This window comes from Mauremys mutica, chromosome 7 (assembly GCF_020497125.1).
Source record: "Mauremys mutica isolate MM-2020 ecotype Southern chromosome 7, ASM2049712v1, whole genome shotgun sequence".
Taxonomy (NCBI): Eukaryota; Metazoa; Chordata; order Testudines; family Geoemydidae; genus Mauremys; species Mauremys mutica.
In genome coordinates this window covers 127706394-127821325 of record NC_059078.1, presented here as the reverse complement: position 1 = coordinate 127821325, position 114932 = coordinate 127706394, and the positions used below count along the sequence as shown (strand labels likewise).

At 45.1% G+C, this 114932-nt stretch overlaps 1 protein-coding gene across 1 annotated transcript; it reads right to left on the bottom strand.

Annotated features, from left to right (window-relative positions):
• Positions 1 to 1008: 1008 nt before the first annotated feature.
• Positions 1009 to 90265, bottom strand: LCOR (ligand dependent nuclear receptor corepressor). The gene is made up of 9 exons (XM_045023798.1): positions 90156 to 90265; positions 59884 to 59976; positions 34677 to 34783; positions 32188 to 32253; positions 31696 to 31775; positions 22617 to 22749; positions 11368 to 11655; positions 7934 to 8027; positions 1009 to 3739 (listed from the first exon to the last, which is right to left on the bottom strand). Coding segments are annotated over exons 2-9 (1740 nt in total). The 5' UTR covers positions 59886 to 59976; positions 90156 to 90265; the 3' UTR covers positions 1009 to 2769.
• Between the last annotated feature and the right edge of the window lie 24667 nt (positions 90266 to 114932).

Genomic DNA, 114932 nt, shown 5'->3' with positions numbered 1-114932 from the left:
CTACAATAAGGTAAAATATATATCTTTTGAATATTCAGCAGCTTTTTTTTAATTGTTTTTATTTTTTTGAGAGGCTCATGAAATTTTAAAAGGGACCACTAACTAATCTCAATCATGCTTCACAAAACGATAATGGCTATTTTATATTGCAGTTACCAATGTAATGCAATTAGTGCTTAAAAAATAATCTACACTTTTTTTTTTCCTTTTTTCTTTTTAAACAGAGACCTTTGGAGGAAATATGGTTGTTCAAAAGCTTCTCAGAAAAGAAAGATTACCTGAATATTAAATGATCACAGATCTCAAGTGTAATGTTTAAAAGCTTCGCAGACATGAATATTACAATCTTCAGGTCTCAGGACATTTAATCTGAGAAAGATAAGCGTTTGGTTTGTTTTTTAAAATTCACTTGCTAACCAAAGCAAATAATAAGAGTAATTCACTTTTCACTATCTATTTACAATTCTTAGCCTACAGTCTGAACTGATGCAAGACAAGTTCGCTTTTTAAACTGCAGCATTCAAGGGTAGGCACACCATTCTTCTGCTGCACGATTGTCATCCACTTAAACAGACACACACAAAATATTGAGGTGAGTAAATGAGCACTCCATGTGCACTGCAATAAAACTCAACTCATACACCACTTAAATAAAGACAACAGCAAAAGGTTAAACCTCTCTGAACAGTAAAACTCTATGCAAGTGTAACATTTTTAGCTTGCAGCAAACCTTCCACTATAACCTCCAACAGCAGATGAAATCACACATTTAACAGTGCACTTTTATTGCAATCCCCAGATAAACTGGACTATATTGCAGAGTTTATATACTGCTACTGAGCTTACAACTGCTTTAAATGGTGAGATGGCAGCTAGATCTCTATGAGGAACCAGCCTTTTGAGTTTTGACATTAAGTAAAAAACAAAAACAAAGCACAGCTGGGCCAAAAGCCCAGCCCATCTCAAGAATGAGCAGTGCATATTTCAAATGACAGCAATGGTGTGCCTAACCTTTGAACGGCATAGGTTGCTGGAAAAAAGATATATATAAACAAAAGAAGGCTAATTGAATTAACTGCTCCAGAATTCATTCAGTAGCCCTGGGGCTACAGAGGCCATCTTCCCATGAACTTTTAGTATCCAATTTAAATCAATAACAGTGCTTAATGCTCTCTCACACACAAATTCCAACACTTCTTTTGGTTGTGCAACTGGGGAAATGGTGGTCCTACAAACCTTTTGCACAAGTTTAAATTAAGACTAAATTGTTTCCACCTGAAAAACCAGCAATTCTGATTTTGTCAAATTGTAATAAGTCCAGTGAGCTTTATCTGGTGACTGATCACTCCAGCTGAACCGATCAAAGACAAGGGTATTGTACAAAACGTATCCTGAATCTATATAATGATAAAAATATCACCATAATAAAAACGATTGGACTTGTGGTTTATGGAGTGTTTATATGAGGTTTAACTGCTAACACTAGTGTGTGCTAAACCACTATCAATCAACACCAGGTAAAAGTAAAACAAAGAAATGCAGGATATGAGAGAACATTTCCTGCTACTGGCAACTGTAGTATTTAAAAAGGAAACACTCATTGGGTGTTCAACTCTGACAGTATTACAGCTAGATATGATGTGGAGCCTAAATCAGATCAGGCTACCTGTGTGTTTTTATTTCTTCCCTGAACATTAACACAGATCCTTCATTCATGTGGATATTTGGGCAGACTAGAGAGGTTGTAAAGTTCATGAGACCGCTGTTTTGTTTTACGCAAGATCACAGTAATTTGTTACGTGTACCCCCACTCCCCAGTTTAGAGTCATTTAACCTAGTTGTTGGAACCGCAGTTTAGTAAACTCAGAATCAAGTCTGTAAAAAGCGACAGGTTACAAAGAACCATAGTTTTGTTAAAATGAGGCATACCCCAATACATCATTTAGTGTACCCTGACTGCTCCCGACTAAAAGGAGCTTGTCTTCCGTGAGATAAGGCTACATCCTCAAACAGGTGAGTCTAAATCTCACCTTTGTAAAATATCAAACAAAATTACAGCGAAGGTAGTGTTACAAAGTGGTTAACCAGAGTATTCTGAAGGTAGTGTATGTAAGTTTCCCCATCCCTCCCCTCTGGGTGAGCACTAAGCAGACTTCTAATGGTAAATTAATTTAGAAAGAAAATGGCAAAAGCCTTATTAGACCCAACTGATTACCCATCTCCAAGTTCAAGAGATTTGCCATTCCTAAAGAGCTTGTGTTAGTTTAATCCTTCAATCAACTGGATCCAAGAAGGGGGGAAAAAGAGTTCTCAAGAATTTGTGAAGCTTTTCAAATTATTATAAAAAATAGTTTGATTCTCATTCAAAAATGTCTGGCATTAGAAAGAATCAGTTTCACAAAGTGGACTTGGTTTTGAAAGGCAAATATGAAGGAAAAAAAAAAAGCCCAGGCTCCACAGGCAAGGAGTCTACTTCCACATGTCTGCATTCTTTGTGAGGTAACTCAATTCTCCATGAACAATAGAGAAACATGCAAAAGGAAGAAAGAAAGAAAGAAAAAAAAAGATCTGAGCCATACTGGGCCAGAAAATTTACAACTATGCAACATTCGGAGCACACCTTTCACCTGTGCCCACAAGAGTCTTATGCTAAACTGCAAAGGAGCAAGTGTCACAGTAAACAGAGGGGAGTCAGGTGCACTCAGTAGTAGCTGAACAATGCAGTAGTGCTCACCCAGTCTGTAAAGTAATTGGCACTCTACAACACCCCTACTCATCTTTTGATTCATTCGCACTTTGTGCTGCCTCTCCCTGGGGATCTAATTCCATCTTTATTGAAACATCCTGCCCCTCCGACCTCATTAATTTCATTTTTTTCTTTGGAGGGTTTTTCAAAGTGCCCAGCCTCTCTTTCACTTTGTACTCCAGTGTACTGTGGGGAATCCCATAAATACTCTGAGCTTTGGAAACACTCATTTTCCCACTCATAACCACAGAGATTGCTTCCTCCAGTATCTCGCTGTTGTACTGTCTGTATCTCCCTCTTTTCTTCCTAGGTTGCTTGGAGCCAGGATCTCCCTCTTGATCAGAGGTGGGATATGGCTGTCCAGAGGTAGACTGCTCAGCATCTGAGCCCCAGGAATCTGGTCCAGCATCCAGCAAACTTCTCCTGTTTTGTTTTGGAAGGATAGCCCTTAACTTTTTACTAAGCGCGCTCTCCGTTTGTGAACCCATTACCAAAGAGCTATAGCTGTACTGGTCACCAGTGCGGGACTCCCATGAAAGGTCCATGCCTCGAACTTGTGGTATCTTTAAATCCACAGGAGATGAATGGCTCACATCCTTTTTCCCATCCTGTTTAGTATGAAGTGCCATTTTTTGAAAGGCAGAGTTTTCTGTAAGAAAAGGAAGGTCACTGATGTTGTTGAGTGCACCATTTCCCCTGAATTTCATGCGGCTGAAATTGAATTCATAGTGTGGTTTTGCCCAAGAAGCCTCCCTGGATAATATTAAGTGCTGTCCATGATTCTGCAGTCCAGATGGCCCATGGCTGGCAGCTGTAGAAAACTGGTTTCTGCTCAGCAGTTCTTCGCTAATCTGTAGTGATCGAGCCAGTGGAACTTTAAGAGATGTGGAGTGGCCATAAGCTTCCCTGGTTCCATCTTGCAAGCTTCTTGGAGGTACCCCATCACCACTCCGAAGTCCCTCTGGATGGTGCTGGCTGGGTCTCCCAGGTCGCCTAATTGGATGGAAGGAAACTGATGTGAGCAGGACTTGCACAGGTAGGGAGGGATGGGTGAGGGGGCCACTCCTTTATTAGAAGGCCTTGCTTGGGTAACATCACTTTTTGTGTTATTTATTTTTGTCTCTATTTTTTTTTTTTTTTTTTTTTAAGTCTCAGCATCAGTCAGTTTTAAAACTTGTTCGCAAAAAAAGAGAAGCTTTTTGGGCAAAGAAAAATGAAAGCTGCTGCCTGGTCTCTGGTTGGGTTCACAAATTCTCGGAGTAGAAAAGGCTTCGCGCGCAAGCGTCTGAAAATAGCACCTTAATTATAAATTACAAAGTAATAGTCAGTCTTCATAGATCTATACACGACTGTGTTACTATTGTGACGTTACCACTAAACAAGTACAGTAATAAAAGAGTGATACAAAAGTGATACCAAATGCAACATATTCAACACACACAAACCCCAGCCACCTGCAGTATCTACACATTGGAGGAACCTTGGAAGTTGTTTGCTTACACCACATACAAGCAAGAGTAGCTGCTCAATGTAAAAACGCTTAGCAGGACACCAAGGAATTTGCTTAACTTGCAGTAAACACTAAATGTAAGAACTGGGATATTGCAGATCACAAAGAAAAACCCTACATTACACCAGACTTACCACACTGATTCCTTTTAAATACACCTCTACCTCGATACAACGCTGTCCTCAGGAGCCAAAAAATCTTACCGCGTTATAGGTGAAACCAAGTTATAGCGAACTTGCTTTGATCCGCCGGAGTGCGCAGCCCCGCTCCCCCAGAGCACTGCTTTACCGCGTTATATCCAAATTTGTGTTATATCGGGTCGCATTATATCGGGGTAGAGGTGTACAACTAGCTGCATAAATACATGTTCCTGATTCTCTGTTTGATATACATCAAGGCGAGAAGAAATGGTCTTTTCTTACCTCCAGAACAGTTATTCAGGTTCATGCTCTACAAATTTTAGTCCAGATCAGGGGTTAGTGATAGGAAAATCAGTGTTTTTTAAATATAAACGTGTTAATTTAGAATATCAAATCAAAACATTTGTTTTTGTTTTTAAATGCTTTTTTTCAAAGAGCATTCCTGTAGCAATGAATGCTTATTTAAGGTCATTTTTAGAATATTGTAAACCAAATTATATTGGTCCACGATAAAGTAGCTAAACAAACACACAAACCCTAAAACCTTTCCATATTCAAGACAGATATTAGTTGAAACAAGAGACTGCAAAAGCATGTCTGGAGGAAGCAATTACATTTGGAAGCTCTGGGATATTAACGTGGCGTGAAGCCATCCAGGTTCAGAGCAAGAATGGCTTATTCAAGGACAGGAAATTCTATAGAAAAGCTGCACTAATACTTTTGGAACGTTGCATTTTAGATTGTCCTTACTCTAAATATCTCTTACGTTATTCCCTTTTAGCTGACAATTGCAACCCACATGGTGCTTAAAAGGTATACTGCTAATCTACTTCCAGAATCTGACAGGCCTTAAAAATTATAATCAGGTAACAAGAGTCCACATGGATTCTGAGTAAAATCCATCACTCTCAAAGAACTGAAGAAGATACAGCCACTATTTCTGATGGACCTTCAGATAAACAATGTGTGCTCCCTACTGGCTCTGTAGCAATGAACTAGTAGTAAACCACCCCTGAAGATGCCCCCAAACGTTTCCCAAAGTTAAGAAACCATTGGCAGCTTGCTAAGGAGACAGAGCTAATTTGCATTAAACAATGCAGACTGCAGTCACCCTCATTTGCAACACAAACGTTCAGGAAACTATAGGTGTCAGTATGCAATGCTGCTTCTTGATTCCAATAGCTCTGACCAGGACACAGCATGGGATGTTGGGGCCTACAGTCTCCACATGCTGTATTCTGGCTACCCTTTGACGCACAAAGAAGGAAGCAGGCGGTCAGAGCCATATTGGCTTCTGATGCCTTCAAAATAGGAGAACAGAGATTGAAATAATCTTTTCTGAATTGAAACAGACGAGTTGCTGGGAGAGATTTATTTTAGAGTTAGAAAAAAGTTTAAAACTACTAACATGGTAAATGGGGAACTATACAAGCAAGTACTTGAGATTATTCCTTTTAATACCTAGTAATAAGTCTTTAAGAGGAAACACTGTAAATGCAACCTTCATCGAATGACACAGTTTAAGAGGTTAGTCACGACAATGGCTGCCAGTACTAGTTTTTTTAGTAATTAAAAATCCAGCAACTTTCATAAAGCTAAATCCAACAATTAAGTATTCTTTAGGCAAACTGGCTAAAATACTTGTTTCTATATTCCACTATGTAAGTGTTCCCTGCTCATGGCAAGTTCTCGAGGCAAAATCCCATTGTTAACACCCTGTATCCCCCCTTTGACTCCCAGCCTACCACCTAGTGCAAGTGCCTGGTTCCTATCTGAGCATACAGGGTCACTAGACATATACAGCCATAATCATGAGAAATCTGGAGTTTAAAACTAGATTTGCTGATAGAATATTTTCTGGTATCTAGAACTAATTTCTGCAAGAGTGCTGTTTAAACTGACTTTCTCGGTGTCCTCATGTAAACTGCGCTAATGCTAGCAGCGTTGTAGCCCTGTTTGGTCTCAGGATATCAGAGAGACCAGGTGGGTGAGTAATAGCTTTTATTGACAAACTTCTGTTGGGGAAAGAGACAAGCGTTTGAGCTATGCACAGCTCTTCTTCAGGTCTGAGAAAGGTACTCAGAGTGTCCAGCTAAATACAAGACAGAACAGATTGTTTAGCGTAAGTCGTTAACACATTCTAAGAGACCATTTAAGGTGAAGTAGCCCATTAAACAATTAAAACCCATACTTCCTGGGGACCACTCCCTGAGAGAAATCTTTCCCAAATCCCCTCTTCTGGCCTTCAAGCAATGCCCCCAACCTGACCAAAGGAATTATCATCATCCAAAGCAAGCTCCTCACAGACCAGGAGACACCAACTTCAAAGCAGCACCAGACCCTGCCAGAACAACAGATGAAACACTTGCAGCCATATCGCCACTATACCCCCAACAACAACTATGTGCATGAAACCAGACAATCACTATGCTCTCCAATGAAATCACACAGAAAAATGATAAAAACAGAAACACCCTATCACGTGTGGGCGAACACTTTTCACAAAACCATCACTCCATAACTCACCTCTCAGGCCTCATCCTCAGAGGAAACCTAAACTACACCTTCAAAAGACGAGCTTGGGAGCTTAAATTCATAACTTTTTTAGACACCAAAAATCATGGTTTTAATAAAGACACTATAACCCACTAACCCCACTTTTTTTGTCCTATGACAGCAGTGGTGTTAACAGGCCACTTCACCTTGAATGGCCTCTTAGAATATGTGTTAACTACTTATGCTAAACAATCAGTTCTATTTTGTATTTAGCTGCCACTCTCTGAGTACCATTCCCAGACCTGAAGAAAAGTTGTGTGCCACTCAAAAGCAAGTCTCTTTCACCAACAGAAGCTTGTCCAATAAAAGATATTGCCTCATCCAGCTTGTCTCTCTCATACTATAAGGCAGTTACAAGTTACCTCTCCATAAGACGTATCAACAATAACTAATGACCCACAATTTATGTCTTCTAAACTGCTAAACATTTTTAGTGCTGTGACAGCAATTTGTGCTAGAAGAAAGTACCAAAAAAAAGAGAAAAATGTAGTAAGTCTTGTCTAATAAAGTTCAGTTTCATTCACTATCCAAAAAACTAGCCCCCCCCCCAAAAAAACTTTCAAGATTGTTGTGTTAAAAGCTCCAATCCCTAAATTATACTGCAAAAATGCAGAGTCTTCCTAGCTTCAGGGGAGAGTGAGTTTGCACCTACACTCACACTGCTAGCCACTGAACCCAACAAGAAGGTGAGGGGAAATCTTTCGTCAGATATTAAATTGGCCAAAAGAACCAGCAGTACTGAATTCTAAAATTAAATCTTTTTTTTTTTTTAAACCTGTCCTGGTTAACAATCAAGCTTTTATTTGGCAGGTGGGAAGAAGGTTTTTTTTGCAAAAGGCCCATAATAAAATACTAGTTACTCCAAAAGGTTAAAACCAAAATTAATCGGTAGCAGTTACCAGGAGGCAACTGGTATAAATTTATGCTAAATCAAATAAAATCAATTATTTTAAAAAATGGTAGTAAGTTGTTTTCCCTTACCCATTCCCTGCAGTACTGGAGCTGGCTGGAGAATGGCTCAGAGAGGTGCTGCCGGCACAAGGACTTTTCTTAGTGGACAGATCAAGCACTCCGTCTGCAGAGACATAAGAATCACTTGAGGAGGAAAAGAAACAGGAGCAAGCTGTGATTTCTCTTAGGTAAAATAAACATGTTGGGGAACTAGACAGTACAGTGGCTTAACACACTGGCTTTTCATCACTGGAGAGTTGGAGTCACTTCCCAATTTGTTTACATATGGTGGCTTCCTTTTAGTCCTCATCGCAGTCACTACACAGACGGGCAGAGTTTGGCAGAATTGACTTCTCTTTGCTAGGAGAGGAAAAGGACTAGAGCACCAGATAATGTTAACAGTCAGATGCATACTGCAGCATCACCAAACACAAAAGGTTCCAAAATCAAGAATAAGACTCCCAAAAAATCATATCGGCTTCAAAATAAAGGTTAAAAATTCTTTGCTTTTTGGTCTGACTCTGGATTTCCGGGCCCATGGGGAATTTGCATGGGATAATTCAATCTCAAATGAACACCCAGAAATGCAAGCTCCCTGTTCCACTGCTCCCAATGCAACTTTACCTTTCTCTCCTACTCCATGATGAAGTGTCCCAGTGGGGAAGCTGTCAACCTCTCCCTCCACATGCTCCATGCCCCAGAACAGTTTCCTGCTACAACCACATTCTTCTTCCTTTCCACTCCCAGGCCTCCCTCCATATTCTCTTGTCCCTCCCACCTCAATCTCCCTCTCTGTTCCCCCACTAGCCGTACACATTTCCTGACCAGTTCCCAGACCACAGAGAATGGGGAAGCCATCTTTGCTAAGGAAAGCCTGACCTCAATCCCATTGGAAACAATGGGAGACTCTGGCCAATTGTAATAAAAACAACTTTTTGTGAGACAAGCCCAGATGCCAGAGATTACTGGCAACTCTGAAACACGGGGTTTCTGGGCAAGGCAAAGAGGAGAGTTACCAAGCTACTTGCCCATGCTATGTCTAGCTTGAATAAGTACCATCAATTCTTATGTTCATGATGAAACATATTAAAATGCAGGGGAGTTCTCAGGTTGTCTCCAACTGCCCATGTGACATACATGTATTTTGTTTTATTTCCCAAACCCCCCTCTTTCAGCACACTGTTCTATACACTCTGCTTGGAAATGTAGCATAATCCAAATTTAAGTAAACAGGCTTCTAGTTTTAAATGCAGCAATACCCAGACACAATGTGTTTATAGAAGTACACTAACATAATGAAACTGCATTCCCTTCTCAAGCAAATATACTACGGGCTGGTCTACACTGGGAATTTACATCGGCATAACTGTGTTTCTCAGGGGTGTGAAAAATCCCCTCCCCAGAGAGATGTAGCTATACTGATCTATCCCCCGGTGTAGGCAGTGCTAGGTCGATGGAAGAATTCTTAGCTACCACCTCTCGGGGAAGTGGCTTCCCAGCAATGACAGGAGAACCCTTCCATCGGTGTAAGTTGTGTCTACACTGAAGTGCTACAACACTGCAGCTGCACCACTGTCGTGTTTTAAGTGTAGTCATGGAGCATGACTGCTTCAAAGGAAGCCACATCCACCCCCGCTCTGCCAGGACGGTCACCACGACATGAAGAGCCTTTGAGAGTAAGGGGGATCCTTCAGAGTGTTCCCGTTCATTAGCCACAGGGGGATAGCAATGAATAATCTAATTTCCCCCTACACTCCTTCAAAACAAAGATATACCAAAATGGCACCACTGGAACTGCTCCAAGAGAGTCTGTTAAATACATCATTACAACAGGGTTTTTTGCCACATTCATTATCTGTCATGTAGCAATGTAAACTATAATACATACTTGTATGGATTAATCACATAACTGCAAATAATTATGGAATTACAACATGCATGCACACAGTAAAAGCGTTATGAACATTTATAAATTCACTTGAAGTTTTTCTATATCTTGGCAGATAAAAACAACAACAACAAAAACAATTCATCCATTTTCTGAACAACCTATCAATAAATACTTTTGTTTTTCAGCACACATTTCTGTAATTAAAAGAGCTAAGACAAAAAACCCTCTGTAACAGTCTTTTAGGAGAGGGACTAGGAGGAAAAACAGACCTTGTAATGACCTGAATAGTTGAACTCATTTCTCTATAATTTTGCAAGAAGATCCATTCACGTGATTGAGATTTTTATACCAAATTTAGCCCAGAGCAAACTTCTGTTGGCTGAGTTACAATGTATTGGCACTACCACAATCTTCATTACAGCAGCTCTTTGCTGCCATGTTTAACTTAAGAAGTGACGTGATCATTTTCAGTAAGTGACATTAATGGTATTTGTTCATGACACTGTTTCCAGGATGTGTTTTGTTTTAACCTTCTTACCAAAATCTCCATAAATGTCTCTCTCACAATGAATATTAGAAAGATGTCTGCAGTACCCAAAATTAATTGTACATAAATATAGCTAGGCTTTAAACATGAATCCTTTTTAGCAGGTGTATTTAAAGGCAGTGATTTTCAAAATAACCTTTCCCAATATGGGGTACCCAGGCCTACTCTATTTTTCATGCGATCATTTCAGACATCTTTTATTAACACATTCTCACGAAGTTCAAAGGGTTAATCTGAATCATATCAGTCCTGTTCAAAGCTCCTCTGCACTGGACACAATGATCCCCTCTATTCAATACAGTTTCAGGAACGAAGAGACAAAATGTTCAGATATTACAATGCTGTTCAGAGAATTTGTTCTTTAAAAGCAGTTTGACAGAGAGCAAGGTTATCCATTTAACACAAGCTCTGTAGCACTGCACTATAGAAGATATTCAGTCTGTACTCTGCAAAGTATTTTTTATGTACAAAAATAAACTTCTGCTAAATACATAAACAAGGAAACCATTGTATAATTCAGGGGTTCCATTTTTTTATCCTGCATTCACCAAGCAACGTGCCATACAGTAACTAGCATTTCAAAAAAATACTGCTTCTAATCCAAGCCAAACACGATTCAGGACTACTGTTCTGACCAAATAAAATAAGATAACATTATACATAAAGCTTCCTAACTCTCTGATCTTGCCTTATCAGCAGGTACATATACAAACACACTACACATGTTCACAGCAGAGCTCTCCTTGTAACAGTACCCTTGTTGCCAGAGACAGTTGGGAGCCTTGTCAACTCCTCTCGCATTAAACGCACATAGATTTTTATAGCCTCCAATTTTTCAGCAACTTCCTTCTCCCACCCCATCACATCCAATTAGTCACTACATTATGCACTGCATTATGGGGTCTACAACTTTGCCATTCTGTGTTTCATTTAACAGTTTACACTTCTAATTCTTCCCTGCTTTGTGCCAACAATGCCTCTAGCATATTGGAACTGAATGCAAGATACTTTTGGTAATAGTCATACCTTGTTCACTAGGTTCTGACTGAGACTTTCTGACAGTAAGGTCCAGAGGTGAGTCTTGGTCAGCCATGAGAAGTTTGCTGAGCACAGGGTTCTGAGCAGTTGCAGCCGTGGGAGAGGAGGCGACCAGAGATGCTTTCAGCAGGCTTTGGTTCTTTGTGCTATTGGGCTGGCTGGAGTCCTGAGTAGAGCTATTTTTTGAGGTATATTCAGCAGCAAACTGTCGGATCATTCGCTGCATGATCTCCCGGGCCACTAGGGGAATATTGGGGTCAGAGACCCCAGGACTGTCTGTAAACATTAGAGATTTTTTTTAAAGGAAGAATTTTACAAGTAAAACTTTGAAATCAAAACATTACATTCATTCTCTAGATTTTCTTAACAATGCAATACTTCCTTCAAGGAGACACAACTTATTCTTAAGATACCTAAATAACAAAGTGTTGCTATTTATAACATAGGTCCTCAATATAACAACATTCCTACAAGATTTAAGTAATATTTCCTAAACTTTTTTTTCCAATAAGTATATCCCACGGACCTTTGAGAGGGCTTGGGGGTGGAAGGAGAACCAGAATCATGAAGGAAAATGTACAGTAATAATTTTAAACAGAAGTTAGTTACAAAAAACAGAACAGGTTTACAGTGGAAGAGTGGAGTAACTTACCTGGTTACCTGGAGTATGTTAGAATACAGATATTCAGGCCTGCCTGTACAGGCCTAGACTTTAAGAATTTAGGTGTATTTTTATCACTTAGCTAGTTACAGGGGTATAAAAACAAAGAATCAAAATTACAGTCTGCCTGTGTCTGGGCCTTCTCTCACGCGGAGAGTCTGAGGCCTTGTTCTTAGGCTAAGGCCTTTGGCTAAGCAGCAGGGGCAGCCATAAGCTGGGAAGTGAACGGTCACATCCTCACATCCCAAACCAGTCACACTGAAATAAGGTGGGGTTGGGCTGTTAGAAAACGATCCTGTCCTGATAGTGCCCATCACCACCAGATAAAGAAACAGATCTGAGGATGGTTAAAGAAAACCTAGTTTGATAGCAGCCTGTCTGGCAAGAAATCATTTATCAGTGGTTGGGAAACCCTCATTTCTGTATGTTTTATCTTTATGGCCCCCACTTTTCTATTGTTAATCTGTCTGGTTCGCTAATTGTTTCTGTCTGCTGTATAATTAATTTTTCTAGGTGTAAGTTAATTAAGGTAGTGGGATATAAATGGTTAGAGAATTATGTTACATTAGGATTGGTTAGTTAAATTTCAGTAAAATTATTGGTTAAGGTATAGCTGAGAATATTACTATATAAACTGGGGTCAAACAGGAAGTGGGGGGAAGGGAAATTGGAATCATGCTTACTGGGGGGGGAACGGGAACAGGGACACAGGCAAGGCTCCACGGCGTCAGAGCCGGGGAGGGGGACGCGGGGTAAAGGCTCCGCGGCGTCGGAGCCGGGGAGGGGGACGCGGGGTAAAGGCTCCGCGGCGTCGGAGCCAGGGAGGGGGACGCGGGGTAAAGGCTCTGCTGCGTCGGAGCCAGGGAGGGGGACGCGGGGTAAAGGCTCCGCGGTGTCGGAGCCAGGGAGGGGGACGCGGGGTAAAGGCTCTGCTGCGTCGGAGCCAGGGAGGGGGACGCGGGGTAAAGGCTCTGCGGCGTCGGAGCCGGGGAGGGGACACTGGGGAACAGACCCTATCAGCATATAGAGATACGCCCGACTGGTGTGAAGGGCTTTGGAATATGCTTGTTTGGAAACTAATCCCAATAAACATCGCATTGTTTGCTCTTCAGACTTCTGCTTTCTGTCTGCATGACAAGAACCAGGGGAGAGGGTGAAGGGAAAGCCCTCTAACAGAGAAACTTCCCCAAAAGCACAGTGGTACCCAATAAATATCCCCACGAGTGGGGCCTTATTTCTCTGAGCCACAGACTCCCAAGTGTTTCCATCTAAAAAGCCAAGCAAAGTTCTAGGAATCCTTTCCACCCCTTCCTACACAGTCACCGCAGCATGAGGTTCAATACTGAGTGAAGTCCTCTAATACGAAAGGTGCTGAATAAAAACTAAACACTGTTTTTAAAATAGGTGCTAAGCAACTAATAAGGAATGTGATATTGGGAAAATCAGGAATACATTTTATTTATTTATATTAAAAGCACTAGTGTTTCTACAGGGCATATCACAACAAAGCCCCAGTTCTGTCTGGGGGTTTGGGGACTAGTTCAATACAGATACATTTTAAAATATTATTACTGTTTTAGATTAGTCATGCTTTGTGGACAGGCAGCAGATCCACAACTACTGCATCAGCGAAACTAAGAAGTCCTGCTACCCCAGCTCGCAGACACCTCGTGTTTAATTTGGCCACAGAACAAGTACTCCTGGTGATTTCTGAAGCTTTTAAGACTTGATTTTCATTATATTATCGTATGTAATATTCAGATAAGTCTGTGCAATAGAAAAACAAGGTTTTAAAACTTCAAAAAGGGCTACTTGTAGCCAATGTAATGAATCTTCAAATGGAGAAAAAAATAAAAATAAAACAGTAAGTGCTCATTTCCCCTTAATAGCTGCAATCTGTTTTAGTTGTCAGCCTAGGTTAAAATGTTTTTGTTCTAGAGAAAAAGGAGAGGGGGGGAAATATTATATGCTGCATATTTCAATGAATAGACTGTTGCAAGCTTTCCTCTTCCACTACCTTTTTTTATCATCTCTTGTATTAACAGTAAAAGATTCATGGGGCAAGAACCTGCCATTTTATTTGTCTGTAAAATACCAGTATGTGGACTTGAACCAGGGTGGATAAAAATCATTGATTTAAAAATAAATAAATAAATAAATGATTTTTTTTTTTAAATTTAAATCAGATTTTTTTTTGATAAAATGCTTTTGAGGAAAAAGCCTGTCTAAAGATAGTTTGAATTAAGATACATTATAGCTCAAAAGAGATCTCATCATGGAATAGGGATTATAAATTCTAGTTCTATAGTCTGAGACAATATATTCATGTCATGTTTAAGAAAAGTTTTGCAAACGAGTTCCAGTAGTTCATGGATTAGGGACCCAATCTTATGGGGTTCCAGGGGCTTCTGTATCGACTATTTAGGTTAATCTTTCTATCTACTCAATGGGACTCAGTGCTCAGTCTAGAACAGGGGTTCTCAAACTGGGGGTCGGGACCCCTCAAGGGGCCATGAGGTTATTACAGGGGGATCGCAAGCTGTCAGCCTCCACCCCAAACCTCGCTTTGCCTCTAGCATTTATAATGGTGTTAAATATATGAAAAAGTGTTTTTAAATGGATATGGGGGAGTCACACTCACAGGCTTGCTGTGTGAAAGGGGTCACCAATACAAAAGTCTGAGAACCCCTGGTCTAGAAGATACCATCAGAGATGCTTAATTTTGCAGTTCTCAAACTGTGGATTTGTGTCTCCAGAAGTAACATGCTTGTTAATAGCAAAAATGTTTTAAAATAAATAAATAATATATAGAGGTGAGAAATAACAGACCTCACACCTATTGTCCCTCTGCACATTTGTGTACACAGAGTCAATCCCTTACCTTCTCTAAAAGTGCAAAGTTTCAAAAAGTTCACTGAATAGAAGATCGTTGGGGGCGGAATAGATCTGGACAAGGAGAAGTAGTCTGGGGATAAATGTGAGAAGGGAGGGACAGGCAGTAGAAACAAAAGTGAAACTGTTTGAGCAGCATATTCCAGAAGTCTTGAGGTCTTTCTGAGTGAAGCCTTCATTGATTTGAGATCTACCATACCATTCTCTCACTAGAAGGGAAAATCTATAATGGCAATAGGCCATAAAAGAGACCCAGGGTATGTCTACACTACGGGATTATTCCGATTTTACATAAACCGTTTTTTTAAAACAGATTGTATAAAGTCAAGTGCATGCGGCCACACTAAGCACATAAATTTGGCGGTATGCGTCCATGTACCGAGGCTAGCGTCGATTTCCAGAGCGTTGCATTGTGGGTAGCTATCCCATAGCTATCCCATAGTTCCCACAGTCTCCCCCATCCATTGGAATTCTGGGTTGAGATCACAATGCATGATGGAGCAAAAACAGTGTCGCGGGTGATTCTGGGTAAATGTTGTCACTCAATCCTTCCTCCATGAAAGCAACGGCAGACAATCATTTTGCGCCCTTTTTCTCTGGATTGCCCTGGCAGACGCCATAGCATGGTAACCATGGAGCCTGTTTAGCCTTTTTTCACTGTCACCGTATGTGTACTGGATGCTGCTGACAGACGCGGTACTGCAGTGCTACACAGCAGCATTCATTTGCCTTTGCAAGGTAGCAGAGACAGTTACCAGCCCTATTGCACCGTCTGCTGCTTTGGAAATTGGCGATGACGGTTACCAGTCATATTGTACCGTCTGCTGCTGTCATGGGTGCTCCTGGCTGGCCTCACTGAGGTTGGCTGGGGGCGCATGGACAAAAATGGGAATGACTTCCCAGGTCATTCTCTTCTTTATGTTTTGTCTAAAAATAGAGTCAGTCTTGCCTAGAATATGGGGCAAGTCTACTAGAGAACCAGAGAGCACAGACGCTCCGGGTCAGAGCCCCAGAGATCCCACAGAAATGATGAGCTTCATGACATTCTAGGGGGTGCCCCTGCAACAACCCCTACCCATTGCTTCCCTCCTCCCCCACCCCTCCTGGGCTACCGTGGCAGTTATCCCCCCATTTGTATGATGAAGTAATGAAGAATGCAGGAATAAGAAACACTGACTTTTTAGTGAGATAAAATGAGGGGGAGGCAGCCTCCAGCTGCTATGATATTCCAGGCAGGACATCTCCATTACTCATTAAAGGGGGGGGGGGGGGAGGAGCACAGCCTCCCGCTGCTATGATAGTCCAGAATCTCCATTAGACATGAAAGGGGGGTGGGGGAGAGGAGCTCAGCCTCCAGCTGCTATGATGAGGACGGTTACCAGCCCTATTGCACCATCTGCCAGGACTGAATCTCCAGGACACAAAGCTTAAAGAAGGGAATGACCGGGAGTCATTCCCATTTTTGCCCAGGCGCCCCCGGCCGACCTCACCGAGGCCAGCCAGGAGCACTCACAGGATGACGACGAGGATGGCTATTAGTCATTTTATATTGTACCATCTGCAACCGGGGAGGGGAGGGGAGAGGATGCTGCTGTTTAGCGCTGCAGCACCCCATCTACCAGCAGCATCCAGTAGACATATGGTGACACTGAAAAGAGTTGAGAAACGATTTTTTTCCCTTTTCTTTGAAGGGGGGGTAAATTGACGACATATTCCCTGAACCACTGGCAACGAATTGCGGCCACACTAATCCTAATCCAACATGGCAATACCGATTTCGGTGCTACTCCCCTCGTCGGGGAGGAGTACAGAAATCGGTTTTAAGAGCCCTTTATATCGATATAAAGGGCTTCGTTGTGTGGACGGGTGCAGGGTTAAATCGGTTTAACTCTGCTAAATTCGGTATAAACGCGTAGTGTAGACCAGGCCCCCATTTGGGAATATTTTAATGAAGTTCCTCTACTATGTAAGACAGGCATGCATGCAAAATGCAAACAGTGCAACAAAGAAATGCAAGGCCTGGTTGCCCGAATGAAATAACATCATGAGAAGTGTTCTTTCTCAAGAGGAAGCTGCTTGAAGATGATGAAAGGAACATGTCTGAACATGCAGGATCTTCAGGTTGGTAAACTTTTTTATTTCATACTTCTTTCTTAAGGACTGCCTGTCTACCTTCTGAACTATTCTTGATTTCTCATGTTTGAGCAAAAATATAGTTGTTACTTTATGGTACTATCATTTTAGATTAAGTTGTGAGAAAAAATAAACAGCTGAAATAGGCAGATCTTCCTTTTACAATTTCACCTTTAAAGTAGTACTGAGTGTCCGTGAATGCAATGAGTAATACTAAATGAGCAGTGTGGTAATAATAATAATTAAATAACTGCACTGACATATTTTGTTTATGAGAATCCATCCTCAACATACAGAATTCTGAAGACTATCCACCTTCAAGATCACCATCATTTTCTATAGTTTCAGAGTTATCTGCCAATGATAGAGTTTCAGTCACATCATGTATGTCACATAGCCACAATATATCACCAGTAGCAAAAAGAAAAAAAATCTCCATCATCCAGAAACAACCTAAGTTTGTGATAAGAACCAGCATATTACAAAAAGAGGCAATTGATGAAAAAATTGCCTGGTTTGTTTAAGCAACAAATTCTCCTTTCCGTATGATTGAGAACCCACACTTCATTAACATGGTTCAGTCATTAAGACCAGGACGACAGTCCACCCAACAGAGCAGGTGTCATAGGCAAATTGCTGGATAAAGTGTATGAAAGAGAAATTGAGCAGTGTGCAAAAGGTCTAGAGGGTGAAATTGTTAACCTGAGTCTTGATGAGTGGAGCAATGTCCACAATGATCCTGTTATATGTGCTTGTGTGACAATAGAAGAAGGGAATGTCTTCCTTACAGAAACAACTGATACATCAGGAAATGCACATGCAGCAGAATACTTACAAGAAGTAGCAGTAAAAGCTACAACAAATTGTGAAAAAAATTCAAATGTCTAGTATGCAAATGTATCCAAGATGAGAAGAAATTATTTAGAAGAGAGTCCCAAGCTAATAGCATACGGTTGCAGTGCTCATCTGATGCACCTCCTAGTCAAAGACTTCAGTGTTCCAGAAATAAAGACTAATGTTGTTGAAATTGCAAAATACTTCCATAACAACCACTTTGCAGCTCCTGCTCTGAAAAAAAGTGGGAGGAACCAAGCTAACTCTCCCACAAGATGTGCAATGGAAGGAACTCAGTAGTGGACTGTTTTGAGCACTATATCAAGAACTGGCCTAATCTGATGACAGTTTGTGAACAAAATTGTGAAAAAATAGATGGCACTGTCACAGACAAAGTTCTCAACATTGGGCTTAAGAGAAATGATGAACACATGCTGAGTACCCTGAAGCCTATTTCTGCAGCCTTGAACAAAATGCAGGGAAATAGCTGTTTTATTGCTGATGCTGTTGAAATTTGGAAGGAACTGAGTGAGATGTTAAAAAGAGAAATATGCAATGAGAGAGTTAAATTACAAGCATTAAAAAAACGAATGGGACAAGCACTATCTCCAGCTCATTTTCTTGAAAATATTCTCAATACTCCATACCAGGGTCAAACCTTAACTTCTGAAGAAGAAGAGTCGGCTATGACATGGACATCCAGCAACAACCCCTCCATAATGCCAACTATAATAAACTTCAGAGCTAAGGGTGAACCATTCAAGAAACTTATGTTTGCTGATGATGTTTTAAAGAAAGTCACACCAGTGACCTGGTGGAAGTCATTTAAGCACTTGGATTCAGAGACTGTTGAAGTGATAATCTCACTTTTAACAGCAGTAGCTTCTTCTGCCAGTGCAGAAAGAATATTTTCTTCCTTTGGACAATTCATTCCAAACTGAGAAATCGTTTGGGACCTGAAAAAGCAGGAAAGCTTGTTTTTCTTTTCCAGATTATGAACAAACAGGAAAATGAAGGTGAAGACGACTGAGTTAGCTGCAGAAACCAATATTTTAAGTTTCTCATGTTGACCTGGCTGAAATCGTCGATTTAAATTTTTTTTTAATAGTTCATTTAACTATTTTAATTACAAACAATTTTAACAAAACAAACCTGATTTTAAAAAACTTGAATGTTTAACTAAATTCAAAAAATCATATGCTTGTTTTATTAAAATATTATAAGTCTGCTGTTGAGGAAAAAAATCCACAATACATAATGTTGTTGTTTTAGTTAAATAAAACAATTTAAATGTCTGTCTTGTGATGTTCTCCTCCTAATACAACATGGCAAGAAAGTCCTCCAAATGATTAACCTGTTGAACTGGAGATAGTTCACCTCCCAATGACTTCATAAACATCTGCTTCAATTACCTTTGGTAAATGAAATAACCAAACAATCATTCATTTTCTGATATAGCTGTAAAACTAATCTGAAAAGTTTTCAAAATAAATCACTTTAAAAATGTATAGTGTGTACCTTCTAAAAATGAAACCTACATCGACTTCTGAGTTGTGAAAAATATGTATTAAGGTTATAACAACCAACAAGAATGCACTTTTATGTAGAAATCCATGATTAAATCAAGTCTTCCTGACTAGTGATTTAAATAATAATTTAAATCTCCTTCTTTAGAGGTTTTTAAGGTCAGGCTTGACAAAGCCCTGGCTGGGATGATTTAGTTGGGGATTGGGTCCTGCTTTGAGCAGGGGGTTGGACTAGATACCTCCTGAGGTCCCTTCCAACCCTGAGATTCTATGATGCATATAGCAAGCCACAATCTAACTCTAAATAAATAATACCAACATCATCTTACTCCCTGTGAAGTTTAGTTCACTATACAATCACATTTCATAATCTTATACTGGTATAACAGTCAAACTTCTGAAAGATTTATGTAAATATTTAATGTATTTCTATACATTATACTAGCCCTTCATGGAAGTTTTCCTGTTAAGGGTAGGGCACAACAAGAGTTTATCTTTTAAATATTTTTTTACAATAAAAGTACACCTCTAAGAAAAGCTTAGAATGTTCTCAAATAGAAAGAAAAATGCTAGAGCCTGGTGGACTACAGAAATGGTCTAAAGCACAGTCCATGAGTAAGGCTAAGTTTTTAACATGGTTATTTTTAGTAAAAGTCACAAACAGGTCACGGGCAATAAACAAAAATTCACGGCGCCTATGACTTGTCCGTGACTTTACTAACAATAACCAGGGGGCAGGGCTAGGTAGGGGGAGGAATGTAGTCCCCTTGGGCGCTGCGGGGGAACTGACAGCCCCAGCTCCAGTGGCCGCAGCAGGGGTGTAGCCACAAGGGGTACACAGCCCCCGTTCCAGAACTGGCCGCAGCTGTGGGACAGGGGTGCATGGTCCCAACTCCAGTCCCCACTAAGCCTCAGCCACGGCAGGGGGCATATGGCCCTGGGAAGCTGCAAGGAGGGCACATGGCCCTCAGTGCAGCAGCCGGGCAGGGTGCGTGGCCCCAGCTGCAGCCCTTGGCAAAAGCCGCAGGGCCGGAACTCTCGGCCCCTGCTGCAAACCCCACCAAGCCCAAGATGCTGCGGGGTGGGGAGCAGCCCCTGCCAAACCCAGAACACCATGGGGCTAGGGCGCATGGCCCAGCTGCAGCCCCCGCCAAGCCCAGGATGCTGCCAAGCCGGGATGCACGGTCCCTGCTGCAGCCCCCAAAGGAAGCTGCGGGGTTGAGGTGTGCAACTCCGGCTACAGCCCCTGGTGGAAGCCGCGGGGCAGAGGCATTCAGCCCCAGCTGCAGCCCCCACCAAGCCTGGGACACCGTGGGGCTGGGGCGCACAGCCCCCGCCAAGCCCAGGACACTGCCAAGCCGGGATGCACGGTCCCTGCTGCAGCCCCGGCTACAGCCCCTGGTGGAAGCCGCGGGGCAGAGGCATTCAGCCCTGGCTGCAGCCCCCACCAAGCCTGGGACACCGTGGGACTGGGGCGCACAGCCCCCGCCAAGCCCAGGACACTGCCAGGCAGGGAAGCAGGCTGTTACTGTCATGTAGCTCAACAAACCAAACACAACCAAACACTAAACAAAGGCCAAGACAGACAATGAGCTGCATTCTTCAGTCTGCTTGAGCTACAAGTTGACTGTGGCAAATTCTCTTTGCACAGGGGACCTCTCTCTCTCTCTCCTCAGTATAGGGGAGCCCAGGTGCTCAGAGCTCTGCCACACCTCTCCTCCACTAGTGCAGAGGTCCAATGGTAGCTTATGGCAGTGGTGTAAGTTAGAGCAGCCCCTCTGGCAATGTTACTAGGACTTGGCAGTTCAGTATCAGAGAACTACAGGTCAGATGCAGGGAAGAACTAAGCCCTCTATCAGTAAATACATCTCAGTGGATACTTTCACGTCTATTTGGATATCCACACTCTGTCTATTTAAATCTGTTACCAAAAAAAAAAAAAAAAAGTATTGCACATACAGAGCACATTATTTTCAGAGGCTAATATTTTATTGTATTAGCCAATCGTTTTTTCAAAATTAGGAGGGTGCTCATTCCTCATTGAGACCTATGTGCATGCCACATTTGAAGTTTTCAATTCAATCTTACTTATCTAAGTGCAAAGCACTTGAAAAAATACCTGTTTCCATCCCAGTATAACTCAGAAGGGGGTTAATAGGTTTCCTCCAGGCTTAAAATTATTTCTGGATTGAGAATGAACATGAGAAATTTAAACCCAAAAAGCCATTTTTGCCTTTAACAAAAAAAGTCAAAGCCACTGAAAAGAGGAGCTTGGAATTAAAACTTTATCTCAACTGTGTCTTTGGTAATGCAATAGCCAACCTTTATATCATCCTACAAGACTTCTGTATTTTATGCGATAGATCATTATATACAATTCATATTTATTCATCTTTGGTAATAGTCATAAAACAGAGGCTAAAATACAGTTATCTATTTCAAACGCCTTAAACAGATGGTTAATAGAAGGGTAGGATGTTGACTGGCGACAGCAATTTCTAATTTGGTTATTTTAAACATAGGCCTTGTATTGTCAGCCACCCAGAGCCAATGTGGAATTATTGATTTGGCAGATATTTGCACACATGGGTTATGCTGAGAAGTACATTCAAGACATGTTTAGAGGCACCTTCTGGCCTCCTGTTTCCCAGGTTGGCAGAGGATGTGGAAGTGAGTTTCCAGCCTTCCAGGGAGAACAGCATAATCTGAATACCTCTTTTACCACAGTGATTCTTCATCTCTTACTGTGCTGATCTCTACATGGTTCTCAAAGCATTTAATACTGTGGATCCCTGGGAAGGTCACCACAGACCACAGTTAGAGAACCACTGTTTTAACAATGCTGACTGCAGAACAGAGACAGCACTAGAATGGATCGAATGACCACTTATTTTCCATCAAACTCCCCACTCACCCTGGCATTGGGCAAATATTGAACACGGCTCCCTCAAAACACAAAAAAAACAAAAACACCCCAGTGCTCCTGCCAGGGTGGCTTTACGGCTTGTAATAGGTGTCTCTCCCAGCCCTTCAGAGAGAAGACAGTTTTCTCTTTACCCCTTTCTAAAATGAAACACATTAAAGGGGTAAAGTAACTGAAAACACTGAATGAATGTACAACCCGTCTTTGAGACACTGGTACTGCATGCAAAGGGCCAAGTCGGAGGTGCCATTCTTTCACTAAGACCAACCTTTTCTGTAAAAGACCGCATTGAGGAACTCTTCTGCTTGCCTCTCAAACCGAATGATTTTTGCTTGCTCTTGTCTGAGTAGAGCTTCTTGCCCAGCTTCTGAAGCTGGCTCATCCAGACTGAGTAGGTGTTCCTGAAAAAAAATAATGAAATGAAATGTTTGTAAGCTCTCCCCCCCGCCACATTAATAAATCACTCACAGCTATCAAGCACTCTTTAAACCAGCACCATTATAAAAAGAGGTTTTTCAACAAAAACTTTTAGTTATGCCATGACTGCCTACACCATAGACCCATCTTGATAATTAAGGTTTAAACCTTAAGTCACATCAACAACAACAGCATGAAATGCAGTACGTTGGAAAGGCCAAAATATTAAATATAAACCTAGCAGGTAACTAGGTGCTTTTCCCACTATGACAGCAGTAGTGGAAATGAGGATACCTAGGAAGGAGAAAAGGCTGAATATTTCACCTTGCATTTGGCCAAGAAATTGGCTTCAAACTCTTAATCTTCATTGAGGACTTTTAGTTCTCTATGAAATATAAGATGATAGAATACACAGAAAATAATTCTCATCCCATCCCCACATTTTGCACAGCTTCCAGGCAAACTGAGCATGGACTGAGCACTGTCCGCTGCAAGACACATGACACCAACTTTTAAATTGAGAATAACCTTCTAGATTCACAATATTGCCATAAAACTGGAATGAACAGAAGAATCACAAGCTCTTGAAATCCTTCTTACAACTCAACTGAGAGCAACTGGTTGGTTTCAAGAACATTCCAAACCAAAAAGCTTCACTACGATAGAGAGAGAGAGAGGGGTGTGCACACGTCACTACAATTTTTATTTAAAAAAAAAAATAGAAAACTGTAGAAAACCTAAAGTCAAAAGTCCAGAAGTGTATTTGTTCATTTATTTTTAAAAGTGCAGTTGGTATGAATTATTTGGCAAATCTTAATTATATCAGTTGTAATATAGTATAGTCACACACTGTCTATTAAATCTTTGCTATAAAATGGGTGGAGACCACTGGATTTTGCAAATTACCAGGTTTTCAGTTTAGCAAAGTAGGAATTAGCTAGGTTCTCCTATAAATAACAATGTTCTCTACTTTGTCTGAGTAGATTGGCTGAGTTGGAAAGGCGTAGTGCCTTTTGTGTACATCCGTGTGCGTGGCGTGTATAAGACAGCGGGGTAGCTCTTTTTAAATGTCAGTTTTGCAGATTGTAAATTTGAGTTGATATTTGTTCATGTTATATTTTACATTGTTTGGTGCAAGGAAGGTGTTATGACAAATTAATTTTAAAAAGTGTGAAGTGCTATACAAATTAGGTGCAACTCTTTGGATTCTGGGAAGCTGCCACTGCCACAGATTTTGGGAGACCTTTCCCAGTTATCTCCCACTATATACAAAGTGTATACACTATATACAAAGTTCTTCTTGCATCCGAAGAAGTGGGTATTCACCCACGAAAGCTCATGCTGCAAAACGTCTGTTAGTCTATAAGGTGCCACAGGATTCTTTGCTGCTTCTACTATATACAATGGAACTTTAAACAAAAGAGGCAGTGCGCTTAGTGGATAGCGCACTGGAGAGGCACTCTGGTGACCTGGGTTCCAGTCCCAGGTCTGCCACTGGCATGCTGGGTAACTTTAGGCAAATCACTTCATCTCTGTGTGCTTCAGTTTCCCACTCTGTAAAATGGGGATAAAGATACTGACTTCCTTTGTAAAGTATTTTGAGATCTACTGATGAACTGTGCTATATACAAGTTAGGTATTATTATATTTGTGTATTTCATTATTCCTTCCAAATGACTCATTTGTACATTTCATTATTTCAGGCCATTTCTCCAATTTAACAAGATTGTTTTATTTTTGAATGTTCTCATCCAATGCATTTGCTATCCCCCTATGAACATCATGTAATTCTCAAATTTCTGTAGCGTACTCCTCACTCCATCCTCCAAAACAACTGCTACAAATACATTAAACTTTTCAGTATACTTCAGTTAGAAAGATTGTTTTCTCTCCTTTTAAAAAATGTGTGAGAATCTGACTGCTTGTGAAAGCAAGACACTCAGCACAGACTAGAGCCAAGAGCAAGGGCGGCATTTCCCCTAAATAGCTCTGCTAAGACACCTCAATCTTATTTTATTTATTGTCCCATCTAGTCCCCCAGACAGAAACAGTAAGGAACCATGGTGATGGGAGATGAGTGAGGGCTTGGAAAGGGGAAGACGGTACTGACCAACACCATAAAGCTGGACAGTGTTTGCAATTGTTTCCTCCAGGCTGCAATTTCAATTACGCAACTCTAATTCTGTAACTACACCAAAACAGCACCAACTGAATCCACCCTGTGCTGCCCAGCTCCCTTCCTAACACCGTCAAAAGGAAAGATGTGAACTGAAGGAATAGAACTACTGTGTAAAGCAGTCAGGCAGTACAGGGAGCATTCAAGCTGACTGAAATCTCATATCTGTGACAGAAGTACAGAATAATTACAGCACTGTTACGGAAATGGTAACCTAGAACTTCCTAAAAGAAGCCAGATAAAGATACAGTTGAAGTAGTTTATTAGAAGGAAGAGAGTTCAAACAAACCAGTATTATTCATAATTAAACTCTGTCCTTCCACTGAAGACATACACACATGCGCCATTGAAATGGCATCCTTTAAAATTTAATTAACAATGTAATCTCCAGGGAGTTTTTACCTGAAGTAATATAATGTATATGGTTATATACCACACTGTCTGCAGCCCCCTCAAAAATATCCCACTTGGTGTTACCTATGGAGCTAAGCACACCAGCAAGGGTTGGAATAGATCCATATTTCCATGGGAAAGGATGGGAAAGAAAGCCCATCACATTGCTCACGTCATTTCTCTGGCGTTGCATTGCCCTACCACATCCATCTCTCCTCCAGAGGGATGACCTTCATGACACACAGCCATCATGAAAGGAAGGGAGGGATAAGCGGGAAATCCCAAGGGTTCCAAAAGAGGCTCTAATGTTTAAACCCACAGTGGGCATGGGGAGGAGAACCTACTAACAGGATTATTTTTACTGCATTAACAGGAAAGTTAAAAGTATGATCAGACTGATTCCTTTGACACTGTGGGAGAGACAGCAACAGCTACTTTTTAAGAAACACAGCAGGTACAGGGAGCCTTCCCAGCGGCCTCCCGTTATTGCACTACCAGTTATGAATTCATACCCATGTGAAGGTCAGACTAGATTAGGGGTTCATAGAATCATAGAATCTCAGGGTTGGAAGGGACCTCAGGAGGTCATCTAGTCCAACCCCCTGCTCAAAGCAGGACCAAACCCAACTAAATCATCCCAGCCAGGGCTTTGTCAAGCCTGACCTTAAAAACCTCTAAGGAAGGAGATTCCACCACCTCCCTAGGGAACCCATTCCAGTTCTTCACCACCCTACTAGTGAAAAAGTTTTTCCTAATATCCAACCTAAACCTCCCCCTCTGCAACTTGAGACCATTACTCCTTGTTCTGTCATCTTCTACCACTGAGAACAGTCTAGATCCATCCTCTTTGGAACCCCCTTTCAGGTAGTTGAAAGCAGCTATCAAATCCCCCCTCATTCTTCTCTTCTGCAGGCTAAACAATCCCAGTTCCCTCAGCCTCTCCTCATAAGTCATGTGTTCCAGCCCCCTAATCATTTTTGTTGCCCTCCGCTGGACTCTCTCCAATTTATCCACATCCTTCTTGTAGTGTGGGGCCCAAAACTGGACACAGAACTCCAGATGAGGCCTCACCAGTGCTGAATAGAGGGGAATGATCACATCCCTCGATCTGCTGGAAATGCCCCTACTTATACAACCCAAAATGCCATTAGCCTTCTTGGCAACAAGGGCACACGGTTGACTCATATTCAGCTTTTCATCCACCATAACCCGTAGGTCCTTTTCTGAAGAACTGCTGCCCAGCCATTCGGTCCCTAGTCTGTAGCAGTGCATGGGATTCTTCCGTCCTAAGTGCAGGACTCTGCACTTGTCCTTGTTGAACCTCATCATATTTCTTTTGGCCCAATCCTCTAATTTGTCTAGGTCCCTCTGTATCCTATCCCTACCCTCCAGCGTATCAACCACTCCTCCCAGTTTAGTGTCATCTGCAAACTTGCTAAGGGTGCAGTCCACACCATCCTCCAGATCGTTAATGAAGATATTGAATAAAACCGGCCCCAGCACCGACCCTTGGGGCACCCCACTTGATACCGGCTGCCAACTAGACATGGAACCATTGATCACTACCCGTTGAGCCCGACCATCTAGCCAGTTTTCTATCCACCTTACCGTCCATTCATCCAGCCCATACTTCTCAGGACACGTTCTCAGGTTCTCAGGACACATTCTTTGGTGGTCTCAGAGTGCGGCCACCAACTCTTGCTGGTGGCCACTCTAACACTTGTTCCTAAAATACTTAATTAGCTTGAGGAAAAACAAATAAATATGCACATATACACGTCCAAATTATTGTAATTTATTATTGCTAGCTAGTAAATCTGTTGTGAAAAGTGATATTAACAAACATATAAGTATCACTTTTTGTAGCAGACTTACTCAGCCCCAACAAGCCTGGGGACAAATTAAGCCCTGGATGGGGGGGCCAAGGGAGGCAGCAGGGGGCTAGAGCCTGAAGCCCCACCACCAGAGTCTGAAGCCTGCTGCTGCACAGCCGGAGCCCGAGACTGGAGCCTGAAGCCGGAGCCTGAAGCCAGAGCCTGCCACCCCACCACCCCAGGACTAAAGCCCAAAGCCTGAGCCCCACCGCCCTGGGAAGGTGGAGAACCCACTGGGTGCCTGCTTCTCCAGCGTTGTACCCCACGGGTCTCCAGAGGGTGGCAGGGCCCAACACCTGCTGGTGGCCCCAGCAACCAACACCAAGACAAGGCATCCAAGAGCAACAGGGAATGGGAGTGGCCACTACTTTGCCCCCACCCCCAGCCCAGGAGGCTGTGGCTGCAAGAAAAGTCCCTGGTGGCCGCATTTGAGAAACGCTGGACTAGATGACCATAATGATCTCTTCTGGCCTTGGCATCTACACATTTCTGTTACTGCAGCCACTCTCGCCTTCTTCCATCTGTTTAACTCTTTTGATAAATAAACTCTGTCTAATTCTATGATGACTGACACTCAGCTTAGCCTTGGCACATCTCTCCTCTCCATCATATTCAGAATCTTAAATCAAATCCTCCTTGAGCCTAACATGTCTGGATAATGAGGAGCCTCATGTCCCTACGTTATTTCGAGTGTTCTTTTGCTGCATTCCCCTCCTGCGTGCGTACTTCTAAAATTTCCTTTGACCAGTGAGAGCAGAACTCCACCCAACAGTCCAAATGTGGCCTGTCCTGCATTTTTCCTACTCATTTGTTTAAAAATGCCACACAGTATAAGGGATACAGTAAGTGCAGAGCTTAATTTGTAATGGAAGAGGTGCCAGGGCTCAAACAATTTTTTACTTTCACAACAGACATGCAAGCCCAGAGATGCCGGGGCTATGAACTGCCAGGCCCAGAGATGCTGGGGCTATGAACTGCCAAGCCTGGAGGTGCCAGGATTCAACCCTGGCACAAATTAAGCACAGAGTAAAATGACCCTAAAGAGTTAACATTTGCTGCATATTAACATCTATACTTTAAGGTTTATCTCACTCAATGTACATGGCAATCAAGTCCTGTGCACAACTGAAACCATGTGTTGATACTAGAAAGACAAAGCTAGCATGCTATATTCACAATACAGCAGGGACAGCCAAGCTTTCGGCTAAGGGCTGTATTAGCAATGGGACAGGAACAAGAGGACCATACCTAATTTGCACAAAATGGACCAAATTGCAGATGCTCTTGTCTTAGATTTTTGCCCTGCACCTAGCAATACCAGACCTTTCAGTACCTTTATTTTCGGTGGGACTGTTTGTCTAAATAGGCAATTTGGATTCACCCAAATCCTTCTCAAATCTGCCTATCTGCCATCTGATTCCACTTGCACAGGTGGGGCCTCCCAGCCTTGTATCAGTTCCTGACAACACAGCCAAGCTCATCCTTGATGTAAATCCATTGGCTTCAATGGAGCTACACCAAGGATAAATGTGATTCACGGAGTTTGCATTTAGTGCGTTTTTGGAACAAATTGATACATTAAACAGTACTAAGTCACCAGGAGCAGATGGGATGCACCAAAGAGTACTAAAGCAACTCAAACATGAAATTGTAGGACTACTAAATGGGATATGTAACCTATTGCTTAAATCAGCCTCGGTACCAGGTGACCGGAGGATAGCCAATGTGACACCGATTTTATAAAAAGGCTCCAGCGGCAATCCTGGCAATTACAGGTGGTAACTCTACCATCAGTACCAGGAAAACTGGTTGAAACTACAGCAAAGAACAGAATTATCAGACACATAGATGAACATGATTTGTTGGGGAAGAGTCAATACAGCTTTTGTAAAGGGAAATCAGGCCTCACAACCTATTAGAATCCTTGGGGGAGGAGGGAGGGAAATCAACAAGCCTGTGGCCAAGGGGGATCCAGTGGAGAAGGTGCACCTGGACTTTCAGAAAGCCTTTCACAAGGTCCCTCACCAAAGGCTCTTAAGCCAAGTAAGAGGGAAGGTACCTCTCACGGATCAGTGACTGGTTAAAAGATAGGAAACAAAGGGTAGGAATAAATGGTCTGTTTTCACAGTGGAGAGCAATAAATAGCAAGGTCCCCCAAAATCTATACTGAAGCCAGTTTCTCTTCAATGATCTGGAAAAAGGGATAAACAGTGAGAGGGCAAAATTTGCAGATGATACAAAATTACTCAAGATAGTTAAGTCCAAAGCAGACTGTGAAGAGCTACAAAGGAATCTCACAAAACCAGGTGACTGGGCAAGAAAATGGGAGATGAAAGTCAATGTTGATAAATACAAAGTAATGCAAATTGGAAAACATAATCCCAATTATACATACAAATGATGGGATCTAAATTAGCTGAAACCACTCAAGAAAGAGGTCTGGGAGTCACTGTGGATAGTTCTCTAAAAACATCTACTAACATGCAGCAACAGTCAAAAAAGCAAACAGAATGTTAGTAACCAGTAGCAAAGGGATAGATAATAAAAGAGAAAATATCATAATGCCCCTACAGAAATCTACAGTACACTCACACCTTGAATTCTGAGTACAGTTCTGGTCACCCCATCTCAAAAAGAAACTGGATAAGTTCATGCAGGATAGGTCCATCAATGGCTATTAGCCAGGAAGGGCAGGGATGGTGTCCCTGGCCTCTGTTTGCCAGAGGCTGAGAATGGGCGACGAGGGAAGGATCACTTCATGATTACCTGTTCTGTTCATTCCCTCTGGGGCACCTGGCATTGGCCATTGTCGGCAGACAGGATACTGGCCTAGATGGACCTTTCGTCTTACCCAGTCTGGCCACTCTTATGTTCTTAAAAAAAGATATATTAGAATTGGAAAAGGTACAGAGAAGGACAACAAAAATGAGGAGTATGGAACAGCTTCCACCTGAGGTCAGATTAAAAAGACTTGGACTGTTCAGCCTGGAAAAGAGATGACTGAAGGGCAATAGAGGTCTATAACATCTTGACTGGTGTGGAGAAAATGAATATGGAAATGTTATTTACCCCTCGACATAGCACCAAAACTAAGGGTCACCCAATGAAATTAATAGGCAGCAGTTTGAAACAAACATAAGGAAGTACTTCTTCACGCAACACACAGCTAACCTGTGGAACTCACTGCCACGGGATATTGTGAAGGGCAAAAAAAATAACTGGGTTCAAAAAAGAATTAGATAAATTCATGGAAGATAGGGCCATCAATGACTATAAGCCAAGACAGACAGGGATGCAATCCAATGCTCAGGGTATCCCTAAACCTTTAACTGCTAGAAGCCAGGACTGGATGACAGAGGATGATCACTCAATAATTGCCCTGTTCAGTTCACTCCCTCTGAAGCTAGATGGACCATTGATCTGACCCAGTATGGCCAGATACTGTTCTTATAATAGCAGCTAGCACAATAGTACAGCATTACTCTAACAAAGAAGATCATATTCAGAACTCACTGTGTTGGTCAGGGGGTCTCTTAAAGGAAGACAAGGTTCCCCTCGCAAAACAGTTCTGCGGCTGTTCTCCCCTTCTCCCCCCCCCACCCCCTGAGAGCCTTAATAAAAACCTTAATATAAAAATAAGTGGAAGGTGGCAATGTCATGCGCATTGTGGCTGACAGCAGCTAGGAGCCAGCAACATACAACAGTAAGGCACTTCCTGTCTGCACAAGCCGCATTGCCTTGAGTGTTGCACAGAAGGCTTTGTCATTTTTTTTTTTTAAAGTGTGCTGGGAGAACCTGCTAATAGACCACATGGTATATTACATTATGTGATCACTTCCTGCAGAAAGAAGTCGGAGCCGAGAGGACCAGCTAGCCAGATTTCTCTGAGGCAGTTCAGCCCTCCTGTCTACATTACAGAACCACATTTCTGCACATGGACTGAGCAGTGACCATGTGCTAGCACTTGTTGCAAGCATGGCTACAGTCTGGTTACAAAACTTGTGTGTGGACACAACTGTGCTCCTCCACATCCAGGCTGTGACTTGGTTACAAATGTGGCAAATATGTAGATGAGCCTTTTTATTCAGAGAAAAGCAGGTCCCGGGATATGGAACAAGACTGCATGCTGGAGCTCTGCATCTCTATGCCAAAGAGGAGGGCAGTCACTGACTGCAGTGTAGATGTGCAAGCTGCAATGCTTACAACAGAGCATGTGAACCATACTTTCTTTCCTAATAGTCCTTTAAAACAAAAACAAACAAAAAACCACACAACATACACCACACACAGAGAGAAGTTACACAGAAGAGAGAAATCTTTGCCCATTAACTTGTATTAGGTTTACCAATGGAGAAAAATGTTAAGAGGGAAAGGGGAGTGTTAGGGTAATGACAGATCCTCCTCCAGTTACATAATTATATTTCTATATAACTGGAACAAGTGGGAAAAAAGCACAACCTACTAGCTTTACACATCTGCATTGTTACCTTCACTTTTTCTCTTCTCAAGCAGCAGAAAAGACAATTTTCATCAAAAGACCAATCAGAAACACCTTCGGGCTCACAGTCTGTAAATCAGAGGAACAGCAAATTACTTCATATTCATAAACCACAACTTGCTGATGCCAAAAGACAAACCAATAAATACCTGTATCACAACATTCTTCCCTAGATTCTGCAGATGCAGATTTGGTTTCTGACATGTTTTAAATCCCAGAATATTACAAAACTATATACAGTTGATCTACGCACAATGAACCTGTTTTTTTCTAAGCAATGCCAAACACACTGCCAGCTACATAAAGATGAACGCACATTCATTAGTAATTTTAGCCAATATGAAACTAACTGTGAGCACTGCCTGGGGGGAGGGAAAAAAAGCACAAATCACCACGGTAACACACATTTTCTAGAGGCAGAGCTGAAATTGCTTCTGTGGTTAGAAATGCAGAACAAGACACAAAAATAAAGACTGAATACCTTTAAACAAACTGAGATCTTTTAATAATCCAGGTCCAAACAGCCCTTCTAGAATACTTTCAAACCCTAAAAGCAAAGAAAAGAATTGTTAGCTTTCTAGATTAAGTACGTCACTACCAGAATATTTACAATAGCAGTTCTATTCCAAGAACAGAACGTGAACGTGTTTTCTCCTAGTATTCCCAAGATCTATAGGTCAACTGAAATAACTGAACTACCAAAAAAATCATAACAGAACCTAGAGTCCAGTTTCATTATGGTACTTTTACAGATAATTGGATTATAATATAAAACCATGTTAGATATAATGGAAATGATTTTGGAAAGATAATGTGAAGTTTTAGTTTCTACAATGTACCTCTCAATTCAAGGCACTTTCCCAAAATATTCATTCCTTAAGCATCAAAATTCAATTTCAAAGGATGTATATTTTTCCAGTGAAAATTCCTTTGACCGCTTCATCACAAATGATTTTGTTCTAAATCTCAACATTCTGAATTTCAACATAGGCTAGAGTCAATTTTCAAACTTCCCCCTTGTAACTTCTTGGGGAGGAGGAATCCTAAAAGGAAGAGAATTTCAGCAATCCTATACCACATAAGAAACAAATTCAAATAATTATATATTCAATGTCACAGGCCTACATCTTATAGATATAGTCCGATTTACCCTCATGCAAGGTTCTAAGCCTTCCTTAAGTGCTAATCAATTTTAGCTCCCTCAGAAAAAGATTAACCCTCCCTCCGAAATTAGTGCCATTATGCAAAGTCAATATTAATCTAAATCCTATCTAGCAGCAGAGTCTTCAGAGGCATTAACTACCCAATACTGACCAGAAGACAAGTTAAAAGGGAGTGAATACTGAAAGGGCAAAGAGTCAAAAAGGGACACTGTCAACTCAATCCTATTTCTGTATGAAAATGTTTTGCCCACTGCTCCCAGAAGTGACACCTGAGATTATAACAGGAAAAAACAAAGAAAAAATATTTATCTAAGTATGGTTACTCTGTGCATTTGATAGCATTTCCTGTACAGGCAGTTCATCAGTTTCTCCTGTCTTCTCAGTTTCTCCTGTGGGTCTTTCAAACACAGCAATAGAAGAGAGAGAGAGAGAGAGAGAATCATTTTTGCTACAGAGGAGAAAATGTGATTGTAAAACCAAAGAAACTGGCAGGGGGTTTTAGGCTTGAAACTACTTTCAGTTTTGTTTTTAAACTGGCTAGAATTCAAGTTGATGGTATCCCTTTAAAGAAACCAAGCTTAACGTTGGAAAATAGCAGAGTTATTTTGGAAGGCAGCACTCTTCCCTGTGCGTACAGAATCCTGACCTGATGTCACATGTCTTATCCTTTGGACTGCATGGTTGGTGTGTCAGTGGAGACCACAAACAGCACTACTCCCCTATTTGATGCTAGCTACAGTTCTTGTGCAACAACATTAGACATCAGATCTAAGACCCTGGAAGCACTTCTAGCATTTAATGCCATTTAGATGCTAAAAACACTGCCAAGGCGTGATCTCAATGGCGGTAGTACATCTAGCATGAACACAGGGACTGATGCTAATATTTAATGATAGAAGTGCTGGGGAGGAAAGCCAAAGTGAAAAAATGGCAACCGTGAAGAGGAAGAGGGAAGAGATGAGAGAACATAAGAGGAAGGATTATTTTTAAAAAAAAAAAAAAAAAGGGCAGAGGAGATGAAGAAAAAAGATCCCATCAAACAGCACTTTGTCAGGCAGACAAGCAGCACTGCCTCCAAAAAGGCCAATTCAGGCTTCAGGAAGTGGCAGGAACAATGGGGAAGGGCCAACCCAACTTATCTAAGAGAAGAAAAATGGAAGAATCAGGGTATTGACCCTTATGTTCCAAATTTTGACCCCTTTACTATTATTGATGGGACAATGACCCATAACAATTCACTTCTGAAATAAACCCTAAAATAATATGGCCAATCAACCTCACATCTTTTAACTTTTTTGTTGTAAAAAAAAAAAATCAATGGAGCACAGAGATTTAACTCAAACTCACCATTCTTAAAATAGTAACTCACGATGACTCATGCCCCAGTTTGTCATGCATGCAACAGCATATTGAAATCACTGCCGAGTTTTACAGCCTGGATATCGTACAATCGTAGTTCGCTAGCCCACTGTTCTTACTGATGTTAATGCCACTCCGTTTTTATTAATATTAAATATTGGATTTAGCAGTTGCATAGCAACGGCAGAACATCTTATGTGCAATGCTTGACATTAAAAATGGCAAATAAGGGAAGAATGAATGTATTCAAAAATTATACTAAGGACCTGGCAGAAGAGCCATGTAGCCCAACAACAAAACAATAAAAAAATGTAGAGTGCAACATAGCAAAGGTGGAATAAGACTTGCCATGTTATGTTCAATCACTCAGGACTTCAAAAAAGCATTTGTGCAGAATGAATCATGCATAATACACTAAAAACAAAATTTTGAAAAAGGAACTGCCTACTTTTTATAGTATTTTTTCTCTCCATTGTCACTGCTCTTAGAAGCTTGAAAAGAACATTTCTTTTCCCACCGATTTTGTCCTTTTCCATTTGGAAGATGATTTTTTCCCTGCATTTCAAATGGAATAAAAATTAACATGGCTGCCTTTGTTAAATTCCTTGTGTGTATACTTTCATCATCTACCTCAGTATTTGATAGTTCACAGCAGCTAAAGAGCAGGGCCAGTGGAAAAATCACAGAAGTCACAGACAATGAGAGGAGAGGGAGGGGAACGAAGATCACATGATTTTGGAGGGTTCTGCAGTTTTTAACATTTTCCACACAGTTCCACAGAATCTAAGCTTCTATACTGTTTAAAGCTTTGTCTATTGTTAAAAGTGACCTGCAGAGAGAAGATAGGGAAAAACAAACAGAATTTGTCTTTTTATTCTTTACAATGTATTAATAATGCTCAAAGAAGTGCTGGGGCGGTTTTAGGGGGTTAGGAGGATTTTTTTTGCTTGCACATTAGAAGTTGGACCTTGTTCACTCTAGAAGGCTCTATGATGTCTGGAGAATTAGTCAAAAACCACAACCACTGACAGGGGAATGTATTTCTATATTCAGACTATTAAATAGTTTTCAATATTGTTAACACCCATTTCCCTCAATACCTAAAAAATGGTACTTTAGGTGCAAGAGTTAACAACATGTCCTCCAAGAAGTCCCTAGCAAAACCTGGGGAGAGGAGACTTCACATTGACCTTCGTGATGTTTGTTTGTGAGGTTAAAAAACCCACACACATATGCATGTCAGGCCTTCTTTGTCAATCATAAAGAAACTATAGGTAAAAATCCCAATTAAAACAAAAACAAAAACAAACTTTTGCAGGTCTTCCCTGAGACCCTGCCCAACGTACACCAACAAGCTGCTGTCCCATTACCCCAGCCTTGGAAAAGAGTGTGAATTCTCTTCTCCACAACTATGTTCACCTTCATGAAGTGCTGGATGTGCCATTTACCCGCTAACAGTAGCGGGCTCAATAAAGCAGGTTGATGATCCAGGTTTTCATAGCATGTTCACATAGTACCAGAGTGCCTTTGCAACTGTAAAAAGAGAATGGACACTTTGTCTTCCCCCCCAAACATATGAGCTGGCAAAGAGGTATTGTGGAGCAATGATGCTACAAACAGTTTTCCTGGCCCATATTCAGCAAAATGGTGGCTCAATACTTCAAGCTTTGCAAAAGATCTAATTAGGATGTAAGCACCTCAGGTCTTCTTTTAGACCCAATAGCTAACAACATTTGCAGTGCTTAACCAATAATAAGGCTGCTTAAAATATTAATGATGAAAAAAAATATTAGTGAGGCCGGTAAAGGGGGAAAGCCTCACCGAACTCAGAAAGTGCATACTGTTTTGCCTGTGGCCATTTCTCCTCTCCTACTCCTGCTTCCCCAAGGTTGGTCACTAACCCAGGTGCAGACAAGATCACTCAGACTTCAGCCCGATGATCTCATTCTCACACCCTTACAAATCACAAGGACTCCCACTAAAGTCAATAAATGGGGCTCTACATGGGCACAGGGATTCACTCATGCAGGTTGCAGGATTGAAGCCTGTGATTATTTTGAGGCAAACACTGGGCACTGGATCAAGAACATCACATTTAATTAATGTGTAGAGCACTGTGTATACAGTTATGACAGAAGTAACACTGCAAGTCTGTAGCGGGGTGGTCACCCGCTCCTGCCCGGAGGGGGCCATGGCTGGCGGCAAGCAGCTCTCAGGCTGATTGGGGAAGCAGGCACACCTGTGGCCACGCCCCAAACAGACCTCAGCTAGTCCTTATAAAAAGGCTGTGAGCCAGAGCATCTCCTCTAGCTGTGGAGGGAGACAGGTCTGGCTGCTGGGGAGTGTACCTGAGGTGGAGCAGGGCTGGGGAATGGTGAGAGGAGCTGGGGAGCTCCTGCCTGGCAACTCCCCAGACTGCTGGCCTTGTGCAAGACCAAACAGGTACTGGGGTTGCAGGGGGCAGCCCAAGGGTAGGTGGAGGCAGCAGGTCCAAACCCCCTTGCCTGTGATGAGTGGCTTGTACACTGCAGTCTGCACCAGTGAACAGGGGCTAGATGGTGACTGGCAGTAGCCTTATACTGAGGCAAGGTGGGGATAGTGGGTGGGGGGTTCCCCTGGATGGGGAGACCCAGAAACTGTGGGGGTACTGCCAGGGGTCAGCCCCCAAGAGAAAGGGGCACTGGGGTGTGGGAGGGAAATGGCAGCCAGCAAAAGGTAAGACACCAGCCAACAGAGGGCGCTCTGGAGGATAGAAAGCTAATTCCCTGGATGACCATCAGGAGGTGCTGCAGCAGTGAGTCTCACGCACCCTTACAAGGTCAAACAACCGAGATAACCAGCCTTCTTAAAACTGCTACTTTCCTTAATTGTGTACCATGGAGACGACTATGATAACTGCAAGGTTTGGGTCTCACTTCACTGCTTAACATAGGTAAACAAGAAACATCTTCTTGCTGCTTAGCCAGGCAAGTTTTTGCCTGTAACAGCTTAGGCATTTTAAGAAAAACTGTAACACATCAAACTACTCTAAGAAAGTAAATTTGTTCCAGTCTGAATTACCATAACATCTTAGTTAAAAACAAAACCTTACAAAGGATTCAAATGATAGGAATGCACCCACCATTTATTTACAGGGACCCTAAACCTTTGTCTCAGGCATTTGGGAAGAGCCCATTGTTATTGTGTTGGGCCAACCCCTGAAGTGCCACTAAAGGGAGCACAAAAAACCACACACAAGTACTTGGGGTAGAACCCGAAAAGTGTTTCTTAGTTGATTTTTTTTTTTAAACTTTCTGCAGGTTTTTTGAAAGTAGTATAGTTCGTTTATATTGGGTTAATGTAGGGGCCTACTCAATGGTCTGGTTGCAATATAAAACAATGTAACATGTGGGAAGAGTTGGGGAAGGAGAGATCAGATCATTCAATGACCAAAAAAAGTTAATGCAGAGTTACAGTTGTGTGGTGGTATGTCATCTCCTTGCAGTTGAGCAAAACTCAAACTTCTGAAAATCAGGAAAAGCAGTTAATGTTGGTCATGTAACCTTAACTCTGCCCACCTTCAGCAATGCCCCACTAGCCCGTTAACATATATACCTTTTACACTGCCAACCCCACAGTTGCTGAACTGTATCAGCAGTTCACCTCCTTTTACAACCCATTCACTCTCACCCATTACAGATAACAATTTCCTAATTCAAAAAGTGTTACAGCCAAGACGGGGGAATTTTATATTACTTCATCTTGACAGATGAAGCATTGATCCTAGAACTAAAAATTAATGGCAGTTTAGGTACAAGTGATTGTGACTTGATCATATGTATGATGTGCAAACAGAATAAAGTCCAGACCAGTAAAATATATAATTGGTGCTTTAAAAAGGGCCAATTTCATAACTGAAAGCAATTATGAGCCAATTCAGTTGGGAGAAAGAACTTAGAGAAAGAGCTGAATGATGCTTGGGAACTCTTAAAGAGCATTTTACTAGATGCCCAGAAAGCCCCAATCCAGAAAGAAGGTTGTGCTGGTTATAACACCAACCTGGCTTACGGGGGAAGTGATAGCAGCTATAAAGTATTATACATGTGTGTAGAATCCATTACTATATGCAAAGAGTAGAACTGTCAATAACACAGAAAAAAGACAAGTGTTCAATAATTATTTCTGTTCTATATATAGAAAAAAGCAGGATTATGCATCGTATCAGATTATGCTGTATTTTTTTGGTCACTGAATGATCTGATCTCTCCTTCCCCAACTCTTCCCACATGTTACATTGTTTTATATTGCAACCAGGCCATTGAGTAGGTCCCTACGTTAACCCAATACAAACAAACTATACTACTGTAAAAAAAAACCAAACCTGCAGAAAGTTTTAAAAATCAACTAACCACTTTTCGGGTTCTACCCAAAGTGCTTGTGCTCGGTTTTGTGCTCCCTTTAATGACACTTCAGGGGCTGGCCCAATACAATAACGATGGACTCTTCCCAGTAACTAAGGAGGATGCTGAACAGCTACTCAAGTAAGACAGCTTCAAATCAGCTGGTTTGGATAACTTGGATGCAAGAGTATTTAACAAGCTGGATGAGGAGCTCACTGGACTGTTAATTTTTTAGTAAATTTTGGAATGCTGGGAAGGTTAGGACATTAGGACAGACATTAGGAAAAACTTCCTAGCTGTCAGGGTAGTTAAGCACTGGAATAAATTGCCCAGGGAGGTTGTGATTGAAGGTTTTTAAGAGCAGGTTAGACAAACACTTTATTAATTCCTCCTGCCTTGAGTGCAGAGGACTGGACTAGATCAGCAGTTCTCAACCAGGGATGTGGGGCCCTCAGGGGGGCCACGAGGAGGTTATAGGGGATAGACTCACTAGGGCTCAGGGCAGGAAGACAAAGCCTTGCCATGCAGGGCTGACGCCCAGCACCCTGAGCCCTGCCACCTGGGCCTGAAGCCAAGGCCTGAGCAACTTAACTTTGCGGGGCCCTCTGTGGCATGTGCTCCGAGCCAACTGCCCTGCTTGCTATCCCTTAGTACTGGCTTTGATATGCACAAAACCAGTTGTTGTGGAACAGGTGGAGCGTAGTTCTTGTAGCACATTGAGAGGGCCTCAGAATGAGAGAGAACCTCTGGACTAAATGACCTATTGAGATCCCTTCCGGTCTAACACTTCTATGATTCCACGACAGCCAGGTGCTCTCTCATGCCAATAGCGCTACAACCCCCAATGTCTCCAACACCCTAACATACACAACAGAACCCCCCTGCAGAATCCCCCCCGGGAGGTGGATAGGCAATTATCCAGTACAACTCTCTAGAATCTAGACATATTAGGTACTTATATGGCCCCCATTACAACAGTATCTGAATACCTCATAATCTAACGTACATATCTTCACAACAGCCCATGAGGAAGGGAAGCACCACTAGCCACACCTTATAGATGGGTAACTAAGGCACAGAGACACTAAGTAACTACGGGAGCCTGTGACAGAGCAAGGACTCAAACTCAAGTCTCCTAAATCCCAGCTCCATAACTACTTAGCTAGCCTTCCTGTCCAGGCAGAAAACGCATCCAATCCAGTGTGAACTCATCAATTCTGCTAGAGTCCACAGTAGAATTGACTCCCAAGGTGGTACTAATAGTGTCAAAGATTATGGGTAGATTCTTAAGTCTGGACAGTTTTGTCTAGAGGAGACTCAACCACTAGTCAACACCATGTAGTCTCCATGCCATCTCCAGATGAAAAACCTGATAGAAATAAAAAATATCCAAGGATTGCATCAAAGTGGCAGTTACCTCAATCTTCTCATGAAGTGGCAATTGCTCTGGCTGACTGAGCTTAAATATTCTAGGGGTTTGGAGAGGATGGGGGTAGGAAGGAGAGTCTGACTTTATATGTTACCTCTCTTTTTAATCTGCCTTGCTGCTGATGCTTTATATCAGGATTTCGCAAAGCTTTTAATAGTATGGACCACATACCTCCCCTTCCTTTGTGACCCTTCTCTTCCATTCATGAGGACATAACATCTTTGCAGCAATTGTTTACTTGGAAACGCAGTATTAGGAAAGTGACATTTTATCTACTGTAATGCATCTTAGCATCTGGAAACCAAGACAAGCTGGCCCCATGTGACCAACCAGCATCAGCTAGTGCTCCACCGACCAGACTCTGGGACCTTCTTCTTAGCTGTTCCCTCACACCAACGCCCAAAAACACAGGATGGTAAAGAATGAAAACAGCAGAGAGATTTTCTGTAACTGTCTATTTACTACACGTAAATCTTTTTTACCTTTAAATGGGTCATTCCATCTTGGGGGAAGGGGGTTGGTTTAAAAAAAACAGTCACTCACCCTCTCGTAACTGTTGTTCTTCGAGATGTGGTGTTCATGTCCATTCCAATCAGGTATGTGCACGCGCACATGCACGATTGCTAGAAGATTTTTCCCTTAGCAGCATCCACCGGGTCGGCCTGGGGGCCCCCTGGAGTCACACCCTCATGGCGCCTAATACATAGCCCTGCTGACCCGCCATCCCTTCAGTTCCTTCTTGCCGGCTACTCCGACAGAGGGGTAGGAGGATTGGTATTGGAATGGACATGAACAACACATCTATAAGAACAACAGTTACGAGAAGATGAGTAACAGTTTTTTCTTCAAATGCTTGTTCATGTCAATTCCAATCAGGTAACTCCCAAACAAATTTAGGAGGTGGGGTCAGAGCTGTCCACTGACTGGAGTACTGCTCTACCAAAGGCCGCATCATCTCTGGCCTGCCTAGTAATTGCACAGTGTGGCGAAAGTGTGCATCCATGACCACATTGCCGCCCTGCAGATTTCCTGGGTGGGGACTTGAGCCAGGAAAGGTGCTGATGAAGCTTGCACCCTCTTAGTGTGCGCCATTATCGGGGATGCTGGGATTCCTGCTAGACTGTAGCACTCGGTAATGCAGGCCACAGTCCATGATATGTGCTATGTCAAAACAAGCTGGCCCTTCATCCTGTCTGCTACTGTGACAAAGCTGTACCGACTTCCTGAACAGTTTTGTCCTTTCAATGTGAAAGGCCAGCGCTCTGCGGACGTCTAGTGCGGAGTCTCTTCTCCCTGCTACTCGCATGAGACTTGGGGTAGAAAACCAGGAGGAAAATGTCCTGGTTGAGGTGGAACTGTGATACCACCTCTGGGAGGAAGGCGGGATGGGGCCGGAGCTGAACCTTGTCCTTAAACACTTTGTGTAGGGCGGTTCAGACATTAGAGCTCTGAGCTCAGCCACCCTCTGGGCTGAAGTGATTGCCACCAGGAACGTGACCTTGTAGAAGAGGTAGAGCAGGGAGCATGTTGCTAGAGGCTCAAAGGGATGCCCCCGAGCCTAGGGAGGATCAAGTTAAGGTCCCAAGCAGGAACCGGTTCACGGACATGCAGGTGCAACCTGTTGAGGCCCTTCAGGAAGCAACTGACCAGGGGGTTAGCAAAAACCGAGTGGCCTTGTACCCCCCGTTGGAAAAGCCAAGATGGCAGCCAAGTGTACCCTTATAGAAGACCAGGAGAGCCCTTCCTGCTTTAGGTGGAAAAGGCAATCCAAAATCTGGGGCACTGAGGCTAGCGCCGGGGGAAAGTCGCTCTGAGCTGACCAGAGTGATAATCTCTTCCACTTGGCCAGGTACATGGCCCTAGTGGAGGGTTTCCTACTGCCCAAGAGAACCTGTCTGACTTGTTCGAGCTCTCCTGTTCAGAACGTATTCAGCCATGGAGCCTCCAGGCTGTGAGTGCAGCGACTGCAGGCTCAGGTGCTGGAGCCGCCTGAGATCCTGCATGAGAAGATCCGGGAAAAGCAGCAAGGTAATCGGGGATCCAACTGACATATCTAGGGGAGACGTGTGCCAATGCTGGAGGGGCCAGGCTGGTGCAATGAGAATGACCCAAGCCCAGTTTCTGCAGATCTTGAGCAGGACCTTGTGGACGAGTGGTATGGGTGGAAAGACATACAGAAGCCCTCCCCGCAATAGAGGAGGAACGCATCCCCTGTGGAGCCCAGACTGTGATTCTGTAAGGAGCAGAACTACTGACACTTCCTGTTGTGTCACGTGGCGAAGAGGTCAATCAGGGGACAGCCCCACCTCTGGAAGAGCGAAGATGCGATGTCCGGGCAAAGAGACCACTCATGTCTGTGAAAAGACCTGCTGAGGCAGTCCACCCGCTTGTTCTGGACTCCGGAAGGTACGACGCCTGTAGATGGACAGAGTGCTCTATACAAAAGTCCCATAACTTGAGGGCTTCCTAGCACGGGAGAGGAGCGTGCACCCCATTTGTTGATATAGAACATCATGGTTGTAATTGTCCATCATGACCGATACACATCGACCTGCTAGATACGGGCGGAATGACTGACGCTAGGTGCACCGCCCTGAGCTCCCTGACACTGATCTGAAGACGGAAATCTGTCTGTGACCAGAGGCCCTGCGTCCTGTGGTCCCCCAGATAAGCTCCCCACCCCAAGTCTGACACGTCCATCACTAGCATCAGAGATGGTTGTGAGGCAGCGAAGGGGACTCCTGAGCACACCTGCTGAGTGTCCGTCCACCACAGGAGTGAGTCGAGGATACAGCGAGGCAGGGTCACAGTCCTGGCCAAGCTGTCCCTGGCAGGTCTGTACACTGATGCAAGCCACGACTGAAGCAGCCAAAGCCTGAGTCTGGCGTGCTGAACCACATATGTACAGGCTGCCAGGTGGCCGAGAAGTTTGAGACAATTTCTCGTGGTGGTGGTGGTGGGGAACTGCCTGAGACCCTGGATCATGGCATCGAGGGCCTGGAATCTTGCCTGCGGGAAGAATGCTCTGGCTTGGGAACCAGAACTGCCCCTATGAACTCTGTTCCTGGTGCAGAGGATAGAGTTGATTTTTGTCTCGTTCAGTAGGAGGCCCAGATTCTCGAAGGTGGCTCTGATGAATGCTGCCAGCAGGCTGAGCAGGGCCAGCAGCTGGACCCCAGACCGGCAGCAGGCTGAGCAGGGCTGGTGGCTGGAACCCCAGACAAGGATCCCAGGCCCTGCTCAGCCTGCTGCCAGCTCATGTCAGCCGGGATCCTGACCACCGGCCCCCCTCAACCCGCTACCAGCCTGCGGTTCTACTCACCCAGGCCGGCAGGAGGCTGAGCGGGGCCAGCAGCCAGAACCCTAGACTGGCAAGCAGGCTTAATGCTGCCAGTACCCCAGACTGGCAGCGGACTGAGCCACTCAGCCCACCACCGGCTGAGTGAATGGAACCCCAAGCCGGCAGCGGGTTGAGCGGCTCGGCCCACCGCCGCTCTGGGGTTCCGGCTGCCGGCTCCTGCCAGCCGGGGTCTCAGCTGCCGGCCTGCTCAGCCCACTTCCAGCCTGGGGTTCCCTGAGGGTCCCCAGGCCAGCAGCGGGCGCTGAGTGGGACTGGCAGCCAGGACCCCGGCTAGCAACGGGGCAGCAGCCGGAACCCCCAAGCGGCAGTGGGCTGAGCCATTCAGCCCGCCGCTGCATGCCATCAAAAATCGGCAAGTGTGCTGTAGGTTGCCAAGCCCTGTACTAGACTATAACTGGAGTACTACTAACAACTAACTATAGACACAGAATAATGAAGAAACTTGCTGAGCAAGAGCCAAGGGACGCGCCAGCCACCGTCACTGGCGGTAAGAAGGAACTGAAGGAGTGGTGGGTCAGCAGGGCTATATAAGGTGCCATGAGGGCGCGACTCCAGGGAGTGCCCAGGCCGACCTGATGGATGCTGCTACGGGAAAAATCTTCCGGCCATCATGCATGTGCATGCACACACACCTGATTGGAATCAACATGAACAAGCGCTGGAAGAAGAATGTGTATTACACTTTGAAATGAAAGTGGGGTTTGATTTTTAGTATTGCATTATACAGATGTAAGCTGAGGCCAGAACTCACAAGATACAACTTTAGATGTACTAGAAAAAATAGAACCTCCTAGAAAGCCGCCAACAAGAAAAGACGGTTACTCACCTTTGTAACTGTTGTTCTTCGAGATGTGTTGCTCATATCCATTCCAATTAGGTGTGCGCGTGCACGTTCGTCGGAAGATTTTTACCCTAGCAACACTCGGTGGGTCGGCTGGGTCGCCCCCTGGAGTGGTGTCACTATAGCACCAAATATATACCCCTGCCGACCCATCCGCCCCTCAGTTCCTTCTTGCCGGCTACTCCGACAGAGGGGAAGGAGGGCGGGTTTGGAATGGATATGAGCAACACATCTCGAAGAACGACAGTTACAAAGGTGAGTAACCGTCTTTTCTTCTTCGAGTGCTTGCTCATATGCATTCCAATTAGGTGATTCCCAAGCCTTACGTAGGTGGTGGGGTCAGAGTGAGATGTTGCAGAATGCAAAACTGCTGAGCCAAAGGCTGCATCATCTCTGGACTGTTGGACCAGTGCATAATGTGAGGCAAGGGTGTGGACCGAGGACCAGGTAGCTGCGCAACATATCTTCTGGTAATAAAAAAGGTAATAATTGGAGATATACCAATCTCCTAGAACTGGAAGGGACCTCGAAAGGTCATCAAGTCCAGCCCCCTGCCTTCACTAGCAGGACCAATTTTTGCCCCAGATCCCTAAGTGGCCCCCTCAAGGATTGAACTCACAACCCTGGGTTTAGCAGGCCAATGCTCAAACCACTGAGCTATCCCTCCCCCCTGGATGGGTACATGAGCCAGGAAGGCAGCGGAAGAAGCCTGAGCCCTGGTGGAATGTGCATTGAGGTGGCTCGATGGAACATGGGCCAAGTCACAGCAGGTACGGATGCACGATGTCACCCAAGATGAAATCCTCTGGGAGGAGACAGGTAGGCCCTTCATTCGGTCTGCCACTGTGACAAAGAGTTGGGGCGTTTTACGAAAGGTCTTTGTCCACTCAATATAAAATGCGAGCGCCCTACGGACGTCTAGGGAGTGCAATTGTTGCTCCCTTCGCGATGAGTGTGGCTTCGGAAAGACCGGAAGGAAGATATCCTGGTTGATATGAAAGGCCGACACCACCTTAGGGAGGAAGGCCAGATGTGGTCGCAACTGCACCTTGTCCTTGTGAAACACAGTACACGGTGGGTCCACCGTGAGAGCCCGAAGCTTGGAGACTCGTTTGGCCGATGTAATGGCTATGAGGAAAGCTGTCTTCCAGGACAGGTATAGCAGCGAGCAGGTTGCCAGTGGTTCGAATGGGGCAGTCATAAGTCTAGTTAGAACCAGGTTGAGGTCCCAGGTTTGGGCGGGGCGGCGAACTTGGGGGTATAAGCGCTCCAAGCCCTTGAGGAACCTAGAAACCATAGGGTGCGAGAATATGGAGCGGCCACTCTCCCCTGGGTGGAAGGTAGAGATGGCTGCCAAGTGCACCCTCAATGATGACACCGCCAGGCCCTGCTGTTTGAGAGACCAGAGGTAGTCCAAGATGGAATGGATCGGGACCTCGGTGGGAGTAACATTGTGCGTTTCGCACCAGCAGGAGAAACGCTTCCACTTAGCCAGATATGTTAACAGAGTGGAAGGTTTCCTACTACCCAGGAGTACCTGTTGTACCGAGGCAGAGCAACGTAACTCGGATCGGTTTAGCCACGCAGCAGCCATGCTGTGAGGTGCAGGGATTGCAGGTCTGGGTCGTGAAGTCTGCAGTGATCCTGCGTTATGAGGTCTGGGAGAAGAGGCAGGGGAATCGGGTTGGCTATCAACAGGTCTAGCAACATGGTGTACCAGTGCTGCCTGGGCCACGCTGGAGCGATCATGACCAGGTGCTCTCTGTCCCTGTGGAGTTTTAGCAGGACCCTGTGAACCAGCGGGAACGGTGGAAAAGCGTACAGCAGATGGCTCGTCCACGGCATCAGAAAAGCGTCCGAGATCGAGCCCGGGGAGAGTCCTTGGCATGAGCAGAACGTCTGGCACTTCCTGTTCTCATGAGAAGCGAAGAGGTCTATGCGGGGAAAGCCCCACTTCCGGAAAATGGAATGGATAACGTCCGGACGAATCGACCACTCGTGAGACAGGAAGGATCTGCTGAGGCGATCCGCCAGAGTGTTCCGGACCCCTGGGAGAAAGGACGCTACCAGGTCTATCGATTGGGCTATGCAGAAGTCCCAGAGCTGAATGGCTTCCTGGCAAAGAGGGGAGGACCGTGCTCCTCCCTGCTTGTTTATGTAATACATGGGCGTTGTGTTGTCTGAGAACACTGAGACATAACGGCCTTGTAGGTGCTGCTGAATGCCTGGCACGCAAGGCGGACTGCTCTCAGCTCTCTGACATTGATGTGGAAGGCCAGCTCTTGAGCTGACCAAAGGCCTTGAGTGCGAAACTGACCAAGGTGAGCACCCCAGCCGAGAGACGAGGCGTCCGTCATCAGGGACACCGAGGGGTGAGGCGGATGGAACGGCATCCCTGCACACACCACCAATCGAGGGAGAATCGTGACGATCATGTCTATGCTGTCTCTGCTTGGGTGGTACACCAAAGTGAGCCACAATTGGAGTGGACGGAGGCGAAGCCTGGCATGTTTGGTTACGAACGTGCAGGCAGCCATGTGACCCAGGAGACCTAGGCAAGTGCGAGCCGAAGTTGTCGGGAAGTTCCGTAGACCTTGTATAATTGTTGCTATCGCCTGAAACCGAGGCTGTGGTAAGCAGGCTCTGGCAAGACTGGAGTCCAGGATTGCCCCAATGAAGTTTATTCTCTGTGTGGGAATCAGAGTGGATTTCTCTATATTGATCATCAGGCCTAGACGCAGGAATAGGTCCTTGACGATGCCCACATGATGGGCAACTTGGGCCTCGGAGGTCCCTCGAATGAGCCAATCGTCTAGATATGGAAAAACACGTATCTGGCGGCGGAGGGAGGCGGCGACTACAGCCATGCACTTTGTGAATACTCTTGGGGCTGTAGAGAGGCCAAACGGAAGGACCGTAAACTGGAAATGTTGACGGTTGGCCACAAACCGGAGGTACCTTCTGTGTGGAGGATAAATGGCGACGTGAAAATACGCGTCCTTCATATCGAGGGCTGCATACCAGTCTCCGGGATCCAAGGATGGGATGATGGTCCCCAGGGATACCATGCGGAACTTCAGCTTTAACATGAACTTGTTGAGTTCCCGCAGGTCTAGGATAGGTCTGAGACCTCCCTTCGCCTTGGGGATTAGGAAATAGCGGGAGTAGAACCCCTTTCGTCCTTTGGTGGTACCTCTATAGCTCCGATGGCGAGGAGCGTCCGTACCTCTTGCAAGAGGAATTGCTCGTGAGAGGGGTCCCTGAAGAGGGACGAGGATGGAGGGTGGGAGATGGGGGGCGAAATAAACTGGAGGCGGTACCCAAGTTCCACCGTGCGTAGGACCCAATGATCTGAGGTTAGAGGGGACCACGCAAGGAGGAAAGAGGAGAGGCGGTTGTAAAAGAGAGGGAACAGATCTTGGGTAATAACTGGTACGCCGTCCTCGGGCGTGCCTTCAAAAGTTTGGCTTTGGCCCCGCTGGTGGTTTAGAGGGACCCTGATTTTGGTCCCCTTCGGGCCCTGACTGACGCCTACAACCGCCTCGGCCACGCCTGCTGCCAAAGTCCTGTCTTTGTCTAGGCGCAGGGTAAGGGCGGTGGGGCTGGGGATGGAAAGGCCGGCGCTGAGTCACCGGCGTGTGCATGCCAAGAGAACGCATAGTGACCCTGCTGTCCTTTAGGCTTTGCAGCCCAGGGTCAGTTTTTCCGGAGAACAGGCCTTTGCCATCGAAGGGCAAGTCCTGTATAGTATGCTGCAGCTCCGGGGGAAGGCCCGACACCTGGAGCCATGAAATGCGCCTCATGGCAACACCTGAGGCCAGAGTCCTGGCAGCGGAGTCAGCTGCATCCAACGAGGTCTGGAGGGAAGTTCTCGCCATTTTCTTCCCTTCTTCCAGGAGGGCAGCAAACTCTTGACGGGAGTCCTGAGGAACCAACTCCGTAAATTTGCCCACCGCAGCCCAGGTGTTGTAATTGTAGCGGCTAAGCAGTGTTGCTGGTTTGCTACGCGGAGTTGCAGGGCCCCTGCCGAGTACACTTTACGGCCCAGTAAGTCCATTCGCCTAGCCTCCTTCGATTTAGGGGCTGGTGCCTGCTGGCCATGGCGTTCCCTCTCATTGACGACTGGACAACAAGGGAGCAAGGGGGAGGATGTACATATAGGTACTCGTACCCCCTGGAGGGTACCATGTACTTGCGTTCGACTCCCCTGGCCGCGGGCGGGATAGAGGCTGGAGACTGCCAGATGGTATCCACATTGGTTTGGATCGTCCGAATGAACGGTAGGGCTACTCTAGTGGGGGCGCCAGCCGACAGAATGTCTACGACCGGATCCTCTATCTCCGAGACTTCCTCCACTTGGAGGTTCATATTGAGTGCCACCCATCTCAGGAGGTCCTGATGGGCCCTCAAGTAGATTGGAGGAGGGCCCGAGGAGGACGTTCCTGCCACCGCCTCATCTGGGGAGGAGGAAGAAGAAAGGCTGGGGACAAGCGGGTCCTGTGTGGGCTCGTGCTCCTGGACGACCTCCTGTTCCGGTGGAATCTGGGAGTCCGGTGGCTGAACCGGGGCTTCCTCCGTACCGGTCGGAGGGGGACGGCTAACTGTCGCCTCTGGCACCCGGTGCTCTGACGGAACAGAGCGGGATGGGATCACAGGTACGCCTTGGGCCTGGTGGTACGCCCAAGGTGTCCAGAATGACCACTGATGGGGGCCCGGGTTCTGGGCCTGGGGCTCCTGGAAGACTCTGGTGGGCACATCCGAATCACGGTCCTGCGCGTATGAACTGCCCGCGTAGGACGACACTGATGCATGTCTGGATGGCCATGGAGGAGCTGAAAAGCCCTGGGCAGAGTCTCCCTCTCTAGCTGGTGTTGCTCAATGCGGCACCGGGGATCGGTACCGGGAGGAGATCGGGACCTGCGACTGGAGCAGTGCCGGGAGGTCGACTGAGATCTCAAGGCTCGACGACGGGAGTGGCTATGAGAGTCACGGTGCCTGGAGCGGTGCCGGGAGCTGGATCGGTGCCGAGTGTAACGGGCCAGCGAACGGGACGCTGACCGGTGCCGCGAGTACGACCAGTACCAAAATGGAGAACGGTGCCGGGACTGCGAGCGGCGTCGGGACCTGGATCGGCGACGGGACCAAGAGCGTCTGTGGGACCGCGATCGTGAACAGTGCCGCTCTGCGATGCCGACGGAGGGTGGTCTGATCAAGGCAGGCTTGCCAATCGACTGTATAACCCGCACCGGCGGTGCCGGGGGTTGAGACAGCGCAGACTCCGTCATTGCAATCAACTCCCTCGCCGTGGAAAATGTCTCCGGCGTGGAAGGAATAGTGAGCTCAACCACGGCTCGCACCGGGGAGCTTTCAGGCACCGGACTCGACGGCTCTTGCGTGGCCAGAATCGACGGTGCCAATGTTGTTGGCGCCACGGCAGGTATCGGCGCCGGGCGGTCCGACTTAGTAGAGCGCTCGGGCTGTGGAGCAGGCGGCGTGGACGCAGCAGGAGTCTTGTGCCTCTTCGCCCTCGGGGAGAGGGATCGGTGCCGAGCGGACATCGGTGCCAGCGACGGCCGGTGCCAAGAGGCCTTGGCGGTACCGGCGCGATCCAGTGCCGAGCGCTTCTTGAAGACTGTCCAGTGCTCGGTGCCGAGGGCGGAGGAGTGAGAGCTGCCTCCATCAGGAGCTGCTTGAGACGAAAGTCCTGCTCCTTTTTTGTTCTCGGCTTAAAGGCCTTACAAATGCGGCACTTATCTGTTAGGTGAGATTCCCCGAGGCACTTAAGACAGGAGTCGTGGGGATCTCCTGTCGGCATCAGCTTGTGACAGGCCGAGCACGGTTTGAAACCCGGTGAACTGGGCACAGGCCCCAGCACCGGGTGCAGGGATAATCCCCGAACCCCTCTGAACTATATACATTAACTATACTATAAACGAATAAAGCTAACTACAACTATATAAATCTGAACTATATACACAAGAATTAATGAGAGAACTACAAGTAGCTAGGGAAGTGGAGGTCAGCTAAGCCACGCTCCACTGTTCCAACAACCGACACGGGCGGTAAGAAGGAACCGAGGGGCCGTTGGGTCGGCAGGGGTATATATTCGGCGCTATAGCGGCGCCACTCCAGGGGTCGACCCAGCCGACCCACCGAGTGTTGCTAGGGTAAAAATCTTGCGACGAACGTGCACGCAGCGCACGCACACCTAATTGGAATCGATATGAGCAAGCACTCGAAGAACCACCTTTGTGTTGGCAAGTGGAATTGAAGCCTGGTTTACGATTTCCTACAATGCTCACTTTTATAGAAACGTGCTTCTTCAGCATGACTACTTTCCATCTGAGACAGAACCTAACCAAAAGACATTCTAGAGTGTTTGACACACACCTTGTGAAAGCAATATCTGCATTAGTTCCAAATGCCATTTTGCTAGTGAATTTTTGACAAGTAGCTAAATATCTTGATAACTCTAGAAGACCGCACCATTGCTAATGATTCCATTTCAAAACTAACAGTGTGGCTATGCTGAATTTGGGTGCATGACTAGATACAGACTGGAACTGCCCTTTGGCAACAGCAGGAACACCGAGGATACGTACTGCATCTGGGTGAGATCCAAGAAACACAGCACGTGTCTGAGGTGCTATTATTAAATTCCCAAATAAAAACTACATTACAGTGGAGTTAAGTTTGAAAGTACATATTGGTAATTTAAGGTAAACTATATTACAGGGATGTTATAATTATCTCAAAACTAAGCATTCTATATCCAGGAAATTCACAGTTGGGGTTAAATTTAAAGACATCCAAAACATGTTAAGGAATGTAAATACATAATCAGAGCATTCAAACTACCATAGTGCTGTCATGGGGCTTGTCTATACAGTGGGGTAATGTGCCCTATAGGGGTGTTCCAAATTAACAGGATCATGCTGGTGTGTTCTCAAGGTTCTCTAGTGCACTTTAATGTATCTTTAGTGAGCATCAGTAGGGCCTGCATGGACTAATGTGCAACACGAGTGCACTTTAAAAATCACACCCCCACGTGCACATTACTCCCATCGTGTAGACATGCCCATAACCTCTATTGATGTGCTGTTGGCCACTGTTAGGCAAGGAGCATCTAGGACAGGGGTCGGCAACCTTTCAGAAGTGATGTGCCGGGTCTTCATTTATTCACTCTAATTTAAGGTTTTGCATGCCAGTCATACATTTGAATGTTTTTAGAAGGTCTTTTTCTATAAGTCTATAATATATAACTAAACTATTGTTGTATGTAAAGTAAATAAGGTTTATAAAATGTTTAAGAAGCTTCATTTAAAATTAAATTAAAATGCAGAGCCCCCCGGACTGGTGGCCAGGACCCAGGGAGTGTGAGTGCCACTGAAAATCAGCTTGTGTGCTGCCTTTGGCACACGTGCCATAGGTTGCCTACCCCTGATCTAGGAGCTAAGCTGAGTAGGCCTTTCTGCCTCAAATTCATATGTTGTTTTTGTTTTTGGATGCAAACAGGTACAGAACTAGTTCTCCGAATTTTAAGGTAAATTTTATTGAACGCAGACTGACTCAAGCTTATTCCACTCATCTTATCTTGACCCGATTCAACCAACTGGCATTGAAATGAAAGTTTAATACAAAATGCTCAGAACAAATATTTGAGACGTTTAATAATTTCAATAGGAACATAGGATGATTTTATTCTTTTTCATTGGCCTTGTATTGCTGATCATAAGTGTTTTTGCCCTGAATATTATCATTCTTGTTGGAAACTAAATTCCACACAGGAATTCAGAGAAATACGCTTAACTGACACTTCTGGAATTTTTCTTGTTTCACTTTGAATAAGAAAATCCCCAAACACAGGAACTTTCATCAGCTCACTTTGGCTCCCACATGGGATATCACTCTGTGAACCTGTTAGAATAATCTCCTGGTCAGTGACAGGGCTTTTGTTTTGGATACCAAGAGAGAGATCTTTGGCCATCTGAAGTTCTTTGCTAAGGATGGAGGGGATCTGTTGCCAGCTTACTCGGTCTATTGTGCAGCTGAGTTTCCCCTTGCTATAGAGAATATAGAAGGTAGGTGTTTTTGAGATCCTGTTAGAAAGGTGTGTGGTTCCATGTAACGGAGAACCCAACCTAGTTCTTCCACATCCCTTGGTCTACAGCATAATTCTCATGGTGCCCACTGAATACAATGTGATGGGCCTCTAGGAACTGATGTAGATCTTTGAAAAGTCCATTCAGTGTTCCTCACTTGAGAGGCTGATGGTGTGTAAAGATGCTCACTCCAAGTTAAACAGAGAACAGATTATTTTATTATGGTATGGTGCTTCCCTAAACAAAAGCTCACTGTTGTAATAATATTTGTCTCTGATAGTTACATGGCAAGGATTTGCAAACCTGTTAACTTACTAAATAAATAGAGACGCTTATGCTTTGGTGGCTCAGGGAGACAAGGTACCAGGTTCTCTGGATGAACTGCAAAGAGCTTTTCAGGCTGTAATTTGTGATCGCCAGAGATCAAACTGACCCTTGGAGAACCTGTTCTTAGTAGCCCATCAGTTGACTAGTCTTGTGAAAGATGGAATATATCCTTCAGTCTCCAGGTAGCTAGCAGTGCCCTGAGACATCTTACAATGATATATGGGAAGGTATCTTAGCTAGGTCAAATGCTAAAGGCATTAGCTCACCAGTGCTATGAGTAAATCTTAATTTTATGTGAAAGATCATGAGGCAGCCTATTAAAAAGGAGGCTGCCAAGGATCTCTAAAGAGACATCTGCTTATTGTATAATTTATGCTCTACCAGTACATAACCTACCTGCTTCCATACCCCCATTTATATGTTCAGAATTGCAAACTCTCAAGCCACCTAGTATCAGGGTTTTTTTTTCCCCCATGTGCAAGTGCTTATAGATAGGGATCAAGTCCACTCTTAAAATAAGAGGAGACTTCACCCTCTTGCTTTTGGTGCAATATCTCGACACAAGGTGGTTCTGGTGAAACAGAGAAGCTGTTGAAGCTCAGGGATGAGTCTATTACAATGATCTACATACTTATATGGCCCCCTCACTTAGTATTAAAACACTCAAACAGTGTCTTTTTTTTTTAGGAACAAGTCCCCTTCTGACAGGATAACTGTCCTTACAGTAGGCCACAGCTGTGTCTCTCAGACAAGACCCCATATTTGTATATTATAAAACTCTGTACTGTCTAAACAGATATTGGATTTAATGGGTTCCTCACATCTGGATCTTATGATGTTCTCTCATGCTGAATGGGAGGGAGGGCTGGAGGTACTGGATAGTTCATAGACCCATAGACTTTAAGGTCAGAAGGGACCATCATGATTGTCTAGTCTGACCTCCTGCACATCGCAGGCCACACAACCTCATCCGCCCACTCCTATAATAGACCCACAACCTCTGGCTAAATTACTGAAGTCCCCAAATCATGATTGTAAGACTTCAAGTTACACAGACTCCACCATTTACACAAGTTTAAACCTACAAGTGACCCATGGTACAGAGGAAGGCCAAAAAAACCCAGGGTCTCTGCCAAACTGACCTTGGAAAAAATTCCCAGGTGATCTGCAAAACCATTTGTGGAAAAGACCCAGGAAGTCTCAGCAACTACCTCTCCTTCCAGAACCAGTCACAACAGCTAGGAATGTCCAGCACGTGGTGACCAACGGAGCTCTGAGATAAACTTTTGCAAACCAGTGGCAGAGCCTTCTTGATCAGGGCCGCCCAAAGGATTCAGGGGGCCTGGGGCAAAGCAATTTGGGGGGCCCCTTCCATAAAAAAAATTGCAATACTATATTCTCGTGGGGGCCCCTGTGGTTCCTACATGAAACAACTTACAGGTGGCCCAGCTCCTCTTTTGAGCTAATCCCTCATTCCGGTAATCATCCTGAGGAAAGCCCAGGATCTGGCTTTCATGGCTAGACAGGGCTTGAGCCATTTTGAAGGAAAATGTTTATATGTGTCTCTGATATGACCCCCCTTTTTTTTTTCACCCCTCCAATCATACTACAGTAGCCACTGTTTCCATTTTTTATGAATCAGAGCATTGGGCAACATTCTTCTGTTCCGCCTTCCCCCTTTTTCCATTATTTTGCAAAGAGGAAAACAGAGCTCTTTCCCATTTAGCCCCATTCTCAAAGAAACCTCTTGAGAATATGGAAAAATATTTCCAGGTCACTGACATGGAGGGAGAATCTATATGGACTAAGTCTAAATTCTGCAGGTGAAAGTGTCTAATTTCTTTTCCTCTTTCTTTAAAATATTAAATGACCTCATTTTAATAACTTGAGTCTTTATATTTATGCTTGAGTTCTGGGTTCCTAGTGACCTTACAGCAGGCCTTCTTACCACAGAATGAATCTGCTTCCTCATCCCCCCTCTTCTAAAGGAATCAGAGCTGTAGAATAGGGTGCTGGAGCATGGGGGTGGAAAGGAAGTATTCCAAACTACAGAGTTTCATTTGTAGGACTGAGTCAGTAAGAAAAATGGACAATTTCTGTTAGGAAGAATTACCCCTTAATATTCACTAGAGTACTTTATTTTAGTCTTTCCTTTGAGTGGTGGGCCTTCCAGTCTCTTGTAACAAGGGAGGGTGGTCTGGGGAAGGAATGATCCTAAGGGTTCAGAAAGGATGCAGAATATTCAAAAGTGGAGTGGGTAATTGGGGGATGAACTAGAGTTGCTCATAGTAGATGATGAGGTTGTCTTCCTACCGAGAAGCATCCACTAAGTATACAGAGCACAGCATCTGCCCGGGCATGCAGACATACCCCTGGACAGGGGTGTACAGCAAAATGTGATAGTTCTTTGTAAAAGTGTAGGTTGAGCTGCAGGGCAGCTGTGCTATGGCAGGACCAAGTAAACCTAGACCATCCCCGAGGAGTGTTTGTCGAACCCCTTTCAAAAACTTCCAATGATGGAGATTCCCCAACCTCCCTTGGAAGCCTATTCCAGAGCTCAACTACCCTTACATTGGGAGGTTTTTATTAATATCTAGTCTAATCTACAGTAAGGGAGACTTAAGCCCATTACTTCTTGGCTACCTTCAGCAGACATTGAGAAATGCAGAAAACATCCAAAAATATTTAAATGGTATTCTATTATTTAATCACATGATTATCATGATTACTTTTAATTGCTTGACAGCACTAATGTAAACTTATCTAAATATACTTTAACCTATTCTTTCCCTATTTTGGCCTGTATTCCTTCCTCATTATTATTAATTGTGTTAAGTATCTGGTCACCATCAACCTTTTTAGTTATCTTCACTATTAAAAATTTACACCTCATTTCCAGTCTGGATTTGTTTACCTTCAGCTTCCACTGGATGACATTATACCTTTGTCTGCTAGACTAAAGAGCACATCAAATATTTGTTATCCATGTTGGTACTTATGTAGACTGTAATTAAGTTGTCCGTTTAGTCTTCTCTTTGCTAAGCAAAACAGATTGAGTTCCTCAAGTCTATCATTATAAGGTAGGCTTTCTAGTCCTTCATTCATTCATCAGGCTCTTCTCTGAACCCTCTCCAATTTATCAACATCGTTCTTGAACTATGGACATCAGAACTGGATGAAATTTTCCAGTATCACCCACACAAATAGAATAACCTCTCTATTCTTACTCAAGGATTTCCCTGTTTATCCATCCCAGGATCACATTAGCTCTCTTAGCACACTGGGAGCTCATTTAGCTGGTTACCTATTCATCCCCAATCTTTTCAGTCACTGCTTCCCAGAATAGAGTCCCCCATCCTGTAAGCAGGGCCTACATAGAGAGAGAGAGAGAGTTTGCTTGCTTGCACCCAGCTTACCACATGATCCAGATTACACTGAATCAGTGAGCTATCCTCCTCATTATTTACCATTTCCCCAATTTTTGGATCACCTGCAAATGTTATCAGTGATGACATTATGTTTTCTTCCAGGTCATTGATAAAAATGTTAAATAGCATAGGGCCAAGAACCGATCCCTGCAAGACCCCCACTAAAAATACCTGCTTAATTACAATTCCTTGTTTACAATTACAGCTTGAGACCTATCAGTCAGCTGGCTCTTATTTCATTTAATGTGTGCCATGTTGATTTTGTATCATTCTAGGTTTTTTAAACCAAAATCATGTGGAACCAAGTCAAATGCTGTTCAGAAGTCTAAATTTATTAGATCAATACTAGTACCTTTCTCACCCAAAAAAACTCTTCAAAAATATCAGTTTTCCATAAACCCATGTTGATTTTACTTCATATTACCCTCCTTTAATTCTTTATTAATCAGCTACTATATCAGCCACTCCATTATTCTGAGGATAAAAGAACCCTCATTACCAGGCTGAAATCTGTTGCTTCAATTTCACTAGATGTCATTTGTTAGGAGTATAAATGAAAAGGCATCCAATTTACTTTCACCTTGTTTATTTTGTGTACCTCTTATTTGCCTCCAACTAAAAAGTCCCACTTTTATTCAAACTCACCTCATACTTTTGCTGGCAAGTGCTTTGGTTATACGTAGACAAATCACTATATTTAAGAGGAGGTGATCAGAACTGAAGACCATATTCGAGGTCTCCATTTGCAAACTCAGTATTTTCTATCCCATTCTTTATATATTGTTTAATTTGACCATGTGTGTACACGGTGCACGTTTTTATTAACGTCAAATTATGCCTAGGTCTCTTTCATAAATTGATAGTTAATTTAGAATCACCGTATCTGTGCAGTTCAAATTATACCTTCCAGTGTACATTACTCAACTTGCATCTCCACTCATTTACCTGCTAGGTACCCTTTTGTAAGTCTAAGTAATTAACTTCAAGTTTATCACTTCATGAGATGAAGAAGGGGGTGAACAGTTCACACCAGACATACTATAAATGCCCTGGGTACATTACAATTAACCCTCTGAAGCTCTGAAAAGTGACCAGTCAGTCCTACTTTGCTTGAGTGGAGCCCATACTTTCCCCTGGGAGTAGTCCCATTTTGAGTCTGGTAGGAGCGCTCTCCCTGGAAGCAATGGAAGCAGCTCTGGACAGGGATGGTACAGAACAGAAGACTGCTACACAGCGCTAGGTTTCTTCTAGGGTTACCTTGCCACATTTGCCTCATCATGGTGGAGCATGTTTAGCTGCTGCAGGGCCTCAAATGTTTTATCAAAGCCAAGCACGTAACTCTCTCCATCTGGGAACTTAAAACTATTAGGAAAACAAGTGCTCACAGCTCTTGAGCCTTCTGACACAGCTGTCAAAGTGGGGGGAGGGGGGGGAACTGGCTGGCACCTCAGAAAGAGGGCTTCCTACTAATCAGCAGAGCTGGTTTTGCCCCAGATGTTCCTTGGAGACTGAAGGAACACTGAGGATTAGTGGGCCCAAAACTGAACAGCAGGATTTTCTCCTTCCTTGCCAGGAAGGTATCAACAAGGTAACAAACACTGCCCAAGCCCTCCGTTAAAGTCTGCTTGACACAGACTCTTTGGCTTGAAGTCTGAATTTTAGATTTTCCCTGACCTTTCCCACTGAAGAGTGTATCCTATAAATGTGACGCAGGAGCTACCATTGACCACAGGAAGGCTCAACTTCCACTGAAACTGCCTGTGTATGACTGAGCCAGCAGTGAGCACTATAGCCACTGAGTTGTACTATGCAAGAAAAGCTTGTTTGAGACCTGGTGCAATGCTACTTCCTGTCTCCACAACAACTCTGTACACTAGCCCCCAGCAGAATTACAGGAGCCTTACAAGATCTATTGCAAATCAGAATGTGCATAATAGAATGGGAGACAGTCAGCAGCACCACACAGGGTGGAAGAAACAGACTCAAGCAGCTGGACCTACAAATGGTAGAGGCTGAAGTACCACTGTCGCCCCTTGCCTAGTCAGACACAAGTGATAATATTACCACTATGTATGTGTGCACAAATGCCCTTGACTTTATGTAAGCCTTCTTTTCCTTACACCCACACATGTTGGTCATTTCTCCCTAATACAATTCTTACCAGAGTAAGCTCTTTGGGACAGGACCGTGTCAAGCTCTCCATAAAATGCCCCGCACACCTATTGAATCAATACTGGCACAGAATTTTGAATTTTAAAAGACCATATAGGTACATTTGTACAGCAAGCCTACACAGCACCACCTGACTCACTGTTCTCAGTGCTAAAAGATTTATTTTGTAAACTACAGGGCATAATACAGGGCAGTTTAGGCTATGCTAACTTTTACTAAGTAATTTGTAACCATTGTTAACAAGAGTTTCAAAAGCTCGGTTTAATACCTCTGAACCAGTACCCAAGTGTTCTAGTCTATCAGAGTTTGGTAACAAAAGAGCTAGACTGTCTATCCCCAATGAGCTCAAGATCAGGACGGCCCAAGGAGTCTTCCATGCATAGCTCTGCAGTGAGGTGTGGGGGGGTGGAGCTCGCTCGCTCTCTAAATCCTGGTTTTCCACAAGGACAAAGGAAGCAACAGCAACAAGGACACTAGAAAGTGTGTCTATTCCCTGCAAAGAATGTAGCAGGAGACACTCACATCCAGGATCATTATGATTTTCTAGCCCAAGTCCTTGGGGAATGCTGATGCATGAGGAGATGCAATGGATGTTGCAGACCCTCTTCAACTTAACCACAATTTTACCAAACTCATTACCCATGTATGGCTGTTCAATGGAAAGTGTAAAGTAAGTTTTAGGATGGGGCTAAACCTAGTTATTAATAAATAAAAAAATGTGCATCTTTGTTAGCAATCTCAGCAACAAGAAAAAAAAAGTTTCATGTACCATTTACTAACATGATACTTCAAAAAGTGACTAGATGCTGAATACTCATTTTAGCATAGTAGGAATTTCAACCTTAACATTGACCTTTATATTTGCACATCCAATGACTCAGTTGTCAGCCTACTGCTTTCCTAGCAGATGATGTGGTTATTCTTGGTACTTATTGCAAAGAAGATAACACAACTCAGAACACAATTTAGAAGAATTTACAAGCCACTGCTGTAGTCTGATAAGGCACAAGTTATAGCGTAGGCTACAACAGTGATTAGAAAGGTATTTCTTTTAAGAAGATGGAACAATATACTGCCATGAACTGCAGGGGTGCAGAATAAGCTCTAACATACATAACTAGTTTAGAACTAGCTGAAATCATGCTAAAAACTAGATGCCAATATGTCCATAAAACATTTCACAATTTAAAATATTTGAAGTCTCTACAGACCAGAACCTCATGCATATCCATGCACTTAGATGTTTAAAATGATTTGTAAAAGTATCCTGAACACAATCCAAAGATTTTGGATGATCTTGGATTAATCTATAGTTGACTGTACTCAGAACAAAGGGCTAAGATTTTCAAAAAAAGGGGCCTAAAGCACCTACCATTGTAGCAGCTCAGGATACTTAGTATTTTTAAAGACAAGCCAAAAATATTTAGGAGCATAGCTTTAGGCAACTGCTTTTGAAAATCCTGGCTATACTATTACAGCTCTACAAAGTCATTGCTGCTTCATGGTTAGCATTCTAAACTTGTACAATGCTAATGTAGCCAATTACAATCTAACAACCCATGTGCAAATAAACTGGCAACATTTTTAAGCAAATAAAATTGTATAGGTATACTAACATCCTAGTCTTGGGATATCCAGTCAAGCTACGCAAGGAGATGTGTTTGTCCCTTGCATACTCCCAAATGTGGAAGTAGGATCAGAAACTGGATCTGGAAGAAAGGGTAAACAGCATGTTAGTTAAATTCACAAATGACACTACATGAGGAGAGGCTGCAAACATCAGTGAGGACAAAAATACAAATGGACCTAGACAGGTTATAGATACAGCAGGAACACAGTATGGACAGTGTAACTACATGAGAAAAATAATCGGAAACATTCAACGATCAGGATATAGAGTGGAAAGGAGTAAGTTGAAAGAAACCTAGGAGTGACAGTACACAGCTAGTTGGATACAGGCATTGCAAGAGGATTTTGAAGTATAGAGGCATCAAAAAGAGAGCAGAGTAGTGAAAGTTCTTCCTTACATGACCACTGAGCCACTAAAGCCATCAACTTGCACCACACCAGAGATCAAAAAGTTCATTCACGCACAGCAAATAAAAAGCTTTCCTCAACAAATGCCATGGTGTTTTGAGGAACTGATTAAATTGCTAGCTATTATGATTCTGAAGATAGTCTGCATTTGTCAGGGTGAGCATTACTCAATGAAGCGGGGTCCTCCAGTGCCGCCTAGCTTCAACTAGCAGCAGAGTGAAATTAACAAGATCGGTCAGTTTCATGGCAGCACTCTGAGGACACCTGTTAAACTAGCAAGAACCACATCAGCTTTAACAGCTGCTTTTGGGGAAAGCTCTGAGCAGCAACCAAAGTAGGTACTTCAGCTATTTACAGGGGAGAATAGGATAATTTCTCTGCACCTTGCCTGAAAGTTTTCTTTCTTGAAGTAATGTGATCCACGGACCCCCCCATAAGACAGAGTCTCTGCTCTGCTCTGTGCAGCCTTGGAGACAGATGAGACACCTGACAGTCTATGGCCAGGGAGATGTGCCTCCTCCACCTCTGAGAAGCCCACACCATTCGAGAGACGTTCACAGCAGAGGAAATCTATAACCATAGTGTGTCCATGAGGAACGTTAAGGATTAAGCACTAAGATTGAATACTAACAATTCTCCTGCAGAGCAAGGAATTTCAGTGAAGAACAAACTTGAGTGCCAGTTAATAATCCCATTTCTTTCCCAAGTTTAAAGCCCATTCAAGGTTGGTTGGATTTGTGGACCTCATTACCTCAAGCAAATATTTTTTCAGATAATGCACAGATACAGATAAAAATAAGGAAACATAAGGAGGTCCACAGATCCAGAGACACTAGGAATTTCACAGCAGTGATCTTTCTGCCTATGAAGTTGCCACACCTAGGAAGGAGTACGGCAGAAAGGGATCTAGGGGTTATAGTGGACCACAAGCTAAATGAGTCAACAGTGTGATGCCGTTGCAAAAAAAGCAAACGTGATTCTGGGATGCATTAACAGGTGTGTTGTAAGCAAGACATGAGAAGTCATTCTTCTGCTCTACTCTGTGCTGGTTAGGCCTCAACTGGAGTAGTGTGTCCAGTTCTGGGCACCGCATTTCAAGAAAGATGTGGAGAAACTGGAGAGGGTCCAGAGAAGAGCAACAAGAATGATTAAAGGTCTTGAGAACATGACCTATGAAGGAAGGCTGAAAGAATTGGGTTTGTTTAGTTTGGAAAAGAGAAGACTGAGAGGGGACATGATAGCAGTTTTCAGGTATCTAAAAGGGTGTCATAAGGAGGAGGGAGAAAACTTGTTCACCTTAGCCTCTAAGGATAGAACAAGAAGCAATGGGCTTAAACTGCAGCAAGGGAGGTTTAGGTTGGACATTAGGAAAAAGTTCCTAACTGTCAGGCTGGTTAAACACTGGAATAAATTGCCTAGGGAGGCTGTGGAATCTCCATCTCTGGAGATATTTAAGAGTAGGTTAGATAAATGTCTATCAGGGATGGTCTAGACAGTATTTGGTCCTGCCATGAGGGCAGGGGACTGGACTCGATGACCTCTCGAGGTCCCTTCCACTCCTAGAATCTTTGAATCTATGAATTTATATTTTGAGAGCTCTGTTGAAGGACAGTTTCCTGAGCTCTATGGAACCTCAAGATAATATTTGGTATGAAGGAAGTTAGTTCTGAATACCTCTATCTTTATGGAAGATACTGTACTGGAGAATCCCTGTAGAGAGAGCTTCCAACTCAGAACCTTCAAACTGAAGAGACTGCTTTAAAAAAAATGCCACTTCAATTGGTTAGGAAGTATTGAGAGAGACTTTCCTGACTGGTTCAAATGGAAAGCCAGTAAAGCACTGAGAACCAGATGTATAGGCCATGGAAAAACTCTTGTGTACTTCAGGACCAGATGCAGAAAAGACTTCTTTCCAAATACAACATTGGAAATCTGGATAAGATTAAATCCACATCTTGCCTGCTGCATGAAGGACACTAGACAGAAGCAGCTACTTGACCTCTGAGTGTCTGAATCACCACAACTGGCCTGAGTCCAATTTGAAGTCAAGAATCTGTGGTACTGATGCAGATATTGGGGGATGAGACAGGACTGGGAAGAGATCCTTGTCCTGCCAGCTATGGGAAAACCTCAGCCAAGCTCATGAATTAGCTTGACTTAGAAGAATTCTTTCTGGAAGCTAGAAGCAAGGATATTACCTCTTGACTTGAGACTGTTCAAGAGCCAGGCACCCCCAGTCTGTCCAGATTCTTATGCATTATTGGCTGCTTTAAAAGCAGATTCCTTCTGGATAGAAAGCTGATGGAAGGTCTTTGTGCTACATCGAGGAGGTTGGAGAACCAAGGCCTCCTTGGCCAGAATGGGCTACCAGAAAATGCATATAGAAATCCCTCTGGCCACTTGGTCAACAGGGCCTTGGCTTTGTAATCCTGCTGGCAAGAAAAGAACCCTGGAGCTGTATGTTTCAGATGGGAGGCCCAAATCTATTGCTGGGAGATGAAATTCCTTTACCAGGAGATGGAACCCTCTGGGTGTAATTCCCAATCTGAATGTTCTTTCTTGCCTGCTGAGCCAGTCTTAACATTCATTCTCCCTGGAATGTTAAGGGAGCAGACTGGCAGCAGATTCTCCTCTACTCAAATCCTCAGGAGGGAAGTTTCTCTTTGAAGGATTGTGGACTTAGAAAGGGGGGGAGTAACAATCAAAATATGGAATGACTGAGGGGTTGTCTGTCATGATCAATGCATGAGGGGAATCCAGATACGGTTCAGAGCCTTGAGACCATATCAGATTGCCCTCTCGCCAGTTTATGCTATGTTTATTTCTGTTTGGACCAGATCCCATAGACCAGGGGTTCTCAAACTGGGGGTCAGGACCCCTCAGGGGGTCACGAGGTTATTACATGGGGGGTTGCGAGCTGTCATCCTCCACCCCAAACCCTGCTTTGCCTCCAGCATTTATAATAGTGTTAAATATATAAACAGGTGTTTTTAATTTACGGGGGGGGGGGGGGTCAGGTCGCACTCAGAGGCTTGCTATGTGAAAGGGGTCACCAGTACAAGTTTGAGAACCACTGCCCTAGACAGTCCTTGACCCTCCGTGAGCACCCAATCCCTCTAAAACAGTATCTATAGCAATAACTCCCCCGACTAGCTCACATATTGGGAAGCCTGATTCACATCTGATGGATCATTCAGATGGTGAATGAGTCAAAGTGTCCTCTCAGATGCAGAGAGCACTATTGGGAGAGGAATAGGAGGAAGCTTTGTAGTGGCCCCATGGAACCACAGGCCCGCTGAAGACCATCCACCCAGGAGGCCACTGATCCCACAAAAGATGGCTGCCATGAAGGGGAAGACCTGGATGACCTCCTGAGAGCTGCTATTAATACTAGCAGCATTTCAGAAACACTTGGTGCTGTTGTTAAACCAAAGGGCAGTAAACTGTACTGGTAGTGTTTTGCTAGGAAAGCAAAGCGTAGAAAGCATCTGTGAAACTGCCAAGTTGGGCTATGTACTCTCAGCCAGTCTGTAAGAAGGGAGCTGTAGGATAGATGGCTACATGCCCTGTCTTGTCAAAGGATCCACAGACATGAGAGATCAGCTATTCAGGGCATGGACATATGCTAAGAGATCCAAAAGGTATCCCCATTGAACAACTTCCAAAACCCAACTGAGCAAGGTCACAAGAGACCAAAATATTGCTAACTGAAAACTACCACTGGAGCTCCACCCCAGACCGTGCTGCCTGCAAGTCATGTTTGCTTTGAGGAACCTGAGGTCTGATCAGAAAATTTACCTGCCCTGCCACATTACCCTCCCCACATCTGTTCTATTTTCTTCTGGTGTAGTTGGGTCCTTTCCTGTACGATTTTCTATACTGGCCTGCACGGAAGGACTCCCAGCTTTGGACTATGGCCTGTTGTCTCTCCTATATTGTTTGCTGGGGGCAAAGGTCTCATTTTTCCTACTAGTGGCTCTCCAACTTGATTCAAGGTATTGCTGAGCAGCTTGCAATCTGTGGAAGTGGCTAAAAGCAGTTTAGCCTGTGAGCCTGCCTTCCAGCCCTGGAGCCACAGGTCAGCATGCTACCACCTTGCAGCTCCTGGCCCTAGCTTAATAGCTGAGGGCATCCAGGGAGGAGTCGGATACAAACGCAGCAAAGCACATCTTTTTAGAGAGACATGTCCAGTTTAACAGGCTCTCTGTGCTTTAGAGGTACTGTCAGCCACATTGTAAACCCATGCCTGGATTGCTCTGGCAAAACAAGTGGGGACAGCTCAAGCTCCAGAAATGTGTCGCCAATTCAATTCTCCTATCTATGGGATCCTCTACAGGAATGGCAGTATCCTTAACTAGAGAGGCAGGTCTTCAGCCACCTTTGAAAAGGAGGCCAGATTTGATTTTGATTGGGTGGACATCTGTAGCACTATTTAGCCCCCTGCTCTGTCTTTTGGCCTTGTCTGGAAGCTCCCACTCCTCCTTGATAATGTTCTGAAAAGGGAAGATTTACAGGAATATACGGTTCTACCTTAGAAGCAGCAAAGAATCCTGTGGCACCTTATAGACTAACAGACGTTTTGCAGCATGAGCTTTCGTGGGTGAATACCCACTTCTTCGGATGCAAGAATACCCACTTCTTGCATCCGAAGAAGTGGGTATTCACCCACGAAAGCTCATGCTGCAAAACGTCTGTTAGTCTATAAGGTGCCACAGGATTCTTTGCTGCTTCTACAGAACCAGACTAACACGGCTACCCCTCTGATACGGTTCTACCTTGGAACTAGAGAAGTACTATCACCCAGTAATCTCACTTTATCAGACAGGCTTTTCCTTTTCTCCTTCATAGGGAGTTCCTCTAGAGGCATATCTAGTAAAGATGTTGGCCTTTACAAGCATAGTGCTAAAACAGATCAGAAGGAAAATGCTTATCCTAAATCTCTTCTTTCTGATCTGGGTCAGAATCAGAGAGCTAGCCTTCCTCCCAAGAAGTGTATTGGATTCATGCTACTCATGGGAAGCACATTTCACTTGGTTCCTCTTTGCCTCTCATCTTACTCTCTTTTCCAGAAGTCTCAGAACAATGACAGTGAGGAAGACTGTTGGTCCAGAGTACAAAGGCTTGTGTGCTTTTTGTTGAAGCAACTAAAGAGAGCTGATCAGAGACTTTTTTCTTATATTTCCCTTGATCCTCCTCAGATAGAGAAGGACAAGGAAATTTCAGTCCTAGTGTCCCCTGGAGACCACTTTGTGGTGGCTCTTTCAAGCAGCTGTCTTGCCATGAAAAAGGGAAAATTCTTCGAGACGTGTCCCTCTATGGGAGCTCAACTGTAGGTGCATCCCTGTGCTGCTGATCTGAGAGCTTTGGTAGCAGCGTCCGTTCAGCCTGCGCATGCACTGCTTCCCCCTTGTGTTTTACCACGAAGCTAACCAGCCTTGCACAGGCCAACCCTCTTCAGTTCCTTCTCTACCACAGAGTATTGACAAGGACTCCAATGTAAAGGGGAGGAGGTGGGTCATGGGGCACCTTTACGGACACATCTCAAAGAACCATAATTACTGCACAAGGTGAATAACTACTACTTCTTCGAGTAGTGTCCCCTAGGATGGCATAGTGCTCTGCAAAGGTATGTGCAGATGCCCAGGTAGCTGCTCTGCAGATTTCTGATAGCGGGATACCCTTGAAGAAGACGACAGACAAGGAGACCCATCTCAGAGTGAGAGAGTATTGAATATGGGGGAGTTAAATTGCAAATCTGATAAGAGTTTGATACAGTTCAAGACCCATTTGGAGAGTCTTAACTGAAATAGCAGTGCCTTTTGACCCATCTGCAATGGAGACAAAGTGTCTCGGATATTTTTTTAAAACTCTTGTCTTGTCCAAATAGAAGGCCAAGGATCTCCTTACCTGGAGCGTATGGCTTCCCTATTATTCTGATGAAGTTTGGAATAAAAGGTTGGAAGGTGGATGAGCTAGTTCACATGAAATGTGGAAGTCAGGTTGGGGGTGAAGTTCAGATATGGTCTAAGCGTGACTTTGTCAAGGAAGAACACTTTGAGGGGGTGGGAATGCACTGCTATCACCTCTATCCTTCTAGCCAAGGTAATGACGACCAGGAACACCACCTTCATGGAGAGGTGAGTTAAAGGACACATGGCCATGGGGTCAAATGGCAGTCTAGTCAGTCCTTTTAGTACTAGGTTGAGATCCCATTGTTAGGTAGGAAGATTGCATTGAGGAAAGAGGTTCACTATACCTTTGAAAAACCTCTTCATAGTCGGGTGGGAGAAAACGAAGTACCCTTCAACCTGCTGGTGGAAGGTTGCAATTGTTGCTAAGTGGACTTTTAGCGAGCTAATAGTTTTCCAATTTCTGGGAGAGTCAATAGGTCATCTAGGCTTATTGGCAGAGCGTCTGTATCCGGGGTGACACATTTGGGTTGGCACCAGATTCAAAAAATCGAGTCCACTTTTCTGGTTGGTACAATGGGTAGCTACTTTTCTACTGTGTGATAACCCTTCCTGTACCACCTCAGAGCAAGATGTCTCGTGCTAGAACCATGACAGAATCAGGCTTTGCACTGCAGTGTCTGCAGGTTGGGATGAAGAGTGTCTCTTGTTCTGCAAGAAGCGGTAAGTAGTAGTTGGAAGAGTCATCGGTGGACACAGCCTCAGCTGTGACAGGTAAGGATACTAAGTCTGTCTGGGCCACGTGGGAGCAAATCAGTATTATGTTTGTTTTTTCCTTTTTATTTTCAACAGGACTTTCAGCAATAGAGGGAATGGGGGGAAAAGGTGTAAAGATGACCCCAGTCCCATAAGAGGAGAGCGTCCCCCATGGAATGTCGTCCAAGCCCCACTCTGGAGCAGTACTGTGGAAATTTCTTATTCTGGTAATTGGCAAACATTCTCTAAATAGGTCGGGGAGTATCACTGAATCTATCTCCTATTTGTGGTCATGCGGGAATTTGCGGGTGAGACTGTTCACTATCATGTTGTGCACCCTCGGTAGGTAGGCTCCTGATATTGTGAGAATGCACCAGTTCCAGACCTTTAGTGCTTCCATGCACAAGAAGTGTGATCTGGCACCTCTTTGTCGGTTTGTAATACATGCAGGCCATATTGTCCATGACTTGTGTGTGTGTGTGCCTCTGATCGGCAGGAAGAAGTGAGCACGCACATTTCTGACCACTCCGAGTTTGAGCAGGTTGATGTGAAGGCATGTCTCGGATGGAGACCATTTGCCCTGCACTGTGAGATCGTTGAGATGTGAGCCCCAGCCTACGAGATCAGGAGTAGTGATGGGGAAGGCTGAACAAACGGGATTCCCATGCAGACATTTATTGGGTCTTTCCACCAACTAAAGGATTGTTTAATCTTGGTGGGCATTGATAGTAGTTTATGTTGTCTCTGTTTAGTCTTTAAACTGAACCAAACTATGCTTGGAGGCATCCCATGTGCAGTCTGGCATGAGCTATACTCCTGGGGGAATTCTGCACCACTGCACATGCACAGAATTTATGTCCCCCTCAGATTTCTTTGCTTCCCCACAGAAAAATGACTGATGGGGAAGCAAAGGGAAGCCACAAGAGCGTTCATGCGACCCTCCCCAGCAGCATGTTTCAGGTGCCCAAGGCAGCTGGCAGAGAGGTAAATCACTGTGGGGCAGGAGGCGGGACTGGGGAAGACCTGGATAGTGGCTCCTATCTTGCACTGGGCTCAGCTACTAGTCTGGGCTGGGGAGAACGGGACTTCTTCCCCTGCAGGGCATCCAGGCCTGGGTCAGACTCACCCCCAGATTTCTCCTCCAGCTGCAGGAACCTGTCTCCCCCACTCCTGCTTCCTGCACCCATCGCTCCCCTGCTGCAGGAGCAGGGATCCCTGTACAGGGAGCCACTTGCCTATCCGCCCAACCCGCCTGCATCCAGACCCCCACATACTCAGACCCTCCTGCCAAGCCTCACCCCCCACACTCAGAACCCCCCAATGAGTCCCACTCCCCGTGCCCTGCACCACCCTGATGAGCCACCTGCTATCTGAATCCCCTCCCCACCAAGCCCCAACCAGTTGCACCTCCATCCCTGCCCCTGTGCATCCAGATCTGGATCCCCCACTGAGCCGTCTGCACCCAGACTGCCCCACACAGAACCCTCTCAACCCGCACCTGGATCCTCCCACACTAAGCCTCTCCACACTTGGATCCTGCCTTGCTGAGCCTGCCTGCCCACACCTGGTGCACCTGGCATAGAGGGGCAGAGGCTCTGGGATGTTTCTAGGGAAGACCCGGTCCTTGCACTGTGTCAGGGTTGGGTGCAGCCTCAGCAAACCTGTCAAAAACTGTAGCTTTGAGGACGTAGGTTGAGATCCCAACTGTTTCCATCTGGGAAATCTGGACTTCTTTCTCTGAGGTTCATACGACTTACGATGGATATTTGCGAGGAGCAGGGTTTGAATGACATCTGAGGGCTATACTTTCTCTTATACTGAGATGTGTGGATCCTGGAGTCTCTTAAGGTGTGGAGGGAAGTGTCTGTCCTTTCAACAAACAGTTTTGTCCCTTCAAATGAAGATCCTCCGCAGTTGTTTGAACCTCTTTTGGGAAGCCAGATAGGTGCAGCCACGAGGCTCGTCTCATCACGAAGGCAGTAGAGATGGAATGTGCTGTCATGTCAGAGGTGGCGCCTGCAGACTGGAGAGATGTCTTCATCTCCCATTGGCCTTCAGTGACAATGGCCTTGAATTGTTCCTTGGGAGGATCTGGGAGCTGCTCGATAAGGGAGTTGAATTTTGAGTAGTTCTGGTCATCATATTTATGTGGAACTGAACAGTGGCTGAAGAGTATGTTTTCCTCCCAAAAAGATCCAGCTGCTTCCAATCACGGCCGTAGGGGGTTTGATTTGAAATGGTGCTGGTGGCCCTTTGAGTTGACCACATCCACTATGATCAAATTGGGTGGCGGATGGGAGAAGAACTCCATGTCTTTCACTAGCACATAATATTTTGTGTCACCTCGCTTACATGGTGGGGCCGATGCTGGGGTCTGCCACGTGATTTTTGGCAGCATCCAAGAGTGCTTCATTAATAGGGAAGGCTATACTGGACAAGGTAGAAGAATGTAATATGTCCTCTAGCTTGTGGTATGACTTGGTCACTTCCTGTAGTGGTATCTGTAGTGCCTCTGCCAACCACAATGACAGTTCTTGAAACAGTTTAAAGTTATCTACCGTCGATGGCAGAGGGGGCATCACCGTCTCATCCTCACCAGATGAGAAGTGAGCCTGAGGAGTAACTTCCTCCTCAACTTCAGCCTCTTGTTCCTCCTTCATCTGTTGAGGTGGAGTTCAGATGCCCTCAAAGCAGCAGCTGAAGGAGGATGGCTCCTTAGTTGCTGGTAGGCCAGACTAGAGCTTTGGAAGGCATGTTCTCTGAGCCTGATAGGGCCACTGTGAGGGTGGGAAGGGGCCCGGTGGTTGTTACCATGGCTGCCCAGACCATGTGGACGGTATGGTTGTGGTTCACAGCAGAATTGGGCACCAGACGGAGGGTGAGAAGAGTGATGGGAGACCACGTCCTCTTCCTCACTTTCTGACTTGGAGAATTAAAAAGGTGGTGCACGACAAGAGATTGCTGGTGAGTCTGGATCTCCAGGTGAACTCGGTATCGAGGCCCCGGTACTGAGCAGAGGCGAATCCGGTGTGTCAGACAGAGAGATTCGTCGCATACCGGAAGTCCAGCGGCGGCAGAGGTGTCCATACTGGCGGTGGTTTCTGGTGCAGAGATGCCTGTGCCAAAGGAGTCCGTGATATGGACCTGACAGTATGGTCTGTTGGAGTCTGAAATGCCACAAGCTGTACCAATGTCAATATCTGTACCACAGGAGCCTTCCTTGGGGCAGATTTTCTCTGTTTCTCATGCCTAGACAGTACCAATGGTTCCTTGCCTGTGCCCACTGTGTCCTTAGGCAACCCAACACGCTCTGTTGGGATGGTACCACAAAAGCCTGGGATACCAGATTTAAACAGCTTCAGTGCCATTGGTACCGATGATACTGATCAAGCCAGAGACTGTTTTCAGCTCAATCGGGGCTTGCTGTGGGCACTCTCAGCCCCTTTTTTAGCAGCCTTACATGAGTGGCATGTGGAAATCTTTTGGGGCTCATTTCCCTTAGTAGAGAGTTGGGGTGAGGTTTCCCACTGACCAGGGTCTTGATGCAGCTCAGATAATTGAAAGCCTGACTCCATAAGTAGGAGTTTGAGCCTCAGTTCTCTATGCTTTCTGGATCTGGGCTCCAGTAGCTGACACAAACCACACTTCTACAGAATGTGTTTTTCTCCCAAGCAGCAGATGCACTGAGCATGTCCATCAGTCACTAGGATAGATTCCTTGCAACCGAGACATTTCTTGAACCCTAGAGGAGCTGGGCATATCCTGATACCCTGTTCAGACAAGGGGTCGAAGAAAGAACAAAATCTTTCTCTTTTTATTTTATTTTTTAAGGCAGCCATATAAAAGATAAATGAAGAAAAGCAGCTTGAACAGGTAGCTAAAGATTAACAATTCTACAGAGGCTAACCAACAACTAAGGAACAGCTAAAGCTCTGTCTCTAGCCAGGGAACGTTGAGAAGGAACTGAGGCGGGTTTGCCCACAAATAGGAGCATCGGAGGAAGAGGGGGCTGTTCACATCTAATCTGTGCATTTTTATTTTCTTAGGATATTTGGATTCAACCAGAAGAATACCACCCACTGTATGAAGACGACTGTGGTGTCCTTAAGGATGGAGGCCCAGTTAATGCACACTATTACTACAGCTGACAGACATGTAACAGAGGTTTACGGTAATTGAGAGCAGTCTATGCCCCAAAACCCTCTTGGGCAAGGTGGCGGCAAGTAGGCAAGATACTTTCAGAGAAAAAAAGGAAGAGACGTACAGTTGTGAAACTGAAAGGAGGTTCATTAGGATTTGTAGCCCATCAATCAAGGTCATGACCAGAACTTGAGTACTGCCAGAGGACTAAGAGTGGCGGGCCTCAGGAATCCATTAAGTAACAGTTGTGTGGGTTTCTTGCAGAGCAAAATATCTGCAGTCACTGACTTGTTTCTGCAAAAAGTGTTGGCCTTGAGGCCCATGGTTAGCCCATCTTGTTAAAAAGCCATTAGACTGTCCTTTGCTTCAGCTGACTTTGCCCTGATGTGTGTCCTTTATAATTCTAATATCTAAACCTCAGGTGAAAGAGACATCTGTCACTTTCCTCTGAGACTTTGCCTATACTTGCAGCGGCATGTAGGGTACATGTAGCTAGTTAGTGAAAGGCACACTATATCCACACTCGCTGTGAGGTTACATGCAGCGATTAAAGGGGCCAGCAGGGGAAAGTCCCACTCCACCTTAATTACACCCTCAAACCAGGGGAGGAAGAATTATGCAGCTCTTCAACTTTGCACGTTTTATTTTTTGGCGTTTCATATATATATATATATATATATATATATACACACACACACATATATATATATACACACACACACACACACATATATATATACACACACACACACACACACACACTTTGCACTTTTCTGGGTAGCTTAGTTGAGAGTCTATGGTAACGGTCTCAATGCTCCAACTGAAGAGAGATCTCCTTTTTGGAGAATCTAGAGGAGAAGTTTAAGAGCTTAAGTCTCTAAGAGTAATTGTGAACAACATCCTTCACCAGTCCTTAGGCCAAACCCGTAAGAGAAAAGGGTAGGGAGCCCTGGGATGGGTAGTGTGAGTTACCAAGGAGATTGAAGAGACTGTCTGCAGGTATGCCTTCCTTAAAAAAAAAAAAAAAGTAAACTCTTTAGTATCTCCTTCAGGACCCCAGAGACTGGAAGGAGAGATTGAGTCTCTGAGGGGTGGGGATCAATCACTTCACCCCATGTTCCCTGCTGCTGGGTCCTGGCTGAGTGAGGACTGGACACACAAAATGAGAAGCTGGAGCCACTGGAGACAATTTGTTTGTAACAGAAAGGTTGTAGGAGCTCACACGTAAATAGTGGGATCCTGTTGTCTCAACTGTCTCAGCATGGATCTTGTCTAGTTGCTGGCTGGGAACAAGAATTTCTTCCTCCTGGTTGCTATGGGGGTACCTTGCCTCTCCCTGAGATTCAGGAGTGATTCAGTGAAACTTCCCTGCTTGCTCTGCAAGCTAAGGTAATAATTGGAGATATACCAATCTCCTAGAACTGGAAGGGACCTTGAAAGGTCATCGAGTCCAGCCCCCTGCCTTCACTAGCAGGACCAATTTTTGCCCCAGATCCTTAAGTGGCCTCCTCAAGGATTGAACTCACAACCCTGGGTTTAGCAGGCCAATGCTCAAACCACTGAGCTATCCCTCTCCCTGTGGGAAAAGGAGTCCCAATATCTATGGAAGAGGCCGGGGAGGCCTATGCCCATAGTTCCATATCACTCATTCTGGTGTGGTCTCACCAAAGGAAATTCCCATGCAACCTGCTCAACCAACCTCCTCAACTGCAGGCAGGCTGGGAGCCTTTTACTGCAGCCTGATGCCTCTGCCCTTTCTGAGTGGGAAAGCGGGGAGAGCTGCTGTTCTTCAAAGCTTTTTTATGGACTGGTTAGACAGAATGCTGAACGCAGGTTGTCCTGGTCTGCAATAACTTAGGTCATGGTCAGCATTGTATCAGCTAGCTCCATTATTCACAATCACATCCAAAGGAACATTTTATTGTAGACCAGTGCTTAGTGCAAGTAGATCGGAGAGTGAGGGAGGTGTGCATTGACAGGAAGAGAGAAAGAATGGTAGAAAAATATTGTATTGAGAGAAAGGTTTTTGGGTTTTTTTTAGGGAGGGGGACAGAAGAAGAAAGGAGGGAGGTAGAGAACACAGTGTAAGAAATGGAGATAAAGGCAGAGAGAGGCTGAAGACAATTCAGGAAGAGATACATCAGTATCTTATATATAAATAAAGAAGTGGAGTGAAGCCAGGGAGAGAATAGTAGTAGAAGAGGTCCAAGTTATATTTATTTAATACAATTAAATGAACTTCTTTTAAAAGTAACATGTCAGTCATGTAAGCAGTACCATATGCCTTTATGCTGTAAGAGATGTAGCTTTGCTGCAGTGTGGCTGGGGATGGAAAGATCCAGGAGCAGAAGGTGCACTGAAGTGTAGCATAGGTATCTTTTACCCTAACTAGTAGCGTTGAGTAATCTTCAAGTCCTCTGTACCCTCCTCTTATTCTGAATAGGGAATTCAATTCAGGGTACATTAATAGCAGAAAGATGAGCAAATTTTAGGCAGTAGTCCTTAATCTGTTCATCATAGTCAGAGACCCATACGCACTATCATAAGTTGGACTTCAATTCTGAAAGTCTAATTTAAATTTTAAAAAAGCATCTTTTAATCAAATATTAAACTGATTAAGTCATTCGATACAATCACCCTATGCGTAAGTGTGCTGCAGAAGTTGTCGGAGTGAAGCTGGAAGTTTGGGTAATTGGGCTTTTGACATATGGTAGCAAATAGTATCTATTCCACAATCGCAAACTAACTGGATATCTCTGCTAAAGCCATCTGTGAAACGGCGACATTTAAAATCATCTTTAGGTTAGAAAGTCAATATCCCTTTGTCGAGCCATTGCATCTGGAGGTAGTTTAAAACAAAGTGATGACACTCCATTGGTTTAGACTCAGCTCAGGTTTTCTATGCAACCATAAGGGATAAGTTTTAATGAAAGCTTTAGATTCAAGAGCATAATTCCATGGCAAGGGGTGGACGCCATGGAAAGTTTCACATGGAATACACGAGGTCCTCGTTACAGAGAGTACAGCACTGATCAAAGTAGTTATGGTTACATAAATACTTCCATTCTAACCTATGAGTCACTTCAGCTTGAAAGGTGAAACTTTCAGAAATTAAGTTCTCCACAGTTGGTCTCTACCCAAATAGGTGACTTTTACTGCAAAGTTTGCTCATAAGTAGTTCAGCTGTTAAAATACAAGGAAAATGGGATGTGCTTATCCCCTATTTAAAAATGTCCATTTTTATTTTTTTTTAAATTAAGTAAAAACCGCTCCAAAACAGCTGTGGCTAGAAAGTTTAAATTTGGCATGGAAATAGCCCTCATTGAGTGTTCTGATGAAAATTGGTTTCATTTTGACAGTTATGACTTGTTAAGGAAACATTCTATACGTGCTCAGTGCATTCTGTAGAGTTCTTAGAGTTCAAAGTGCACAGCTAAGAAAGTGAGACAGAAAGACACAGTATAGCCTGCATTAGCTAAGACAAGAAAAGTTTTTAGTGTGCAATGAAAGAGAAAGGAACTTTTGCCTGACTCACTGTGCATCTTGTAATATAAACGCTACAATAGGTTCACAGGAGAGGGTCTTTCTCCACTGGACTTCTTAAGATGTTTAAGAGATGTGCCGGTGAGGTCTTTGGGACCCTGATTCCCATAACTTCTTACCATATTTCTTTGACAAGGTAACTGGTTTGGTGGATAAGGGGAATGCAGTAGACATAATATACCTGGACTTCAGAAAGGCTTTTGACAGTGTCCCAGGACATTCTGATAAATAAGCTGGAGAAATGCAGTCTTGACGGAACTACCATTAAGTGTATACAGAATTAGTTAAACAACCGCAAACAAAAAGTAACTATTCATGGAATGATGTCAAATTGGAGGAAGGTCTCAAGTGGGGTTCCACAGGGAATCTGTTCTGGGTCCAGTGTTGTTAAACATCTTTATTAACGACCTGGATGTAGGAAGAGAGAGCATATGGATCACATTTCCAGATGACAAAAATTGGGGAAAGGGGGAGGGTTGCCAACACTTTGGGGGATAGAACTAACATTCAGAGGGATCTTGATAAATTGGAGAACTGGGCTATGGACAACAAAATAAAATTCAACAAAGACAAATGTAAGATGCTGCCCTTAGGGAAGAAAAACCAAATGCACAAATACAGAATGGAGGATAACTGGCTTGCCAGCAGCACTACTGAGAAGGATCTGGGAGTTGTGGTGGATCACAACCTCAACATGAGTCAGCAATGTGAGACTGAAAAGCAAATGCAATCTCAGGTTGCATTAACAGAGGCATAGCATGCAAGTTACAGGAGGTGACAGTACCACTCCACTCTGGTCAGGCCTCAGCTGGAGAACTGTGTCCAATTTTGGTCACCAATATATAGAAAGGATGCAGAGAAACTAGAAAGGAGTCAACGGCGAGCGATGAAGATGATCAAAGGGATAGAATGCAAGCCCTATGAGCAAAAGCTGAAGGAACTGGCTATGTTTCATTTGGAAGAGAAGAGATTGAGGGGGAAGATGAGATCTGCCTTCAAATACTTAAATGGCTGCCATCAAAAAGATGGAGAAAAGTTGTTCTCTCTTGTCACAGAGGGCAGGACAAGAGGCAATGGGTTCAAACTACAGCACAGCAGATTTAGATTCAATCTCAGGAAAAATTTCCTAACTGTAATAAGAGTAGGACAGTGGAACAGACTGCCAGGGGGAACTTGTGGAAGCGCCTTCCCTGGAGGTTTTCAAAAGGAGGTTGGATAGGAATCTGTCTTGGATGGTTTAGACACCACAAATCCCACATCTCAGCAGGGGGTAGACTAGGTGATCCTTGCGGTCCCTTCTAATCCTATGATGATTCTATGATATAGCTCCACATTATGGATTCCCTCCTCCCAGAGAACACAGGAAATTCCATCAAAACCTAATATTCCATCAAATTATGGAATTCCATTAAATTCCATCAAAAATTAATATTCCTTAATACTAAGGTAGCAAGCACACCTAAGCACTCAATCAATAAAATGTTGTACATACTACTTTAACTCTGCTCCCTCACGCATATGTTACAACAGTTTTAACATATTTGCATGCTACTTGGAGTACACCACTGTATTTTTTCCAACAGTCTTAAGATACTTTATTGTCACAGTGATCCTATATAGCTGGCTGACCTCACACATCAAATTCCCTAAGACTTGTCTTTAAAGAACTGCATAGCTCCGACACTGCCCACATCTCAGTCATGATTTCTTACTACACTCCTTTTCAGACCCTCAGCTCTTTCATGCTCCCTATACTCTGTAAAGCATAAGTTATCGTACCAAATGATTCAGAACTTGGTTGAACAATTAAGTTGAAGGAGATACCAGACGTGGCTATGGTGTAAGAACCCAGTCATACCCATTCGATTTAAAGTATTTAAAGACTGCGACCCCAAGGAAGAGGAATTAAAAAGTAGTATAAGGGTGGATAATTAGGAGTAATAGGAACAAATTGACCAAGAGAAATCTTAGAATAAGTATCAGGAAAGATGCTAGTGATCAGATCTTGTAAACTAAGATTGCCAAAAGAAAGCTGTAGATGTTTTCCGAAGAAGAACCACAAGCAAGAAAACCCCAACTTAAATTATCAGGTTCACTTCTCTTTTCCGATGATGCTACAAAGATATTTCTTAAAAGGATCTCACAAGTGATGTTAAAGACTCATGTGATCCAAGTTCCAGCAGTGCCTCTCTTCAGATTGGGGAGGGAGAGCCAGAGATCAGGTGACATCACTATTCTGGTTTCTAGTAAGGTAGGGAAAAATAGGCTTGTCTGTTCAGAAAGATTAGGAGTATCTTTATAAGTCATAAAAACAGATGTAAAGATAAAAAGTGACTGCAGTTCATCCTTAGCTTCCTTAGTTTTGCCAAATGGTGGTGGGGGGGTGGGGGGGGGAAGAGATGACAGAAGCAAAAAGCAAAATGCAACTCAAGTCATTTCTGAAAATCTTCTCATTTAAGAAATTTGAGATTGCATCTAAAGAGGTTGAAAAGAAGATTTCTTCAGTTTTATCAGGATCATATTAATATACCACAACACAGGCAGCTTTCTAATGAGAGAGGTTCAAGAGTGCCAAGCATCACCTGAACCTGAGACAGAAGAAAGACTCACCAACATTCAGCTAGTTCATGACAGGCAATAGCTGCCAAATAAACTTGTCTGGATTAACCCAGACTAAGAACCTAGGCAAGCAGTTTGTTATGGGCATATAAAGGAATCCAATTGGGCCCAATTGCACATCACCATTTGTTTTTTCTACTTCAATTTGTACATCTCCCAGTATGCTAGAAGCCTGGAGGCCTCAGATCATTGGCTAAAAAACTAGAACGAGGAGTACTTGTGGCACCTTAGAGACTAACAAATTTATTTGAGCATAAGCTTTCGTAGGCTAAAGTGGATTTTAGCCCACGAAAGCTTATGCTCAAATAAATTTGTTAGTCTCTAAGGTGCCACAAGTACTCCTCGTTCTTTTTGGGGATACAGACTAACACGGCTACCACTCTGAAACCTGGCTAAGAAACCGTTCTTCTTGAACTCGGGAAACATGCTATCAGGGAGAAGGTTGCTGGGCTGGAATGGAAAAAGTTGTGCCAGCTCTGACTGATCTGTGGCTAGACTGAGAACACAACTCATATAATTGGTCTGTGTGGTAGTTAAGTTTAGGGGAGAGGAGGATGATTAAAGAAACAAGGCTAACGGACTCAAAAGGAGTTTTGTTTGCAGGACTCCAAAGCTCTACTGGCCTGTAAAAGTGCGCCTGCCTTATATGCACATTCCATAATCTGGAACTATTTTGCTAGAAGACTATCTGAACACCACATTTCTTGATAAATCCACTTGAATCCAGCCAACCTTGAGGAAGGCCTTTTGAGCACCAAGGAAGATCTACTTCCTCAATCTTTATTGCCATCTTGTGTATTAAACACAAAAGAATGATAATATGTAACATGATTATCCACCATCAAATCACTTGGCACACTAACAAATTCAGCTAGTACCAATTAAGCAACAATAATCATTATTGACTACCTTTATGCTAAACTGATGTTCCAGAAAAAAATCCCAATAAACTGATGACTAGTGAGGTAGAATACTTCACCTGCACATGAATATACTTTGTAACAGTTGAACTTTGTCACACCTTTCATCACAAAGCACTTGATATGTTCCACACAGCACTAGCTAACTAAAGCAGACTGAGGTGAAGGGCAACAGTTAAAATGATGTATATTCTTCACAGCAGCAGCTGGGTAACAACATCAGGGCCAACCCTGCTCTTTGAAAACACCTCATCACAGACTCTAATGTCCACACAGCCAACCAAGATTCAGCTTGTAAGATACAGAATGAAACGTCTTCAGTGAACTACACAGAACTTGACTCCTCTGTCTTGAAGATGGAGACCTGACCCAGCCCTTGCCTAGATTTGCACTTAAGGAAGACAAAGTCAGCAGTGAAAATAAGAACTCAGGACCTTGTGGCTCCAAACCTAGTACAGTTACTAACAGCAACTTGGTGAGGAAAGCAGAAGGGGACCTTTTGCCAGACTCTAGACTATTTTAAGCTTTGTCCAGCCCAATTCAGTACTGAGGAGTACTACCCAGTTCACAACAAGGCTAAGTTTGCTACAAACGCAAAAAGAACAGGAGTACTTGTACTTGTGTACAATTTATTTGAACATGAGCTTTCGTGGGCTACAGCTCACTTCATCGGCTGCTTATGCTCAAATAAATTTGTTCGTCTCTAAGGTGCCACAAGTACTCATGTTCTATTTGCGGATACAAACTAACACGGCTGCTACTCTGAAACCAGCTACACACACAGTGTGTATGCTCAGTAGGGCTTGCAAAACTGATTCTCAGGCCCTGACTACACTAGGAAAAGCTGGTGTTTTTACAATGAGATCTAACAAGTTGTAACACCACAGTGTAAGCAGGACAAATTGTAGTTTTACCTCAAAGTAGCTGGTCAAAGTGAACCCTAAGACGTGGTCTATCTACACTTGAAATTTACCATGTTAGCTATCATGTGTTAGCTTCATCATTATATAAAACACACCCATTTTTCAAGTGTAGATAAGGCCACAGGACAAGCAGAAATTTTACCTCAGGGTGGGCTTAACTGGGCCAAGAAGCCACTTTCAGGATGGGAGTGAGAAAGTAAGGAGTGGAGCAGCCCAAGCCACTGTTGCTTGACCAGCAGGAGAGGAAACAGGCAGAAAGCAGAGAAGCCCTAAACTGCTTGTTTTTCTGGGAGTGGAGAGTGAAAATGCAGAGAGCAGAGTAGCAGGAACTGCTGCCCTTTTATGGAAAAATACAGAAATGAAGTAGCAGACACACCCACTTCTCTGAAATAGGAAAGTAGGAAACTTCTTACTGCTACTCCCAGAGAAGAGGGGGAGCCAGGAGCAAAGTGGCCCATGCAGAGAACAGTTGCTAAAAGGCAGGACTTCCCAGATGTCCTGGAGGACTAGCGTTAATTTATAGGCAGTGGGTTAATGAAGAGCCCAGTATTCATTCAGTGGTGAGAATCGAGAGGTATCCCAAAATTTGGGGGGCAGAGGGAGAAGAGAATGGAAGAGGATTCATTAGCATTAGGAGGGAGACAAGAGGACATCCCCAAATACATGTATTTAGCGGGATGGGGAGAATTCAAATAATAGAATCATAGAATCTCAGGGTTGGAAGGGACCTCAGGAGGTCATCTAGTCCAACCCCCTGCTCAAAGCAGGACCAAACCCAACTAAATCATCCCAGCCAGGGCTTTGTCAAGCCTGACCTCAAAAACCTCTAAGGAAGGAGATTCCACCACCTCCCTAGGGAACCCATTCCAGTTCTTCACCACCCTACTAGTGAAAAAGTTTTCCCTAATATCCAACCTAAACCTCCCCCTCTGCAACTTGAGACCATTACTCCTTGTTCTGTCATCATCTACCACTGAGAACAGTCTAGATCCATCCTCTTTGGAACCCCCTTTCAGGTAGTTGAAAGCAGCTATCAAATCCCCCCTCATTCTTCTCTTCTGCAGACTAAACAATCCCAGTTCCCTCAGCCTCTCCTCATAAGTCATGTGCTCCAGCCCCCTAATCATTTTTGTTGCCCTCCACTGGACTCTCTCCAATTTATCCACATCCTTCTTGTAGTGTGGGGCCCAAAACTGGACACAATACTCCAAATGAGGCCTCACCAGTGCTGAGTAGAGGGGAATGATCACATCCCTCGATCTGCTGGAAATGCCCCTACTTATACAACCCAAAATGCCATTAGCCTTCTTGGCAACAAGGGCACACTGTTGACTCATATTCAGCTTTTCGTCCACCGTAACCCCTAGATCCTTTTCTGCAGAACTGCTGCCCAGCCATTCGGTCCCTAGTCTGTAGCAGTGCATGGGATTCTTCCGTCCTAAGATTCTTCTTGTCCTTGTTGAACCTCATCATATTTCTTTTGGCCCAATCCCCTAATTTGTCTAGGTCCCTCTCTATCCTATCCCTACCCTCCAGCATATCAACCACTCCTCCCAGTTTAGTGTCATCTGCAAACTTGCTAAGGGTGCAGTCCACACCATCCTCCAGATCGTTAATGAAGATATTGAATAAAACCAGCCCCAGCACCAACCCTTGGGGCACTCCACTTGATACCGGCTGCCAACTAGACATGGAACCATTGATCACTACCCGTTGAGCCCGACCATCTAGCCAGTTTTCTATCTACCTTACCGTCCATTCATCAAGCCCATACTTATTTAACTTGCTGGCAAGAATACTGTGGGAGACTGTATCAAAAGCTTTGCTAAAGTCCAGAAATAGCACATCCACTGCTTTCCCCTCATCCACAGAGCCGGTTATCTCATCATAGAAGGCAATTAGATTAGTCAGGCATGACTTGCCCTTGGTGAATCCATGCTGACTGTTCCTGATCACTTTCCCCTCCTTTAAGTGGTTCAGAATTGATTCCGTGAGGACCTGTTCCATGATTTTTCCCGGGACTGAGGTGAGACTGACTGGCCTGTAGTTCCCTGGATCTTCCTTCTTCCCTTTTTTAAAGATAGGCTAATGTAGTGCCCTTTTCCAGTCATCCGGGACCTCCCCCGATCGCCATGAGTTTTCAAAGATAATGGCCAATGGCTCTGCAATCTCATCGGCCAACTCCTTTAGCACCCTCGGATGCAGCGCATCCGGCCCCATGGACTTGTGCTCGTCCAGCTTTTCTAAATAGTCCCGAACTACTTCTTTCGCCACAGAGAGCTGGTCACCTCCTCCCCATACCGTGCTGCAGAGTGCAGCTGTCTGGGAGCTGACCTTGTCTGTGTACTTAGAAGGGAAATAGAATTTATTAACAAGAGTATGTCAGGAATGACTTAACACAGAAAGGCAGAAAGCTTCACTTCTTCCCCAAACCTGTGATTATGTAAGTTTAATAGGTCTGGGGGCAAAAGAGGGCTCATGGAAAAACAGGTACATTTTACCCAAACTAGCAGACTTCGTCTTCAGGCGAGAAGATATTGAGTGTTTTGAGCTCTGATGTTTAGTACATAATTGTCAGACTCACATAATTCCCAAATCCAAACTAGTTTCCTCTGGAACAGGACTCTGCACAGGTCCCCACTGAGGACTATTTGCACACCAGATTGTAACTTTCAAACCTCAGCCTAAAATGTAAAAGGAAAAAGGTGCTCCATTTTTTGTCAGAGTTGTGAGCATCTGAAAACAGGTGATTAGGGAAAGTGTTTTGTAACTTTAACCCCACAAAACCTTTACTCTTCAACCAGAGATCCTGAAGTACTTTAGATAGCTGGAAACAGAGCCCTCAACTCCTGTGCTCTAAGCACTAGACACTTCCTTAAAAATTCAAAACAGTGCCCTACTATTACCACTCTCTCCTTCTCCCAACTACTGAAGCTTTAACTCAGCTTTTTATTTAAATTTACCTTTGACCTGAAGGGAAATACAGGAAGTTTTAACCCAGGACTATTTTTTAATCAAGAATGTCGTCACCAATTTAAAATAGGGATTATAATTTGGTAGCTAACATTTATCACCATGGTATTTATAAAAAAAATCCTACCTACCACATGCGCTTATAATTCAGCATGACAGCAAAAACTTGTTGTTAAAACTGTTCAGCGCACAATAAGCATGTAAGTACAGAGTAAGGGAAATGAAAATAAGATGAAGGGACAGAGGAAAAAAGGGAACCAATTAAAACTGGAAGACAAAAGCAAGGATTGAAAACTCACATAAAAGAAACGTAATTACTTACTGTATTGTTTCATATAAATGTAAAAAAATAGAGCTACGTTTCTTAAAACCATGCTAAATTCTTGTCTTTTTAAGGTCTTGTCTAGAATAAAAATTTCAGGGAATGCTACTCCCATCATTAGTCTACCTCTAAAGTTCTCAGTATAGGCAAGACCCAAGACTGTATTTGTCTTGATACAAAGTATTTTAAGGTGGCAGAACATTACTACTAAAGCCAACATATTTAACTAATGTGCAGTGGGGATTTAAAGATAACTACAAGGACCAGAATAGGGGACTAATCATCCATTTTTAGTTATAGCAAACTTACTAATTAAATCAGAAGATTATATTTCTATACATAATAGGTGTTGGGATTTTTTACTAAGAAATAGTGTTAATCCCATCAAAGGATGTCTTTAAAAATCAGAACATTCCATGTTTCTTGTTGGAGCTGTTCATTTAGAAGCGTATAGCAGCTGCTTACAGTCTTGTAAATCTTTACTGTATGACTGGTATGGAAGAGCAGGGCAAGATACTATCTAATTTTTAGAGTATTTTTCCAAGGTGTACAAAAATAGAATAATGTGATTATTTTGGAAATTCTATAGTAAATGGGGATGAAATTTATATTTCACCAACCCCTAGTTAAAATTAAACCTGAGACAAAGCTTTGTGTCCTGCAATGCAATCCTTTTCCAGCCTCACAACACCTCCCAAATTACAGCAACAACATGTATGAAAGTTACTTGACTTAAGATATGGTTTTGTTAATATTTAATAAAGCAAGTTATTTGACCTGGTCCATGATCTGGGGTGAATTTCAGGACTTGCAACAGCCAGGAATGTGGACTCAAGAAGCAGACCACCTGTGTGAGAGGTTTTAAACCAGCTCAAGGTATCTTGCTGTAAACATGTTTTGACCCATTGAGTGATTTTTCATGTTTGAAATACACTTTTGAGGCCAGCGTGGGTTGAAGAGGGCACTTCTGAAGAAAATAATTTCCACTGAGAATGCCTTCTACCTTATGCTACATAGGTTAGCAAATTAAGTTTCAGCATCGCTGAGAGGCAAGAACTTGCCCTCATTTTGCAGATGAGGGAATGGATGCACATAGCTGAAGCAGTTGATCCAGGATCATAAAGCCAATTTGTAGTAGATCTGGGTTTTATTCCTAATTCTAACTCCCAGTCCTGTTCCTTAGTTACATATCATTCTTCCAATCACACTGAAGGTTAAAACAGCTAGATAGCAAGATTTTTCTACTAACTCCACTGCTTAGGAGTTTTTGCTGAAATATGAATAATTTTAGATCAGTATGCCATACATTTCACAAAAAGAAGTAGGTACAGTACGTCAAACTCTGATTATAAGGCAGAAGATCACCGTGATCATCTCTGTCTGACTTCCGGTATAACACAGGCCACAGGACTTCCCTCAATTAATTCCTGTTTGAACGAAAGTAGATCTTTCAGAAAAACAACCAGTGAGGGTGAACCTACCACAACCCTTGGTTAGTTGTTCCAATGATTCATTACCCTCACCATCAAAAATTCATCCCTTATTTCTAGCCTGAAGTTGTCTAGCTTCAACTTCCAGCTGTTATATCTTAATATACCTTTTTCTGCTAAATTGAAAAGCCCATTAGCAATTTTTTGTTCCCTATACAGATACTTATAGGCTTCTTGTTGTTAAACTAAACAAACGGAGGTCCTTATGTCTCTTATAAGGCAAGTTTTCTAACTCTTTAATCATTCTTGGTAGTCTTCTCTGAACCCTCTCTAATTTTTCAACATCTTTCTTGAATTGTATATGCCACACTTAGACAGTATTTCAGTAGCAATTGCACCAACACCAAACACAGAGGTGCTATAAACCTCCCCACTCAATAGTCTCTGTAAACTAGAACTAAAAATGTATTCTAATTACAATTAATAAACATTCTGAACCAAAGCACAGCATTAGAGAAATTCTGAAGGTTAACATATACTTCATACCTGAACACAGTGATCATTTCAGCAACTAATCTAACTAAGTTCTGCCTTTATACCAAGTGATAGCCATGGACTTGTCTACACTGGGGCTTTTGGGGGGGGGGGGAAGGGAGGGGGATTACTGGTGTATCTGCACTAATGCAAACTGTTAGTGTAAATGCATTGCACTGGTGTACAAAGTGATTTGCACCAGTCTGGGTTCCCCTAGTCCAGCGGTTCTCAAACAGTAGGTCGCAAGCCTGGTTTAATGGGGTTGCCAGGGCTGGCATTAGACTTGCTGGGGCCCAGGACCAAAGCAGATGCCTGAGCCCCACCACCCAGAGCCAAAACCCCAGGGCTTCAACCCTGGGCAGTAGGGCTTGTGCTTCAGCTTTGGCCCCCCTGCCCAGGGCAGTGGGGCTTGCATTGCCTCAGGCTTCAGTCCACACTCATGGGGTCATGTAGTAATTTCTGCTGTCAGAAGGGGGTCGCTGCACAATAAGTTTGAGAACCCCTGCCCTAGTCCAAAGGTAGTATAGATGGACTGTGTACACTGTGCAGGGACGGCTTTAGGAACTGCGGGGCCTGATTCGAATACCCAGCAGCAGCCTGGGTCTTTGGCAGCAAGGGCGGGGGGAGGTGTCCTTCCCTCGCTCCGGGTCTTCCGCGGACCCCCTGCCGCCGAAATGCAGCCGAAGACCCAGAGCGAGGGAAGGACAGCCCCCCCCCCCCCCCAAGTGCCGCCAGGTGAGTAAAACAATTAAAAAATTAAAAAGGCGCCTTAGGCGCAGGGCCCGATTCTGGGGAATCGGGGGAAGCGGCCTAAAGCTGGCCCTGCACTGTGGGGTGGGGAGGAGCAGATGACAAAATGTAGGCAAACCCTAAGTTTACACTTTATTCTTACCCATATTCCAGCTGTTGATTAAAAGCAAATTATTCCATGAATTTTCCATCACTACCAGTGATATAACTAATGTAACTCTTCACTAAAAAATAAGCTGCAATTTTGCTTCACTTGTACTGGAACTGCACTAACACTAACAGTCAAATTACTTTCTAAATTGCATAAAAAACCTTAAGATGCCTCCAACTGTCCTATACTTTGAAGCAGCAGTTCATTAGTTCAACCCTATCAGTTGCAATATCACATATAGACACAAAATAAACCAAATATCTCAATGACAGGCAAGACTAGAAGCCATAAGAATTGTTTCAGATATTGTATATTTTCTCTTTATTAGTACTATTGGCTTTTAATGCTTTCCGCTGTATAATAGAAGGAGCATGTAATACACACCTCATAAAACCCATGCTTACATCTTAAGCAGCTAAACTTCCAAATGTCTACTGCTATGCAATCATATTAATATGTAGGCATTATAAAGGTAATAGGTAAGGTAATAATTGGAGATATACCAATCTCCTAGAACTGGAAGGGACCTTGAAAGGTCATTGAGTCCAGCCCCCTGCCTTCACTAGCAGGACCAATTTTTGCCCCAGATCCCTAAGTGGCCCCCTCAAGGATTGAACTCACAACCCTGGGTTTAGCAGGCCAATGCTCAAACCACTGAGCTAACCCTCCCCCCTAAGGAACTTAGGTTGCAGCACTTTCCTAACAATAAAAATGGGAGTAAATTCAATTTAGCATACAAGCTTAGAATCCAAACAGCTAAGTTTGCTTTCAACATTGAAACACATACACAAGCCAAGATACTTCCACATCATAAATTCCAGATCAATTATTCTTATAACTGAAAGCGTTTCTTTCAGGTTACCAATGTAAGACCACTGCTTAAACAGAACTAGTGGGTTTTCCATCTATTTCAAGCCTTGTATAGCAGCACTCTTATAGACTAACTCCTTGACTGAATTACAACCTAGTACTCAATAGGGGGGCCAAATGCATTGCTAGCCTCGTAGTGCTTTCTGGACGTCAGGCTCTGTGGACTGTTATCAAACTTCTCTCTTTTTGGATTGATGCTGCTAATAGAACACTAGTCCACATAAGATTCACTCAGCTACCAAGGTGACAGGTGCTTCAGAAACACCCAAAGTAGATATTTCCTCTTTTTTTCTCCAATAAAGCACTTAGTTCCTATAAAGATTATCATGGAATTATCAAAGCAGAATAAGATTGTGATCACTTAAAAGATCAGCTTCTGAACACAGGCTGTATACAACCCATTTATGGTTGATAAGTTACCCCTACATGTATTTTTGTATTTAAAGTTGGGTTTTACACCTCCAGTGCAATTTCAGTTGGATATCATGAACAGCAGTGAGGCCTTCTACACTTGTAAGAAGGAAAAATAAAGGAATTACAATTTCTATTCATATGAATAGACAGAAATTATGCTAGGCACATGTTAGGAAAAGGGCAGGTCTGAGGTCTCATAAAATTGATCAATTTGAGGTTCAAACTATTTCTGGCATACTGCCATCAAGATAAAAGCCACTTCACACTGTTATACTTTGGACTTTTTACAAAATGTTTTTTGTACTTTAGCTCCAAAAAAACGCATCAACTTAGTAATTAACCATTTCCTCCATAGCCTCTCTTGTAAACAGTCACAGGGACTGGAAAAAACAAACAAACCAAACCACACTTATCAATTCATAAAGGGTGAGGGAGGACCAAGAGGGGACTGAAAGGAACCTATATTACCAATCCCTGAAGAATTTAAGTGCTTATTTTTTAATAAGTTTCTACCACTTATGATTGCTAAGAACATTCTAAATGTGACCCAATGCTATGTTTTCTTTGAGTCTGCAGACAGCTCCATTGCCTCTGACTTCTCATAGCTTTCCCAAGCAGCAGCAGAATGAAACAGGCACGATTTTCAGCAGTCTCATTGAAACCCACAAGATTTGGAACTACAGCAATAGAATTGCCCAGACATTTCTTAGTTTCACTATGCAGCTGTTAAGGAAAGCTCTGAGAAGCACCGGAGAGCAGCACTGAAGCTAGTCAAGGATGATCCAAAAAATTTAAGATAAGGAGAGGAAAGCACTCCGCTCCCTCATACATAGTGCAGCCAGGAAGGAAGAGTATAATGGACCCCCAGAAGCCAGGCAGGTCTGAGGCAAAGGGAGAAGGCAGAACACATCCAGTTGAAGGAGACAGAGGTGGGTCACAGATTCATAGATTTTAGGCCAAAAGGGACCACTATGATGATAAAGTCTGACCTGCATAACACAGGCCATAGAACTTCAGCAAGCTGGTCATCAAATGACAGACATGTTATCCAGGGACTGATCCAAAAGAAAGCTCCTAAGCAGGATCTAGAGACATCATTCTGGTAGAAATCCAAACATCCCCCTGTTCCAGAAGTCAGGAGTAAAGGTGACTTTGTCAGCAGCTAATGAACCTTGGACCTCCCAATTTAATCATCTGTACTAGCCACTAGTTAATAGGATCTGGTATATTCTCGAGCCCTGAACATTTTATTTACATAAAATACACTCACACATGGAGTCGGTGAGCAGGTATATACCAAACAGCTTTGTTAGGATTTTTAGTGTAACACACACTGATGTTTCAAAGCCCACAAACTGAACTAGGATGCTGACCCTACCTCACAATAAAATACATTTAACTCTGTTCAGTAGGAACTAAAGTAAATCGGAAAGTTTCACTACAGATTACATATACTGAGCAATCACTGACATATTATGGACATATTTACATATTGAAAGAATAAAAAAAAAGATGGGCTGTGTTTAGAAAATGTGGGAGAATATATTAAGAATAAAAATATCAATTCAAGGACCAGGCTATAGAATTTCTTAAGGATGTCCTGGAGATACATAGTTTATCCCCCTTAAATTTACTTGCTTCACTATCTACCCAGGGAGCTCAGACAGATACAAACTTAACTTCTCGGTTCTTGCACTTTCTGCTGTTAGTATCTGTATTATGAAAGACCATCTCTAACTGAAAAATGAAGACTGCACTTTTCCTTCTCTGGAGAAGGTTACCCACAAAATGAAAAGGAACTGCTAGACTTTTTTTTTTTTTTTTTAAGAAAAAAATTAAATATGAACATAAGAACAGCCATACTGGGCCAGACCAAAAATCCATCTAGCCCAGTATCCAGTCTTCCGACAGTGGCCAATACCAGGTGCCCCAGAGGGAACAAACAGAACAGTAACCATCAAGTGATCCATTCCCTGTTGCAGTCCCGATGTGACTGTTATATAAGCACTATGTAACAAGAATGTTTACAAGCAAAATTATATGTCCTTTTAACTCTTATGAGGACTATTAAGAGTCAGAATATATTGGGTCCAATCAAGGACTTTACAAATAACCTTAAACAACTCACTCCATTCCTTCGCTCCATAATGTGTCCTTCTTTTACATAGTGATAGAGGGAAAGGTATGTTTTCGTTGGTACTTTTGACTTTGAATTCAAGTCACTCTATACAATGAATAAAGGGACTAAATTCAGAATAAAAATTAAAACATTTTGTTTACAATATGCTGAAGTCACTCTCTCTACATAAGATACATTTGGCAGTTAAATTTCAGGAATTCAATCAAAATCAGCATGAAACAGGACTAGTATTACAGTGCAAGGATAAACAGGCAAATTAGACAAGGATTCTGCTTCAGACACACAGTTGCAGGGCTCTAATGTTAATTTTGAAGTCATTTTCACTCTACCTTTCAAATTTCAAAAGGGTCCCTTGTGCAAGTGTCTAACACTGAGTTTCACATACACCAGGAACTGTATCTGCTGCCCAGTAATTTATGTTAAGCAAGGGAAGCAATGCGATCGGAATGAATAAGACAGGTAGCAGAGTCAAAGCAGATTGAAGACAAATTGAAAAATGACAGAAGAGCAGTTTCTTCTAGGCTAGAGCTAATCTTCGGAGGAACTTCCAGTTTTGCTAAATCTGATTTTTAATTCAATGGCTCCTCCATTTCTTGCAAACAAGTAATGATGTCTCCCCACGGAACTCTGAAGGAACTCACTACAATTCGGGGTAACGTGGCAATCAAGTTCGAGACCAAAGTTTTACAAGCTCCAAGAGCAACACACTATGAGGGTTTTTTTCTCCATGCCAAAATAAACACATTTCAGCCTTCAGCTGCCCCCAAACACTGGGTGCGGTCCGCAGGAGGGTGCACGGGAGCCGCACCCCCAAGGGGACCATAACAAAAATGAGTGTCCTGGTCCCGTGAGCGAGCCGATCGGAGGGCGGGGGTAGCCGAGGTAAGGACCCCGCTCCAGCTCTTCCCGAAGGGGGGGGATCAATCCCGGGGGAAACACGTGCGAGCGAACGAGTTTCGGGCTGCACGGGCGGTCCCGCGGCGGGGGAGGAAGGGCAGCCAAAGGGCTTCGCCTGGCTGCGGCCGGAACCCCGTGGGGGCGTTAGCTGCAGCGGCGAGCGGCGCCCCAGGCCTCCCCCCACCGGCCCCTCCTCGACAAAGGGGTCCGGGAAACGGCAGCTGGGAAGGTCCCGGCCTGGAGCCGGGCCGGGCCTGCGGAACCCGAGGTGTGGGCGTTGGGGGACGACCCTCGCCGATGGCGGCGGGGGCTGAGGAGCAGAGAGGCCGCGCCCCCGGACGCAGGCTGCGCGGGCGGCCCAGGGAGGAGGCCCCAGGCCGGACCGGCCCCGGGTGAAGGAGGGGGCGGGCGGCGCACGGAGCTAATCCGGGCGGGAGAGGCCGCGGGGGGAGGGGCGCGCTGTGTCTGCGAGCGGTGGGGGGAGGGGGGGACGGGAAGGGGCGCCGCGCGGCGGGGGGAGCGGGCGGGGGCTCCCCCTCCCCGCGCCAGCCCTCACCTACACAGTGAATGAGCTTGTGTCGCCACGAGTCGAGCTGGTGGCGGAAGCCGCGCCTCTCAATGGAGCATTCCTGCCGCCCGCACGGACTCGCCATCTTCTGGGGGAGGGCCCCGCACCGGCACGCCCACGGCCGCGGCTGGCCACGTCATCGCGCCACGCAGCGCGCGTCACGGCAGCGCGTCGCGCCCGGCCTGAGAGGGGCGGCCTCCGCCCAGCGGGGGGAAGGGGACCCGGAGGCCGAGGGATGGGAGGCCACGTGCTCACGCGCGCCCCCGCTGCCATGGAGACGGAGCGCGGCGCCTTGCCCTGCCCCACCGGCAGGGCCGCGCTATGGAGGCCGGGGCTCCTTCCAGCCCACCCCGGGCTTCGCGCGCTCCCGGCTCCCCGGGCACGTGCAGCGCTGAGCCCCGCCTCCGGGCCGGCCTGGGCAGCCCCCGGGGGACAGCGGAGAGCTGGGCAGGGCAGGGGGCTCGGCTGCCGGGGCACCGCGGAGCACATCGGCGGGCCAGTAGCCGCGGTGACACGGCCCCAGCGAGCTCCGTGCCTCCCAGCTCCCGGCTTCCTCCCGTCAGGGCCGGCGAGCCCCCTGCTCTTCGCCGCCCTCCGGGAGGGAGTCAGCCCCGGCAGTGGGAGGCAGGCTGCAGGCTGCCCCCGGTCCCACCGCAGGAGCTGCAGCTCGGACGCCCCCGCTAGGTTGTGTAAGTGCCCCAGAGAGAAGTGACATTGACTCCTGGGCAGTACCTGAGTTCCTAGAGTGTGTTGGCTCTGGGTCTGGGGGCTCGCCCCGCGCTGTCATAAAACCACCTCCGCCAGGGGAATAGCTACCGGCGCTGTAGCGTTAGCTATGCTGCCACTGCCAGCACTGGACTTTCCTTCACTCCGGGGTGTGAAAAACCACACCCCTGAGCGAAGAACGTTTCAGCGCTGGAAGTGGCAGTGTAGACAAGGCCTATATGTATTCCGGGTTTGGTGCACGTCTGCCCCATGCACTCGAGATCAGAATCTTTCGGCAGCAGTGTCCATTGGTCTGCGCCTGTGCTCTGCCTACCCTCATTCCCCATCCCCAGCTGAGGACATAAAGCGAGGAGCAAGATCGACCGACCCTCAGTTCCTTTGCTAGTATAGAGTCCAGATAGTATTAGATTCCATAGTAGGAGGGAAGGAGGGTGGGTCATGGAATACAATTAGACAAAACATCTTGAAGAACTCGTTACTGTACAGCTAAGTAACTTCTTCCTTTGAGTGCTTGTCCATGTGTTTCCGCTTCTGGTGATTCCCAAGTAACCTGACAAAAGGAGGCAGGTGGTAGGAAGCTAACTAAATAGACTTCAGCACAGCCCTGCCAAATCTGGCATGAGAATGAGATGCCTCTACTACCAACATCTAATAAAAGTATGAGAGGTGTTCCATTTAACTGCCCTATACATGTCAATTATGGGGGCACTTCTGAAAGAAGATGTGGAAGCTGCCTACACTCTGGTGGAATGAGCCCTAACCTGACCAGTAATCCTTGACTAGCTATTCTGTAGCAAAATTTAATACAATCTGAGTCCCAGTTAGGTAATCTTTGGGTTGAAATCCCTTGATCTTTGGATTCTTCACCAAAAGCAATGAAGAGCCTTGAGGAGACTCTAAATGGCTTTGTTTCATGCAAGTAGGACAGGTCCTAAAGATTTCTAACGAGTGGAGTGCAGCCTCCCCTGTGGAGGAATGCAGTTTAGGGGAATATACTGCTCCATGTATAACGTACATGAAAATCTCAAACAACTTTTGGTAGAAATGTATGATGTGGTCCGTGTGTGTGACCATATCCTTATGAAAAGTGGTGTGTGGAGGTTGCACTACAAAGGCCTGTACCCTATGGGCTGAAGTGATCGCTACTATAACAGATGTCTTCATAGATAGAGGTAATAACAAGCAAGTAGTTAACCCCTTGAGGACAGTGTTTCGGTCCCAAGGAGGTGAAAGATCTTGTATTAGTGGAAATAGGTGCAGAAATGTTGAGTGGGGATATTCAAAGTGAGACCTAATAAACTCCTGTGGTACTAAACTAACTCTAGATGGCACAGGGGAGCCAAGTTTCCTAGCATGTTGTACTTTCCATGGTAACCAGTAGGGCCATGAGTGGGAACCATACAGATAATTAGCAGGTGGCCAGGGCGTATGGTTCCAAACCAAGGGGTCCTGTCTGAAGTCCCTGTGCTTACTATGACTCCTATGCCTGGAATCCCTATCTGAGAAATAGGGATCATAGTGTTGTGATCTAGGATAGTATGTGGGAGAGTCCCCTGTACTATGCTCTGAGGCAGAGGAGGGGAGTTAAACTTCCTTCTCCCGGAGGGTGGGAAAAATTATCTTCTGGGAATCTGAGGGCTCTGGCATCATGGAACCTGATCAGTGCTGAGTCATAGAGTTTAGGACCTGAAGGAACCTCCTGTATCTCATAGGCCACCCACATAACCCAAAACCCATATCCTAAACCCAACAACCGAAAATAGACCAAATATTACAGCTTGCAGCTATGAGAAACCATTATGTGCCACACAGAGAGAAGAGGAGGGACCAAGGTACACTAGTGCCCAAGGCCCCTGCAATGGCAGGGAAATAATTAAGTGGTATCCAGATAATCCTGGCAAGTGGCCAGCACCCCACACTGTAGAGGAAGGTGAAAAAAAAACAAAGTCACTGCCAATCTCAAAGGGGGAGAAATGCCTTCCTGACTCCACATATGGGAATCAGTCAGATCCTGAGTATGTGAGCAAGAACCAGCCAGCCAAGCACCTGAGAGAGAGAATGCTCAGCACCACCTCAGAGCAACTGCCCTCCCTATCTTCAGTGTCACGGAGTTCCCAGGCGATGCTCTGGAACTGCTCCCCACAAAACCAGACAGGACTTTGGGGAGCCTCCTCTCCCTTGGAGCAGACGGTCTCCAGGGCAAGAAGCTCACACAGCTTCACCTCCTGGGTCTCTCCTTAGAGCATTCAGCATCTTCTGCCCCTCCGTGCACTTCCCACAGTGAGTCCGCCCCGGCGGGGTCCTGGGAAAGCCACAGGGTTCTGCACCCCCACTTCACAGTCAGACGTGACTCTTAACCAGCCAGTAAAACAGAGGTTTATTCGATGACAGGAACACTGTCTAAAACAGAGCTTGTAGGTACAGAGAACCGGATCCTTCAGCCAGGTCCATTCTGGGGCCCAGTGAGCCAGACACCCACATCTGCCCTCACTCCTCATCCCCAGCCAGCCCCAAACTGACACCCCCTCCAGCGCCTCCTTCTCTGCTGAGTTCCTTTCCCAGGCCAGGAAGTCTTTGTTCTCCCACACCTTTAGCATCCCCTTGCAGGGGGAAAGGGCCTGGCCATTAGTTGCTAGGCGACAGAGGATAGGCCAGAAACTGAGGCACCCACACAGTATTCAGGGGAAACATTAAGAACAGTCCCACTTCGTCATATCCAGTGTCCCAGCTCCAGCTGTGGCCATCTCTGATGTTTCAGAGGAAGCAGACACAAACAAACAAAAACAGAACACATTGGGATGGAGGGGAATCCCTTCCTGACCCTGCAGGTGGCTGGCTGAAGCGTTGAAGCATGATCTTTTAGGAACACAAGACATAATCCAGAAGTGAGCCCCAGGACTGCTGAGCCTTGCCCTCTACCATCACAAACAACCCTGTCATACAATTTCACTCATAAATATGTCCCCTTCTGTCTTAAAACAAATTTAGTTCTTTGCAATCACAACTCCTCTTGAAAGGCTGTTCTAGAACCTCACCCCTCTGATGGTTAGAAATCTTCTGATTTCTAGCCTGAATTAGTTCATGGCCAGTTTGTACTGATTTGATCTTGTGCCACCATTATCCTTTAGCTTAAATAGCTCTTCAAGCTCCCTGGCGCTTTCACCCCAATGTAGAAAGCAATCATCTCCCCTCTCAGCTGCCTTTTTGCTAGGCTCAACACACCAAGCTCTTCCAGTCTCCTCTCATAAGATAGGACCTCCATTTCTCTGAACTTTCGAGTAGCTTTCTCCGCACCTGTTCCATCTTGAATTAATCTTTCCTGAATATGTACCAGAAATGTACACAGTATTCCAAATTAGGTCTTACCAGTGGCTGTACAGAGTGCCATTAATACTTCTCTCTCCACTGGAAATGTGTCACCTAATACATCCTAGGATTGCATTTGCCTTTTTCACAGCCGCATCACATTGGCGGCTTAGATTCATCCTGTGATCAACCCACATTTGCTATTTTATTTATTTATTTATTGTATTTATTTCACATACCCAGGTCTCTCTCCTCTGTTGCTTCCAACTGATGAGCTCCCATCTTGTAGTAGAAATTCTTCTTATTAGAACTAGGTGTCTGACTTTACACTTTCTGCTATTGAATTTCATCCCATTTCTGTTACTCCTGTCTTCAAGATCATCCAGATCTTCCTGTATAATATTCTGATCTTTCTCTGTATTGACGATGCCCCCTGCCTTTGTATCATCAGCGAATTTCATTAGCACACTCCTACTGTTTGTGCCAAGGTCATTCATAAAAATATTTAATAAGATTGGTCCCAAGACTGATCCTTGAGGAATTCCACTAGTAATCTTCCTCCAGTCAGATAGTTCACCTTTGAGCAGAACCTGTTGCCTTCTCCCTTTTAGCCAGTTCCTTGTCCAATTTACAGTGCTTACCAATCACTATCTTCTCTAATTTAACTCAAAATTTCCCATGTGGAACCATGTCAAATGCTTTGTTGATGTCCAAGTATAGTAGATTTACTGCACTTCCCTTATCTAAACAAATCAGATATTTTCTCAAAGAAGGAAATCAGGTTAGTCTGGCATGATTTACCTTTGGAAAACCCATATTGTATTACATCCCCTTTACTGTTTACCTCCATTAATGTAATTATTTCCTTCACAATTGTTCTAGGAAGGTCGGTACAGAAGCTGACACTACCAATGCCATTATTTTCACAGAAGAAGATAAGAGAGAATCAGGCAGAGCTAAGACAGTTAAATCCACCACTGCGGTAAATCTCGGTACCAGTAGTAAGAGGTTCAAGACAATGGATGGCACCAGAAATGTTGGCACTGGTACAGAAAATTCCGTAATTGGTTACCACAAGAGTATGTGACCATACTGGGGACTCCATACCAAAGTCAGAGTGAACATTAGGCAGTACCGGAGTTTTACTAACAGGGAGTGCCAGTGCGACATGGATCACCCCTGAGCTGTCCTTTCAAAGTAAAGAGAGGGGATTTATCCCTTGCTGTCTTAGACCGTCTTTGGAATGGAGACCCACATCTGTGTTCCTTAGGGGAGGGGTGCTGTGACCTACCCTTTTCAGACTTTACAGGCACAGCAGCAGGGGATTGCCTGTAAGCACTAAAGGGTGATGCAAAAATAGTGCCTGCTGCAATGCTTTTAGAAGAGGAATTTGCAGAACTCATCTGGTCTTGTTTTCCTGTGTCAGAGGCAGAACTCATGGACATGTCTTATCGAAACATTTTAAGCAAGCATCTGTCACTTTCAGGGACTGCTTGGAGAACGAGTATCCATCATTAAGAGGAATTGCAGCCTCACATGATGAATAATGCTTAAAACCAAGGGATTTCTGGTCAGTCATAAGACTGAATTCCCCTTACCAGGTGAACAAAATAGAAACAAGGTAAAAAAAAGTCACCCAGCTAAGACTTATAAAAAAAACTGTCCTAGGGCAGCTACCTGTATATACAAAAACCTTAACTAGATCGTAAGTGCAAGAGACAGAAACGCTGCTCAACATTGTGTCTTTCAGCCATGGGTAGTAAGAAGGAACTGAGGGTCAGTTGGCCTCGCACTGACCTTTCTGCCCTTGGGTAGGTGGGGGCATGAGGGCATGCAGGGTGGAGGCATGGAACACAAGACACTGCTGGCCAAAGGATTCTCATCTTGAGTGCAGGTGCACCACAAATGGAATACTACAGACAAGAACCGATGCTACTACCTCACACCATGACTAATCACTACTTTAGCAAGTAGAGTTTACTCAGTGAGGAAGAGGGAATAGTTCTCATACATTTTACCTGCTTCTTAGTAACCTCCTCTGCTGTTTTCTGATCCTCTCACTGCCTAAATCCAACCTGCTTCTCATCCCTCTGTTGCCTCCCAAGGTCAAACAGCCCCTCCCAAACTGTCTAATTCAAATCCATTCCTCCATCACTGTCCAAAATGTCATAACTAGCTGGTTCCTCACTTGGGACTAGCCCCTTGCACAGTTATTTAAAATCATCAGTCACCCCTGCTGAACCTGTCAAATCCAGTCCTTCCTAACCGTCACTCCCCCTCAAACCTGCTCTGTTCAAACCACTGGTCTCTCCCCATGCCAGTCTGCCCAGTTTAAACTGTCACACTCATCCTAGCCTACCCCCTTCATACTCTTAACTCCCACTCCAGTCACCCCTCCTAGCATGCCCAATTCAAACTGACATTCCCAACTGTCACTTCTCCTCCATATCAACTGCCATTCCTAACAACTGTTACACCCAAGTGCCACTGCCACCCCATTCCAATGGCCATTCCCAACAACTGTCACTCCCCACCCAATCCCACCTGCCATGTCCAGTTGCCACTCCTGCTCCTAACCTGCCCCATCCCAACTGCCAATCCCAACTGTCACCCCCTCATCCCAATTGCCAATCCCAACTGTCACCCCCATCCCAATTACCAATCCCAACTGTCATTGCACTCATCCCAGCTGTCAATCCCCGTCCAGATCAAACTGACAGTCCCAACTGTTATCCCCTCACTCCATCTGCCAATCCCAACTGCCACTCCCCTCATCCCAACTGCCAATCCCAACTGTTATCCCCTAACCCCATCTGTCAGTCCCAACTATCACTCCCCTCATCACAACTGCCAGTCCCAACTGTCACTCCCCATCCAGTTCGAACTGCCAGTCCCAACTGTCACTCCCTTCACCCATCAGACAATCCCAACGCGCCCCCCCTTATCCCAACTGCCAGTCCCAACTGTCATCCCCTAACCCCATCTGTCAGTCCCAACTGTTATCCTCTCATCCCAACTGCCAATCCCAACTGTCACTCCCTGTATAGATCAAACTGACAGTCCCAACTGTCATCCCCTCACCCCATCTGTCAGTCCCAACTGTCACCTCCCTCATCCCAACTGCCAATCCCAACTGTCACTCCCCATCCAGTTCGAACTGCCAATCCCAACTGTCACTCCCTGTATAGATCAAACTGACAGTCCCAACTGTCATCCCCTCACCCCATCTGTCAATCCCAACTGCACTCCCCTTATCCCAATTGCCAATCCCAACTGTCATCCTCTCACCCCATCTGTCAATCCCAACTGTCACCTCCCTCATCCCAACTGCCAATCCCAACTGTCACTCCCCATCCAGTTCGAACTGCCAGTCCCAACTGTCATTCCCCTCACCCATCAGACAATCCCAACTGTCATCCCCTTTATTCCAATTGCCAGTCCCAATTGTCGCTCCCCTAACCCGATGTCAATCCCAACTGTCATCCCCTCACCCCAGCTGCCCATCCTAACGGTCATCCCCAACCCCATCTGTCAATCCCAACTGCCAATCCCAACTGTCACTCCCCATCCAGATCAAACTGCCAATCCCAACCGTCACCCCCCTCATCCCATCTGCTAATCCCAACTGTCACTCATCACCCAGTTCAAGCTGGCAATCCCAACTGTCATTCCCTCACCCCCTCTGCCAGTCCCAACTGTCACTCCCCTCCCTGTTCAAACTGCCAATCCCAACCCCAAATTGCCCAGTTCTATCTGCAACTCCCAATCTCTCCCCTCCCAATCTGCTTCTTGCAATCTCCACTCTCCAGCCTGCCTGCTTCCAACTGGCCACCTCAGACTTCCTGTATCCCAACTACCACAGAACTTTCTTGTTCCAACAGCCCACCCCGTGCCCTGGCTAAAGGGGTAACACCCAAAACTGCCTGCTGGCTAGCCCACTCCACGGGCACCTGTTCCACATGCTTTCTGCCCTCTGGATTTTGCAAAGGGCCCCAAGATGTTAGCTAGCATGGAACTTTTGGCTGCTCTCCAAATGACAGTATCCCACTGGAGCTGATCAATGTGCTGTCAGCTAGCCTGGCCTTCCTTCACTGTGCCCTTGTCTTGGGGAACAAGAGTCCAGGAAGCCAAACCCCAGGGAATATTTCAGTTTGGTTCCTTGGGGGGTTTGGTTATACAAGGTGCAATTTAGTGGGGCTGTTCTGCATGGACCTGACTGGACTTTCATCAGGCTGGAGTCACAGCATCTGAGAATTGCTGAGACAGAATGGGGAAGAACTGGTTCCAAACTAAGCTGTTACTTGTATGTGGTACCAGGACCTAGGGAATTCAGCAGTGTACTGGTTAAAACAGTACACTGAACACTCGTCTGGGTTACCTAGTACCTTGGCTGAAGGACCAAACTTCAAGCAGTTTGTTTCTGTATTTTTATTAGAGCTACTTTCTACATTTGTGTCTTTGATAAAAGCTCTCATGGAAGCAGGGCTTTGGAGCGGAGCCCGGAGCAGCTCCAGAGCAGTGGAGCTGCAGGTTTTTGCCTGAAACTGGAGTGGAGCCAGAACACAGCTCCAAAGCCCTGCATGGAAGCCTCATGTGCCTCAAGCAATGATTCAGAGAGGAGGTAGTTTGATATATAAGGGAGGACATTCCAGATGTTGAAAGCAACCTGGAGCAAGGAGGTTAGAGGTCAATGGGGAAAGGATACTAATGGAGCATGTAGGAGAGAAATCATGGTGGAGCATAGAGAGCAGTAAGGGGGAATAAGAGGAAACAATATCAAAGGTGTATATGTGAGCTGAGTCATGCAGAGCCTTGAAGATGAAGACAAGAATCCAGACTTGATACGGAAGGTGAAAGAAATGACTCAAGCAGAAAGTGAAACATCCTCGCATTGGTAGGTAACCTCATTCACTTCCTTCTCTCCTGGTGAGTATCATTAACCTCTTTTGCCTTTTACTAGACCCAGTGCAAAAGTCTGCTGGGCACTATGCAAAATGCAGAAGAAACCATCCCTTGCCCCAAGAAGGACACAATCTAAACTGAAGGACAACACAGAACATACTGGGACACCGAGAGGAAAGGTCTGTCTTGGAGCATTTGGTTCTGTGTATCCACAGTTTTGGTTTTGGTGGTGGGAGGAAAAGATAGTGGATTTGTTCTCCTATGCTGGGTGTAACTGGAACCTCACTCTAAGCACAGTCAGTCCTTCACATTGCTCTAGGATGAATTTTGGCTGTTTTGACCGCTCCACTGAATCATCTTCTGCTCTGGCTCTTTGGGGAATGTGATAGTGAAGAGGGGAAGCTTATGGTGTGACTTGAAGATGGTGAGGCGAGGACGCTTCCTTGGGTTTCTTTAGTAGATTACCAGAGTCTTGAGAACTCTCTCCTGCTCCTTCAGTCTATATGTGGGTTTGCACAAATGTAGAGTGCTACAGTCCAATAGCTGCTATTGAGGGTCCCACAAGGAGAGATGATCTAGGTGTGTCAGACTGTGTATTGTATGAGAAGCAAATGCAGGCTGTTGGAGCACAGACAATATGCTGTCTCTCCAGCTCCTTTCACTCAGGCCTTGTGTAAATTAAGGTTTTAGCCATTAATATAACTAGAGTTGGTCTGAAACCAGAATTTCCACTTCATGGATATAAGAAGGTTTTGTTCCAAATCAGCCCGAGAGGTCAAAATTTCACAATTTCCTGTAGAACAAAAATTGTGCCTCCTCTGAAATGTTTAATTTCAATAACGTCAATTCATTTTGTTTAGACTTTTATATTACAATATTAAATATATCAATATAAAGTAAAAATGTTTCATTTCAGCTTTCTTGTTTTGATTCATTTTCTGTTATAGTTGAAATTCAAAGGTCAAAAACAGTTTTTACTTTATCAAATGAAAAAAATTATTTAAACTTAACAAGAAAGTTGAAATGACTCATTGTGACTTTTTCCTGTCCAAAATTTCATTGAAATTGACACATTCCTAAAAAATGTTTAGATTACAATGAAAATGCATTTCCCGACAGAAAATTGTTCAGCCAACTCTAATTGCCCTGATGGGACTATGCCACTGCAAAACTTTAATGTAGACAAGGCCTTAGATTCATAGATTTTAAGGCTAGAAGATTCCATTTGTGATCATCTAGTCTGACTTTGTGCACAAAGGCCAGATAATCTCATCCATTGAGGAATCTGCATCAGACCCATAATTTCTGGTTGATGTATAGCATAATTTTTAGAAAATGATATCTAGACTTCATTTGAAAACTTCAGGAGAGGGAGAATCCACCACATCCCTAGCTAAGTTGTTCCAATGGCTAATTACCCTCCCTATTAAAATTCTGCACCTTATTTCTAGTCAGAGTTTGTCTAACTTCAACTGCCAACCATGGGATCTCACTATGCTGCTGTCTATGAGATTCTCCTCCTTCAAATCTGTCCTCAAAATTCTCCTTTTCCATGAGGCCTACAAAAAAACATGACATTGGTTAGGCCCCTGGAGTGCTCAGACCACTACCTGTCATGCTGATCAATCCTGTCTCGTTTCCTTGCACTTCCTCCCGCCCCCCATCTCTCTGTATCCATCTTTATCTCCTGTCATATACTTGAATTGTAAGAGAATTGGGTCAGGGACCATCTCTTTGTTCTGTGTCTGTACAGTGCCTCACACCATGGAGTCCTGGTTCATGACTAGGGCTCCTAGTCAGTATGGTAGTGTAAATAAATAATAATAATTAGAGTAATTTAGAAATTAGTTGGATTTCAACTATCCCCATATTGACTGGGTACATGTCACCTGAAAATGGGATGGAGAGATAACATTTCCTAAACACCATTATTGACTGATTCTTGGAGCAGCTAGTCCTGGAACCCACAAAGGAAGAGGTAATTATTGATTTCATCCTAAATGGGGCACAGGAATTAGTCCAAGGGGTGAATATAGCTGAACTGCTCGGTAATAGCAACCATCATGTAATTAAATTTAATATCCTTGTAGAGAAACCCGTCACAGTAGCATTTAACTTCAAAAAGGGGACCTACACACAAAATAAAGAAGCTATTTAAACAGAAATTAAAAGGAACAGTCACAAGACTGCATGGAAACTTTTTAAAAACACCATAATAAAGGCTCAAACTAAATGTACACCCCAAACAAAACAAATAACAAAACAGTAAGAAGAACAACAAAATGGCACCATGACTAAATAATAGAGTAAAAGATGTAGCTAGAGACAAAACGGCACCTTTTAAAAACTGGAAGTCAAAGCCTCCTGAGGAAAAGAGGATAGGAACATAAACTCTGGCAAGTCATGTGTAAAAGTATAATTAGGCAGGCAAAAAAATAATTTGAAGAACAGCTAGCAAAAGACACAAACTAAAAGCAAATATTTTTTAAGTACCTCAGAAGCAGGAAACCTGCCAAATTAATCAGTGGGGCCACTGAATGATTACGGTGCTAAAGCAGCACTCAACGAAAATAAGACCATTGCAGAAAAGATAAATGAATTATTTGCATTTGTCTTCACTGCAGATGATATGATACTATATATACCTGCCCCTGGAAATTTCCACTACTTGCATCCGACGAAGTGGGCATTCACCCACGAAAGCTCATGCTGCAAAACATCTGTTAGTCTATAAGGTGCCACAGGATTCTTTGCTGCTTGATGATATGAGGGAAATTTCCACACTTGAGCCATTCTTTCTAGCTGGCAAATCTGAGAAACTGTCCCAGACTGAGGTGTCAGTAGAGGAGGTTTTGGAACAAATCGATTAATTAAACAGTAATACGTCACCAGGACCAGATGGGATTCACCCAAGAGTTTTGAAGCAACTCAAATATGAAATGTCAGAACAGTTAACTGGGGTATGTAACTTATCGCTGAAGTCACCCTCTGTAGCACATGAATGGAAGATAGCTAATGTAAGGCCAGTTTTTAAAAAAGGCTCCAGTAGTAATCCTGGCAATTACAGGCCAGTAAGCCTAACTTTAGTACCAGAAAAACTGGTTGATACTACAGTAAAGAACAGAATGACCAGGCATATATATGAACATACTATGTTGGGGAAGAGTCAATACAGCTTTTGTAAAGGGAAATCATGCCTCACAATCTATTAGAGTTCTTTGAGGGGGTCAACAAACATGGCCAAGGGTGATCCAGTGGATAAGGTGTACTTGGACTTTCAGAAAGCCTTTGACAAGGTCCCTCACCAAAGGGTCTTAAGCAAATTAAGCAGACGTGATAAGAAGGAAGGTCCTCTCATTGATCAGTGACAGGTTAAAAGATAGGAAACAAAGGGTAAGAATAAATGGTCAGTTTTCACAGTGGAGAGAGGTAAATAGTAAGGTTCCCCAAGGATCTGTATCGGGATCTGTGCTGTATAACATATTCATAGAAGATCTGGAAAAGGGGGTAAACAATGAGATGGCAAAATTTGCAGGTGATACAAAATTACTCAAGATAGTCCAAAGCTGACTGCAAATATTTACAAAGGGATCTCACAAAACTAGGTGACTGGGCAGCAAAATGGCAGATTAAATTTATTGTTGATAAATGCAAAGCAATGCACATTGGAAAACAATCCCAACTGTACATCCAAAATGATGCAATCCGAATTAGCTGTTACCACTCAAGAAAAGATCTTGGGGTCATCGTGGATAGTTCTCTGAAAACATCCACTCAATGTGCAGCAGCAGTCAAAAAAGCTAACAATGTTAGGAACCCTTAGGAAAGAAATAGGTAAGTCAGAAAATATCATAATGCTACTATAGAAATCCATGGCATGCTCACACCGTGAATACTGCATGCAGTTCTGGTGGCCCCATCTCAAAAAAAGATCTATTAAAAATGGAAAAAGTACAGAGAAGGGCAACAAAAGTAATTAGGGGATGAAACAGCTTCCATATGTGGAGAAATTAAAAAGACTGGGACTGTTCAGCTTAGAAAAGAGATAACTGATGGGTGGAGGAGGGTATGATAGAGGTCTATAAAATCATGACTGGTGTGGAGAAAGTGAATAAGGAAGTGTTATTTACCCCTTCACATAACACAAGAACCAGGGGTCACTGAATGAAATTAATAGGTAGAAGGGTTAGAACAAACATAAGGAAGTATTTCTTCACACAATGCACAATCAACCTGTGGAACTCCTTGTCAGGTGATGTTGTGAAGGCCAAAAGTATAACAGGGTTCAAAAAAGAATTAGATAAATTCATGGAGGATAGTGACAGGTTTCAGAGTAGCAGCCGTCCATCAATGGCCATTAGCCAAGATTGTCAGGGATGCAACTCCATGCTCTGGGTCAGGGTGACCAGATGTCCTGATTTTATAGGGACAGTCCCGATTTTTGGGTCTTTTTCTTATATAGGCTCCTATTACCCCCCACCCCCAGTCCCGATTTGTCACACTTGCTGTCTGGTCACCCTATTCTGGGTGTCCCTAGCCTCTGATTGCCAAAAGCTGGTTCTGGATGACAGGGGATGGATCACTTGATAATTGCCTTGTTCTGTTCATTCCCACGGAAGCATCAGGAAGACAGGATACCAGACTAGATGGACCATTGGTCTGACCCAAATTGGCCATTCCTATGTAGAACTCTTCTCCCCACCTAAGTACTTACAGACTGCTGCTGTGCTGAGCACCAGTGGTAGCTTCTTTGTGAGTTTCTTGGTGCAGTGTCTACACTGGCACATTACGACACTGAAACTTGCAGTGGTGTAAACTTCCCCCAAGTGAGAGTTGCAGCGCTATAAAGTGCCAGGGTAGACAAGCCCCAAGATAGAGAGAGTTGCAGTCCAGCCAGGATGACAAAGGCGCGACCCACCACGGCCAGTACAGAGGGGTGGGGAGATTTCAGAGGAACCCACCTGCACTAGGTAGAACTCCCCAGCACAGGATTCGAACTGTCTTTGGGTGGGGTCACAATTTGAGCTGAAACTTTAGCATTGCTCCTTTCTCCCCAGTTGGTGCGATTTACCGTTGCTGCTGCCCTCCTTCCCTGTTTCACGCATTCTAGTGGCTGCCCTTTGATGCTAATTGCTTGCAGGCCACATTAGTGGAGACTAGCAGTTCCCCAGCTCATCTGCTGGTTGGTCTCCCACTGCCCAGACTACAGAAGGAAACTCTTTGATGTTAATGAGACACAGACAATTTCACTTAGCACCAAGGAGCACCCGGCATCTTAAAGGTAAGAATTTCCAGGCGGATTGTCCAGCGAGTCACTCCAACATCTGCTTTGCCACAGGAATGGAAAATGCACAGAAAGGCTCTAGCAGCAGGAACCTGCATTCTCTTACACTCAGCATTAGGACGTGGGGCCCCTGAGATGCCAGAGGTGGGAAAAATCCAGAGTGAAATCCTGGCCCCATTGAAGTCAATGGGAGTTTTGCTGTTGACTTCAGTGGGGCCAGGATTTCACCCAGCTGGGAATTGCCTACCTCTGTGGTGCACCTGCTGGGCTGAGTCAGGGGCAGTAAGAACAGATGGCCTGCAAGTTGCAAATCTGCAGGAGTCTGATTGCAGGTCTCATGCAGTCTGTGCACACAGCGCGGGTCCATTCCAAAAAGTGGCTCTGAAAATGGCACCTTCTTAATGAGCACATCAACATGTAGCAGCATCAGAGCTAGGGGAGTGAATGACTTTACTCCTCTGAGCCATGCAGAACCAACACTGGACTCTTCCTTCGTGTGTAGCACCAATTAACTAAGTTCCGCTTAGCTAAACTGTGCAAACTCACAGATACCAAAGAGTCTACCCCAGAGTAGCTGAGCCATATTAGTGGTGATGATGTGTTGAGATGGAAAGAATGCTCAGTCAAACATTTCACCATCTCTGTGCATTCAGGCAACCTTTTTATTTGCTCCTCTAGCTGGGAAGGTCTGGGCCCCTGCTCCCTTGTCACTCTGGAGCCGGAGAGGAGTGGGGAGGAAGTAATCTCTCCCATAGCCATTTAAAAAGCCATTTAGTGCTTCCAAAATTCAGTGCTGAGCTTAAAGAGAGGTGCATTAGCCTTTGAGTGAATGAATAAATAACCTAATTCTCTGGAGAGCCTCAGGGCAAGTTCTTGTTATCTATAACGGAAGTTACCGGCAAAACAGACCAGAGAGTGGGTCACAGATTCATGAGTTACAAGGCAGAGTGGGTCACAGATCCATCAATTACAAGGCGAAAAGGGACCATTGTGATCATCTAGTCTGACCTCCTGGATAACACAGCCAGAGAACTGTCCCCAAAATAATTCCTGTTTGAACCAGAGCAGCACTTTTAGAAAAAACATCCCATCTTGATTAGATGGATACTCCACCACAGCCTGTGGTAAGTTGTTTTAATGATTAAGTACACTCACTGTTAAAAATGTGCGCCTTATTTCCAGTCTCGATGTGTGTAGTTTCAACTTCCAGCCATTGGCTCTGGTTAGATCTTTCTCTTTTAGACTGAAGAGCCCTCTGTCAAAGTTGTGTTCCCTGTTTAGATACTTTTAGACTGTGATCAAGTCACCCCTTAAGCTTTTCTTGATTAAGCTAAACAGATTGAGCTCCTTGTCTGTCATTATAAGGCAGGTTTTCCAAGCCTTTAATCATTCCCATGGCTCTTCTCTGAATCCTCTCCAATTTATCAACATTCTTCTTGAAGCGTGGACACCAGAACTGAACACATGATTCCAGCAGCGGTCGCACCAGTGCCAAATACTGAAGTAATATAACCTTCCCATTCCTACTTGATAGTCTAATGTATACATCTCAGGATCGCATTAGCCCCTTTTGGCCACAGCATCCACTGGGAGTTCATGTTCAGCTGATTATCCACCACTACTCCCGAGTCTTTTTCAGACTCACTGCTTCCCAGGATAGAGTCCCCCATCATGTAAGTATGGCCAAAGTTCTTTGTTCCTAGATATGTACATTTACATTTAGCTGCATTGAAACACATATTGTTTGCTCATGGCCAACAAACCAAGCAATCCAGATCTCTCTGTATCAGTGACCCATCCTCTTCATTATTTACTCCCCCCCCCCCCCCCCAGTTTTTGTGTCATCTGCCAACTTTATCAGTGATGACGTGTTTTCTTCCAGGCCATCGATAACAAGGTTAAATAGCATAGGGCCAAGAACTGATCCCACATCCACTTGCTGATGTTGTCCCCAATTACTATTACATTTTGAGAGCGCGACGATGGGGGGGGGAGCCAGTACAAATTCCTGGGGCCCGGCGGTCTGGAAGGGCGCCCGGGCCCGGCTTCGTCGGCCCTGTATAGCCGGTCCGCCCTTGCTGGGGGGCTGGAAACATTTTTTTCACCGGGGCCCAAACCTGCTCTCGGTGGCCCTGCCTGCCAGTCAGCCAATGTTTAATTTAAGGGGTGCCATGTTAATGGTATTTTCTTCTAGTTTCTTAATCAAGAGCTTCTGTCAGGGACATCTGACAAATTATGCTGAAGGTTTGAAAAAAAAATTGCCTTCAAGGAACTCAACTTCCTTGTAACGTACTGCCCTTGTTCTGAGAATGGCAGCGATGTGCCAGGTTGCCTGTCCCTTTGTGGCCAGGGCAGGACTGTTCCCTACAGTGCGTTCCAGACTCTGGAGGTGAAAGGCTGCGGTCAGAGAGGTGCTGTTTGTAGCTACCTTTCCAGCAGCCAAGTGGCCTGTGCACATTTGAGGAGCCTCAATGTGAGGGATTCCCACAAATCTACGGAGTCATGGAGCATGTTTTCATGGAAGAGAGCCTCTCAGCCTCATTGCTCATGATCTGTTCCCCGCCTGTGCCTCAGGAGAGTGGCAGTTCAAGTGGAAGCCTGGAATTGTCCTGGCTGAAGAGGCAGAGGCTGGGAATATTTCTTCCTAGGCAGAAAAAGTGCTGAACTCCAGCTCTGCTGTTCATATTGTTACCTGGAGGGCTGGGTTTGAAGCCCACACCTGACACCAGCGTAATCCCCCCCCGGACAGCCACAGCTGGGGCCCAGTGGGTTGTTTCTGCTGGGAGGAGAAACTGATGATAGAGCCAGATATTTTCTTTGATGCAATCTTATTTATGTGCAGAGATTGTACATGAAGCCTGTTCTCTGAACACAGCAGGGATCAAACATCAGGAGACAGTTTATTTGCCAGCTGTTCCAAGCCTGCCTTTCCAGACAACACTCAGTGCCCCAAAAGCTTTCACTCAGCGCCACATTACCAGGACTTCCATTACCATTATCTTGGATTTTTGGCTGCTTCAGTCCTTTGCTACCCCTTCTGTCCCTCACACCTAGGGACACCACCGCCACTAAACAATACTCTGAGAAACCCTCTGCCCATGTACTTCTAATTCCTACGCAGACTCACATGCCCTCTTGTTCGGGCAGCGCCATGTGCCTGTGCTTAGGGCGAAGACCACTTTTCTGTCATAAAGCACCTAACCATCTCTTACCATGCTCTGAAACGAAGGGCAGCAGTAACATGCTCCAGTTCCAGGATGTTTCACACAATACAGTGTAAGGCTGCCCTCGTGCCAGCCCACTCTCCATGACTGCAGCCTAGCCAGCAGGACTCAAGCCAAGAAGTGCTGGCTGCGGAGCTTATAACTGTGATGAAGAAGCAGCCTGCATGCAGGATTGTGCCATCTAACCTCCGTGGAATGAACAGAGCCACCCAGACTACACTGTACCGGGCTGTGGGATCGATGATGCACTGGGGGCACACCCACACTACACTGTCACTGGGATGTGATGGTCAGACACACACCGGGGCCACACCCACACTACACTGTCACTGGGACGTGATGGTCAGAGACACACCGGGGCCACACCCACACTACACTGTCACTGGGACGTGATGGTCAGAGACACACCGGGGCCACACCCACACTACACTGTCACTGGGACGTGATGGTCAGAGACACACCGGGGCCACACCCACACTACACTGTCACTGGGATATGATGGTCAGAGACACACCGGGGCCACATTTGCCCGCAGTACTCAAGATGTGGGCATACCATGGATTTATATAGAGGCAATATGTCTTATTATCTCTCTCTTTCCTAATGATTCCCAATATTCTGTTAGCTTTGACTTCCACTGCACATTGAGTGAATGTTTTCAGAGAACTACCCACAATGACTCCAAGATCTCTTTCTTGAGTGGTAACAGCTAACAGCATCATTTTATATGCATAGTTGGGATTATTTTCCAATGTGCATCACTTTGCATTTGTCAACATTGAATTTCATCTGCCATTTTGTTGCCCAGTCACCCAGTTTTGTGAGATCCGCTTGTAGCTCTTCACCATCTGCCTGGGACTTTAGTACAATCTTGAGTAGTTTTGTATCATCTGCAAATGTTGCCACCTCACTGGTTACCCCTTTTCTCAGATCATTTATGAATATGCTGAATAGGACGGGGCCCAGTACAGACCCCTGGGGGACACCACTATTGACCTCTCTCCATTCTGAAAACTGACCATTTATACCTACCCTTTGTTTCCTATCTTAACCAGTTACCAATACATGAGAGCACCTTCCCTCTTATCCCATGACTCCTTACTTTGCTTAAGAGCCTTTGGTGAGGGACCTTGTCAAAGGCTTTCTGAAAATCTAAGTACACTACATCAACTGGATCACCCTTGTCCACATGCTTGTTGACCCCCTCAAAGAATTCTAGTATGTAGGTGAGGCGTGATTTCCCTTTACAAAAACCATGTTGACTCTTCCCCAACAAATTGTGTTCATTGTAACGATGCTGGCTTTGGTGGGACCCAACTGAGAGCGCCAATTCAGGACAAATTGCTTAGAGCAGGGCAGTTACAGCCCAAGGCTGGGGTTTCTATGCACACCAAGGCAAACCAAACCAGCCAGACCAAGAGGACTTTGGTCTCACCCCACTGGCTAACCACAAGTCACACAAGCAATTCCCTTAGACACTCCAGTCTCCCAGTATCACCACCAGTCCTGGGGATGAATGGTTATGAAAACCAACACCCTAATAAAGGAAAAAGGTTCTCTCGATCCCAAAGAATCAAGCCCCAGACCCAGGTCAATATACAAATCAGATCTTACCCACAAATCACGCTGTTGCCAATCCTTTAGAATCTAAAATCTAAAGGTTTATTCATAAAAGGAAAAAGATAGAGATGAGAGCTAGAATTGGTTAAGTGGAATCAGTTACATACAGGAATGGCAAAGTTCTTGGTTCAGGCTTGTAGCAGTGATGGAATAAACTACAGGTTCAAATCAAGTCTCTGGAGTACATCCCCCGCTGGGATGGGTCATCCGTCCTTTGTGTAGAGCTTCCGTTTGTAGCAAAGTCCCTCCAGAGGTATGAAGCAAGATTGAAGACAAGATGGAGGAGTTGCAGCAGCTTTTTATAGTCTCTTGCCATGTGGTCTCTGCTTTCTTTGTCCCAAAGACAAGCTGTCCATCACATGGCATGGAAAAACCAAGAGTTCTGTCCATAGGCAAGTCCCTGCATACCTTGCTGAGTCACAAGGCGTATCTGCCTTCTCTCAGTGGGTCAGTTGTGTAGATGCTGGTCTTTAAAGGGCCATCAAGCAGGCTAGGCAGAGTTGACACCAACTTGTCTGGGGTGTCACCCAGAAGCATAGCTCAAGTTTGAAATACAGTCTAGAGCCAATACTTATAACTTTAAATACAAAACTGATCCATGCACACAGACCGCATAATCATAACCAGCCAATCATAACCTTGTCTTAGACACCTTCTTTGACTCCCTTTATAAAAGATTTGGTGCCACTACACGACCTTGGTTGCAACAATGATCTATACAGTCCCAGTTCACGTTCATCTACGTGTCTGACAATTCTGTTCTTTACTACATTTTCAATCAGTTTGCCGGGTACTGAAGTCAGGCTTACCAGCCTGTAATTGCCGGGATCACCTCTGGAGCCTTTTTTAAATATTGGCGTCACATTAGCTATCCTCCAGTCATCTGGTACAGAAGCAGATTTAAATGATAGGTCACAGACTACTGTTAGTAGTTCTGCAATTTCACATCCGAGTTCCTTCAGAACTCTTGGGTGATACCATCTGGTCCTGGTGACTTATTACTGTTTAGTTTATCAATTTGTTCCAAAACCTCCTCTACTGACACCTCAATCTGGGACAGTTCCTCAGATGTGTCATCTAAAGAGACTGGCACAGATTTGAGAATCTCCCTCACATCCTCATTCGTGAAGACCGACCCAAAGAATTCATTTAGTTTCTCCACAATGGCCTTATTGTCTTTGAGTGCTCCTTTAGCATCTCCATCATCCAGTGGCCCCACTGGTTGTTTAGCAGCCTTCTTCCTTCTGTTGTACTTCTTTGGCTAGCTGTTCTTCAAATTCTTTTTTGGCCTTCCTAATTATATTTTTATACTTCACTTGCCAGTGTTTATGCTCCTTTCTATTTTCCTCACTAGGATTTAACTTCCACTTTTTAAAAAAGGCCTTTTTGCCTCTCACTGCTTCTTTTACTTGTTTAGCCCCGGTGGCTCTTTTTTGGTTCTTTTACTATGTTTTTTAATTTGGGGGATACATTTAAGTTGAGCCTCTATTATGGTGTCTTTAAAAAGTTTCCATGCAGCTTGCAGGGATTTCACTGTTGCCGCTGTACCTTATAACTCCTGTGTAACTAACCTCCTCATTTTTGTGTAGTTCCCCTTTCTGAAATTAACTGCTACAGTGTTGGGCTACTGTGGTGTTTTCCCCGCCACAGGGGTGTTAATTTAATTATATTATGGTCACTATTACCAAGCAATCCAGCTATATTCACCTCTGGGACCTGATCCTGTGCTCCACTTAGGACTAAATCAAGAATTGCCTCTCCTCTGGTGGGCTCCAGGACTAGCTGCTCCAAGAAGCAGTCATTTAAGGTGTCAAGAAACTTTCTCTCTGCATCAGGCCTGAGGTGACATGTACCCAGTCAATATGGGGATAGTTGAAATCCCCCATTATTATTGAGTTTTTAATTTTTATAGCCTCTCATCTCCCTGAGCATTTCACAGTCACTATCACATCCTGGCCCGGTGGTCAGTAATAGATCCCTACTGCTATATTCTTACTATCTGAGCATGGAATTACTATCTAGAGAGATTCTGTGGTACAGTTTGGTTCATTTAAGATTTTTACTTCATTTGATTCTACACTTTCTTTCACATACAGTGCCACTCCCCCACCAGCATGACCTGTTCTGTCCTTCCGATATATTTTGTACCCTGGTATTACTGTGTCCCATGGATTATCCTCATTCCACCAAGTTTCTGTGATGCCCATTAGATCAATCTCATTTAATCCGAGGCACTCTAGTTCACCCATCTTATTATTTAGACTTCTAGCATTTGTATATCAGCACTTTAAAAAATGGTCACTTTTTAGCTATCTGCCATTACGTGATGGAATTGAATGGGACTTTTTCACTTGACTGTTTCTCATCAGATCCTACCCATATTTTATCATCTTCCATCCTCTGCTCCTTACTAGGACATAGCGAATCTCCATTAATAGATCCTGCCCTCATCTGGAAGGAGGGTCCCAACTATGAGATCATTTCCCTCTGCTCCAGTTTGATGTTCTCCTTCCCTGAGACTTCCTCCAACCCACCAGCACAGAGGCTGTCAGACTGGGGGTGGGACCATTCTACTGTCTCCCTTGGCTCCTCCACTTCAGCCACCCCGGTCTCCAAAGTCCGTACACGGTCTCTGAGGGCAGGAGCTCCTTGCACCGAGTGCACACATACGCCCTGGCCCATAGGGCAGGGAATCAGACACGCTGCATTGGGTGCAATAAAGGGGGTAGCCCCCCTCTGTGCTGGGCTCTGCCTGCAGTCTCTCTACTCCTGCCGCTGGTTCCCTTGTTGAGGTTTTGTTTTTATCGGGGGGTGTTTATTGCCTTAAGTTTAAAGAATATTAAGTGTATGTGGCCCCCCCACTCCTCCTCCAAGCTCCGTCGCAGAAGTCCCGTTCGCTAGCTCCTCTGGTCCCTTAGGCACGTGCTTTTTAAAGCCCTGGTAGCCCCGCCGCCGGTTAAGGGTTGATGGGGGCTAAAGGCCTTCGGGCTCAAAGCCTCCTTGCCGAACAGGCCACTGGGCTCAGCACACGGCCCCGACACACTGTATACGTCAGTCGAGCAGCAAGTCCACCACAAACACACGCTACAGACAACAGCCTCACCCCCAGGGTCACCTAGTCGCCCCTCTTTCACCCAGACAACTTCTCGCCAAAGTCCTGTTCGTCCCGGCAGGTGCCCATGGCCTAGCCCAGTACTAGGGCCAGGACTGCAGGAGGTGCATAAACCCGAGGGCCTGATGGTCATTAGAGCTCCCACAGGGTGGTGAAATTCCAGTCCTCCCCTCACTGTGGGGGATCTTTCACTTCCTGGCCTAGACTGGCATATCGCACTGCTGGGGATTGTTCAAGAGCCACTTGTTCCACCCCAGAGCTGGCTGCCCAGATTGCAAACTTCTTGGAGGTAGGAGGCACTAGAAAGATACACCGTGCTAACACCGGCACTCAGACAAGCCAAGTGTGACGAGCCAGGTGGGAATTTTCTGAAATAGTTTTAGGAAGCCTATGTGTGCCTCAGTTTCCCCTATATTGCATATGGCAACCCAGAGTGGGGAAAGGACTGTTTGCTCTCAGGGCAGGCTGGAGACCTGGGTATGAATGACACCTCGCTGTCTGAACCTGAACGGGTCACCATAGCATCCCATCCTGCAGCATGAAACGGGGCCCCGCCCCCCCGCACCAGGATGGCACATTCCCAAAGCTGCCCGGGGCACCCAGACACCTCCAGTCCGGTTTCTCAGCCGACATCCTGAAGCTCCCCTCCCTTCCCTTGGCTTTTAAGCAGTTTCAAGCTCTTTTGCTTGCAAAGCGCTGGGGCAGGGCCAGCGGCAGCGCTGTGCTGCGCCTTCAGCTCAACAGCCAGAACAAGGAGCAGGGGCGCAAACCCCGTGTCTCGGTCAAGGAGGGGCAGGGGGCTGCAGGGCTAACAGCACCATTATTAACCCTTCCCCTGCTGAGTGCGATGCCAAGCTGGTTAGCCCTTGTTACCTACTGTCTGCATGGGAGCAGCAGGCAGAAGCCCCAGTCTGGCACCGGGCACTGCCCGGCCAGGGTGAGCTCCTGCCCTGCAGAGCTGTCAGCAAAGGGAGCGAGCTGGTGAGTTACATTCCTTACCCCTGCCCCCACTTGTGCCCTTTGCCATCCATGCCACAGAGCCCCTCGGGCAGGGCTGCTATCAAGCGCCCATGAGAGTGACTGAGGGGCAGTGCGTACAGCCCAGGCAGCTGCCAGCATCCCCCAGGCCAGGAGGGCGATGTGCCTCTGGAGGGAGCCGGTCTGCCCTGGAACCCCAGCTGCTCGAGAGCCACAGAGTCCAGTGCCCCCCCTTGGTGTGGACAGGGCGGGCGGGGGCTAGGGAACTCCTGCTGGAAGCAGTGGCCTGCACAAGGGAGGAGGGACGCAGCGCCAGCCCCTCCTGCTGATTTTGCATTTCCAGAGGGTGGGCAGGACTCTGCAGCCCACAGCGGGGGGAGAGGCAGCTCTCCCTGCAGCCAAGTCCCGTCTGTGAACAGCCCAGAGCCCAAGCTCTGGCCCCTGTGACCGGCACAGACCCTGCTCCCCGGGGGGCAGCGCTCCTGCCCCTGCCCTCGCTGGCCAAGGCTCAGCCGTGACCGGGCTCCTGTCCGGCCTGAGCACTGAGCCCTTGGCTGGGTACACGCAGTGCCACCCTGTGGTGCACATCGGAACTGCAGCTCACCCAAGGCGCCCCTTCAGCAGCAGCAAGCGAAAGGGTGGGTCCTGGCCCCCATGGCTCTTTGCTCTGCCCTCGGGCTACTGGAGAATTGCTGGTATTAGCTCCCAGCCACCCCCGGGCGGGCGGGCAGGCAGCTCCCAGCCCAGGGAGCAGAGTGCATGCCCCTGCCCGGTATGCCTAGGGCACCCGCGTTATGCAGAGCCTGGCGCAGGCAGAGCCTGGCCACATGCTGTGTGCCATCCCCTGCTGAGACGGGGCCCCACCATCCTCCCACCCCAGCCCCCGGGCCCAGAGCTAGGGGCAGGGGCACACGAACTCGGCCCCACCAGGCCCATCTCCACCTCCCAGGTGTCCCAGAAACCCCACCCCTTCCTGAAGGCAAAACTGCTCAGCCCCACCCCAGACCTCGGCTCCTTCAGCTTCACCCCACAGGTCGGCCTCCTCCCGCCCCACCTCTGAGCCTCTGAGCAGGTGGCCCTGCCTTGGCCCTCCGAAGCCACTCTGCCCAGCTGCCTGCTCCGTACTGGTGGAGCCGGCTGGGGTCCAGGGCAGTAACTGGCACTAAGGACCCAGACAGGGGTCGACAAGCCATGCTCCCCTCTTCCCGGAGCCATCCCAGCCCTGCCAGTCCTCAGCTCCCCACAACCGCCCTGCGGTCGGGGTACACAGGGGCTGCGCCCGGGCTTGTCAGGCTAAAGCCAGGGACAGCCTGCCTGCCCGGCTGCAGAACCAGTGACCCCACCCCTGTGGCTGCTGCAGAGCTCTCGGGGGCCTGCTCCGGCTCTGTCTAGCTCAGGAGTCTCTCTGGCCTGAGCCCTGCAGGCCTCATGGGATGATTAACCGTCCTTTCTCCCCTTACGTCATCTTGGGACATGGGCCCAGTCACTTTAGCTGCTCCAGGCCTGGCCTCGCCCTCCCCCAGTCTCGGGGTTCAGAGCCACGGCCCTGCCGGTTACAGGGTTCTCTCCCTGCTCTTGCTCTGGGGAAGCGCCCAGCAGAACTGGACGAGGTAACGC

Excerpts from the sequence above, each read along its gene's own strand:
- LCOR (XM_045023798.1), bottom strand. Across the intron at positions 11,656-22,616 it reads TGCGGTCTTTTACAGAAAAG|ACAGTCCTGGGGTCTCTGAC; the intron begins GTTGGTCTTAGT and ends TAATGTTTACAG. Across the intron at positions 8,028-11,367 it reads GTCAGAACCTAGTGAACAAG|ACGGAGTGCTTGATCTGTCC; the intron begins GTATGACTATTA and ends ATGTCTCTGCAG.